The sequence below is a fragment of the Eulemur rufifrons genome, chromosome 19 (assembly GCF_041146395.1).
Source record: "Eulemur rufifrons isolate Redbay chromosome 19, OSU_ERuf_1, whole genome shotgun sequence".
NCBI lineage: Eukaryota > Metazoa > Chordata > Mammalia > Primates > Lemuridae > Eulemur > Eulemur rufifrons.
Genome location: NC_091001.1, coordinates 91,792,067 through 91,908,288, shown reverse-complemented (window position 1 = coordinate 91,908,288; position 116,222 = coordinate 91,792,067). Strand labels below are relative to the sequence as shown.

The 116,222-nt window shown below is 46.8% G+C and overlaps 1 protein-coding gene across 2 annotated transcripts; it reads right to left on the bottom strand.

Annotated features, from left to right (window-relative positions):
* Nucleotides 1–39,480: 39,480 nt before the first annotated feature.
* On the bottom strand, nt 39,481–101,549 carry XDH (xanthine dehydrogenase). 2 transcript variants are annotated; one of them, XM_069494825.1, is made up of 37 exons: nt 101,392–101,549; nt 96,924–96,981; nt 94,248–94,344; nt 92,009–92,117; nt 88,469–88,595; nt 87,503–87,564; nt 81,252–81,317; nt 81,189–81,191; nt 80,834–80,920; nt 79,503–79,644; nt 77,092–77,184; nt 76,316–76,467; nt 74,956–75,049; nt 73,519–73,628; nt 71,215–71,399; nt 69,470–69,644; nt 68,098–68,181; nt 66,130–66,299; nt 63,869–63,992; nt 61,581–61,700; nt 61,013–61,109; nt 59,987–60,111; nt 59,081–59,214; nt 58,558–58,645; nt 57,279–57,365; nt 53,848–54,039; nt 53,506–53,651; nt 52,700–52,781; nt 52,064–52,159; nt 51,293–51,421; nt 50,540–50,614; nt 48,471–48,523; nt 46,544–46,658; nt 46,041–46,106; nt 44,542–44,730; nt 43,000–43,176; nt 39,481–40,308 (listed from the first exon to the last, which is right to left on the bottom strand). In XM_069494825.1, exons 1-37 carry the CDS (start codon nt 101,431–101,433, stop codon nt 40,258–40,260), a joined length of 4,002 nt encoding a protein of 1,333 aa, XP_069350926.1. In that variant the 5' UTR covers nt 101,434–101,549; the 3' UTR covers nt 39,481–40,257. The 2 variants fall into 2 exon arrangements, with proteins under 2 accessions (XP_069350926.1, XP_069350925.1); XM_069494824.1 differs by lacking the exon at nt 81,189–81,191 and having other exon boundaries at nt 39,670–40,308; nt 81,249–81,317.
* Between the last annotated feature and the right edge of the window lie 14,673 nt (nt 101,550–116,222).

Genomic DNA, 116,222 nt, shown 5'->3' with positions numbered 1-116,222 from the left:
TTCCTGCCTGGCCAGGAATGCATGCGGGAGCAAGTGTGAAGATGGAGCCTTGGCCAGCCAAAGTCCCAGGTCACGCTAAAACCCCTTCCCGACCCACACTGGACAGCTGGCATCAATGAGACATGCACGCTATCATTCTGATGATAAGCCCCTGATAATCATGGGCTGTTACCCAGCATGGCCTGCACCATCATGCCCAGGGGACTGGTGAGCTCTTCCAATAGTTCAGCCCATTCAGCTAGTAAAAAGGAGATTAAGTTCCTGACTTCTTAAGAACTGAGGTCACTAGACCAGGTATGGTGGCTCATGCTGGTAATCCCAGCAATTTGGGAGGCTGAGGTGGGAGGATCACTTGAGGTCAGGAGTTTGAGACCAGCCTGGGCAATATAAAGAGACCACACCCCTGACCCCTGTCTCTAAAAAAATATTTTTTTGATTAGCCAAATGTGGTAGCACACTCCCGTGGCCCTAGCTACTCGGGAGGCCGAGGCAGGAGGATTGCTGAGCCCAGAATTTCAAGGCTGCAGTGAGCTATGATCATGCTACTGGACTCCAGCCTGGGCAACAGAGCTAGACCCTGTCTCTTAAAAAAAAAAAAAAATTAAGGTCACCTGAAGCTGAATGGATGGGTGGGATTTGCATAAAGTCCTTCAGTGTCTGAGCCATAGTCTGCCCTGTCTAAGCCCCACCCTTCAAGTCCTGCTTTAGGACTTGCCTTCTCTCTGCAGGAATGTAGGTACTGGGGACTGACTGGGCATTTGTCTGCCTAGGGATACACAGGGGCGTGGCCAGGTTGCAAAGAGAAAAACTACAATTCCCAGACTCCCTTGCAGCCAGGTTCAGGATGTGATCTGAGGTCTTGCCAACCAGATGTACTCCTGGGAGATTGTGCTAAAGCAGATCATGCCGGAGGTAGACACAGCGGCTATACAGCTATAACAGCTTCCTGGCTTCGCAGCTTCCTATGTGTGGTCAAGAAGCTGGTGGTGGCTGACACTAACAGATGGCACCATAAATGACCATGTGCCACCTTGTGTTTGCCCACCTACCCACGGCGCCAGAGCACTGCTGCCATGTACAAAGGGGACCCAGGCTGTAGCAGGAGAGTGTGGCGTGCATGTGTGCATCACGTGTGTTTGGGTCAGGTTGGGAGGCTACACTGCGCTGGTTCTTGCTGGCTAAGTGAAGAGGAGAGGGTGTGGCAGTGCTTCCCAGAAAGGATGCTGTAGGGACATTTTCAAAGCAAGAGTCCCTTCCTAAGAATTACGGGGATGAATGTGTTCACGTAGGACCTTTGAGACTGTAAAGAAAGGATGTGTTAGAAGTAGCAGTTCTATCTCCCTCCCTAGAATTTCATGAAGGGTGGTTCCCCAACTCCCACCGGAGGGAGCATCACTGACGCACAGTGGTGGCAGCATGGCCTGAGGACAGGTCAGCACATAGACATGCAGACTGCACAGAGAAGAGGCTGGAAGGAGCAGGGCTAAGGGGAGCAGGTGACCTGAGTTCCACTATTGGAACAAGCCATGGGGCTTCTCTGGGCGTCTGTTTATTTTTCCTCCAGGTGGGGGTTATTTGAGTCGTTTGGAGATATTTGGAGGATACAAGCAGACAACAGATGGGAAAGTTCACTACCAACATAAATACAGGAGTGAGTTTTGTTGGCATATGCCATAAGAGGCACAGTTCAGGGAAGAGGTGAGGATCCCATCTCTGGGAATAGGAAAGCAGTCCGCCCTGCAAATGCACAGGGGACAAGAGGATGGAAGGGGAGATGTGGAGGTCCCAGGCAAAGCAATGCTTGCAGTGTTCAATACCTGAAAGGTGCTCAGGGGCCTGGAGACTACCTAGGGGCTACCTGCAGGCCCTGGCCCACCGTAACCATTGCCACCAAGATAAATGCACAACCCAGAGTCCCTGCTGGCCTTCCAGCCACCATGATCTGGTGCTGACGGGGGCTGTGAACTCTCGAGGGGTACTCACTGGGTGGGTTTGTGCTGGGGACAGGGCATGTGACAGCCTGGTTGCAATGCAGACCACCTCACAACTTCAGAGGTGATGACGTATCCTCCAGGTGTTGAATGCATGACCCAAATGGCAAATGTTTATCTTCATTCACTAAGTGTCAGGATCACACTATTCCATAAGGTAAAAGTCTTCTTTTCTGCCAGCCAGTATTTTTTCATAGCATTTCTTAAGCCTCGTTTAAGACAAGGAGCTAAGGCAGCGGCAATGCCAGATCAGCGTAGCCAGGAGGGGCCTCCTGCTGCATCCCAGTTCCATGACAGGCGGGACTGGGATTTGGTTCCCCTTTGAGAGACTCTCAAGCTAGCGGTGTCATAATGACCCTGGTGACTTCAGTCCAGGTTTCCCTTCTCATGGGCCACTCCCTCTGCCCTTTCCTGCTGTCCTGTCTGCCCCCAGCCCAGGGTGCCAAAGGATCACCCTCCCCTGACTGGGCATTCTGTCCTCCCTAGGCCACCAGTGCATGCATGTGTGTGCACACCTACACACACACACACACACACACACGCACACACACATTTCATTCCCATCATCCATATCTGCTCCATCGCACAGAGCTGGGTCTTGCTATGGCACCACAGGCTGATCTGAGGAACCAGGAGGCTGCATGCGCAGCCATGGCAGATGCTTCCCTGACCTGGTCACAGATATGAACCCAACAGGAGCCTCCTGAAGCCAGTGAGAGAGGCCCGCGCCAACCTGGCAGCAAAGGCAGTGAGAGACGAAGGAGCAGGCAGGTGTTGGCCATGCTACCCTGTGGGCACCTGCTTATGTGCAGAATTCCCCCGATCCTATCTGTTTCCTAAGTACCTCCACAGCTTTCTTGGCTACAAGGCAATTCCCCTCATTCCAGAAAACCCCAGTCTTCAGGGGCAGGCACTGGGGTGAGAAGACAGAACTCACGCCAGAAAAGTCAGCTGGAGCTTCTTGCCCTGAGACGAGTAACCGTTCCAGCCCCCGAGCAGCTGCAGCCTGTCCTCTTGATACCCTGGTGTGTCCGAGAGCTGCAGAAACTGAGGCCTGAGATAATGGTAGCCCTGAACTCTCCAGCAACGTTTCCTGGAACTTGTTGAGATGAAGAGAAAATAAGCAAACTGACTCTGAGCTGTAGCACTTGGCCAGGCTTGACTCCTCCGCCTCGGGGATTTACTTAATGTCCCATCTGTAGTACCGGTCTAGTGCTCTGTGTAAAAGAAGCCCCACTTCATGAACCAAGGGTTTCAATCAAGCTACCTTGACTGGAAAATGACAGAAATCCTCAAGCTAGGATTTTCCAAGACCTAGTGCAAATATTCCCCCCAAGCAAATGTGACAGCCCCATGCCCACCATGCCCACCATCCCCTCCATCTGCAAACCATGAGAGCGTTGAGAGTGCCACCTGCCAGACACCATCTTACAGCATTGTCATTGGCTCTAGCATTGCCCATCCAGATAATAAGCTCACAAGGGCACAGAACATGCTTTGCACAGAACAGCGGATACCTCGCTGTGCCACCAGGTCCCCCTTCAGAGGTGAAGGACTTATTTCCCCAGCTGCTGACAATGCTGTCAGCTGCCAGCCCTCCACTGCAAGCTGTCTCCAGATACTGCCCTCAGACGCAAAATCTGCCTCCCCCAATGTCACACCCTCTTCCCAGGGGCAGCCTCATCCAATGGCTGGTCAATGAGGGCATAGGAAGACCTGCTCCCTGTCACAATCTGGAATAGTTCCAAAGGGCCATCCCAGTTTCAGAGGTCCCCATGGGGTCAGCGGGTCCTTGTGACTGCGTTGCAGCCCCACAGCTCCCTGCACCAATAATGCTTCCCTCCCTTCCCCTTTCTAACTTGTAAAACCCAAGCACACTCTTGAATAACCTTCCTGCATGTGAAACTCCGTCTCAGAGTCTGCTTTCCAGGGAGCACAACTGGCAGCCATGTCTAGCTAATCGGAGCTGCTCGATAGATGCTTGTTGGCATAATTGAACAGCCAATTGCTCAGTGATAGATGCAATCAGAGGATGACCTCATGGGGACTAGTTAGCTGACCGTGCAAATAGGTGCAGTGACCTTGTTAAAATAACTTCCACAAGCCACCAGACTCTTCCTACTGGGCAGGCCACTGGGAGAAGATGGAGCCATAGACCCTGTAGGATAAGACAAACATGGCCCCAGAGTTACACCTCAGGCAGCTCCAGCCAGAAGGTTGCTATTAGGAAATGATGACAAGGCCCACAGGACTCACATTCTTTGCCAAATGAGACCCTTTTCCAGATCTCTCCATCTGGAGTTTCTTTTTTTGTAAGCTGAACAAAATGAGATGTCTACAGTGTTGGCTATTGTTTCTGCTGTTAATTGTTAGTCCTCTTCCATTAGGGCACGAACAAGATGAATTTTTTTCTCTCAAATTGACATGGATGGTCTGCACTGGAGATTTCATCTTCAACATCATCTCATGCCTTAAAATGAATTATCCATTTGTACACTGCTTATTTCTTTGGGGAAAAACTCTCCTGTTCTGGGACATGCCATAGTTCAGAGGGAGACAGAGGCTGGCGGATGAGGGAGAGGGCAACCTTTTCTGGGGTGCAGCTCCAGCGCCAGCTTTTCAGAAACCAAGCATTAGAGGGAAGGACACTTCCTTAGGAATGAAACTGATGAAGATATTGCCCTTAAGCAGCAGCCTAGAACAATCACACATAGAAACTGACACTTTGAGACTTTCTGACATGTGACATAAAAGCCCCAATGATAAGAATGACATACTTTAAATTGCAGATCGGTAGCATATAAAAGATCATTGGATGACAAAGAACTGGGGCAACAAAAGCTCTGAGGGGGTTCAAGATACCCACAGCTGGTTTCAAAATCCAAGTTACCACGGATTGGTAGCGATGCCCTGGAACACTGCTGGTAGGAATTTGAAACCCGGTGTGGTGTGGGGGTGAGGGGAATGTCCCTTTTGCCCTGGAAGGTTCGCTGAGGGATCAACTCAGATAGCAATGGCTATCTAGTCATTTCAATACTTTGCCTTTGGAACATACACATAGAACCACATCTGAAAAGGAATTAGTGTCATTGTACATTTGTCAAAACCCATAGAACGAACAACAAGAGTGAACCCTTGTTGTTTACCCCTAGTGTAAACTCTGGACTATGGGTGAAAATTATGTGTCAACGTAGGTTCATCAATTATAACAAATGTACCTACTGATACAGGATGTCGACAATGGGGGAAGTTGTATGTGTATGAGAACAGGGCTATATGGGAACTCTCTGTACTCTCTGTTCAACCTCGCTGTGAACCTCAAACTGCCCTAAAAAATAATGTGTCTTAATTTTTTAAAAAGAAAGAAATTAGGGCCTTCGCTGTACAGGTGGACCTCAACGTCTATATGCAGCAGCAAAGGATGTGCTCTGGGGTCAATGGAGTTGGGTCCTCCGGCTCCTTCTTCCCCATCAAAATAAAATAAAAAATAATAAAATCAATGATTGCTGGTTATTATGAGGAGTTGTTTATATCTTGAATTGGGAGCTTGGAACCTGATCATTTAATTAATTATCTGCAATTTGCTCATCTTCACAATCATAGCTTATCTGGGAGCACCTGGTCTCCCTGTCCCTGCAACCTCCTTCCCTGCACCCATCTCAGTTCTCTGGGTGGGAGCCTGCCCTCCAGCATGGCTGAACTTTGAGATTATCATGTCCTAGCATTTCCCTGTGTTGTTGGTCTCATTTGATCCGTGTGTGGAAAAAAATAACCCAGGACGACTTATTGTTGAAAGAAAAGGAGATAAGTCACAAGAAGGAAAGATTTTTTTTCTTTGTAGCTCAGGAAATGTAACTCTAGATAAGTTTAAAAAAAAAAAAAAAAAGGAAGAAGAAGAACTCTTTAGTGTTCTTCCAATGAAAAAATAAAATTTCCCTTGAAAACCAAATGTGTCATTCATGTGTCCCAAGCCACAGTCTTTTTTAATTTATTTATTTTTTTAGATTAAAAAAAAGGTAGGTTTGTGATGGGAGAAAAATTATCAGTTTCAGTTCATTCCCCCTTCTCTGCGAGCATTAATTAAACAAGGATAAAAAGTGAAATAATCCTTCCAATGCCCTTCCTCTGACTCTTCCCGATGCCTGCAGTGGTTTCATGCAAAGTTATTTCAACTATCATAGTTGCTGGCCCTAACCCAATTTTTTTTGGCCAAAGTACTGGGAGCAATGCAGTGTCTACAGGGCTTCAGTATCCATTAGAGAGAGAGTGTGTGTGTGTGAGAGAGAGAGAGAGAGAGAAAGGGGGAGAGAGAGAGAGAGAGGGAGGGAGAAAGAGGCTGTGTGCATTTGTGTGTGTGCCTTATGTATGCATGTCTTTGTATATGTGCCAGTGTGTGTGATGAAAACTGTTTTAACCCGTTTCTTTAGTGGTGCAACAGATTTGAAGAACACTTGAAAACAACTTTGAAAAGAATCTTCCTATGCTGCTTCTACTCAGCAATTCCAGCTTTCGAAAGAGAATATTGCAAAGTGCCTCCATATTATCAAACCGTTCTCTCTCAAGGCCACCAAGCCCATTGCCAGTCCCTCTGCAGCATATCACCTGGACAGGTCATCGAACCCTTCTCTGAACCACATCAGTGAAACACAGCTGATTAGACTGACTGTCACAGGGTTTTCATGAAGATGGAATGAGACCATGTCTATAACGGACCCAGCACCGAGCAGGTACTCAAGACATTACAGTTGCTGTTCCCCCGTCACACCTTTGTGGAGCGTGGACAAAAGCATGGCTCTGTCCTCTTTCCTCCTGACGTCGCCTGCCAACAGCCTCCCACAGAAGGCAGGTAGGGGACCCGCCCGTCTGGTTGTTTCCACCCCCTCCTCTTTCCAGCCCTGGTCACGCGTCCACAGTGACCTCTCCCTTTCCTGAACTTGATAGTATCCTCAAATTCAGCTCCTATTAACATGTGACTGAGCTGCTTACAAAGGGTTTTGAGTGTTGTCCTTTCGTCCCCCAGCCAGGCTGTCAGCTAACTGCACTAATATGCAAACTTTGTCCTGGATCTTCAAACTGCTCGGCTGGAGGCACAATGACATCAGGCACTCTCGCCACCAAAGTTTATCCGCATTATTGATTGCTAACATTTAAGTGCTTAATGTCTACCAGCCTCAGTTCCTTACGTGCATTCCATTTGAACCCTAGAACAACCCTAGAAGGTAAGCACTGTCACTGTGACCCCTATTTTACAGATGAGGAACTTAAAGGGTAAGGCTGAGATGTGATGTGAGAGATCAAGTGACTTGTCCAAGGTTGCCACCCATGAAGTGGCAGACTAGGATTAGCAACAGAAGACTTTTCAAGAGTTGCTGTTCACGTGTGTATCTTGCCTTCTCATCTCTAATAAAGACTTTTTAAGGATAAAGATATACCTTTTACTGACTTTATAGCCAACTATCTAGCCTTTAAAACATACACCAAAAACAAATGCTAAAGAAAGGCATGAAGGAATTGTTTTTTTTTTTTAAAAAAGGGAGTCAAGGGCACAAACTGTATAGGGAAATAATAAAAACTAGAATATAGAAAATATGAGATTATTTATTAATACATACAGCCCCACAAGAGACCGGAAGAATAAACAAATTATTCTTCCAAGTTCTAGACTTATGACATTGAATACTAAAAATAGCTTAAATATCCAAGCTGCTGACTTCGTTCATGTCTGAAATGACTCGTGACCGACCTGTTCATTGGTTGCTTATGACCATGGGCTCACTATCTTGCCACACTCCGCCCCTTAACTGCAATGGAAAGATGAATGAATCTGTGATGAGTGAAAAGACTTTTATCAGCTAAAAGTTTTTTCCACATTAATAATGCTCCCAAGACTTCAATATCTGGCCCTTACCTGTTCCCATTAAGGTCATGACTGCCCTGTGACAACCTGTGTGATCAGGAACTTGTTGATCACCTGCTTGGGGACGAGGGGGCAGGTACAAAGTTGGGTGAGGAGAAGAACCTTCTCAACCCAGTGTAAGGCCAAGAACATTTCTCCCATGTCAAAAATAGGATATTTCCAAAAGCTCTGAGAAGTGAATTCTTGCTTATGATATATCCAGATGTGCCACTATTGCTCTGAGTGGAAACACTCCATTCCCAGGTTGAATCCGGTGGCCCCTACAAATTTTGCTTCATATGGCAGCTGAACCCCAAAAGTTGTTCACTGAAAATAAGGGTGGCCAAGTCTTGAAAACCTGCTAAAGTGAAAACCTCTTTAGATGGAGCACAAACTCCCTGGTTTACTCTCTCTCTGCTGGGACAGCCTAACATATTACGTTGCCTGCGTGACTCTTGTAGGCTCTTATGCAAATCAGTGAGAGCACACAACCAAGACCTGAGCCTTGAGGGGTGTCCCAAAGGGACAGAGAGAACAGAGGGGAGATTCACTCTCCAGATCTGAGACAGAGAAGTGGCAGCTTCAGAGCTGGGAGGAGAAAATATGATCCCAGAACCTGGTGGTGCTAAGGCGATGAAATAGTTATCAAGAGTGAGGGCTGGTGAAGTTTGATAAGAGAAGGTTCAGGAGTCATCTGGAAGAAACTTAGCAATGAAATTTGTTAAAGGAAAACAAAATGAAATAGGGACTCAAGAAAAGCAAAGTGGTTTCACACAGAGGAGATGTGGGCATGTCCACATGTTAAGGAAGAGTCAGTGGAGAAAAAGAACTTTAAGGTCCCAGTTTGCTTATAACTTAGGGGTTTCCTGGGACATGGGACTTTGATTGCTAAAATCAGTAAAGTCTCAGGCAAACTAGAATGAACGTCATCCTACAAGCACAAACAGGACAGGGTGAGGATGGAGGGAGATAATTACTAGATCCTGAAGAAGGTAGAAAGGTTAACCTGGGAAAGGAAGACAGGTATGTTTACACATCAATTTTTATTACACTGAGAAGTGTCTTGGCACACAAAGGACAGATGGGTTTATAAATTATGGAAACACACTCTCGGTTGCTCACTTAGCTTGGTGCAGGCCTGAAGTCTTGGTTTCTGTCTGCTACTCCTTATTTCATGCTCATGGTCAGCCCACTCCTGCTTTCTAGAGCCTTCTGATCACTGACCTTCAGCTCTCTGTGCTCTGACTCAAGGCCAAGCTATCACTCTGTTAGTCCTCAGCCCTGGTGATAAAAAGCTCCTCTAGCTGCCAGTCAGGGCAGGCTGGTCCCCTGCTTCAGGTGGAAATGCTCTTCCCATATGCTGCCAAGTCACCTAAACTCTACCCACAGAAATTCCCAGAACTTGCCTCTTCTCCAAGGGCCTCCCAAGCACCCTCTTCCGACTGAGTTCCTTGCCCTTCCCAACAGGCAATGGTGTTAGTACATCCATGGCCACCAATTCGTACTTGGCTACCAGCTCCTCCCATGGTCCTTTTCTGAAAACCTCAAGCCCTCCACAGGGGTCCCCAGGCCCTCGGAAGGACACACTGGGGCCTGCAGCCTGCGCACTGCTTGCTATGCTGTCCTGCATCCTTCTCTCCCTCCCGCCCAGCCGCATCCCTGCAGAGCCCACATTCCCAAATCCCTTTGATCTTACTCTGCCTCACTCATCCCAGACCTGCTTCTTGTAACAGCGATTTCTCAGCAGAAGGGTGGAGGCGCACAGTTCCTTTTTAGCACATCTTTTCTCAGAGTTTAGGAAATTCCCCAGAGCTGACAAAACTCTCCCCTTTCTGTTGGTCAGGAGTTAGAAGCAAACAGGGAGTCTTGAAAAGCTAGAAGCAGAGGACCAGGGAACAGCTGGTGGCCTGCTGCTATCAGCCACGTGACCCTGAACAGGTCTCATTTGAGCCCTCTAAGTCTCCATTATCTCATCTGTAAAATGGGCATTGCTATGATGTGAATGGTTGTGTCCCCTCCAAAATTCGTATGTTGAAACCTAAGCCCCAATGTGGTGGTATTAGGAGGTGGAGCCTTTGGGAGGTGACGAGGTCACGAGGGTGGAGTCCTCATGAGTGGGATTAGTGCCCTTATAAAAGAGGCCCAGCAAGCTGCCTTGCCCCTTTCACCACGTGAGGACTATGAACCAGGAAATGGGCCCTCACCTGGCACCGAATATGCCAGTGCCTTGACCTTGACCTTTCCAGCTTCCAGAACTGTGAGAAATAAATTTCTGTTGTTATAAGCCAGCGGGTCTATGGTATTTTGTTATAGCAACACAAATGAACTGGCAGGTATATTTTACCTACCTCCAAGTGTTAGCTTAATGATTAAATTAGAAGGGATAAATAAAAACAGATTGTAAATTCTTAGGCCCACCATAAGCTAGCAGCACAAAAGTAACAATGAGTTAAAAAGACATAATGGAAACTAGCAATAAATATCTGCTGAATAATGAATGAATGAATACGGACTTACTCAGGTCAGACCCACGGAGAACCTAAAAACCAGAAAGTGCTAACTATTAATAACATCAGTACAAACCCAGGGCAGGCAGTCCCAAGTTCCGGAGCCCCCGGCGGTGGCAGTTTGAAGTGACACAGTAGGCACGAAGACAGGCAAAGTGTCAGGACACCAGGCACAAAGCAGCAGCCACAGAGGGGGCCTTACAGGAGAGGGGACACCAATGCTGGTGAGAAACCTCTTGAATGGGAGCCGAGTCCAGGGTGAGGGAGCGCGGAAAGTCGTCCTAGAATCACAGACCCAGGGGCTGTTGGCCCTGGAAGAGGCCAGGGGAGCCGTCTAATCTGAAGATTCAAACTCAGATGTAAATCAGGACAGCAGAGGTACAAACCAATCAGCAGTGCTGGGCTTGTCATTGCTGGGGCTCAGAAACCAATACCCCAAATATGGTGCTTTGACACGCTGCACTGAAGAAGTGGCCTCAAGGTCTCTCCGACCGCCCCCCACTCCTGTCTCTCAATCCTCTGTCTCTCCTGAAGCACAGAAAGAAGTTGTTTTCAGAAGTTCCTTTATCTGCCTACAGTCCAGACCTGCCAGAGAAGAAAACCCTCACTCCTGGTCACTCGGACTCATATCACAGGAGGAAAGACAAGTGCATCAACACACCTGGACAGACTTATCACAAACCATTTTCTGCTCTGCGAGCCCAACAGACTTCGTCCCAGGCCATTATATTAAAATGTTCTTCAAATCCTCTGAGTTCCTCTAACAATCATTTACTAACCTCCTAAAATTATCCACACTTCCCCATCTCTCTTTCCCCTAAGAAGAAGGATCTAGAACCATCTGTACCCCACCACGCGGTTGGGTAATCATTCTGTGATTTTCTCTCATGCCCGCTAATAAATTTGTATGCCTTTTCTCTTATTAATCTGCCTTTGGTGAGTTGATTTTTCCAGGAAACTTCAGAGGGTGAAGGGAACGTTGCCTCTGATCCCTGCGTGGCGAACAGGAGACCCTTATAGATAAAGACATTGAAACATCAGTTAAGAGCAAAATCTTTTGCCAGCCAGACAAAATACAGATGATGACACCAGCTCAGAGAGTGGAGTGTCTGCCGGCTAATGACAGCCCTATTGCTGGAATCTGGAAATTCTGCCTCCTGAGCACTATATCGTCAAGACCACGGGACAGAGAGGGGGTCTGTGGACAGGGCAGCTCCCGCACAGACCCGGGTCCTCAGCCTGAGCCCGGCCTCTCACCGCCGTCTGCACCAACTTTATTGTCATGCAGATTCCGTGACCAGGAATCTGAAATAAGGGACGCAGGATAAAAAGCGAGGAGCCCACATAAGGACATAGCTCCCAGGAGGAAATAAGAGAAAGGGAGAGAGAGGGAGAGGGAGAGAGAGAGAGAAATTGGCTCTTGGTGACACCCGACGCTCCCTCAGCATTTTTGTGAGATTTGGCACAGTGCACACTGCAAACAATCGAAAGGCCTCGTGGGAACAGGGACAAGGAGGCCTCGTCATAGGACCCTGCAGCAAACCTCGGGTCAGCAGCCTCCGCATGTGACCAATGCACCTAAATTCTCTGATTTAAAACATATTCACCAAGTGCCTACTCTAGTCCAGGCACTGTGGACACAGTGGTTGGCAGAGCCGGCCTGGCCTGGGCCTCAGGCCACTCAGCCTGCTAAAGACGTGTCTCTTCTGGTTCCGCCCGTTAGCACTTCCGAGGCTCTGACCAGGCTCCTTAACCTCAGTGAGCCCCAGTTTCCACATCTGCGAGATGGAGAAAATAATACCCACCACGAGAGAACGGACCGTGACATACCTACATGAAGGACCTATCACGATACGTGGGTCTCATGGGTCCTCGATAAATATAAATCTTCTCCTCTAAGTCCTATTGCCTAGGCTGTCACATAAATTATGCACACTAAAGAATGCAACTTTTCAAACTTGAAATGGTTCGTCTTTATTTCGCCTGAATTTGGTACTCTCATTCCAGGGCAAGACAAAAATAGGACCGTAACTTATTAGCGGACACAAAGCCTGTGTTATCAATAGAAACATACATTTCAAGAATTCAAGATAATGCAGCCCCTGCTTCCCAGGGTCCAGCTCTTCCCTCCCTCTCCCACCCAAGGCTGGAGGAAGGACTGGGGCACCTCGGACCATAAATCGTTTCCCAGCAGGTCCTGGAGGGCACAAACCCCCAGGGCAGCACCTTCCACACAGCTCGAGAATTTCCTGCCAAAACGGATAAGAATTTCCTGTTTTGCTTTTCATTATTACTTTAAATAATCATACTGAGAGTCCTGAAGGAGGATGTCAGCAGCAGGGGCCGAGAGGGCTTGTCAACATCTCTTCTAGATTAATTCAGGGGGACAAAAGCAGCTTTAGAAATGGCACATTGAGTTCTGGTCAATGTACAAAATGACCAGTGGGAACCGAGGCCTTTCCAGAAGGGATGGTGAGATGCCAGCGTGCCGTTCCACGAGCCCTGAGCCCGGGCTCGGGGCATGTCCACCTCTGCCCAGTGGAGACAGGGCCTCCTTCCGTCACCACGGACAGGGACTCAGAGTTGATAAGGTCCCCAACTCCTCTCACTTCTCCCTGTCTCTGCAGAGCCATCAGCCTCTCGGCATGGAGAGCAGGAGACCTGCAAACAACCCCTTAAAGAGAAGAACAGCATATGCCTCAGGTCACCCTCTGCTTGGCTCTGGACTTAGCCCATGCCTTTGACCATGACCCCAGGCCAGAGTGTCCTCCTGCTGTCTTCCCCTCATTCTTACCTTAGAGTTCAGCATAGAGCTCCCCAGGCCCTCGGGCCAGAGAGAGGCAGTGCCAACCACTTCGCTTCCCAGGAAGTTCCCTTAGAAATACGCATCTATTGGGACAGCTCCAGGCGACTCCCAAACAAATTGCCCTTGCCCCTTTGGGATCCCAAGGCCATGGCATGTGTCTGCGTGTGCTCAGAGAACACAGGTTGGACAACTCAAGGATCTTCTCCTAGGCTCCCTAGCAGTTTTGGGGACATGGGCTTGAAATTTCACATCTAGAACTGCTTCAGCCCAACTACACACTCCAGCAACCGGTTCTCCTCGACACTCCCACGTCCAAAGAGACTCACTCATCATGTCTAGAAAAGCAGCCTAGGTGGACTGGCCCACTCTTGAACAAACTTTCACACCTCCAAGTTCCTCCTTCTGTGGCCCAGGAGTGTCAGCATTTACGCTTGACTCACATCTATCCAGGCCCTGGCTTTACCTGTTACTCGTTCAATTAATATTCAAAGTCCTTACCTGACTCCCCAAGCCAGCCTTTTAACCAGAATCGTTGAGTTTCTGTCCACCACATGCTCTAATTCCTATTTTCTTTGTCTTTTGATCTCTCTTCCTTAGACTGCTTCTCCGTGAGTAGAACCAATCCTTTGGAAGTTAAGAAACTTACCAAGGCTTTAAAAAGTAGCAAGCATCTCTCACTCCTGGACATAGTGCCGGAAGTCTAGAGGCTGCTCCTCAGCCATTAGCCAAATGCCTGGCTTTTGTAAGGGGGTGGTCAACACCACGGCAGGAAGGATCTCAGAGAGTAGGCGCCCTCTTCCTTTTATTGGTGGCAGAGAGGACAGGGGTCTGTGACATTCAGAGATGGGAGCTGTTATAGACTAAATGTTTGTGTCCCTACAAAATTCATATATTGAAATCCTAACCCCCAGCGTGATGGCATTAGAAGGTGGGGCCTTTGCGAGGTAATTAGGTCATGAGGGTGGAGCCCTTACGAATGGGATTAGTGCCCTTATAAAAGAGGCTCCAGTGAGCTCTCTAGCCCCTCTTTTTGCCATATCAGGATACACCCTCTTATTAGTGCAGATGAGGAAACTGAGGCTCTGAGATGAGAAGGGAATTTCATAAGATCCTAGCTTCAGAGCCAGGGTTAAAAGCCCAGCTATTCTGCAACACTCTTTCATTTGCACCATAAAAAAAAAAAAAACAAGCAAAGCAAAATAAAACAAAACATTCAGTAAGTAAATAAGGTGTTGGTTTACACAACTCTCAGGGAAAAGGCAGGATTCCAAGAAGGAACCCTGCACATTGCAAGTTCCAGCAAGCTGGGCTTTGAGGAAGTTTCTTAGCGCTCTCTGAGTGAGGCAGTTATTTGCATGTGGTTATAGCGCAGCACAGGCAGTTGCTCCTAAACAGACAGCTGCTCCTTCCAGAAGAAAGGGTTCCTGCAGGCTGCCAGTCATCCAGCTGGTAGCGCCTACCACGGCCCCTAGAGCCATTAGCTTTGCTCTGACCTACAGCAAGACGTTGAACAAATACTGGCAGTAAAGAGAAAAGAGCGTGAGCTCTGGAATCAAACTGACTCGGGTTCTAATCCTCATGACCTCTCACGGCCTCTGCTTGCTCCTCTGTAAATTGGGGAAGATGCTGAAGATGCTGATGAGGTTCTATCCACAGTTGCTGGAAAGATCCAGTAGCCTGGCCTGTGCTAGGAAGTACCTGGCACACAGGCAGCCCTCGATGAACTCTGGCTTCACTGCTCCCGCTTGCTTTTGGAGACGGGGTCGTCTAGTTTGAGGATCACTATTGGCCGGGGCCTTTAGTGAGTGTGAAAGTGCTGCTAACGCGAGCTGTCTCAGCTTCTCAGTGAATGCTCTGAAGCACCTTCTAGGCCCAGCCATGCCTTGCACCGAGCGGCGCCCTCCTAACAGTTCCCTAAATGACCTGCGTGCCAACACTGCTACCTGGGATTAGAAAGAAAAGCAACCAGGTGTCAAAGCTCTCTGTCTCGCCTGCCATCTGGGGCCAGTCTCAGAGGGAGGGAACCCTGGGGGTGACAGCTTGGAAGGAGAGCTCCTCGGTGAGGGGACAAATTTAGGGCAAGGCTTGGATGTAAGACAGCTTCTCTCTCCCTGTGATATTTTAAATTCTAACATCAAGTAAAAATAGAATTTCCTGTTGATCTGATAAGAAATTCCTGTTTTTCCAAGAAGCAGGGCAGCCTATACTGGGAGCACGGGCAGTGGGGGTTACCAACTATTTCCGAGATGGATAGTTAAAGAAAGAAGGGGTTGGATGGGCCTCGGTTCACATTTCTTTATTTTTAAAGTGCAAAGACAGCTCATACCAAGAAGAATCCCAGGGTGTGATTAATAATTTCCTACCTGTACTGAAGGCCTCAGCTGGCTTTGGAAACGCTCTCTCCGCTGCTTCCCTGGAGCCGGGATATTTTTAGTTGCCAGATGCGGTTGGGTTCAGACTTCTCAGGCCTGAGCTCTCGGACCTCGTGCATCACGCGTGGCGTGTAAGGGCAGCACTTGGCAGGGGCACGCAGGCGCCAGGCCCCAGACCTCACCCCAAATCCCCGTCCCTCCAGCCTGTGCTCTGCTTCTAGGGTGGCCCCAGAGCCTTTGGCTCAACAGTGCCAGCCTCAAAGTGCACGTTTCCCGTGGACAGTTGAGGCTTTGGGGGACTCCCGGCACCCACGTCCCCTTCTTTCTGTTCATTGCTCCCTGGTTTCCACCTGGGGAATCGCCTCTTCCCTGGTGCAGCCTGGTGGAACTGTCAGTCAAGGACTCTTGCCCGCCCCTGGTCAAGCTGTCCATGGATCAACCCCCTCCTGGGATTGTGACCCTGGAGTGGAGTGACACAAAGAGAGAAAAATGGCCATTCCTTATCCCCCCAACAGTCTGCCCCCACCCCTAGAAGCCCCAGACCTTGTCTGTCCCCTGTCCCTTTAAGCCTGATTATTCATTTCTCCTTCAGTTCTGTGGGCTACGCAGCAGCCCTCCGAGAGGTCTCCATTTTTTAACACTTGCCAGTAATGCACTGTGACTAACACAAAAGCCTACTGATGGTGAGTCACAAGTGTCACCTTGCATGTCTTCTAACAGGGAAATAAGTCATAGCACAAAGGTGTGATCCTCAGCTGTTTGAGAAATAGGTCCCCGTCTGACAGCGCACTCAGCCTTTTAACGACTCTATGAGGAAAGCAAGCAGCAATCCCAGCACCTTTTGAGAGATGAGGAAGCTGAGGGTGAGAGACCTACTCAGCTGCCACACAGCCTGGGAGCAGCAGGGTCACCACTTCAGCCTCGGCCTGTCTTGGTTCCAGCCTGACGTGTCCTCTCCGGACCACACTGGCGCTCTCAGCTTCCCCAGGAGGGCGGGTTCCAGTCTTTAGCCTCTTCTGACCGTGGATGTCCGTGGCTCTCCAGTAACTAAAGTTGGGACCCTAACTTCTTAAATATATTTCTGAAACTCTCTCTTCCCACACCATCCAAGCAGAGGATGCACAGAGCCATTTAAAGCTGTTTAAAGTCATCTTTAAAATGTCATCAAGACTGTACACACATGTTCACACTAACTATTCACAATAGCCAAAGGGTGAAAACAGCCCAAATGTCCGTCAACAGATGAATGGATAAACAGAAAGTGGCGTGTGCACACAACGGAATATTATTCAGCCATAAAAAGAAATGAAGTACTGACACCTGCTACAAGTATGAATGAACCTTGAAAACGTCCTGCCAAGTGAAAGAAGTCACATATTGTATGATTTCATTTCTATGCAATATCCAGAAAAGAAAAATCCATAGAGACAGAAGACAAGTTGGTGTTATGAGGGGCTGGAGGGAGGTGGGATTGGGGGGTGGGGAATTGCGTAAGCAGTAGCAGTTTTGCTGTGTGATAGAAATATTTGGGAGCTAGTAATAGATAGAGGTGGTGGCTGCCCAACATTATGAATGTACTAGATGCCAATGAATTGTTCATGTTAGTGGTCAAGTTTAGGTGAAGTGAATTTCACCTCCATTAAGTTATATATGGTGATAATAATAATTAATAATAAAAATAATCTAAACAAAAATCAAAGCTGTCATCATGGCCCATCCTTTTATTTTTATTCCCATCGGTCTCCCTGATCCCCTCCCCTCCTTTAAGCACTCAAATCACCTGTCATGACGCTCTAAACAATGCTCAATGTCACCTCAGTGACTGTAGGTGAAGGCTCTGTTTGCTGTTCAAATTCTTCCAGTCTCTCTACTGGAACTGCCAGGCATGGCCTCTGCTTTAGCCTCTCACTGTCACTGGAGTGTGTCAGCTCTTCCTGACCCCAGGTTTCAGAGAAGAGGTGATCTTCATGAACCATTCTCTATAAAAGGGGATGAGGAGGAGGAGGAGGAGGAGGAGGAAGAGGATGGTGATGATGACGATCTTACCAAACTCCTGCTCCACTCATCAAAACCTTATTTGCCCTGTTCTACTAGGTGATTTTTATCAGGGTGAGGAGGTTTCCCATCAGAATTGGGAGTGTTTTCCTGAGCTCCCTGCTTGTGGGTGGGCTCTAGTGTTAGCTGCACTCTGGCGACTGTTCCTTCCACTTTTCCTTCTGCATTAGACACAGCGCAGCCTTCTCACCCTGCACTCCCACCAGTGATAACCTCTACCCCCTTTTGTTTTGCACTTCCCTTCACCTCTCCCCTAGTTGATACGTAGGATTTATATGGTTTTTGCATCTGTGTGACCTGTTGAGGATGAACAATGCCACTGGAGCCAAGATGTCAGGACTATCATCATCCATCAGGAACCCACCCACGGGGTGGTGCTGTGCACTACAGCAGGCCACGAGGTCCCAAGAAGAAGATAAAATGAGATCTCCCAAGAACAAACACCCCTGACTTGCGGGCAAAGGTCCCACCGGCAGGCTGGCTTCCCCTGTCCACCGCTGGGTGGAGGATGTGGCTGAACTAGAGGAACGGGTGCAGCTGAAGGGGAGAGAGTTGTCAAATAGCACTGGGTGAAGGGATTATCTGTTTGGGGTTTGGCTGGTTGAGTGAGTGTTTTTCTTCCTGATCTCTGTGCCTTTGTCAAACACTGTTTTAGTTAACACAATAGCCATAGCTAGAGAGCGCTATGACTGTCTCCATGTTAGAAATGAGGAAACTGAGCCTCCCAGAGTTAGCCCAACTGCCCCAGCCACATAGCTGGCAAATGTGGAGTTTGGACCGAACTCCAAAGTCCCAACTTCTCCCTCCACCCCATCCTCAGTTTTCCCCTCCTCTCCTTTCTTATCCATTCCTGGGTGTTCTTCTAAGCATTAGCTCGCCTTAGACCAGCTCCCTGACATTTGGGGTCCCTTTTCTGAACTCCTGTGGTGCATGCCAGCTCTGTTACTCACCTGAATATTAATGTCATAATCTAATACGTCCTAATCTTATCTCTAATCTTCTAACCTATTACAGCTTGTTTCAAGCGTCCATATCTTATATCCTTAATGAAAGCACAGATTCTGAGGGGGGCAACTGCTCTGCCCCGCTTTCCCTGGCCCAGCCTGGCAATATACTGAACAAGCAGGAGGTAACAGTGTCATCACCCTTCCTGGGATCTGGGAATTGAAAGGGTCCTTCAAGATTTTTCTTGAAGACCCCCTATTGAAACCCCTCAGTGATCACATGAGCAAATGAAAAAGATATATTAATACATTGTTTTAGCTGACTTCATGACCTTTAGTTCCTTCCGCCTATAATTTCTTCTAGGAGAGAAGAGAGTGAATCCCATCCCTTCCAGGGTTTTGGCTCACACGGTTCTAGAGTTGACAGTCACCGCTATTGCAACTCAATCAGGGGACACAGTGCCTCTGCTCTTAAAAAGCAATATAGAGTCAAAATCCCTTATTCTAAACTCTTGGGACCAGGTATGTTTTGGAAATCAGAATTCTTTGGATTTCAGTAAGGTGAGATGGTACATGCACAATATACCATGTATCAACCCTAGCAGGGGCCAGAGTGGTACCTCATTAGCATTTATGCAGTGAAACATATGAATATTTATGCTAACTTGGATAAATAAAACCTAAATATAGCTGTATGCCACTTCAGGACAGGTTTTAGTTCCAAATGAATTTTGATACTGACTGTACAATTTTCAGAATTCTTTTTGACTTTAGAATTACAGGTAATGGACTGTAGACCTGCAATACATATATTACAAAAGAATGACCTCATTCTCACCCAAACTCCCTGGGGAATGACCCCGTGATTTTCCTCCCCTAATTCCTGAAAGGATGTGAAGTACTGTCCAATCCTTACAGATCAACAGTCTGTCCTTCCCCCACCAAACACAGAACATCAGAAAATCCCATCTGGGGCAGCCAAGATTTGCCTGAGGGGATGTTCGCCGGACCACACTTCTTCACTGGGGTCTTCAAGCCTGGATCCAAATTCTACATGGTGCTCAAGGAGACACAGTGGCAGTAAAGCCTTCCTTTGCTCCATAAGCTCGTGACCAGGCACAAGCACCAGCAGAAAGGTAACAGAAAACAGAAGTTCCTTGAATACAGGGCATTGGATGGATTCATTATTGTGTCATCAGGGAAGACACACTAGGCAAACAACAGGTGCTTAGTAATCATTTGTTGAGTGAATACATCAAAGGACACGCACTTTTAGACATTGCAGTGCATGGATCAGCTTCCGCTGGTGGGTGTCCCTCCTTTGTCCTACCCCATCCTGGCCGCAGGCTCTTCACGGCCAACCGTGGAGCCAAGAAGTCTGGCCCCCCAAAGCCCAGAGTCCCACGGCCCAGCGGGAAGAAGTGCTGAGCCGCCTCTGGTGAGAAGTGAGGTTCTGGGCTTGCATCTCAGTCCCTGGCCCAGTTATCTCTCTGTTTATCACACACCCTGGCGTTCTGGGTGTGAACCAATGACAAAGCTGTTTTTCATGCATCTCGCTTTGGTGGATTAGTGACCCAAATCTACACACAGGCTCTATCAACTGCCAGCAGCTGACGGAATGACTCAGGGTCTAGCAAAAGTCACAGAGCCAGAACATACAGCCATTGCTGGCAGGTGCAGGCAGTCAGCCCAGGTGCCACTCTGTGAGTGTTCCAGGTCACACGAGTTTCTGGATCAGGTGTGTTATCTGGGGACAGCACAGAGATTTGAGTCAGTTAACCTAAACTCAGGTTCTGACTCAGCTACCCACCCGCCCAGTGCAGGGCTTGAGTGAGAGTTAGCTAACCTCTCTGAGCCTACTTCCTTATTTGGAAAATAGAATTAATGCCCACATCATGGAATCACTGTGAATGAAAGCAGTTCATTAAAAACAAAGCTGTCTGTGAGGTATGAAAGCCTACAGCAGTGGGATGGTAAAGAACAGAGTGTCTGACTGGGTCTCAGCTCCACTGGTCACGAGTGCTGGGACCTTGGTCAGGTGCCAACACTTTTATTTTTTAAATAGACTTTAGTCTTAGAGCAGTTTTAGGTTAACAGCAAAGCTGAGCAGAAAGTACAGAGACTTCCCATGTTACTACCTCACCATCAACATCCTGCACCAGAGTGTGACATTGGTAACAATGGATGGACAAACACTGACACATCAGTATCACCCGGAATGCACAGTTTACGTTAGGGTTCACTTATATTCTGTGGGTTTGGACACTGTCTAATGGCATGTATCCAGCATTAATTACAGTATCATACACAGTAGATTCATTGCCCTAAAAGTCCTCTGTGCCCCACCTGTTCATTCTTTGCTGACCCCAGACCCCTGACAATCACTGATCCTTCTACTATCTTCACAGTTTTGCCTTTCCAGAATGTCACATAGTTGGAATCATATAGTATGCACCCTTTTCAGATTGGCTTCTTTCACCTAGTAACATACATTTAAATTTCCTCCATGTCTTTTCATGGCTTAAGAGCTCATTTCTTTTTAGTGCTGAATGATACTCCATTGTCTGGATGAACCACAGCTTGTTCCTCCATCACACACTGAAGAATGTCTTGGTTGCTTCCATGCTTTGGCAACTATAAGCAAAGCTGCCATAAACCCTCACGTGCAGGTTTTTGTATGGACATGAGTCGTCCACACATTTGGGTAAATACCAAGGAGCATGGTTACTAAATCATATTTGCTTTTCTGAGCCTCATTTTCTTCACCGGTAAAGTGGAGATAACAGTCGTTCTGTAGGGTTATCCTGAAGTTTAAGTGAGATGATGCATGAAGCCAGCACACAGGCCGTACTCAACTAACGGTAGCGTCCTTGTCATCCGACTCAAGGGTAATGACAATACAAATGTGAGAGACGCAAAGCCGGGTATTGACTGAGGGATACGACGTGTGGAGATGTCACGGTCACAGGTCATCTATCCACACTCCTAGAAGGCCCAGGGCAACAGGGAGTGCTGGAAGACCGTCAGAGCACCACCGCCACCAATGAGGTCAAATCTGGGGGTCTCCTACCTGCCTGTGACCCTGGGTCCGCAGGCCGGAGCAACCTGCGCCAGGGGACGGGAGGCGGAGATAAACCTGTTGCCCCGCGGTGAAGTCTGCCCCAGGTTTTAGCGCATCAGGACCTGGGAGGATCCTGTCCCCTCCTCCCCAAGCCGGCTCCCCAGGCAGCCTCCCCCTGCGGCCCCCACTTGACTCATCTGGAACTAAGCCCTGCTGGTAACCAGAAGCTCAGAGGTGAGAAAAACAAGGCTTCTCTCTTCACTCACTTCCTGGAACTCGCTTCGCTGTTTTCCAGAGTAACCAGGTCACCAGGAGGCTTTGCTACCTCGGTGTCTTTTTCCTTCTTCTTCTTCTTCTCTCTTTTCCTTCTCTGTAGACAACAAAGGACACCTGGGGTTTAGGGCTGAATATAAGGTGTAAGCTGGTGGTATTTCTTGGAACCCATTTCTGGTGTTTCTTTGGAGAGGCTGAGTGCGGGGATGGAACAGAATGAGCGGCACGGTGTGTGGTTTTCAGAAAGCAATGCGGCATTTTCTGCAGAAGGAACTCAACACACATTCTCCGAGCCTCCAGCAACGCACCACGTTCACTGGAGACAATAATGGTGTTCGTGTTTTTGTTGTTTCCATCTCTGCCTTCCTCCTTCAGTCTGCTATGGAATTATTAAATTGGCCTGCGTTGGAATCAAGCCTGAGCCTCCCCTCACCCAGGCACTGCTGGTAACTCCTAAGTTTAGCTTCTGACAACTGGGTACCATTACTGCATCCAGGCGCCTTCACCTCTGCTTCCATCCCCCTCTCCTGGATAAGAGCTGGGGGAGAAGTGAGAATGGCTTTGCCCTTTGCTCTTGGAGCAAGGCCTTTCTCTCGGGAAGCAAAGCCCTTAGGAAAGCAGATGTTTGCACCAATGATGCTTAATGCACATGAGAGGAAGAGGCTGTGGTCCAAGAGCCTGGTGTAGGCATCACTCCAGTGACATCACCTGGGCGTCCTCTGGCACATCACCTCTACAGTCAGCGTGTTGGACTGACGGCCTCTTTGATGTCTTCTAGATCCATTTTTTAATACTTTTCCAACTGACTTTAGCACTATCCAGTAGAAGGTTCTGTGATGGTAGAAATGGTCACTAAAAGCTACCCTGTCCAATAATGGCAGCCACTAGCTACATGTGGCCTTTGCACCCTTGAAATGTGGTTAGTGCAGCAGAGCAACATTTTTATTTTATTTCCTTTAGTTTCAATTAATTTAAATTTAATTAGCCGCAGGGGGTTAGTGGCTAACCATATCAGACAACACAGGTCTAGGCTGCTGGATGTGTGGTTGGATTCTGCCTCATTAAAACTATATGTTCTGTTAATTCTATATGAAAATTATATCACACATCCACCCACGTTTCTTCATTTCCACAGTTTCCTCCCTAGGCTAAGCCACCAACGTCTCTCATCAAGGAAATGACAATGTTTATTCCTTGCTTTCCCTCCTCCAACTTTATCCCCTCCGATCCTTTTGCTACAGTGCAGAGTGATCTACTTAAAATAAACACTGACCAAGTTACTCTTCTCAAAACCTTCAACAACTTCTCCATTGTAGTAAAACTGAAAACCACTCATGAGGCCTTCAAGTGCCTGCACACTCAGCCCTGTTCCCTTAAGTGTCTGCACAGTCTGAGCCCTGCTCTCTTAAGTGCCTGCACACTCAGCCCTGCTCCCTTAAGTGTCTGCACAGTCTGAGCCCTGCTCCCTTAAGTGCCTGCACACTCAGCCCTGCTCCCTTAAGTGTCTGCACACTCAGCCCTGTTCCCTTAAGTGTCTGTACAGTCTGAGCCCTGCTCCCTTAAGTGCCTGCACACTCAGCCCTGCTCCCTTAAGTGCCTGCACAGTCTGAGCCCTGCTCCCTTAAGTGTCTGCACACTCAGCCCTGCTCCCTTAAGTGTCTGCGCAGTCTGAGCCCTGCTCCCTTAAGTGCCTGCACACTCAGCCCTGCTCCCTTAAGTGCCTGCACACTCTGAGCCCTGCTCCCTTAAGTGCCTGCACACTCAGCCCTTCTCCCTTCAGGCCTCACTCTACCTCAGTCTTCCCCTTGAACCCACTATACTTTAGGCTTCTAGAAGCCATCAAACTCTTTTTCAGGTCCCTTGCCTAAACTTTCCATTTATTCTTAAGCTGTGCTGCCCAATATGGCAGCCACTAGCCACATGCGGCTCTTTAAATTTATATATTTCAATTATTGGGATTAAATAAAATTAAAAATTCAGTTCCTCAGTCACACTAGACATGTTTTAAGTGCCTGAGGGTCACATATGGCTGGTGGCTACCACATTGGACAGCACAACATAAAATATTTTCATCATCACAGAAAGTTCTTTTGGACAGCATAGTTCTGGAACATTTTCCCCACACTTGAGCTTGGCTGACTCCTACCCATCCTTCAAGTCTCACATTCCCACAGAGGCCTTTTCTGACCCTCCAGTCTAAATTAGGATTCTCTGCTTTCTTTCTCAGGGACCCTACAATTTTCCTTTTTAGTTCTTATGACTGTTTGTGAAGTTATAGTTATGCGTCATTGTTTAATATTGTGTTTTATATTAAGACTGAGGACAGAGTCTTTTCGTTTACCTGTCAATACCCAGCCCCTCTCTCGGTGCCCGGCACTTAGCAGGAGCCCACCCATGCGGGGCGCATGAGTGAAGCGGTGAGAAGCTGGGGAGGTGGGTGGACTGGCTGCACATCATTTGCTGCCTTGAGAAGCACAAGGTTAAGAGCGACAGCTCAGGGACCTTGTGGTCCTGGAATGAAATCCTGACTATCCTGACTTCCATACTTATTTCAGCTTGGTTGGTTTACCTTCAGGAGCCACTGTCTGCTTGCAGGTAAAATAGGGAATGCCATCACTCACGTCAGACGCTGCTGTGAGGAATGGATGGGCTAACCCATGCCACGCCCGTGGCACATAATCAGTGCCGGCCTCTGTGCATTCCTTCCCCTCTACCACCTCCTTATGTCCTTCCATCCTTCTCTTTGGTCCCTTCTTCCACGCTGACTCTCTGGTACTTGCGTCTGAGTCTCTCATGCCTCAGGCCCATCCTCCTCCAAGACATCTTTAGCTCCCATTGCGCTGCTCCAACTCAAGGCTTTCTCCAACATGGCGCAACCCCACGTTCGGGTGCTTCTTCAGTGTCCTCCCTGTCTCTGGCTGTATAAACTAGCCTGACCCACCGCCCCACCCAGACAAGCTCCAGCTGTGAACACACTCTCAGAATAGCAGGTGCTCATAGCACCTGGCATGGAGTGGTCCCATTCTCCTGGGGCGTTTTCCATCAGTTTGTATCTGTGGACCACCTGCGTCAGCATCCCCTCCAGTGCTTGCTTAAAAGGCAGATTCCTGGACCCTACTCCAGACCCATTTAATCAGAATCTCTGCCACAGGCACCCTGGAAGCTGCATTTTCAACAACCAGCTCAGGTGACTCAGTTGCTTTCTTCAAGTTCTCAGGATACAATATTTGGCCCCGTAGAGCACTAGGAGGATTCTTCAAAGTCATTCACTGATCTTCCGTTAATTTGTACACAAGCACATTTTTACATAAAAAGGTCATTTGCCAAATACCCACCTAGTGAGTTATTAAGTTTTTTAGTATTATCTGTAACTCATAAGCTCACATTTACCAGGAGGGAAGGCAGCCCTGCAGGACGAGGCCATCTGCAGACACCCACGGGGTGCACAGATGTCACTGGACGTCCATACTCACACTTGGAAGACTTGCTGTAATTAGGGGACCATCGCTGTTGTCTTGAATTGGTCATGATATTAAATTGCTACTCTTCTTGGTCTTTAACGATAACTCTGGTTGGTTCTTCACCACCAATCTGGCTTTCTGAGGATAGTACGGTGAGCCCTACAGTATGGAAGGATGCAGACTGGTGTCCACACAAATTGTGGCCAATAACTAGACGTTAAGACTTCAGTTTGCTGTTCAAATAGAAATTACTTCAAAGCTAGAGCAAGTGTACGTATATATAAATCCCTCCAAAGCTTACTTTTGGCTGACATTTTATCACAGTAACCAGGCTTGTTTTCCACATGAAGGTATGAGAAGGGGCAGAGGACACGGTGCCTGCAGAGACGTTTAAGCAGCCCTACGGGAGGCCGAGGCAGGAGGATTGCTTGAGCTCCGGAGTTTGAGACCAGCCTGAGCAAGAGCAAGACCCCATCTCTATTTAAAATAAATAAACAAATAATCAGCCTTGGGGTGAGGTTTCTCTGGCCCCCAGAAATAAGCAGTTAGTAGCATCTCCAGCCAAATCTTCTTTCCTTTCTTTCCAGGGGCCCCGTGACTGCCACCAGCCCACAAGGGAAACCACAGGGCAGAGCTGCAGCCCAGCGCAGTCCCCCACCACAGCACAAGCCAGCAAGGGGGGCTTCCTGCAGATGAGGGGGCCAAGGGTCAAAGCAGCGCGGTGGCCACCCCTCACTAAACTGAGCCCCCCTGCGTCCTGGGCGGGAGGCTAGCCCTGGACAGTCGCTCTCTTCCTGTTTTCACTCCACCCAATCCCATTTATGTTAACGTGCGCAAAAACAGCAAGATATTGCTGGTTTGCAAATCTGACACAATTAAGTTAAAAAAAAATATTGAAGATCATTTACAAAGAATGAAATGCATAGCTCTTGAGTGCACCTTTCCATGAGTTTGGATAGATGCATAATCCACACCCCAACCAACACACAGAATGTTTCCATCGCCCCAGAAAGCTCCCTTGCCTCCTCTCCCAGTCAGTTCTCACGCTCTGGAGCAAACCGCTTAGGAAGAGGTTTCATTCTAAGGCATCCCAGTTTGTTTAAGCAGCTGGAAGCAGGGAAGGAGCACAGAGGAGGAAACTGAGACGCAGGAGCTGGATAACGTGAAGAAAGCACAAATCTCGTCCCGGTCCCTGTCGCAGCATGGGGCAATGGCTTGTTCTTTCTCCCCTCATTCCTATTGAAGCAACACGCCTTTTACTTTCTAATCTTTCCTTCCAAAGGAAATAACTTCCAAGAGAGGGCCCAGAAAGCTCCAGCATGTCTCCCTGGTGGCTCCTCTCACAGAGCTCAGGGGCCTGCCAGCCCGCACGCAGCCCTGGAGCTTACTCCCCCTGGGCTCCCACTGCCCTTAGCGCCCCTCAGCCAGTGCTCTGATGCCTCCTCCTCCACGAAGCCTTCCTCTCATGCTGCAGCATCAGCGCCAGCACCTCTTCTTTGTACACCAGAGTGTACTAGCCGGAGCCGTCAGGCGCAGCTGGACCAAGTTAGCAAACGCAGCACACAGTGGTTCAGCCGAGAGGACAGTGGCCGCTCACCCTAACAGCCGCGACTACCTCCAGGCTCCGCTCTGCATTCCTGCTCAGGGTCTGATGACATCCTGTTTAACAGTCCGCAAAAACAACCCTTGTTATGTTATCTCCGCGTTGTTTATGATACTGAGACAACGTGGAAACAAGCCCAATGTCAACACTGGGGCATCCATGAAATAAACTGGTGCCATCCACACAATAGAAACTACACATCCATTAAAAATAACCTCGAGGAAGAATATTAATAGACACAGAAAGCTGTCTATTAAAGGCATCTCAGAGACCTCCCCCCCCAGTGTTAACAGTTGTTCTCTCTGGGCATCCGGATTATGGGCGATTATTATATTCTTCTGATTTGCCAGTACTTTGTGCAAAGACCATGTGAAATGAAATAACAGTTATTGACGATGCTCAGCTCCACATTGTTCCATCTTGAGGAACACAGCACACAGGAAGTGTAGAATGTCACAAGAGCAATCTCGCTTGCAGAAATGAGGAGGTGGCATTGAACTTCCCACATGCCTTGAGGCAGGCGTCTGTGGCTGCCTTCCTCGTTCAGAAGGTCATACTCTGTCTGAGAGCTCGCACACATATCTCATCGTTTGGAGGACGCTGGCTGGTTGGCACCCAGAGGAAGGCTGGCTGTTCCTACTGCCCCTTCCACGAGGTTTCCTGCCTCCACGATTTTGTTCTTTCTATTCCCTCTGCCTGAGGAGCCCTCTGACATGGTTCAGCAGGTGTAAAGTCTGCCCACCCTTGGTAGGCAAGATGGCCCCTCAAAGATGCCCTAATCCCTGGATCTTATAAATACACCACATTGCTTATCAAAAGGGACTTTGCAGATATAATTAAGGTCACAGACCTTAAAATAGAGAGAGTAGCCTGGATTATCCAGGTGGGCCCAATCTAATCACACGTGCCCTTAAAAGCACAGAACTTTCTCCAGCTGGGGTCAGAAGAGAAGTGGCAGAAGTCAGAGAGATGGGGAGCGTGAGAGGGACTCGACCCCCACTGCGTGAGCATAAGGAGAATGTGGGCAGCCCCCAGCCGACGGCTGGCGAGGAATTGAATCCAGCCAACAACCTCGACGCGTTTAGAAGCAGATAATCCCCAGACCTCCCAAATGGAACACAGCCTGACCCAAGGTTGATTTCGACCTTGTAAAACTCTAAGTAGAGGACCCGGTAGGGCCACATGAACCCCACACTTTACACCCACAGAACTGTGGGATAATAAATAGGTGTTATTTTAATCTGTTACATTTTTGATAATTTCTTATAGCAGCAATAAAATAATGTACCATCCTTCAGTATCAATACAAATGCCATGTGTGTGAAACCACCTCTGATTTCGTCTACACATGAGTATTCCCTTCGCTGAATTCTCCAAGCACTGTGCCCCGAAGTCTCTTCAGCCATCACTACGGTCCACCTGGCCTTAGGGTTATTTGTGCACATGTCATACCTCTCCTACTAGATACTGTGTGCTACTCAGGGGACTATCTGAGGCTTGTGCATCTTTATTATCCTTTCAGGTGCATAGCACGGCACCTCATAGGTAGCCAGTGCTAAATTTTTGTTGAAAGGATGGCTCACTACCTGGATGGATTTTATTGTTTAATAAAATAAATTGCTATGGTAATTTGGAATTGGACTATGGACCCCAGAAATATTTTCAAATATAGAAAAGTATAGCTGATTGATGATGGATTCTGACAGCATAAGAAAACCCATAATGTGCAAAAGTAGAATATCTAAATCTTTTGCTGCTTGGAATCTGACTGCTCAGGCCGTTGGCCCAAAGATGTAAATTAATACACAAAATAAATAGGATTGCAAGTTGGGATCTAAAAGGTTTTAGAATATAACCTCTTAAAAGATTCAACTTCTGGTAACATGAAGCTTTAAGGAAATGAATGTTCTTCCCCTGCTTCAAATAGATAGAAATGTTGTAGAAAATGTAATACAATTTTTTAACACCCCCCCCCCCCCACCGAGCTCAAAAGACAGCAAGGGAAACTCTCAGATTCCAGAAAAGAAGAGGAAACTCAACATCAGAATGGGAAGAGCAAGAGCTGAGCTGATATTTTGTTTCTGTAGCATAATCTACTCTACACTAATTCTTCAGGTGAATTGGAAAAAGAAAGAAAAATTAGAATGTATGGAAATAAAAGTATATAAAAACTGAGAATAAAAACACAATTTACTTAAGCCGGAAGATAGAGTCAAAGGAAGCATTAGCGAACTGAAATATAGACCTAGGAAATTACCCAGAAAGCAGCACAGAGATAAAGAGATGAAAAATATGAAAGGAAGATTAAGATACATGGTGGACAGAATGAGAAGGTTCAGTATAAGTTTATTTGGAAGTTCCAGAAGAAGAGAATAGAGAGACTGAAGGAGAGATAGTGATGCAAGAAATAAGGACTTAGAAGTTTCCAGACTCGAAAACAAGTTCTCAGTTTGGAGAAACAGAATGAATCCCAAGAACAGTAAATAAAAAGTTAATCCATACCTAGACAATGGCATGCCTATTTTACAGAATACCTTAACAGAATAAATGCAGCTAGAAAGAGGAGATGTTAACCTGCAAGAGAATGACAAACTGACATCAGAAAAATATATCCCAAGGTCTGGCTAAATCAATATCAGCTATTTCAATACCCAGCTAATTCATCATTTATGGATGAGGTCAAAATAAACACATTTGTACAGGAAAAAAAAAAAAAAAGAGTGTACCATTCTCAAACTCTGGCTGATAAACTATTGACGGACGTGCTTCTAAAAGAAGGAAATGGAACCCAGAAGGAAGGAGTGGGATATAAAAGCAATGGTGAGAAAAACAAAGATAAGTATGTGAGTAAAACTAGACATTTGACTGTACAAGAATAAAAACAATAATGACTAATCAGCGTGTTAAAATGAGATGAAACTAAAATACTTAATTATAGAAACATGGAGAAAGAGAGGGGAAAATCAAAGTTAATGCATTCTAAGCTTCTCTTACCGTGTGGTGACAGTACAGAAATATTAATTAAACATGGGCTTTGCTAAATCAAGTGTGCCTGCTAAAAATTTAGACATGCTTAGTAGAAAAACACCAAAGGAGAAGATAGAAATAAGTCAAAGTACATTATTACTCACAATTAATGTAAACACATTGTGAAAAGAGAAATATTCTCAGATTGCATTTAAACACACAAACAGACACCCCAATCATATATACTATTCATCAGAAACCAAACCATACACACACTAACCATATATATTATTTACGAGACCCAACTAAAACATGACATGAACAGTTGAAAATAAAGGAATGGAGAAGGTACACTCAGAAACCCCAGTTTGGGGTATGTGCCTTAGAGGAAAACCCTCATTCTTTGCAGAAGGAAGTGTATTCAAGATTGTTCACCACAGTGCTGTTTGTAACAATAGAAGATTGGAAACAGTAAAAGCATCCATTAGTATGGGGATGAAAAAATAAATTTTAGCATATACATAACATAAAGCACTACCTAACAGATAAATGGTTAAACCAGATCAAATGGGCCAAGAGGGATAAATGTTAAAAGCATAATGTTGAGTAGAAAAAACAAGTTGCAGAAGGACATCATGCTATGATATCATGGATGTAGATTGTTTTTTTTAAGGAAATTTTTAATTGAAGAATAATGTTAATACATATATAAAAGTGTACAAACCATAATGAACAGTTCAATGAATTCTGGAAAGGTGACATACCCTGGAAGCCAGCACCCAGATAAATAAATGGAACATGACCAAGCCCCCAGAAGCTCCCTTGCTCTCTCCTAGTACACATCCCTCCAAAGGTAACCACTATCGAGCTTCTAATCCTGGCCAGGTGCAGTGGCTCATGCCTGTAATCCTCGCACCTCAGGAGGCTGAGATGGGAGGATCACTTGAGGCCAGACATTCAAGATCAGCCTGAGCTACATAGTGAGACTCCATCTCTACAAAAAATACAAAAAATTAGCCAGGTGTGGTGATGCACACCTGTAGTCCCAGCTACTGAGGAAGCTGAGGCAGGAGGATCGCTTGAGCCCAGAAGTTTGAGGTTGCTGTGAGCTATGATGACACTACTGCACTCCAGCCTGGGTGACAGAGCAAGACCCTGTCTCAAAAAAAAAAAGTGTGTGTGTGTGTATATGTGTATGTGTGTGTGTGTATATATGTGTACACATGAAAGGGGAAGTTATACACCAACCACCAACCTTAGGATAGTTATTACCTCAAGACAGAGGAAAATCTGGGGGTGGGGGGATAAAATGGAGGCTATAGCTGCACTTGTAACATTAATTTTTTTACCATGGGAAAAAATATGAATAAACATTTTTAGAACTGAGTGGGAAGTAAATATGTTTCTTTTCTTTTTCTCCATATTACTTATATTTAATACATATTCTAATCATTTTTTTATTTAAGAAAAAAGTTCTTTTTTTTTTTTTTTTTTTTTTTTTTTTTTTTTTTTTTTTTGAGACAGAGTCTCACTCTGTTGCCCAGGCTAGAGTGAGTGCCGTGGTGTCAGCCTAGCTCACAGCAACCTCAAACTCCTGAGCTCAAGCGATCCTCCTGTCTCAGCCTCCCGAGTAGCTGGGACTACAGGCATGCGCCACCATGCCCGGCTAATTTTTTCTATATATATTTTTAGCTGTCCATATAATTTCTTTCTATTTTTTAGTAGAGGTGGGGTCTCGCTCTTGCTCAGGCTGGTCTCGAACTCCTGAGCTCAAACGATCCGCCCACCTCGGCCTCCCAGAGTGCTAGGATTACAGGCGTGAGCCACCGCGCCCGGCCAGAAAAAAGTTCTTAAAGGAAAAATCAGACCTTCCATAAGAAAGGAAACAAATTCACAGTGTATGTGATTATAAGCACAACATTCAAAACATGACTAACAGACCAGACATTCCACTACTAGGTATAATTGTCCCAATCCACGGAAAGGTTTTAAGGAACTAACTACAACAAAATAATTATGTGGTCTGATAAGGGGTTAGAAGCAAATATATCAGTGTTGAGTATCACCATTTATAAATTCCTTTGCAGAGAGGGTAATTTACTGTGCTGGAGTGGACACCTTATGAGTGTCCATTTAGAAATAGGAATTTCTTGATATGTTCCTGCACTAGGAGATTTCCCATCTGTAGGGACGTCGTCATCACACATTTGCTTCACAGGACTGATACTATGATCACATAACCAGACAGCTGAATCAGCAGAAAGGGCAAGCCAGGAAACTCAGGTTTCCATCGCGTTACTGCCACCTCCAGAGTCCTTAGTCGCCCCCCTTCTGCTGTCGGGGTGGCAGGCTAGACCCAGCTCTCTCCACCTCAGCTCCACTGACATTTTAGGCTGAGTAACTCTTTGTCGCAAGGGGCTGCCCTGTGCATTGTAAGACGTTCAGCGGCTCCCTGGACTCTACCCACCTGATTCCAGGAGCCACCACCCCTCCCCCAGTTGTGACAACCAAAGAAGTCTCCAGACATTGCCAACTGTTCCCTAAAGAGCAAAACTGCCCCCATTTGAGGACCACTGGGCTTGTCCCTACAGGGAATGTCCGTTTCAGCTCCAAAATGTTATGCTTCAGTTATACCATTTGAGCGACACATCTGAGTTTCTCAGCACCCAGGTAAACATTAACGCATGAGAAGCCAACAATAGCCAGGAAGACATCTGGGGTCACATATGTGTGGCTGCCCAATTGCTATCTTGGGAAAAGAGGCAATTCAATGGAATTGTAGAGGAAACTGACAATGCTTTGACCAGGGGATATTGTCTATCGTGAGAATAGAGCAAGTGGCCATAATGATTGGGACTCACAGAAATTTTAGGTTATCATCAAGATCAACCTAGTGCACATACTCGACCTCATTAGACTGAGTCCTGGGTCCCAATATATCGGGAATGCCCATGTACATTACGTTACAATACAGCTCCCTAGCCGTATAATACCCAGAGAGCAGAGATGCAAACATGTTATGTTTTTAAATTAGGTACATCCTGTCATAGGGTGGTTCCCAAGAAGCAAAGGTTTAGAAAGGATTTGAATGCAGAGATTTATGGGCGGAGAGCTATCAGGACAAGGAGAATGAGGGAAGTAGGGTAGGGCAGGTGAAAATGCTGAGCAAGGATGGGGGCTCAGCTGGCTCTAGTTTCAGTCTTGCCCTTTGGGCGCTCTGGAAAGGAACTGCACAACCAGCAGAGGTGGTTGCACCTTCAGGCACGAGTGCAGCCTTCTGTACCTGGTGACAGTCTATTAGCAGCTGTGACCTGCCTCAGTGTGGCCAAGGGTGCATAAACTCCCAGGAGAGGTGGCTTCCGTTATCGCTGAGGGCCATTCTCAAGATAATAGGCAGATACGATCTGTCAGCAGCCAACATTTATAGGAACTGGCAGCTCCCAGGCCAATAAAAGGATTTGATTTGCAACAGTGTCTACGACAAACACAGAGTATAAACACGCCTGGACACTAAATTTACAAAATTCTTGTGCACAGGCTCGGCAAAATCTTGGGCCAGCAAAGAATCGACATTTATTGAGCACCTAGCAGCCAGATGCTGTAGCATCTCATTTAACTTCACACCACTGACAGTATTTCTCACGATCCTCCTTTTATAAATGAGGAAACTGAGGCTCAGAGAGTGATTAATTGGCCCAAGGGAAGAGAGTTTATGAAAATCCTAGAGCAGAGGAGAGCACTCCCTGGCAGCCCGTGCTCTTTCTGCTACAGCCCTGAGCTTAGCCAGCACCTGGCAGAAGCACAAGGCACAGGTGTAGCTGAGGGAGGAGAAAACCTGATTGCGGGACTTAAGGACATGAATATTGAGCTCTTCACAAGCCCACATCCTCATCAGCTGAGGTCCTCAAATTACCAAAAACTCTACTACAGTCACATCTCCTAGACGGACGGCACTCTTGGCTCCCGGGGTGGGGATGTGGGGTGGAGGCTGTGGCCACATTAGATTAGTTTACAGGAGAGCCTAGGCCCACTCCAGAGCCACCAGCTACCATGGGACCATTGTCACCAATATCTTCAAGGGCCTATGACATGCAGAGGGTCCTTGCAAGAAGCCCTTGGCCCACCCCCAAGAGGACAAAGGACACTCTTACTTGATTTTTCCCAGGACTGATGGCTCTCCAGGAAGATGGAGAAAGGGGCCGAGACCTGATACATTCTGTTGTATCTACATTCCGCAACCTTGGAAACGCTTACCATTAAGTGAGAATCGGGGCCCCCAGGGTGTGGAGGAAGTGGCCCAAGGGCTGTTATCAGCAACCCGTCCAGTCCCCACAGTCTGAAGCGGCTTCCACTCCGAAGTGGCCATTCTCTGTCTGCAAAGAGCTGCAGGGAGGCTGCCTCCTCAAGCAGGTGCTTTCCTGCTGACAATGACCAGGTGCCCCTTTCCCTTGGATTCTGAGCCCAGGCTGGAAGGAAGGAGGGGAGAAAGAAGGTAGAGGGGAGTGTGTGTGTGTGTGTGTGTGTGTGTGTGTGTGTGTTTTCTCCAGGGAGGGAAGCCAACTGAAATATGTAGTGTAAAAACAATGTAGAGCCAGCACCACCCCATTGAAAGAGCTCACACTTTGACATCGGAGAGCTAAGTTAAAGTCGCTGCTATGAAAATGCAAAATGGAGATGGCTGGTCAGAGGTATCCAAAAGGAGCCAGGAGGGCAGAAGGAGTTGGACCCCCAGTCACGTCCACACCTGGATGAAATCTGACCTGCTGAACTGGGGCAGAGTGTAACCCAGCTGCATTTGATCTGAACTGTTAATGCTGGGCCTGATCACTAACCTGGAGAAACTGCTACACCAAACTAGATCGATCGTCAGCCGGAGACATCCTAGCTGGTAATCAGCCATCATCCACCGCGGACCATCCTAACACCTTCCAGATATGTGAACTCACAGAACACCTCTGTAGGCCCTGCTCCACCTCACGTGGGTGGAACACCATTTAGCTCCTTGCCAAGATCACGCAGCAGCTAAGTGGAGGACACAAGATTGGAACACATCGGCCGATTTCAAAGCCAGTGCTCTGATCTGCACCAGCACCTTCTCCCCCGAGCCTCAGTGTCCTCATCTGTAAAATGAGTACGATTGTAATATGTACCTCACAGGTTTAGTGCAAGAATTACATGAAACACTGCACAGGCAAGTGTCTTGCAAATTGCTCTGAGAATGCCAGCTGTTGTCATTATCAGACAAGATTAAACAGCCTGGGTAACAAAAGAAAGCCCTTCTCCTCCTACACTTTTGACAAAGGCTTGTGAAGATAGTCTGAAGAGGCCGATGGGATCTTTCCCCAGTCTCGTCTGTGCCACTTAGTCAGCGGTGGGGGGTGGGGGGAGCTGAGAGACCCACCCAGCCGGCGCGCCGGGAAAACCACATCAGTGTGAGAAGCTGAGCCGTGACAATCAATCATTCGTGCCAAAATAGAACATCATGAGCTGCTCTTACCTGGCTGAAGACCACAGCTGTCTGTGTACGGCCTGCTCCCCATCGCCCCACACCTCATTCTGGTCGAGGGTTTGACTCGTTCGTGCATCTTCCCTCCCAGCCGAGTTCTGGAAAGCTTACTCACCGTTTCCCTGCCCTCTTCCCCTTTAAGGCATGGCCAAGAGCCTGGGAATGGCAAATGCAGTGCTCGGCAAAGTGCTTTTTAACCCATTTACTCTTTCTATTCTCACCACGGCCCAGCAGGCAGGTGTGATTATCCACACCTGGTCTACAGGTGGAAAGACTGAGGTCAGAGGAGCTCAGCGAGTTGCCCGGGAGGGAAGAGGGAAGCTGAGGAGAGGCGGAGGGGTCCAGGCAGTCCATGTGTGCTACGCTCAGCTCCTAATACCAAGAGTGGGCTGAGGCGTTTGTATGTCTCTGCCCGGGGCAGGTGCTCAGTCTGGCCTAGGCAGGGAGCAAGGAACGGCAGCACCCCACAAGGACATCAACAGCCAGGGAGCACCCTGGAAATCAGCGCCTAGTGGGAGGCAGAACACAGCACGTGCATGGGCCAGTCCAACATGTATTGACAGCCCATAGATCAGGACTGGCTGAACAGAAGGGACCCGCTAGGATGTGGTGGAGACAGCACGGTGGGAGCAGAGGGCAGCAAGCCACATGCCACTCAGACTCAGAAAGCGCTCTGTGCTCCCAGAGCCGACGCAGGGGCACAGCAGTACAGTGGGACAGCCTGATCACCACCCTTCTCATGCCCCTGCCCCTCAACATTCAGGACTCCATCTCAGGAAAGGGACCCTTGGTCTCACTCTCGAGCAGTCACCAGGGCACAGTAGAGAGCTCTGCTACCTTTCTCCCTATGAAAAAGTTGGAGGGGTGGAGATTAATACTGGAACAGTGGAGGCAGGGCAAGGATGTTAGAGTACTTCTCATGAGCTATGCCGGAGAAAGCTGGCCTGAAGCTAAGTCCTCTCCTCTGTTGGGGTTGCATTGCCCCCTCCAGGCAGTCCTCTTGGACTCCAGTGTGGCCATATTGGCATCCTTGCCCTGCCAGTGCAGGAAGTGCAGCTCACTCTCGCCCCCTTCTTCTTGCTGCTGTAATGCCTAGTCTGATCCAACCGCAGCTTCCCAAGTGGATCTTGTGGTTTGGGTCTCTGAGTGGCGCACTTTTGAAGCTCCGCCTCCCCGGCCTCGTGGGGGAGACCCCTCAGACACACTGTCTCTCCTCTTTGGCAGGGAGAACTCACAGCTTGCTATCTTCAAAGAAAACCTCTCTCCCCAGTCTCTCAGACTTCAATCCTTTATTCCCTTGAGGTGGGTGATGAGCTAACGGTGGCAAAATCAGTTTCCAGCCACCCTCTCTGCAAATCTTACATAGATGACTTAGATTCAGGGCCTCCCTTTGGAATGTCGGGATGTTTCTGCACTTACTGTTTTGTTCCCCATCTGTGGAACGGAAGGAAGAATCTCACTGTAGCGTCCTGCCACAGGAGCATGGGCATATAGGCATACATAGGCATATGAGCATGAGACTGTCCTTGCCACAGTGTTTATATCGAGCCGCAAGCTCTCTCTCCCTGTCTTCTTCCCAACTACATTCCTACCATATCCCCGAGCTCCCAGACCCAAAGCCTGCATAAGAGAAAGCTCATTGGACTAGTGGGTGTATGTAGTTTGGAAAGCCTGGATCACACCCAGGCAGCCTTGTTGTAAGCCGGTTCTGCCACCAAAGGGCCGTGGGAACCTAGAAAAGTCAGTGACCCTCTGTTGGCTTTTGTTTCTCATCTCTAACACCAGGAGATTGTGCTTGATGGTCATCCAGGTCCCTCCAGTTCTGGGATGCTGAGTTGGTCCAGGGGGCTGTACCAGGCCAGGGCACTGCAGTTCAAGGACAGAGATGACGCTAGACTTGCTTTGCGCAGTGTCTGACACTTCCACTCCCATCAACGGGCTGCTTTGTTTCAGGTGACAAGATCGTCACAGGATCTGTCTCCTGCCTTGGGGACATGTACTCCCCCACTTCAGGATAGAGATGAATGAAAGGACAGGCTCCTGGGCCTGGGGGCAGCAGGGTGACCGCATGCCGCACCCGTTGAAGGAAGCTGTGCATTATGAATAGTCTTGTCCCAGGATCCAAAATAGGCAGCCGGTGGCCTGGCTTCCAGGCTCCCCCTCAGCTGAAGATAAAAATATCCTGGGCTCAGGGATGTTTCCAGCCGTAAATCAATCAGCTAGGACTATTTCCGTCCTCGTCCTTGCCTAGCAATCCTCCTACGGCCTCCATCCTGCCCTCCTGTCCTGGCCTCCCACTACCCAGCTCTGTAGGAGGAGGAGGCTAGCCAGCCGCCCTGACGCCAGCTCAGCAGCTTGGCTGTGCAGCAGGGAGAACCCTCGCCCTGCTTGCAGCTGAACGAGCTGGCATGCTCCGTGAGCCTGGTTGGCACGTGTCCACTCTGACAGGCAGATCGACTTCCAGTGTACACCAGGTTTCCTGGCCTGCAAGGCCAAGGAGCTGCCCACGGACTGTGCTGAATGTCTGGGAGCAGATGTCTCTGAGTAGCCCCGCAGCACGGCCAGGGGTAGGGCTTACCCTTCACGTGGTTGCAAGGATTAAAGGGCCTAACTCGTAAGGCCGCTGGGAAGACTAAATGAGACCCTGTAGGGAAAGCATTAAATTTGGCACGTGGCGAGTTGCAGATGCTCAGAAAATAAAAATCGCCTATCCCCTGCTAGTCGTGCATCTGGACCACAGCTGGCCCATGTTTTTGGAGAGATTTTTTTTCAGTCTAAAACCCTAAGTCAGCTTTGAATCCAGCTCTTGGAGAGGCCTTGAGGGCATTTGGTCTATGCAGAGATTCTAAATCAGCATCCTAGTGACCAAGCCCACAGATGCTGGGCCAGCTGCAGGACACGCCTCATGTTCAGTCTTCTACTGCCCTCTGCAGGCTTCAGTCTGTACTGCAGGAAGCCTTGCCTTCTTGTGCAACGCGGAAAAGACCAGGACGCCTCACTTTATAGACTGGGGCACCTGCACTTTACAGATTGGGACAACAGGGCAAGGCAAGGAGTCGTATTGTGGAGGACAGCACCTCGGAATATCACCACGATTTATAGTTCACAAAGCATGTGCGTGTTGGATTTTCATGACCCCCGTGCTCTCACATGGGTACCTAAGCACAGAAGGGACTGCAGGGTCATTGCTTAGCCCTGAGGTCCTCACTGATAACCAGTGACAAGCCTCAGGCCCTGCCCAAGAACATCCCAGCAAAATCATCTGAAATGGACCTGCGCAGATCTCAGGGTAAATACTTCTTTGATTTTTAAAGCTCTTTTGCCTCCACCAAGCTATAAACAGCCAGGGTATCTAGAATACTCTGAAGATGGGAATTTTTTAAGGAAGTGGTGTGTGTGTGTGTGTGTGTGTGTGTGTTTGTGTGTGGTGTGTGTTTCCAAGAAATGAAGGCCGATCGAGACAGGGACAATACTAGCATTTGGTGTGATTATGATGATTGATAAGCATGTCTCACACGCCCACCAGCTGCAGCTTATTAGTGACATCAAGCACCAGTTCAGCTACGTTGTTTCCACTGTGCTCCTTCCCTGGCGAGAACCGTGGATGCTGTCTGGCAGAGGCTGGGTGTTTTACACAGAGAGGACACACGACCACGTCACATCATCCACCCAGCACCACATAGGGATGAAATCACGTGTTGGAGCAACAAAAGGGGATGTTTGTTTCTCTCCTGTTCTCTTAACCAACCACAGGAACTTGAGGGAATCTAAGCAGAGTCCATTAGGCCCAGATATCATACAATAGTAAGGGAGCCAAGTCTTTAATCTCTTATATAACCAGAGTTTTCAGGTCATATATTTATAGACTTTTAGAGCAGGAGAAGACCTTAGAGATTATTCCAGTCCCGTCCTTTCATTTTGCAGTAAAATGAAGCACAGGAACGGGAAATGGCACTCCAAGATCACAGAGATAGTGAGACCCAGCTGGGACGAGAACCCAGGCTCCTTGACTCTTTTTCCTCTGACTGATCTTGATTTTGAAAGCACCATTTCTAGGTGGAATTACTCTGGCTTCAAATGCAGAAGATTTTTAAACCTAACTTTTTTTTTTTTTTTTTTGGAAGATGCACAAAGAGGAAGGGGAGGAGATCTAGCAGGTTGAAGGTCAATGTGCTCAATAATTGAGTTGGTTGGATTTTTGCATTATGGGGTATTCTTACTTTATGTAGCTTAACAAAATTGGATCCAATTAACCCTGAATTTGTTTTATTCTTTATTCTCTCCAGTGACTCAGAGGTGGTTAGAGGTTTTAATCTCACCCACTGCCTCATTGGAAAATTTGAGTATGGATCTGAGGTTATGATATGAGGTTTATTGGTTTAAAGAAAAGGCTTTCTGAGGAAGGCACACAGATTTAGAGTAACTTCGGTTTGAACCTCTGAAGGTTTGTGGGAATCCTCTTTGAAGGACAGACACCATCAGCACTTGAAGTTCTGCAGGCTGTCCAGTGAGTGGGGACACAACACAGCACCACTCTTCCTACACCTATTTCAAATACATGATTAAAACAGAAATGACCGTAATTGCATATTCGCCACTTAGGCCTAACAGTTCTAAATTTGCTTATCATTATGTTTGCAAATCACATTTTTGATCAAAATCTTCCAATGCATTCAATTTTCTTCCAAATGCCATCCTGATGAGTCACAGCTTTGTCATCATGCGACTTTTATAGATCCAGGTTCTGCAGTATGTGCTTGCTGCTCCATGGAAGCTCCCACACAGCACAAGAAGACTCTGCTGGGGACGTTCTCTTCAGACCCTCAGAGACCAGGGTTTGCAGTTTTCCGTTGCACCCGTGACACACTAGGAAGGAACGGCAGAGCTCTCATTGCCAAGGTCTTCTGATAGTGCCCCTCCCCCCTCACATATGCACGTCTCCCACCACTGCCAGCCATCATTCCAGGACCAAAACCACTCTGCAGTCCCCGACAGTGGGAATGCCCAGGGCAGGCCCCCTTAATCTCCTGGTCGTTCACTTATTGTTACTGAGCACGTTCCATGCGCAGGCACTCTGTTAGGCTCTGGAGAGAGGGTGATGAACAGAGTAGAAGTGGCCCCTTTTTATGTGGCACTCACAGTCCTTAAAAAGCACGGTGGGCTCACAGACTCAACCGCTACGTGATTCCATGGCAGGGATTTAAACATCACTGGCATGTTGTAACATGGAAAAGTATCTTTAAGTCTGGGGCCTCATAGGGGCTCTTAAAATGATTGAGTTCTCAAATAACTCAACAGTAAAAAAATAATAGTAATCCCATGAAAAATGACCAAAGGACATGAACAGACATTTCTCAAAAGAGGACGTACAAATGGCCAACAGATACATGAAAAAATGCTCAATACCATTAATCATCAGGAAATGCAAATCAAAGCCACAATGATATAACATCTCAACCACAGTTAGAATGGCAATTATTAGAAAGACAAAAAATTGCAGAAGTCTCGAGGATGTGGGGAAAAGGTAACCCATACACCATTGATGGGAGTGTAAATTAGTACCGCCACTATGGGAAACAGTATGAAGACTTCTCAAAATACTGAAAATAGAACTACCATATGATCCAGTAATCTCACTACTGAGTATTTATCCAAGGAAAAGAAATTAGTATATCAAAGTGATATCTGTATTTGCATGTTTAGCATAGCACTATTCATAATAGCAGAGGTATGGAATCAACCTAAGTGTCTGTCAACAGATGGATAAAGAGAATGTGGTATATATATATATATATATGCAACATAATACCATTCAGCCATAAAGAAAAATGTCATTTACAGAAACATGGATGGACCTGGAGGTTGTTATGCTAAGTAAAATAAGGCAGGCACAGAAAGACAAATGTTGCATGTGCTCACTCATATGTGAGAGCTAAAACACTTGATCTCCCGGGCATAGAGAACAGAATGGTAGGCACCAAAGGCAGGGAAGAATATCTGGGTGGGAGGGGGATGAATAGTTGGTTAATGGGTACAAACCTACAGTTAGATAGAAGAAATAAGTCCTAATGTTTGGTAACAGAATAGGGGGACTGTATTTAGCAACAATATTTTGTATATTTGAAAAGTAACTAGAAGAGAGGACTTGAAACGAAACCAACACATACAAATGACAAACACTCAAGGTGATGGACACCCCAAATCCCCTGACTTGACCATTATACATTCTGTGCATGCAACAAATACTCACATGTACCCCATAAATATGTAAAATATTATGTAGCAATAAAAGAGAAACAAAGATTTTTAAAAAGGATCAAGTTCTGCATCAGATTACGTGTGAGGAGCTAAACTTGCAAACTGTATGAGCCTCTTGGGAGCCATGCAATACCCCTACTCTCCGGGAAATGGGGTTTGGGTAACCCAGCATTGAGGGCTATGGCGGGCCATGGGAAGGTTGCTCCACAGCTGTGGCTATCCTCACTGCCTAGGAGCTGCACCCATGGTCTGCGTGGTTCTCACCCCACAGCTAAAATTATTGGCAGACCTGAGGGAGGTCTGGATGGAGACCGGCATGCCTCCTTTATCCACAGTGCTGAGGTTAAGGATGGCAGATCTGCTGCCCTGGGGGGATCTCCTGTACCCTCCCCAGGCCTCTAACACTTTTGGACCATGAGTACCCAACTTTACCCCTAAATCCAAAAGGTCTATTGGATCTCAAAAGAAGGAAACCCAACCTGGGCATCAGGAAGAACCCAGTACTGCTAACTCAACAGTGGTTGTGGTCAAAAAGGCAGTTGGAGAGCTCTGTAAATGCAGTGTCCAGACTGAGCTGGTTCTGAGATTCCAGCAGTGGAAGAAGCTGGAATCCTACAATGGTCTTCTTTTGCCAGGCATTGCCCACTAAAAATATCACATAGGTGATTCCCAAAGTGATTCCAATGACTATGGAATTCCTCTACTACTTTCTGCTGCATATACTTCCAAGGTAGTAATTGATAACCATATAGCATAATCATCTGGTTTCCCAAGGTTGCAAAGTGCTCAAGGGCACCTGTGTGTCCCCAGTATCAGCATGGTGCTTGGAATAAATGTGGTCGATCTAATTCATTGTTCCCTCCATTGCTGTATACTCATGCAGTGTCTTTAACAAAGAAAAATCCCCAAAAAGCTCATAACCTACACTAAAGATTAGGCTCTCTAGACTTTTATCCATCACCCTTACAGGTTAGGCTCTCTAGACTTTTATCCATCACCCTTGCATAAGGGTGCATGGATAAAAGTCTAGAGAGCCTAACCTGTGGGTGATGACTATGCACCATACATTCCTCCCACCTCTAGTCCCAGCTACAAGTCGCGGCTTTAAGGGGGTTTCTCATTATTCTCCTGCAAGTTCACGTGGGTGCCTCACGCTGCAGAGTGAAGGGCGGCCGTTGACGCAAGGCTGCCAGTTGAGGGAGAGCCCAACATCCCTCCTCCCTGCAGAATCTTCCCTGCAGTTTGCCAGCCGATCCCCAGCCTCCCCCGGACTGAATGGGCACATGAGAGGCGTCATACCAGGGTGGTGAACTGGTCCACACAGGCGTTGCGGATCTTCTCCGGGGTGGCAGGGCTGTCTAGCCGGAAAAGTTCCTTTATGTTATTGCCTGTGTGCTGAGCTCGGGCTGCACGGATGGCGTCCTTGATGGCAAAGAAGATGGAGGCAGCCAGAAAGAGGGGGGGCTCCCCCACAGCCTGAATGGACAGGGCAGAGGGCAGGGGGTCAGGTGAGTGGCCCCAGCCTCCGCGCCACCACACAGACCCTGCAGTGCTCCTGACCAGCAGTGAGCCCTGCACCAGGAGGCCTGGTGGTGTTGGGGAAGCCCCCACCCAGCACTATTGGGGCCACACCACACACAGCGGGAAGGCACATTTGAAATTCATCAGAGACTGAGAATAATCAGGCTAGTAAATGACTGGACCTCAGGGGCATATTTCTTTTAACTCTTGCTGTATAAGTTTCTCTGATGACACCATGCAAATATCGTGTACTATTAAAGTTATCCTAGACCATTGTATTTTATAGACCACAAAATCTGACATCATGGGAACCCTTTCCTCACAGTCAGGAGCCTAGGGGAACGACTTAGCTGCAGCTCTGACACCAGCATTTACAGGCACCATAATCCTACTTACAGCACCTGCTGGAATTGTAGGCGTAATGACAAACAAGAATTAAAACACTTTCTAGGAGAGGTTGGTTTTCTCTCCCCAAGGCATGTATCAGAGACCACTTATATCAGAATCACTAAGGATATTTGCTAAAAATGCATGTTCTGGGGCCCTACCCCAGACCTAATGAATCAAAACTGCTGGAGGTGGGCCCCATACAGGTGCATTTGTATCATGAGCCACAGTGATCCCAATGCATGGTAAAGTGTGAGAGCCGACGGCAAGGGTCACAACGTGTCACCCCACACACACATGAGATGAGCAAATGGGTGTGGCATTGGTTACCAGTGATTAGTTGTCTTCCTTTTGACCTAGGACTACATGAATCAGCTAAATAATTTTTCAGTCATTTTTTTTTTTTCATAGTTATTGGAGAGCAGGGAGAAACAGAGGAGAGTTATTCACAATCCTCCAGCATGTTGATCTGGTCTTAAATTTGGGTCTCAGCAACAGAAGGAGATGAAAGGGTGTGTACAGAGGTGCCGCCCCCTCTGCAGGGAATACACTGATTCCCAGGGACCACAGCAGTGCTGCATCCGTGCGGTCATCTCTGAGGATCGGGCACCAGCGACGCAGGCCTGAGATATGGGCGCAGGCCAGGATTGAACCTACAGGATTTGGTGAAGGAAGCCCTCTAAGTCTGCCCAAAGGAGCCAACCTCAGCCACACTCAGGTGGTGTCCTCAACCCAGTCCTACTGGTTCTCAGGCAGGACTGCCCTACCCCTCTACCACCCTCACCAAGGCCAGTGTCAAACCTTCTTCCTTTGTCAAGACGTGTCCCTTGCAGAGCCACCAGGTGGGTGGTTGAGACCCCTCGGCACCCCCCAGCCCCCTGTGGCCTCCCACAGGGCAGATCAGATGGCAGCACAGACCCAGAGCCACGGTACCTTGGAAGCATAGATGGCCTTCTTGTTGGGGCAGTCACGGAGCAGGGACACCCTGAACTCAACAGGGATGCTGCCAAATGCAGGGATCTTGTAGGTGCTGGGGCCCCGGGTGTACAGGCTCCCCTCCGGGGAGTAGTGCAGCTCCTCCAGGGTGAAGAGGCCAAGGCCCTGGACAAATGCCCCTTCCACCTGTAGGACAGACAGAGACCATGGTTACCCTGCCTCCCTCATCCCTGAGGACAGATGCCACTTGCCACAGTGGACACAAGGAAGCTAAAACAATCCTCTACTGCTCACCTGGCTCCTGCCTAGCCCCAGGATAACCTGTCTGGACTTTCACCGGCTTCGGCTCTGGCACAGCAAAGACATTAACACTGAAGGTCAGTTTTAGAGCTTGTCAGGGTCACACAGTGGTAGGCATATTTTCCACTAAAACCTGCTGCAGTGCAGATGGAGATGTTCCTTCCATGTCACCACTGGGGAAATGGTGACCCAAAGCTGAGAAGCAAGCTCACAGGAGGAACTTCTTGGATAGCAGATTCTTTGAGACCTACCTGCAGACTTTTGAACTCTCACCTCTAACTGTTTTTTGGAGGAAATGCCCCTGCTGTACCTTACAGATCTCTTTTAGGGCATCTGCCATGCTAGACTGGCCCACGTGTCTGCTTTCCCAGCCCCCTGCTCAGAAGAGTGATACATGGCACCGCAGCTGAATGAGGATTGGGGAGAGACTGGCTGTTAATCATCTTTGGACCTGCAGTCCCTGCCCATACCAGGGGCTCCCCAAATGGCTGGTCACAGTAGGGGCTCCCCAATGGTTGAATTCATGAACAGATTGACTAATGACTAGATTTCTATATACTCAGTAATTGCTCATTTTTGAGAAAAGCTATTGATATTTTCTACCAAATGCTCAATACCTGAACTCTTGATTCCTCCTTCTGTTTTCTCCCATTTCACCTATTCTGCTCAATAACCCTATCGATGTTTTCCTAAAGTGATTTTCTTTGGGCCATCCCTTTGCTCCTCCTGCTTGAGCCCTTGTCTTCCGCTCCCAGGGTTCTCCACCACCCACTGCATGGCCGCATTTACTTCCTGGAGCACAAGGCTGTTCTGGGTGGAAGAGAGATGAGAAGGGAGAAAACTCTTCTGACCTCAGACTTCCTGGACATCGATCCCAAACTCAATCTCCATGCCACATTTTGCTCATTCTCAAACTGTGTGTGTGCACACGTGTGCATCCAGAGTTTCACCATCCATTGTCTTGCTCTCTGAGGGTAAGTGCCCTTTCACATCAATCCATATTGGTTTGCTTTCTACCTTAACCGCCGAGTGAGCTATCGTCAGTCTAAATCCCACTCTGGGGAGATTCCCTAGGTACCATCTTCTGATCTCCGAAAAATGACATTGGACAATGTGCTGCGGCTGGTGACCCTAACAGGGGATGGGGCACATTGGTGGCCAAGTCCACCACCACCCTGGTCCTCCGGGAGCCTCACCTGCCCAATATCAATAGCAGGGTTCAGACTGGAGCCAACATCCATGACGATGTCTGTGCGGAGGTTCTAAAGTAGACACAAAATGGAAGCAGTTTGAGAAGAAAGGGATATTTGCAATATGATAGGTTTTGGTGACACTCAGACTGTAAGTGCTTCCCCAAGCAGAAAGCTCTGGGCATGCTCAGGCAGAAATGTTAATGTTCTCACCAAGCCTCTACGGCCATTGTCACTGCTGGAGTTTGAGTTTGTAGCAGCTAAGTAGGGAGAAGGGAGCGGCAATGACCTCTCAGTAATCGGAAATAACTATGCACACATCACGCGTGAGTGGCAAAGACAGGTTCTCAGGAACCTGGGGCTTCGCACTCGAGTCTGGGCAGATCATGTAAAGAAGGGGTCAACAAACTGTGACAAGTAAAAATTACGTGCAATTCAAATTTCAGCGTTCATAAATAACATTTTATTCTCTTCTCTCCCTTAGTACTAAAGTTTTGCAAACTTCTTACCTTGTGATCCCCTGTTAAGCAGTCAATTTCCACTTCAGAGCAAGCCACCCCATAGGTGAAGTAGTGGAAGGGGTTCCCTGAGTTCGTCTCAAAGCTGTAACCAATGTTAGGTGTTCTGCGAGAGAAAAGAGAAGATACTCCACGTGTATTAAGATGAACACAGCCCCTTCCCCATGCACACATGAACAGCTTGTCCTACAAAACCTTTAAACCCTAAAAGTTTTATTTTTTCATTTGGCTGTCTATGTGTTTTGAACAATTCGAACTTGTTAATGAAACCTAGGCATTCCAGAGCATTTTATCTCATCTCTCCTTTATTTTGCCAATGTTCCTTCTATGATCATTCTGTACAGCCTTTACATGGTAGAAACAGAGGTAACAGGTTTGTCTGAGTTCACGAAGGATGTGAAAATCACACTCTAAAGGATCTACTGAATTAGAATCCAAGGTCTTTAGAACTGAAGGTTCTGCCTGTGGTGGCCCTTGGGCTGCAGGCTGTTCACCTTTCTCAAGGTGAAAGTTAATAAGATCAGTATCTCACACCGACCTGGGTGCATCTTTAAGAAACCACTTTCCACCTGCTGGCCCCTTTAAAAATTCAACAAATGATTTGAAGAAAATGTTATTAATAGAAACAAATGCTCCCTCATATATTTTTTTTCTTTTCCAATCCTAAGTACCTTATACAATCCCAATTTTGCAAAAGTCACACAGTGTGTATGTATTATGTATTTGTGTGTATGTGTGTTTTCACACACTCACAGTTTATAGCACATTGTATCTACGTTATTCTATATGTTACACAGAAATAACATAAACTGATATGGCCAGAATCTGCACAAAAACAAAACCAATACAGGGCTGAGGGAAAAGACTTCGCCTAGGAGAAACCACCACCTTCTTGACCCCTGACTTCACCATGTTCATCTGGGTTCACCTTTATAAAACCCTAGTTTTATGAACTCCAAAAATGTCACAGGACCTTATGAGAAAATCTTCATTATTTTATGCTTATGTTGGGCAAATATTGCATAACCCAGGAAGCATTGGCAAAGCATTTCTTTGCCTAATATATATAATATAAATTAATACTAATTTGTATTATATATATATAGTGTTCTGTGTGTCATTATATGTTATACTATAATGTTGTTATATTATCTATATGTTCATATACTCATAAAAGACATTTTAAAAAAAACATTGAAATGTTTTCCAAATCTATTGATCTATGAAAGAAATGGTCCTAGTAAGATTTCCCAGAGGTAGCTAAAACATTATAACTCACAGTAAATATCATCATATCTTTTCACAGCTTTTGAGTCAGACTGGCAGGGTCTCCAGCCAGTCACATGGCTACTGAATTTTAAAGTTGACGAAGATATATGCCCTCTTCTAAATTTCACTGCATTAACAAGTTTCCATTGTATTCTGCATTTTGGAATGAGACCCCGTGCTCTAAAACCTCCTCTTGTTCTTTTGAGGGAAAGCCTCTACACAGAAATTCAGCGCACGGTACAAAGAGGCGCCACGGCTGAGAACACCAGACACCCTGGTCCGTGCAGGAGAACCGCGAGGGAGGAGGGGAAGGTGGTCGGCCCAGCATGTCATAGATGAGGAAACAGGTCCAGAGGGAACCAACGATTGATTTCCCCAAGGGAAATGGTGCACTTTGAGACCAGAACTAGAACAGCACGTAGGTCTTCTGAGATGGCAGCTTGTGCTTCTGTCTCCTTGGCACTCAGTTCTGTAATCCCGCTTATTTTAGAGCATCTTTAGACTGAAATTAATGGACGTCCCTTGAAGAGAGGCGTTTCATTGGCGCTGCTCTCTCCTGACCCCAGGCTGGCAGGACTCAGTGCTGGAGGGGCCCTGGGGGTGAGGAGGACGCACGCGGGGAGCTGCACGAGAACAGCACGGTACTTACTTGTAAAACCCAGTGGCAGACAAGCTCACTGCGTCCAGGTAGGCAGCTGTGACCTGAGGACAGGAAATGGCCATCAGGAAGGGGCAAGAGTGGTTTCCAGAAATCCTGACCTGCTCAAGCTTTCATGGGCTCATCCCATCCATCTGGAAGCCCAGCACTCCTCACTGGTGACTCCCACTTCCACGCCTAATCCCACATTCTCACTGAGCCACCTGCACCAGGTCCTCACCTCCTGGAGCCTGGGGTGCTGCCACAGCCTCTCACCTGGTCTTCCTGCCTCATGTCATCTCCCTAACATACCACACTGACCATGCCACTGCCCTACTCTAGCGCCTTCAATGACTCCCCATCGCCTAGAGAGCAAATGCCTGACATTAAGAACCACAGTCTTCTCCCTGGCCTTTTGTAGCTCACCATGGCCACCCCAGCCACACTCAAGTGTTAACCCTCTCCCAACCCTTCTGCATCCCCACACCTCCACACCTTCATTCATATTGTTCCTCCCCTGCATCTGTCCAAATCCTTTTCTCCCCTCAACAACTACCTCAAACTTGCCTCTCCAATCACTTCTCCTTGGGGATTACTCCCTACTCTGTTCATTATAAAAGCAACTCTGTTGTGCTCATTTGATACTTAACATGTTAGCCTTGTGTCTTTACTTACACTTTCCCATCAATAAAGTTATCCATTCACCCTATCTCTTTAACTAGATAATGGTTTTGGTTTTTTGTTTGTTTGTTTGGTGTTTGCAGCACTAGCACAACATTAAGATTTAAGTTGTGTTGGATACAATTTGTATCATCAACCACCAAGCTCTTTCCTATGTACCACATGCTACTTAGCACTTTGCATACACTATCTTACTTAGTATTCACTACAACTCTCTAAGAGCTAAACTATTATTGCCCTCATTTTACAGATGGGAAAATTAAGGCTTAGAGAAAAAGACTTTGACCTAAGCTCTGCACTAGTCATACATCAATAATATAAGGTGTACGCACGTGCATGTGTGTGCACCTGTATACATGTGCTCGTGTGTTGGTGATGGTGGCTCATTTACTGGAGTTACCTGCTTATAAGGAACACTAGACTACATGGCTGGTGGTTGAGGACAAAGCTCAGATCAACGGGTCAGACAGTAGAGAACTGCTGTCACGGTTGTTGTTGAAAGCATTTAAATTGCCTGACAAATCCACCCAGAAACCCAAACCACCGAAATCAAGCTACATTCCCGTGGCATTTCATGCACACGGTATCTGTGAGTGTGGGAAGGGGAGGTCACGGGAGGCATAGCAAGAAGGGTAGGTCTGAAAGAGTAATGTATTTTGACCCTGAGGGCTCTGAGCTGGCCCATGTGCAGCACGTTGTGTGTGTCACCGTCATGCCCAGCTCTCCCACCCCAGCTCCGGGGGCTGAGGGAGCTGAGCCGCCATTGGCATCTCCCCCTGTTGGAGGAGCTGCCATCTCCCGCCTGAGGGAGACTTCCGTGCAGCTCCCTCTGAGCAGTTCTGACTCGCAGCCCTCTGATCCGGAAGTCAGAGCACTGGGCCTGAGTGCTCGTCCTGTCACTCTCGGAATCACAGGAATGACGTAAGCTCTCAGGTGACGTCTTCACCCTGCTCTCCCACAGAGGGAGCCTCAGTGGACCCGACTCGAGGGCTGGGTGACAGGACTGGCTGCCAGGGCGACTCTCTGAGAGATGGGGCTTGAGGGAAGCCAGGCGCAGTGAGGCTCCCAGGCAATGGGGCGCAGGACCAGGTCCAGGGGGCACGCCGAGCCGTCACCCATCCTCTCAGGCCCAGGGCAGCCAACTCCCAATTCCCACAAGGCTGTCAAAGTCATGGATCAAAAGTGTTCCTCAAGTGACTTCCCTCACCCGTGAAAACCACAGAGAAAGGGGCCCAGTGAGGCTGAGCGCTTACTCATCCTGTGAAATCACACAGACCCCTCATCTTCTCTTTGCCTGTTTGACTGGGTCATCATCTCCTACAAGTGTTTAGGGCAGGAACAGGCCCTGGTGTTGATCCTCCTCTCATATGCAAGAGTAACTCGGATCTGCTCAGACTCACCCAGTCTTCCCAGGAGCCACTGGGATTCTTTCTCTTGAAAGGTTCCAGTCTCTTCAGGATGGTCTGACACGCCGCCTGCGGAAAGCACCCACCACACACCAGACACGTCAGTCCTCTGCACTCTACAGCCGCGGTAAAACCCGAGGGCCTCGGCAAGGCCACCTCCAAGTAATGCTGTGCCCAGGGTGCCACTCAGACAGCCATATTGCCACTCTCCAGAATGACCGAGCCCCAGGCTGGAAGCCACAGGACTCTACCAAAGGGGCCGTGCTGGCCCTTGCTTGGAGAGCACTTCCTGACCAGCTCTTAGGCTGACAGAGGGTGAAATGTTTGAGGGGCTGGCCCACAAACAGGTGCCTTCTCCCATTAAATTCTTTGTTTGAGTACATGCCCCGTGTGGGCCAGAAGCAAGTTTGTCCAACAAGGCTGACCCATAATTGATTTCAGTCCATTGTCTCATGGCCAGTTCCTACACCAGGGAGGGCGTCTTCCCAGAAGCCTCTGCTTCCCTCCAGCACCGCTCCCTGCCCTGTGCTCATCCCTCCTGGCTGTGATGGAAGTAGTTACAATACTTGGGGCTCTCTTTTAGCTTGGCATCTAGAGAAACAGCATCCGCCTGGATAAAACTGCCAGAGGCACAGCCATAGCCAAAGAGCCTGAGAAGAACCATTCCAGCTCCCACCCAGCGAGACTCTCCAGGCCGGAAACCCTGGCTGGCCCTTTGCTCTGCTGGCTCCCGCGGGGGCTGCTTACGTAGATGGCCTGCCCGTTGATGTCACTGCTGGAAGAGGCAGCCGTGGGAGAGGCATTGGGCACAGTGTTAGTGCTTGTCTCGCTGATATAAATCTTAGAGGTGGGTATTTTCAGAGCTCTGCTGGCCACCTGCAAAAAGAGAAGATACTGCCATCTAGAAAAGTGGTTATCGTGGGGCTTGGCTGCCTTCTCCCCAAGATGAGATTCCTGTTCTCGGTTACAGGCAAGAAAATAATTTTGTAAGCTCTAATCTTATTGATTCAGGGATGTTCTCACATCTGGCTGAATTTGAAGCAGCACTTGATGGAGTAATTTGGTTGGATAAAATATTCATAAACCTAACGGTGACAAACAGTGGCTTTTAAAGCTAACCCTGGCTTTTCATAAAATCCAATTTGGCCAGCCCCCATGAGCCGAGCAGATGTGCTGACTCTAATCCAGCCCCATTATCCTGGCTCTCCTCTGAGGACTCTCTTGGAGCACGGGAAACCAGCTACCTTTATACACACAGCACACCCACCTTCCACACAGACATGCTGGTAACGGAAGTGTCTGCAGAGATCCCCTGCAAAATCCCTTTGCACATGTGAGAAAACTGAGGCCAAGAGGGCAAGAAGACTTGCCCAGGGTCACATACATGTGCGTGACAGGGCCGGGCCAGATCCCAGGCCTATTTCTGCACGGGTGTACCCACTGCTCTGTTGCTCACAGCACCTTCCCTTACGACAGACACCACGGTGCTGCGAGGATGCCCACCGTCCCGCTGCTCACCTGGACCATCTTGGTGTGCAGGCCCTGGCCCATCTCAGTGCCCCCGTGGGTCAGCAGCACGGAGCCGTCGGTGTAGACATGAATCAGGGCTCCTGCCTAAGCAGAGAGAAGGACACCAGACACAAAATTCAGTAAATCCTAACTCAGCTTAAGATGTGGGATGAGAGGTATGGAACCCAGGAAAAAGAACACCAGCAGCAACTTTCTGGATGTAAACCGCAGATGAAAATGATGGCAGCATAAACCTCATGATGTGATCACATAGACCCTCAGTAGGATGCAAAATGTCTTCATAGCCCTCTCTGTGTCTCTTACCCTCAGGGGGAAGTAGGCCAGATCTCTCTGTGCTCACTCGATAGATGAAGAAATGGGACGAGAAAGGCAGAGTAGCTGTCCTCAGTCCTGCACTCAGGAAGGGCAGGAGCTCGAGGTTGGTCCCAGATCCCTGAGTCTCACTGCCCGTGACATATTGGACAAATAAGAATATGCAAGCTCGACTTTCATTGAAATGGCAAAGAGCTCCCCTGGTCAGCTCTGTTACCAGTGACAATGAGATTTCCCTTGCAATTCCGTAAACAGGGGATCATGGGGTCCCCATCTGGTGGAAATGGAGGAAATTTTATATAAAGCAATTACCTGATTCAGAAAAGGAACTGTGAAGCTTATTCCAAACTTGACAGGAATTATACACAATCCTCTCTTTTTCCAGCAATTTTCCCTGGAGAAAAAGGAACATTCTCATAGAAGCTTCTCTGCCATATTTATGTCAGATTGGACATATTTTCAGTCAACATCTTCGCATCACATCAAAACAGGACAATGTTTGCAGCCACCCATATAGTCATCGTCAAAACTGAGTTGTGCCCCAACAGTGTAGACAAAAATGAGAAGTGTGGAAATTTGGGTCACGGGTCCTTTAGTACAGCTAGAGCCCACCCCAGGTGGAATTCATGCTGGGTCAGAGTGCTCTGGTGATCTTGGACTGTCATCACCTCAGGGACACACTGGGGCTTACTGATGACAACGATGCCTTCTCTGTGCTTTGTCATCTGAGTGACTCCGTGAGGAAGACAGAGCCAACATAATTATGTACATTTTGCCAATGATCAAACTGAGGCCCAGGGAGATGGAGTGACTGCCAAGTCACGTTTGTAGACTAGTGTCAGAAGTGGGTATGTAACTGTGGTGTTCTTACTCCTGGGCTGTAACACGGTGTGCCCAGAAGGCACACACATGTGCAAAGATGAACCACAGCTATTGGGCTATGCCGCTGAGTGCAGGCTGTGAGCCCACCTGCCCCAGGCTGAAGATCACTACAAGATCAAAGAGATTGCTATGAGCTGGCAGACTCAGCAGCCTCAGCAGTGAGCCATTAAATTATCAGCTGTAGAATATGAAACCCAAGAGAGCCTCAGCACATGGACTCCCCTCCCAGCTCTTACTTGTTGAACTTGTCAACCTCACTCTTCCGAGCATGGTACTGAGAGCTTGCTAGACAGTCATCCCAGCACCTGGGCAAGGTGAACCCCTCAAGCTTCTGGTTGAAGTGTGTCAGGTCCCCTTCTTTGTACAGGTTTTTCCTCCGCACCTTCCCAAGGAGAGAGACACTGAGGCCTTGAGGGTGGCAAGAGACTGGGAGGGCACAGCCTACACTGAAGCCTCCAGCCCCCTCTTCAGGACCCGCCTGTCCTCCGCCCCCATGGGAGAGGCCCACGATAAAAAGCCACTGTCCCCGCCAAGTGGGCTAACCCACTCTGATTCGTGCGACCAAATTGCCAGCTTACCTCCTCTGCGGGCAGCCCACAGGTCACGGCAACTTCACTCATCCAATTCTCAGCAATGAGCATGGCCTGCGGCCCCCCAAAGCCCCGGAAGGCCGTGTTGGAGGGCAGATTGGTCTTGCACAGAAGCCCAGTGCCCCGGATGTTGGGGATTTTATAGCAGTTGTCCATGTGGAATAGAGCTCGCTCCATGATCTGAAGCACAGGAAACCAAAATGGGAGAGAACGGTAGGCTGATTCCAGCAGCAATTCAAATCAGAACCCAGAGGGCTGCATCCATGCCTTGCCTTCTTCAAGATTTTGTGTAGATGTAGGCAAGATTATTCTAAAATTTATATGGAAAAGCAAACGAACTGGAATAGCTAAAATAATTTTGAAAAAGAAAAAAATCAAGTGGGAGGAACCAGCCCACTCAATTTAAGATTTATTATATATCTACAGTAATTAAGGCTGTGTGGAAATGGTAGGGGGGATAGTCACATAGATCAATGAAACAGAATAGGGAACCCAGACATAGACCCACTCAAATATGCCCAACTGATTTTTTACAAAGGTTAAAAAGCAATTCAGTGGAGCAAGGATAGCCTTTTAACCACGGTGCCGGAGCAGTTTGACATTCATAGGTTGAAAAAAAAAAACAAAAGGAAGAAAGAAAGAAATGAAAACCCTTAATCTAAGTCTCACATCCTATACAAAATTAATTCAAAATGGATTGTGGGCTTACATGTAAAATGTAAAACTGTAACACTTTTAGAAAGAAAGATAGGCAAAAATCCCCAGAATCTAATGCCAGGCAAAGAGTTCTTAGACTTGACACCAAAAGCACTATTAATAAGAATATAAATTCATAAATTTGACTTTTCCAAAATTTTAAACTTTTGCTCTTCTAAAGATCCTGTTAAGATGAAAAGACACTGCACACCAAGGGAAAATACTTGGGAAACGTATATCTGACAAAAGACTCATCTACAATATGTACAAACCTCTCAAAATTCAACAGCAAAACCACAAATAGTCCAATTATAAGATGGACAAAAGACATGAACACACATTTCACTGAAGAGTATATACAAATGAAAAATAAGCACATGAAAAGATGATCAACATCATTAGCTATTAGAAAAATGCTAAATAAAACCACAATGAGATATCACTGCATACCTATCAGAATGGCTAAAACTAAAAATAGTGACACCACCACCAAATTCTGGCATGGGCGTGGAGAGAATCACTCAAACATTGCTTTTAGGATATAAAAAATGGTACAGAAACTCTAGAAAAGACTTCAGCAGTTCCTTCAAAATCCAAACTTGAAACCACCGCATAATCTCCTAACTGCACTTTTGGGCATTTATCCCAGAGAAATGAAGATTTATGTTAATACAAAAACTATGCACAAATATATATAGCAGCTTTATCTGTAATACTCAAAAACTTGGAAACAATTCAGATGTTCTTCAGTGGGTGAATGGTTAAACAAACGGTTGGACATCCATACCATGGAATACTACTAAGCGATGCAAAGGAACAAATAACTGATTCACACAATTTGAGTAAGTCTCTAGAGAATTATGCTCAATGAAAAACTCAATCCCAAAAGGTTTCATGTTGTATGATTCCATTTATATAACATTCTCAAAAATGACAAAATTATAGAAATGGCAAACAGATTAGTGGTTGCCAGGGGTTAGGGAGGGAGTAAGAGAGGGAGAGAAGTGGGTTTGGACATAAGAGGGCAACTTAATGAATCTTCACCATGGTAAGCATGTTTTGTATCTTGACTGTATCAATGTCAATATCCTTGTAAGTAATATTGTACTATAGTATTGCAAGATGTAACCTTTGGAAGAAGCTGGGTTAAAAATAACCCATTAGAACATGGGCAAAAGATATGAACAGAGGTTTCACCTGAGTATATACAGTAGATACATGAGATGGCTCTGTATTATTTCTTACAACAGCATGTTAATCTATAATTATCTCAAAATAAAAATTTCAATTTGCAAAAAGTATACAGTATGATCTTGACTTCTAAATGACAGATAAGGAGGTGATGTTGCTTGGTACTAAAGGGACCCAAAGAACAATACAGGACCCAGGTTCTCTGAACCCTGCTTCAATGGTAAAGACATAACTTACCACTAAGGTCAATCATTTATTTATCAAATCAACAAGTATTTAAAAAGTGCTCACTGTGCGTCAAGCACTATGGAAGGTATGGGGGTTATAAAGAAGAATAAAATATATTTACTGCTATTGAAAGGTCCACAACCCAGTAAGAGAGACAAAAACCTGGATTTATAACCATTATTTCAAGTCATAGATGCCACAGGTAGTTTACAAGAGAATAAGGGACTAAGGTACTATTTACTCTGCATGATAAAGAACCAATAGGAGTCCACCAGATGGAGTTGAAGGGAAGCAGGGTTAACTATACAAAACATCATGTACAAAGTCAGTGGAAGATACAAGAGAAAGGTCTGTTTGGAAATCAGAGATCTTCGATGTGACTAAAGAAAAGGGAACATGACAGGGGTTGGGGGAGGGGACACAAAAAAGTATAAGACTTATGCACTGAAAACTATAAAACATTGCTGATAGAAAGGAGAGGAGATTTAAATAAATAGAAAGAAAATCCATAATTATGGATTGAAAGACTCAATATTATTAAAATCGTAATTTTCCCCAAACTAAACTATAAATTCAACACATTCCCTACCAAAATTTCAGCAGGCTGTCTTGTAGAAATTGACAAGCAATTCTTAAAATTTATATGAAAAGGACTCCAAATAGCCAAAATAATCTTGCAAAAGAACAAAGTTGGAGGCTCAGATTTCCCAATTTCAAAATTTACTATAAAACCGCTATAATCAAGAGAGTATGGTACCAGCATAATTATACACATGTAGATAATGGCACAGAATTGGGATTCCAGAAATAAATCTTATGTTCATTGTCAATTATTTTTTTCTCCCTAAATCTGCCAAGGAAATGCAATGGGGAAATCGTAGTTTTCTCAAAAAATGGTGCAGGGACAATCGAATATCCATATGCAAAAGATGAATTTAGCTCCTTACCTCATACTATATAGAAAAATTATACACATATCATATATATACACACACACATAACATGCACACACACACACACAATGCCACCGCACCATACATAAAGCTTTGTAACTAACTTCGCTAGCTTGGCGAATTATCCTGAACAAGAAGGATGGGTTTATCAGTGAAATAATCTGATCGTCTCTGTACTTTAGAGATTAATCAAGGTTGGGAAACCAGAAGGTGGCGACCAGTTAGGAGGCTATTGCAGCAGTAACAGGCAAGAACTGGGGAGGCTTGTGCCTGTATGGGAACAGGCTGTGGGGCACACTCTTGGCCTCCCCGTGACCCCTGGGTGCAGGGGCAGGAGTGGGTCCTACTTACACCCCGAGAGAGATCCTGGGTGTTCCCCGCGTTGCTGAAGTGATCCACCTCCAGAGCCACGACCTTCCCGGTCTTCATGAAGCCAACCTGATAAAGGGAGAGTGATGTCTCAATGGTCCCCTTCCTGTCTCTGATCCTCCCCTCCCACTTATGCTACATGGAAGAAACAGAAAGAACAAGACATCACACCGTGGAAACAAAAGCGACCTGAGGAGGTCACCAGAAGGTAACAGGGGAAGTGGAGAGAAACTAACACCTCCCCGTGGTGCACCCTTGCTGCCTTGAGCCTGCACACACTTTCCCCACGCCCCTCCCTCCTGCTGCCTGCTCCCAGTTCCAGGAGAGGAAGGAAGGTCAAAAAGAGAAAGTCAGTCGTGACTCACTTTCAGGGCAGGGAGGGAAGGGCTGGGAAGAGAAACTAGGAAAGATACCAGAGCATCCCCTTTGGTCAGCAGACAAAAAAAGCTGCACCTTGCACAATAATGTGCTTGCACATTCTTGACCTCATGTAACCATTAAAAATACCCTTTATGGACCATTTTACAAGGTGGAAACTGGGACCCCAAAAGATCAAGGTACTTTCTTCAGGCCCACTAGAATTTGAGAATAAGAGAAATACAATCCCTTTCTGGGAGTTCAATCATGAATAAAGTCTGAATACATCAAGGGGTGATGTTCAAGGCCAGGTCATGGAGAGAGAGGGTGCCCAGGTTTCCAGAGCTGGACTGAGCCCTGGGAGGCTACCCTGATGCGTACAGGGAAAGGCTGCATTGGTCACCCATAGAAACCCAGAAAAAGATGGTCCCAGAGAGAAGTCTGGGCAGTGCCCAATCCATGGTCCGGTAGAGCAGGTGCCCATCCTAACATCTTGTGCTGTCCAGGCCCCTGGAAGTTTTATTTTCCACTGTAAATTACTAACCAGTCACTCTGAGTTTTACACGAGGCCTGTGAACACTGGGCCACGCGGCACAGTGCCTTTGCCCCATGTCTGCTGACAGATCACGTTTCTGAGCCTGACTGGCCAAAGGCCAGATGCAGAATACAGCAGACTCACAGAACTCATGAAGCCGCCCTTGGGAATGGCCTGCCAGCCTCCCCGGGACCACCCTTCTGTGTTGCTGTTGGCCTGTTTGTATCTCTCTCCTTACTCTTCCTTCTTTGAATTTCTACAGATAGTCGTGAAAAAGTAAGGGTATAGCCTGGGGTCCCTGGACCTTTGGCCTCAGGTTTACTTACAAAATGACACTGCCCACCCCAGCACAGCCCCAAAATCTAGAACCTTATATCTGGCCAGGAAGGGATGTCTGCCACCAGTTATCAGCATGTCCTCATCACGGTCCAGCATGCAGCGCACAGGGCGGCCGGTCCTGGGGTGGGTTCCAAGAGAGTTAGAAACCAGTGAGTCTTCAACAACAGCCCAGCCCCGTGAGTTTCAGGGAGGAAAACAGCAGAGAAGCTGCCTTTTCCACCTGGTCCACCAAGCAGACCTGTGCTGGGCTGCTTGACCACCTAGGCGCTGTGCAGGACAAGGTGGGGAATACAGGCTGGGAGGTGTGTCCTCAGCCTAGGAGAGCTCACGGCTGGGTATGAGAGATCAGATGTGAACACATGTGTCAGAACACAAAGAAAGAGGCCATGTTACCCTCACCCTGTGCCCAAGCATTCTAAAAACAGAGAGCTATAAGAATTCAAAGCAGGGGGAAACTACTTCCAACACAGGGAAATCCAGAAAGCCTTCCTGGCAGAGGCAGCCTCATTCTTTTTCCTAGAGCCAGCTGGAAGAAGCAGGCTTTGGAACTCACTTGTGTGCAGCCAGGGCCACTGCCGTGGACACCACAGTACTCCGAGTCTCCTTCCCCCCAAAGGCTCCTCCCATTCTCTTCACTCGGACCAAAATCCGGTTTGCTGGAACCCCCAACATATTTGCCACAAAGCTCTATGGGCAAGAGACAAAACACTCTCACTGAATGCATCATCGGGACTTATTTCAGGCCTGACCCAGAGCCCCCTGATATGCATGGGCCTAATTACTGCTGTGAATTCTGAAACTCCTTGATTCAAAATCCCCGTGCAGCCCTGCGGCTAGTGGTGCTGGGGTCCAGCCCTCATCAGTCACTGCAGACTGAATGCAGACACTTGTTTCTAACCAGAGGGGTGAGCAGCTGGTCACAGGATGCTTTTAGGAACTCATTCCACCTGGCCAGGGACTGGTCAGTCACCAAGGTAGGACCAGCTGCCAAAAATGCCGGGAACCACTGTCGCATTACAGGCAGTGAGAAATGGGGCATATTTAACCTGGTGCAGATAATTTAATGGTCCTTGTGGCTATCACCTAATCCAACCCACTCATTTTACAGATGAGGAAACTGAGGGAAGATATGACTTGACCACGGCCATGTGGCACTAGAATGATAACAGCCAACACTTACCAGGCTCTAGTTCAAGTATTAAAACTCTTCTAATCATTGCAATAACCCTACCAGGCCCCATTTTAAATATATGAGGAAACTGAGGCCAAGAAAGGTCATAGAACAAGCTCAGTGACACTGCTTGTTGGTGACAGAGTCTGTCCCCAGGACCATTACACTCAAGTCCCCTTCTGGACCAGCCCAGATCTCCCTCTTCCCATTTGCCACGCTGCCCTCTTGGTCAGCTAGGACCTCCCCTGTTACCCCCCAGCCTCTTGAGCTGACCCTCATGACATCTACCTGGGTCTTCATGGTGTTCTGTGTAGACACAAAGAGCTCCATCTCCCCTGCCTCGTTTTTTGGGACAGCAATGGTGCAGTTAGTCTCCAGGTAGAAGTGCTCTTGGCCACCGATGTACAGCTCTCCTGAAGAGCAATGAGACCCCTCCCAGTGAGCCTGATGCTACAGAAGGGGCAGGTTTGCTTAGCGAGAGAGTGTGCTCTGCCAAGTGGCCTGGGCAGGAACTAACTGATCACAGATAACCTCTGGGGTCCCTGACTAGGGTAAAAAAGGACCCCAAAGTCTTAGCCATCTGGGAGCTGAGAGTTCTCCCATCCCTCACAACAAAGAAACCAGATGACACTGAAATGCATCAGGTACAAAGTGCTTTTCTCATTGCAGCCAGTGGAAATCGAGGAATTCTAAAACTATCATTGTAAAAAGTAAAGAAGGAATTAATAGATGTGCTTCGAAAAGCTGAAAACGAGAGCATCTCCCAGAACTGAAGCTACCAGGCCTGTTGCAGAGTTAGCTACATACTGACTTGGCAATGCACAATAGCCAATGTCAAAAACAATCCCCAAAGGGGCTAATCAGCAGCCTTGTCCTGGGTGAGAGCTATGGACCTAATTTCAGAGCGTCAGAGACAGAGGGGGAGGGAGAGCAGGGGAGAGGGCTAGCTGAGGATGGGTCAGGACTGCCTTCAGGTAGGTGGGGCAGGGGAGGAGTCTGTGTGGTTAGAGGCTTAGCAAACCCAAGGCCGCCAGGCATCAGTGGCCATTATCTTCCCCAGACAGTCTTCCAAATCAGAATACACTAGAATCTCTCTAGAATCACTTAGATCCAGCCTAGAGAGAGTGGAGATTAAGATAAATGAGGCTCTATCCTAGCCAACTGTCTACTATTTTGTTACAAACATCAGAGAGCATCTTCTGTTAGGAAGTGTTTGGAAATCACCTCCCTTTTTCAAGGCTCGATGTGTATCTCTTGAATTTAATTTGCAAACCAGGGCCACCCCATTCTCAATGCTGCAGGGTACAGCTGTACCTGAAACAACATTATCTGCTTCAGAAAACCCCTTCTTGAGGTCTCCCTTCTCAATCTTCAGCTCAGATCCATAAAAGGAGTTGTTCTTTATAGCATCCTGAGGATCACAAAGAAGCTTTGGTCACTCAGCTTTTAGGGGGAAGAAGATGGTTTCTGACTGGGGAAAGACAGGCGCTCAGAACTGTTGCCTGTCTCTTCCCCTGTGGGAATCGCTACCATCTTCACAGACAGACTTAAACTAAGCCCTATTGTCCTCCTGGGAGTCCTATCCCTCCATTTCCTCAGCTGCAGATGGACAACCCTGGATTTTGAGGAAAAGCAAATAATCCCACAAGAAAGTAATTAGAGCTGAAATTTAGGGGAGGAGGAACTCAGTTTAGTTGATAGTGGACTGAGCCTAAGATCATAAAGGTTTCACTGGACCAGAAATCCTTGGGCTGGAAGGGATTTTAAAGTCCTCTACTCAAATCCCTACCTGCTGCTCGAATCTCCTCTAGAAGATCCTAACAAATGTGTCTCCAGGGACAGGGAGCTCACTCCTCTACACGGGCAGCACATACTTAGTTACCTCGATTGTGATAATGGCTGGAAGTTCTTCGTAGGTGACTTTTACCCCGTGAGCGGCTCTCTGTGCATGTTCTGGGGTGTCGGCAACCACAGCACCGATGATGTGCCCAACACAAGTAACCTAGGAGCAGAGGCAGACTGCTAAAGAACATAACCAAGCTCCTCATGAAGCAAATTATTTTTGGATTGTTCAAAAAGGCAAAGAAGTCACTGCCCTCACAATCAAAGTACGTTTCAGGAATGTGCTGCAGGCTTTTTGTTGCCTTATCCTACTAATTGAGATTATATGCCTCTTCATAAGTGCTTAGAATCGGTAGAACTGGAACGGAACTTAGAGATCACAGGGATCACTGGGATCAGGATGGCAAACATATTTCATCTCAAGGGCCAATCTGATTATTTAGTACTAGCAGCTACTGAGACGCTGCACTGGGTGGAATCTCATGATTGACTATTGATGTCTGCCATGAGCACAACGGGAGATACGGCACCAGGAAGTGTGTGTGTCAATCTGGATTTTCTTCAGCATCCTTGGTCTTCATGTGAAGACATGGAGACACAGAAGGCAAGGTCACAAGTGGCCAGTTACTAGATCAGGACTAAATCTTAGGCCCTGACTCCCAGTTTTATTTCTTTCCACCACACCACACTCTTTTATGTTCCATTTCCTAGATTTATACCAAAAGCTTCTCAAAAGCTGTGATCATGTCTTGTGGACATGGGCCTATTAGATGCCCAAAAGCAGGAGCTCCCAAATGCTAGTTCTTAGACTTGATGATCCATAAACAAGATTCTTTTCAATTTATGTAATAATAATTGGTTTTGTCTTTATTGTTTTTTCATATTTTTTTATTTCAGCATATTATGGAGGTACAAATGTTTAGCTTACATATATTGCCCTTGCTCCCCTCCACCCCGAGTCAGAGCTTCAAGTGTGCCCATCCCCCAGACGGTGCACATCGCACTCATTATGTACATACATACCCATCCCCTCCCACTCCCCATCTGCCCTACACGATGAATGTTATTACTATATGTGCACTTAGGTGTTGATCAGTTAAAACCAACTTGATGGTGAGTACATGTGGTGTTTATTTTTCCATTCTTGGGATACTTGGACATCTACACTCAAATGTTTATAGCCATTTCATATTTGACAATGTTTCCTGTATGGTTTTAACATGTCAAATAAACCTAATGTCTGTCTTAGACTTTCAGTGACCCTAATACATAAAAAGCTAGTTTAAGGTCAAAAGACTGGATTTAGAACTTGGGTTTGGAAAGTTTATCAAATATCAAAGGTTTTTCCTTTAATAATTCAGTTACATAAAAGCTTAATGGATCTCCTTCAGGGATAATTTTCCTCCAACACCCTTCTCAAAATTAACAACAAAAAAATTATTATCCAACTCATCACTTTGGATTACGAGGTTTCTGACAATAGGAACCAATACTTAGCATGCACGTCTCTAATCATTATCTCTTGAGGCCCCAGATAAGTTATTGACTTTGTTAGTGCAGTGGCAGCCGAACCTGGTTAACTCTCAGTAACCATAATGCTAGCAGTGCTCTCAGAGGCTCTTGAAGTTTGTAAAGTAGTTTGTTCTTCCATCAAATGCTGTCCTTGTGGAGTCCTTGTGTCTCATATTTGCAATTTTTTGTTCTTTCTTTTATGTCAATTATAAGGCGAATTTACCCTTACGATACACCTACTTATGTATAATTTGCAGCATTTGATCTGTATTGGAATTATAAAATGACTGAGAACCATTCTATGAGGATTCTATAAGGATTTTTGTAGCCATTGTCTTAAATGTTTGAAACTTTTTGTTATAGGATTTCATATAGTTGAAATCAATAGATAAGCTTTTGTATGAGCTCATATAAGTGAATTATCAATACATATAGTGGGGGTATTGTGATTTCTGGTTAGTTTGTTTAATGAATTCTTATTTTCTTTTAATAAAGGAGCTTAATGTTGTGCCTTAAGAACCCAATTGGTAATTCAAACGCAATCACCAGCCTTGTTTTACTGCCAGTTTGGCATGAAGTCGTCCTACTATGTATAAACAGCAGCCATCAATTAAATAAACAGGTAACATATTCTATCTCTTTATAGATTTTCCTGAACCCATAAAGAAATTCAAAGTAACCTCACCGATTGGATGATGGTTATGATACAGGCAAATGTATAGTCTTGCAAGATTAGGGATTTGGAGCAATGAGCACAAATTAAAATGTCAATACTTATTCCAATTACTTAACATAGAAAAAAAATTTAAGACCTACCTTATCTTTTGCAAAGACTGTTTCATCATCACAAAGTCCAGTTACGTTACTCCCAGGAATATCACTGGCTGAGAGGAAGCAAACAAACCCTGGCACCTTCTTAGCTTCTAAAGTATCTATGGACCTGCAAGAATGAGGGTGTGAGGGGTCAGGCCAGCAGGCTTAAGCAGGGGACCCATCACCTGGTTGGATAACCCTGTCTTCATTTTAATGGGCTTTCCTCCACCTTAATCCTTCCCTTCTCTGCTTTCTTTTCTATTAGATTCTAATTCAATTCTGCTCTACTCTGCAAATGTTGGTTAAATGCTTACCGTGTGCAGGGTACTGTGCTGGGTGCTGCTGGGGTATAAGATGAATATGCCAGGCCAGGCCTCCATGACCTTATGCTATGCCCCCTCTGGTCTCCAAGGACGAGGGGGCCAAATCGCAGTAAGCGGCGTTAACTCTGGAGAGCTCTGGCTAAAAGCCACATTCGCAGCTAACACTCATCCAGAATCAGCATATTAGGGCCCTTGCCGTGCCACGGATACAATGGCCGTGAGCATCTTCACACAGCCAAGTGTCTCTCCTCACGTTAATGGTTCTATGCCAGCACGACCTGGCATCCCGGCATAATCAGGCAACATGGACCTCAAAGGGAGAATGCCTGAAGAGCTTATCAATTGTAACAGTCTAAACTCAGTCCTGATCACTCTGGCCCATGTCCCCATGGAGAAGGAGGGCAGAGACACCTCAGGGAAAGGTATAGAAACTACCCTAAGTGTCAGCCATCTTCAAACAGTTAATCCTCACAAGAAATCCTTAAAGTAATTATCACTACCCCCATTTTACATCTGGGGAAACTCAAGCTCACTGACGTTAGGTAGCTTCACTGCTACCTAAAGTCACTCCCCTGGAAAGCAGCTCGACTGGGATTAGAACTGAGGTTAAGTCAGTGCAGCTCTGCCCACCACACCCCCTTCCACATGCCTGCAGCCCAGGAAAGCCCTGATTTTTGCTGTCACAACAACGTCCCTCCCCACCCCATCCTCCTCCATCCATTCACACGTTGCTTGGATGGAGGTGGTTTGAGTGTAGACAGCCTGGGTTATTGTACTGTCAACAGGCGCTCAAGACAAGGACAAAGGCAAAAGAATGTACCCTGCAGCTGGCAACCCCATGAACTTGAACATTTTCTTTCAGGGACCTGGAAAAGTTGATTGATCTGTTAGATTTTCCCTGTATCTGGTTCACCATTCTGGGAGCCTGTCTCCAGGCTGGGAGCAGCAGCAGAGAAAAGACCAATGGCCAGAAGATCTGATCCCTTGGCCACACAGTGGGAGGAGCTCTAAGGAGGGTCTTCCCAGCTGTCTACTCAGCAGGCCGTGTGTCTAATGCCCACTGGGAAATACGGTTCATACTCGCTGGGCTGAACACCCAGAGGTGGCACAGGACAGTTGCCCATGCCAAATCAGCCATTTACCAACTATGTGGCCTGGGGCAGGTAATTTACCCTGTTCGTGCCTCAGTTTCCTCAACTGGAACAGGGAGAGAATAATAGGACCTGCCTGTGAGGTTGCTGTGAAGAACAAATGAGCCAGTATATTGTAAAATGCTTTAAACCAGGTTGTGGCAGATATTAAGTGCCATATGAATGTTAGGTGTTGTTACTATAGAAGTAGCAATTCTTGCTGTTTGAGCTCTCAAAGTTCAACAGACACACATGAGTAATTATTCTCTGCTAGGTGCTTTGCAGATGCTGATGGTAATCCTCACAAAACCCCCTATTACGTTGGGGAAACTGAGAGTTTAAGTGCACAGGCCAAGGTCACGGTTGCTAAGCACCAATCCGGGTCTGCTAGACTCTAAGGCCATGTTTTTCCCTTTACTGCTCACTCAGGTTCTCCTGAGATTTGGCATTTCAGCTTAGCCTGATATCCAGACTGCAAATCTAGCCTGGCCCTGTCCAAACCCCCTCAGCAGCTGGAATGTCATCTCCCTCTGTTCAGCGCTCCGAGGCTTTCCTGACCTGGCCCTGCCTCCCGCTCCAGTGTGAGCCCCCCTCGCCCTCCCAGGAGTAGACCTTCTCCAGGTGCCACTGGGCCCCTCGCCCTGCCTGCTCCTCTCCGTTCCGTGGTTTTTAGATAATTCCCTGTCTGTCTTTCTAGACTGGGGTGTCCTGGCAGAACCTTGTTATCTTTGTGTCTCCAGTGCCTGGCAGGGTGCTTCCCAGTGCCTTCCTTCCGGAGTGCCACCGGCTCCCTGGCAGCAGCGACACTCACTTGATCTTGGCGTGGGCCCGGGTGCTGGTGACCAGCCGGAGAGACAGCTCATTCTCGTAGCGAGGGATGTCGTCACAGTACACGGCCTCGCCGGAGGCCTGCATGTCTGCGGCCAGGTGGCGCAGGGGCCGGCCCACCGTGTCCTCCTCGGACTGATCCTTGGGCACCTCCTGGAACAACACGGTCACCAGTTAGGCTGAGCTGCTGAGGACACTGCTCCTCTACAGGCCCAGGGCAAGCTGTGGAGAGCTTCAGGCTAGATGGCAAAGCAAACCTGAGGGAATAGAGGAAGCAGAGGGGCGTGGGGCAAAGGGAACAGGAGGGCACACAGGAATGGATAAGGATGATCGTAGTGTCATTATAAAAAGGAACAAAAAAAAAGGGACCTAAATGTCCATTAATTGGGGATTGGGTAAATATATTATGCTACACTCATACAATGGAATAATATATAACCATTAAAACAATTAAAATATACTTTTGAAAAATTTTAATTGGAAAAGTATGTTCATGTTAAGTGTAAAAACAAGCTGGGTGCGATGGCTCACGCCTGTAATCCTAGCACTCTGGGAGGCCGAGGGGGAGAATTGCTTGAGGTCAGGAGTTTGAGATCAGCCTGAGCAAGAGCGAGACCCCATCTCTACAAAAAATAGAAAAATTCGACAGGCATGGTGATACACACCTGTAGTCCGAGCTACTCAGGAGGTTGAGCCCAGGAGTTTGAGATTGCAGTAAACTAGGATGATGCCACTGCACTCTAGCCTGGGCAACAGAGCGAGACTCTGTCTCAAAAATAATAAAAAAATAAAAATAAAAACAATTTAAGTGTAAAAACAGGACATAGAACATTGTGTATATGTGTGTATTTGTGTGTGCATATGATTCAAATTCTATAGGAAAAGATAATATATGCTATAAATATGGTGTGTATATATATGTCCACATATGCAAAGGAAAAATGGAAAGAAGAAAAAATATAATAATGATTTTCTCTTGGAGGTGGGATTTGGGGTGATTTTTATTTTCTTCTTTATATTATTCTGTATTTTTCAAAATGTTTTAAAATGTATGAATTTTATAATAAAGTTCTGTTTTCATTTGCTTCTCAAAGTAATAAAAATAATAGCTATTATTTGATGAGTGTTTACTATATGCCAGATATTATCTAAGCTATTTACTTTTATTAACACATTTAATCCTCAACACCACTGTACAAAACAGGTACCATCATTATCCCCATTTGTAGGTAGGTGTAATTAACTTGCCCAAGAGGCACATAAGGGGTAAATGACTTTTCAAAGTTACAGAATCATGAAATGGCAGAGTTTGGGTATAAATCTAGGCAGTCAGGCCCCAGAGTTCACGCTGTGGACCACTGCACTCTACGACAGGGGTCAGTAAATTGTGACTTGTGGGCCAACTCTGGCCTACTGCCTGTTTTTGTAAATAAAGTTTTATTAGAACACAGCACATTCATTCATGTATTGCCTGTGGCACTTTTGTGCTACAATGACAGAGCGAAGAAGCTATAATAGAGACTATCTGGCTCTCAAAATCCCAAGTGCTCATAGGAAAATTTGCTGACCCTTTATCCAGGACCTTTCAAAAACTTGCAGTTGATAGAAACATTTTTTTTTTTTAGCATGCTCAAGAAGATTTCTAGGTTGGCACATTAGCCCACAGAGGAGCTGGAAAAGATAAAATGGGAAAAAAAAATTCTTTAAGGAATAGGTGCAGATGAGAGTTTAATCCCAAGAAAGAAATTTAGGCAGAGGGGAACTATCGACATTGACATCAATATGATGCCTATTTTCTTCACTGGATATCTATGCACAAGAGTAAGGAGCGTAATGCACCTGCATACAGTTCAGGTTGGTCCTTTGTCAGTGGTCAGCCACTGATCACCTGATGTAGCCTGATACTAGTGGCAAAGCCCCCTGATGTTAGCCATACGCCATCAGTACTCACTTGGAAGAGCTGGACATTGGTCGGAGGGTCTTTCTGAAAGAGTAAAGTGGCACTGACGAAGGTAGGGTCCAGTAGACCACACATCTGTGGAGGCAAGATAATAACAGAGGTGACCAGGACTATATTTCAATCATTGATCCCTTCCTTGGTTGTCCCCAAGTGATAAAAGTGACAACCTATCTCTTCATTCCTCATTGTATAGCCCTTTAAGTACTGGCTAGATCTCTCAACATCCAAACGTGGGCTCTGAGGGCTCAGTGTTTAGTAGCAGCCTCAGCTTCACGGCCAGCCACCCTGCACCAGCAGACTGAACGGTCTGTACTTTCCCCAACACACCACACTCTCCCCTTCCTTCCTGCACTGGTGCACGCTGCCCCCTGTGTCAGAGATACACTTCTCCCTGGCCTTCCTGGAAGTCTCCCTTACCCGCCGCAGTTCCATGGAAAGTCTCCCTTACCGGCCGCAATTCCATGGGGAGTATTTAGTGATAACGAATGTGTTCACACTACAGTCTCAACGAAAGCAAGGGGAATATAGAACTCTCTATGCAGCGTGACCCCAAATCTGTTTAGAAAGTGATATCTCCAGATAGGAAGATGATAGATATATTGATAGGTGGGTGGAAGGACAGATAGAAACAGAAAGAGAGAGAGATGGGACAGACAAATGGACAGATAAATATAGGCGAAAGATCACACGAATTAAACAAAATATTAGCAGTGATGTTCTCTGGGATTTGAGAGTAAGAGTAATTTAAGGTTTTCTTTATACAACCCTGTATTTTTTAGGTTTTCCACAATAAGTCCTTATTACGCCTTCACTGACCATATTCTCCCACACTACGCTGCCCCCAGTGCCGGGTGCAACCTGGCGTGTACAGGCGCGAGATCAATGTGTGCTGGTGAACAAATCTCAGCCTCCCCCGAGCGCACGTCCTGCACATGCCACGGCCCCCTGGCTGTTGCAGCCCCTGCTGACATTCCCAGCCCACCCTGCCCTCTCGTCACACTCTACATTCCCTTCCAGCCTACAAAACCACAGTCGTATCCACTGTACTGCCAGAAGGATCATCTGTTTTGCCCGCCCCTTTTGCAGAATTCACAGCTGAAACATAGAGACATGTGACTATTCAAGTTCTCACGGTGAGGTGGTGACACACCCGTATCCCGGACACCCAGCCCAGCGCTCTGCCTCTCAGCCCAGTGGTCGCTCCCACCTCCGTGGCTCCTGGACTGTGCCCCTGGTCTCTGCTCTTCCGCCCTCATGCCCAGAGGAGAGGAGCAAGTTTACCACGCAGACCAGATTCTCACGTCCCCCCCCTCCAAAAAAAAATGCTGCAGAGAACCTGTGCCTCGCCAGGCCCCACACTCACGTTTTCTGGGTTCTCTTTGCCCAGCTTCTGAAGAACTGTCAGGTAGAACTTGAAGAAGAAGCTGAGGGTGAGGGTGCGCCGGAACTCCACCATGCCGCCAGGGGCGTCGGGGGGCAGGCGCAGCTCCTCTGCCAGGCCTGCGCTCACGTCCTGCAGCAGCTCCTCCTGCCAGAGCCTGCGGAGAGCAGAGCGTGGGAGCTCGCACCCCACTCTCCACACCCCTTCGTGCGGAGCTGGCTGCCCAGAGCCTCGGAGTCGCACAAGCCTCAGTTCAAACTTTGGCTCAGATACTTAGAGGACTTTAGGCAAGTTACTTAACCTCCTTGAGCCTCAGTTTCCTTATCTTTAAAATTAGATACACTAAAAAAGACCACAAGAATATAAATATTAATAATTAAGTCTATTGAGTCCTTACAATGCACTAGTCATTATCCTACATGCTTTATATGAATTGTCACTTTTAATTTAAATTAAAAAGTATAGTAGGGAAAATTCTTATACCCATTTACCAATGAGAAAACTGAGGCATGGGGAGAGCAAGTAACTTGACTTACGTTACTGATTTGGTAAATGTCAGAGCCAGAAACTGGAATAAGGATGCAAATTCCAAGTTGAGCTTTCTTGATCCTATGTGGTTATCTTAAGGATTATATAGGAAAATGCCAGTGAAGTGCCTGGTACAATTGCTGTTATATAATAGCTGTAGTAATACTGACAGTATTAGTAGTAGTGGTAGTAGTAATAGCAGCAGTAGTACCAGCAATAGTAGTATTTAATATGAGCAGTAGTATCAGCACCAGTATCAATACTACTAGTAATAATACTCACAGTGGCAGCAGCAGTAATAGTAGTGGTAATGGTAACAATATGAATAGTTATAGTAGAAGTAGTAACAGTGGTAGAAGAAAAAGCAGTATTAATGGTAGCAACAGCACCAGTGATACTACCGGCAGTAGTAGAAGTGGTAGTAGCAGCAGCAATATTACTACTAGTGTCATAGCAGCAGCAATAGAAGTAATAGTAATGGTAACAGCAGCAATGCTAAAAAGTATCAGTCATAGCAGCAGCAACAGCAAGAAATACTAGTAGCGGCAGCAGTACTAGTAACAATGGTAATAGTGATAGAGTACTAATGGTAGTAGTAGTAATCACAGTGGCAATAGCAGTAGCAGCAGTAATGCTATTAGTAAAATACTAATATTAATAGTAACAACAGTAATAGTAGTAGCAGTAATAATAGCATAAGCAGCAGAAGAGGTAGCAGCAGTAGTAGCGATAGTAATAGTGATAGCAGTAATACTAACCATGGTCATGATAGCAGTAGGGATATTAGCAGTGATTGTAGCAGTAGTGATAGTACTAGCAACAGTAGTAATAGTAATAGTAGTAATGAGTAGCACTGGTAATCATAGTAGTAGAAGAGTAGCAGAAGCAGATGCAGTAGTAGCAACAGGAATATTAGTTGTAGCTGTAGTAACAACAGCAATGGTATTAATAATAGCCGTAGTGGCAATGATAATATTAAAGCAATGGCAATACTACTAGGAGTAATGCTAGTAATAACACAATAGCAATAGTAGTAACAGTGGTTATAGTAATAGTAGAAGCAAGAGCAGTAGTAGAAGCAGTAGTAATAGTAGTAGTTGCAGCAAAAATACTACTACCAGCAGTCATAGCAGCAGTAGCAGCAATAACAGAGTATCAGCCAACAGCAACCGCAGTTTCCTTTTGCCGTTAACCCTTACTTGGACAGCTGCTTCTGGGAGGTCTTGAGCGCCGAGATGGTTCTGTTGGCCATTCCACCATAGCAAAGAGCCAGCTCCTTCACCTCTGTGGTTCCTGGCTTGAATAAAACTCTCATGCCGCTGGTCACCTTGGCAATGTCATCTTCTCTCCGGGAGGCCTGCTTGAATGCTGAGAAAAACTCACCCTAAAGAAAACCCAGAAACATGCCTGTTTTCCACCCTGTTTTGCAAGGACTGCAAGTGGCAAACCCGAAACACAGGGCTGTGAGGAGAGGGGAGTCACAATCAGTGGCGGAGCGGCCCAGAAGTCAAAGACAAGCATAACTGACACCACATTTTTAGAAGGTCCAGAGAACATTCCCAGGAGCTGAAATGGTGTCAGAATTTCTCCCTGTTAGTCAGGAAAGCTGGAGGTTAGGGACAAAGTACAACTGGTGGTCTCCACCAAACGTGCAGCTGGACAGGAGGAAGGGGCCTTCACAAAGCCTCCTCACCCCCTTGCCTTCCCCACCCGGAGCCCAGTATGAGCGCCCACCAGCTTCTCTGGGGGCTGTGCTGAGCCCTCTGTTAGCCTGCCGGCCTGCCTCGCAGACACAGAGAGCTGCCAAGGGCTGTTTGGAAACACCTCCAGCTGTGGCCGCCACAGGTGCTCTCTCTAACTCCTCCCTCCCACCAGTCTGCTCGCTACATTTAGGAATCTTGTTTCCTGAAAGAAAGTATCACACGATGAAACAACTGTTGCCTTTGTGATTTAAACACACTTTACCCCCTGGGTCTGAGCCAGGATCTGTCTTTGGGGACAGAAGGAGAGTGTGAGTTACTTTCCAGGTAAGAGCCACGTGACTTCAAGCCCTTTCCATGTCAGGTTCCTCTTGAGGTCTGAACCCATCCTGGCATGGCAACACCCAAAGTAACAGATTCAAGGAAAGTAAGAGATTCAAGGAAAGCAGATCTATGGGGGAAAGCACAACAAGGCCCACTGCTGAGACTCCCAAATGGTCATAGGATTTTCTTTGAAGAAGCCGTGGAGAGCCCCTCCTGAAGACAAAGCTAGCTCAGATTCCTGGTGTCAAACATGACCCTGGGACACAAAGGCCAGAGTTCAAACCTTGTTCTGGAACTAGGTTCCAGATGCTCACTCCCAGGACTGCACCAGGCTACGGTGACATTTTCACTGGGATGCCAATAGCCATCAGCATCAGGTTGACAACACTCTTAAGAGAGCTTTCTAATTCTGGGTATTACAATCTCCTTTCTTTTATGAAATGATGCTTTTTTGTTAATGACTACACATGGCAAAATAAAAGCTAGGTAGTGCTGGGCCTGTTTCCTCCCCTCTCCCCACTCATAATTAAAAAAAAATTACTGAACTGTGAAATTCAAAACTCTGGGAATCACTGCTCAAAATGGTCTAAAAGGACAAGCTAGAAAATCATTAAGAAACCACCTCAGGGATATAATTGCTCTAATTTTAATTAGCATTCTCATTAAGGAGGTCAAAATTAGCAAGGGCAAAACATGCCTAGGAACACTCGCCAAAGCATGAGCTGTGGGGAACCTTCATACCCTCCTGACAGCTGCTCCCCAGGCCTCTCACAGACCACTTTTCTGAGATGCCCGTCGTGGACTGTGTCTTGAGTTGGCAGCTGCTGAAAGCGGGGAGAGCCACACCAGGTCAAGATACTGCGGGCCCTAAGGAACAAGAGCAAGGCAGCCAGAGGTGTCCAGACCCACCCCAGCAGGCCAGAAGAGCTGCTCACACAGCAGGAATCTGTTGGCACCGACACCTCCTCAAGCCCAAGGTCAGCACATGTAGGTATGACTCATGGCATCTTCCCCACTCAGTTTGCAAACCCTACACTCTTTACCGCAGGACAAAAAGTCTCCTCTGATGTGGGGCAGGAATATTTGGCAGCTGGCTGTGTTCTTGCAATTGTGGCATCTTCACTGGCTCTCAGACATCTGCCAGGAATCTTATTTATTTTTAGTCCTCCCAATAACCAGCACAGTAGGTGACAGGGTGCCCATTTTACAGATGAAGAAGTTGGGGCCCAGAAAGGTGAAATGACTCATTCAGAACCATATATCCAGCTGTCTGGTTTCACAGTCCATGTCCTACGCACCCCTACCCTGCAACTTCACATCATCCAGAGAGGAAGATGGTTGGTTCATTAAAAGTGAAGTTCAGAGACAAAAACATCAATGTTAAAGTTGAGGGATGTGCAAGTTGGTCCTGAGGCAGACCCTGGTCTTTGTTCTGGGGCCTGGCATTGTGCAGACACTGGACCCACTCCCAACACTCACCTTCCTGCTGTAGGGGATCTCTATGAAGAGAAGTATCTCCTCCGGACTCAGCAGGGTCTTCCTGTAGCCAGGGAAGAAGGTGTGATCCATCCAAACAGTTCTCCTGGTGCCTGTACAGAGGCAAGATGGAGAGGGACCAACGTGAGGGAGAGGCAGGGACCATATCAGAGCAGAGGACAGCTCACCAGTGGGACTCTTCACCCTGGAGTCTGATGCCCATAGTCAGAGGGAGCGACTGGCACAATTGTGGCCAAGTCCCCCATCTGAAATCCTTAAGCAGTGGTGTGCTGGTGAATAGTTAACAACCTGCTCTTTGGGGCCATGGGGGAGCCTGCTCTGTAGCATTCCCCAGTTTCTGTAGGATAAAGCTCCCACCAGAGCCAAGTTCAAGCTGCCAGCATGGCGTCACTGACTGTGAAGCTGGGGAGGGGGCAGGGCAAAGGTTAACACAGCAGCCCTGACTACTGTCCTCTGTGAGGCCTCCTCACAAGGTTGGCCCTCGGGAACTTGTGTTTTGGAAGGGTTCCCACCGTGCCACGACATGAGCAGCTCACTGTGCCCAAACTAAACCATATGGCTTATGCTGAATGCCTGCTTTCCTCTGGGAGTCTGGACTTTTGGTACATGCCATTCAGAGGCTACCTTTGTGACCAGGCCCCCCAGAAAATCCTGGGTTCTGAGTCTCTCACAAGCTTCCTAGGTAGACAAGACTATACTTGTGTCATCACAACTCACGATTGGAGGAATTAAGCACATCCTCTGTGACTCCACTGGGAGAAGTGTCTGGAAGCTTGTGCCTGGTTTCCCCCAGACTTTGCCCCATACACCTTTTCCCTTTGCTGATTTTGTTTTGCATCCTTCTGCGTAATGAGTCACAGCCATGAGTAGGGCTATGTGCTGAGTCCTCCTAACGAATGTCAGATCCAGGGTGGGCTTTGGGCTTTGGGGGAGCTCACAGTTGTGTAGCGTTTCCACAGGTGTAAACAAGCTCAAGAGTACACATAATAGAAAAATGAAGTAAAATAATTAGGAAGTGACGAATTTTGAGTATCTGTTACCTTTGTTTTGATTATAACTTATTTCATTGTGAATTTACATAATTTAATTTTTAATAATGCCCATGTTTAACAAATGGCTCATAGAATTCCTGAAAATCCAATAGTCGGCTACAGTAAGCCAGTACATCCCAGCCCCAGCACAATGCCATGTAAGGCAGACGCCTGGACAGCAGTTCCTATTGTGAATTCTTTATAAAGAAAAGGCCCAGCTCTCCTGGCCCCCAACTGGGATGCATTCCCCTTGCAGCTTCCCTGGATTTAAACTTTTAGACAGATAGGTCACTGAACTTTGGGTTCTGTTTCTCCAGAAGATGACTTATCTAGCGAGATTTTTCTCGCCCAAGTCCTTCTTTCCAGACTTCTGCTTCAGGCAGCTCACCTCTGGATACGAGAGTCAGCTTAGCCCTGCTGGCCATGAACACGGGGTTGAGGTCGGAGATGGGGCTGGCCGTGATGATGTTCCCTCCAATGGACTAGAGCAAGCAGAGAACGTGCAGTGAGAACCCACCCCTGGAAACCCTTGCTCGTGCAGCTGGCTCCTGCACACAGGGCAGGCGGTGACACCTGCTGTAAGGGGACCCCAAGGACCTGCACCCCCTGTAGACACAAGACAAGCACAGTCAGAAAATCTGGGCATTCAGAAAAATGTGCAAAACTTGACATCAGTTTTCAATCCTAAATTTTGGGATTGAAGTCTCAGCCCTAAAATTTACCAGGTAAGCCCCTTTAGATTTCCTTGCTTGATTTCGGCAAACCCTTTTCTGAAAGGATTGAGGTAGTTTCTCACAAAGGCCATATAGAGTTAGTAAAATAGAAATAAAAGATAAAGATCAAAGATCAAGGAAAAAGAGGAGGAAGTTAAAGTTGAGTAATTTGTTCTGTTTGGACCTGAACTTCCCAGAAACTTGGCACAAAATGTAAGAAGATCAGATACGGGGTTCTCATTATTAGAAAACAGAAAGAGAATCAGTTGCACAATGGAAACAAAGTTCTTCCTGGAAGTAGGTTCTAGCAGAACTAAGGAACTCAGTAGAGCTCTTATGTCTCCTCATCTATAATCAGACGTGGCAGACACTTGGGGTGGGGGTAGGGGAATAGGAGTAGGCTATTTCATTTTCAATTTTTAAAAAATTAAAAATGGAAGGAAGAGCTTTCTTCCCAACAGCATAAACTGTTGTGAACCTCCAACAGCACAGGGTGTGTGAACACCACCATTTGCAACCTGGGAATTTCGGGGCTAGTCTGAGAGCTGGTTATGAATAGTCAACAGGTGAATCCCTCCCCCCTCTTACGGGGGCTCTGCCTCTGGTTCTCCCTAATTCTGAAAGGGAGAACCCCTTGGAATTTTGTCTTCTTCCTCACATATCTCGTATTCATCTACTGATGGGCACAGCCAAGCTCAGAAGCGGGAGACAGAAGGCTGTGTCTCTGCAACCTCAGGGGTGAGGACCGAGTCGCAGAGCGAGAGTTTTCCAGAGCAGCCCACAGAACACTTTCCTCAGAAGCACCGATCCCTGGGCTGCATCCCACGTCCCAGCTCGGAGTCTCTGAGGGTGGGCCCAGGAATCTGCATTGTTAATGGGCACCACCCCACCTGCCCGGGCAACTCTAAGCACTTACGTTTGAGGCCCACTGGGCTGAAGCACAAGAGAGTCTGCAGCAGCAGCCAGACAAGCCGCCCTGCCTTCTGTGACAGGCCCGGTCTCCCAGGCCTTGCTGGCCTCCCAACAGGGACTCACCGCCACAGACTTGACCTGCTTCCCAGCAAACCAGCGCAGCTGCTCCAAGACTCCTCTGAACACCTCTGTTTTCTGAGCTGGAAGCTTAGCAACTGCATCAACCAGGGTCTTTTCCACAAAGCTCAGGGGGCAAGCAGCTCCAAAGGAAATACCTGGGAACACATGCTCAGAATAACATCAATCCTTCTACAGCTCAGAAAATGCTTTCATATACAGCTCCTATGAAGCTTTAGAGCAACATGAGCAGGGCTGAATCAAGACTTCTATATTTATACGGATGAGGAAATTAGGGCCCAGAGAGGTTAAGTGACTTAACCAATGTCACATAGCTAATAAAAGAGTCAGTACTCAAGCCCGGGCATCTTGATCCTACAGCCTATGCTTTTTCCTCTAAACCACTGATTCTCAACTCTATAAAATTAGAATTTCTGGGGATGAAGTCCTGGCATTTTTTTTAAAAAGCACCTAGGCACAACCCCTCACCTCCCCAACCCCTCCCCTCATGGGTGATTCTAATGTGTAGCCAGGATTGACAACAACTCTTGAAGATCTCACAGCCTCTTGCCCACTGGCACCCTGCTCTGGGTGCTTGGTGGGAGAAAGGCAATGAAAGGGGCCCCTCCCCAGCCTCCAGATTCCCCAGGGAGTGAAGGGGGCCCAGGAGTAGCAGGAGGCAGCCAGAGCCAACAGGGAGCCACCCTGGCACCTGCCATCCCCTCTGGTGACCCATCCCCAGCATCACAGCCTCTCTGTGGGCTTGGCCAGCCTGCTGTTACCCTCAGGTCCATGCTGCACCGAGTTCAGCTCCGGGATCCAGGCTGGGCAGACGATCAGAGGAAACAGCATGTTCTTAAACTTCATCTCAATGCCTTGAGAGAAATGAGAAGCCTGAAGTCATAGGCCCACGGTTGTATCATCAGGACAGGCCTCAGCAGTATCACACACAGGATATATGACATATTCACACACATGCTCCGTGGGTGTCTTGGGATTAGGAGATGCAGTGGACAAGGTATGGGATTAGGTGCAGTCTCTGGACTGTCAGCCCTAAAACTGTCTTTCTCTCCCTCTCAAAAAAAAAAAAAAAAAAAAAAAAAACCTATCTGAATTCAAATGAAATGGGTTTGAATTCATTCTAATGTATTAATGTAAGTGTGTGCATGTGAATGTGTGTGTAATAACATTAGGAAACACAGGAGATCAAGCTATGTCAGGAACTCTTCTAAGCACCTTACTTATTTCAACTCATTTAAATTTCACAACAACCCTATGAGGTACTGTGATTTTTCGCTGTTTATAGATGAAGAAAGTGAGGCACAGAAACAGTAAGTTTCTTGCCCAAATCACACAGCCAAGAATAGACAAATTTTAGCACTTGAGCTATAGTTAGTGTTGCAGTGTAATAGTAATACAAACATGAAAGTCTGACATTAAACCAAAAAGGGAAAACAAGAGAGAAAACTTCAAATCTGTCCTTCAGTCCCCAGTAGCTGTCAGAGTTCTCCAAGATGCATGACTTCACAGGGCCACACATGTGTCTGGTTTATGTTTTCCCCAACTAATCAAGTTAGGAACCTCTGTTATACAGATGCTCCTCTGTTCCTTAGACCCAGCGGCCTCAACACCTCTCCCAGCCCCACCAACAGGGCTATATATGGGAAAGGTTAAAAAGAAATGCCTGTTCACCCCTTCCCTCTCCCCCAGTGCTGCTTAGGATTTCTGAAGGGGGCCCAGGCTTCAAGGAGTCTGGCTTGTGTGTTTGAATATCGCCTCAGAGGATGAAGAATGGAGATTGAAGCAGAAAGTCTCTGCCCACATTCCACCAACACCCTGCCTTGGCTGGAGGTGCTGATGCCATTGGGGTGTGTGTACAAAGGAGGAGGGAGGGGGGCAGATAGAAGTAGTCTGAAGAGATTATTCCTAATTGCAGAGTTTACACAATCTTTGTGAATTCCTTTCTCTTGGAATCCACAGGACGCTGGACATTGTATGACTCACGGCAAGAAGCATGTCAAGTGTCAAAGGATCTCCCAAGATTCTCCCAGCCACCTTAGACCATGCCACCTCTGGACTACATGGGCTGTGAATCCTGTTAAGCCATAGCCACCAGGATCACATCACCTGAGGCATGTCTCAGCCCACCCTGCCACCCCATTGTGTTGCAAAACTGCAACGTTCGTGTTCACAAGGGCAAAGCCAGCTTTGAGCTCCATCAGCACTGACACTGCCAGGCCCTCCTTTCTGTGGCTGTGGGTCCAACTAGAACCCAGGGCTTCAGGGCTCCTTCAGAAACCAGAGCCAGGAGTCTCCCAGAAGCTGGACTTGACTGCTTAAAAGCATGACATACCCCCACCCCCCAAACCAGAGGTCCTCTAGGAGAAACCTCAGCTGTGCCACTTAGATCCTCACTAGGCTTGAGACCCAGTAAAGTGGAAACAGGCTAAGCCAGGTTGAGAGATGGATGGAGACTAGCAGAGGCCTGGGCAGCTCTGGGCAGCCCTGCCCTCTCTCCCTGTCTCTTGAGGCACTGGGGCTGAGAGCTGCACATCCTGAGTCCCTCAGCCCGGTCACACGTTGCAGGCCTCACGCCCCAGGTGGTGGCACCAACAGGGCAGGTGGCCATGGTCACAGACAACACAAACAGTCATACTTGGACATCTCCTTCACCTTATCACATCACCCCCCAGGAAAGGGGAGGCAAAATGTGACATCTAAGGAAGCCCCAGTGTCCATCAGAGCCTGGCCTGGACACTTGGTTTACTTTCCTCCCTCCTCCCTTAGGCTAGGAGAGCCTTGAGGGAAGGAACCGTGTCCAGGTGACCTTTGTATGCCAAGCCCTTCCCAGGAGTCCCTGGCTCATAGCTGGCACTCTGTAAATGTTTGTGGGGAAAAGTCAATGTGCACACAAGGATCTCATCTAGTACCCAAAACAACCATTTGAGGAGTTATTATTGCCCCATGTAAGAGAAGGGAAAAGGAGGGAAGGGGAGGACACACAACCAGCAAGGCGCTGAGCCAGATCTGTGCCACTCCAAAGCCAGGGGTCTTTGCAGGAATTCAAGTGTCCAGGGCTCCTTGGGGGCTTTGAGGCAGTCAGTGGGGCAGGGGTGGGGTGCACAGGGGCAGGGTTGGGGGCGGTGAGGGGGGCAGGAAGGACCCAGCAACACTCCCAGGCCCCAGGCCTTACCGATCTCCGTGTTCCCCACCACCAGCTTGGCGTCAGGGTGCAGAGCTTTGAGGTCCAGCAGCTCCTTCAGGGTGGAGGCCTGTATCCACGTCACACGCTCCCCTTCAAAACGCAGCTGCTTCCGAGGGGTGTCTTTCAGCCTCTGGGAAATGTAGTTTTCTTACTACACTGCCTCCCTCTTCCCACTGCCATTCCCCCAATAAATTGCTTTAATCCGCAATCAGCTCTTCTATTGGCATGTTTAATACTGAGTTCAGGATGAAGATATATGTTAGGCGGGAAGAAGAGGGAACTAAAACATTCTAAGGCAGGAACTCCCTTGGGACCATTAAATACACACTTTTTACAAGACCTCCATGAAGGAGGCATGTGAGCCTCATTTTTCCAGGTGAAAGACGCACCTGAGAATCAAGGAGGTTATGGGACCCGCTGACAGTCACCTGCCATGAGAGGACCCCAACTGACCTGGCAGACAACCCAGGTTCCTGCAGTGCCCCACATGGACTCCAGAGGGCGCAGTGGACAAGGTGTAGGAAGCGGTCTGGGAGGAAGGGGCGTCAGAAGGGGACGCCTAAGAGGTCTGGTGCCCGGTGCATGCAGGGTGACGCTGGGCTGGGAAAGACACCCCCAGATCAAGCTGATGCGTTTTCAAGGTTTCGCAGTCCCGAGAAAGATGTGCAGGCGGCCTGCTACAAAGCCATTCTCTCTGGCCTGTTGAGCCTACAAGGCAGTCTTCGTGAGCTCAACACCCTGAGAAATTGCCCTTGACAAACTCTGGGAGTGCTTGATTCTGTCCTTGCCATAAATGCTGGAGTGAAGGTGAGACAGTTGGTGTGGAGGGGCACCTTAAAACAGGGGTGCAAACTGCAGGTCATACCCTGTGAACATAGCTCTCTTTTTTGTTTTTTAAATGAATGGGCTGCTTGTAGAGAGAAGAATAGGTTGCTTGTGTGTGTGTGTGTGTGTGTGTGTGTATGTGTGTGTTGGGGGGCAGGGGTCATACATTAGATATAGCCAGGAGGTCAACAAATAGTTATAGAGCACCTACTACTGCTACACACTGTGACCAGAGACTCAGTCCCTGTCCTCACAGGGCCTGTCATCTAGCGAGGAACAAAAAACACCAAATTAGTAACCCTGAGTGTGACACGTGTGAGAAGGGCAGGGGCTTGGGCGCATGCGACAGAGGGACTCGGCCCAGCAGGAGTGTCAGAAAGAGGAAGGGAAATGCCGGCTGAAACCTAAAGCACAAGGAAGACACAAGGTGGGTATGGAAATACAGCAGGTCTCCAGGGACTGAAGGTACAGCCTCTCCCCGAGGCGTCACCTACCAGCAACTCTGGGGGGAAGATGGGCTCCTGGGTGGGATCCAGGGGTGTGAATTCCTCTGGTTTGAACAGAGATGGCGACAGACTGAGCTGCAGGGAAAGAGAACAGGTAAGTGATATGCTGTCTTCTCCTTTTGAATACCCCATAGGACTGATCCAGCCCTTTCTCTGAGCGAGCTAAGTCCCAGCCCCCAGCAGGCTGGTGGAGGGGCAGACAGCTCCCGGGGAGCAGGAACACGAGGTCTTGCCGGAGACCCCAGGCTGACGTGCACCTTCACACTCCCATAGCCTGGCCATCACCGACCCTTGCCATAGTTTCCTCTCTGGCCCCCACTGCTGGGGTGTGGAGAGAGTCCACTGACTCATCTGAGCCTGTGAATGGCCCCCCAGGCTTCCAGGGGGAGAGGTACCCACTTACCACGTGGTCTTTCTTCAAGTTCATGCAGCAGTTTGGATTGTCCCCATCTCCTCTGCAGCATCCACCATCCTAGAGAGATGATAAACATTTGCACGTGGATATTTGCAAAGAGTTTTCACAGAAGCTGAGGAACCTAGGTTGTTAATATCTAGCAAACTCCAGCATGCACCGGGGAGCAGAGACCCTGCCCCATCCCCCCTGCCGCACTGCGCAGAGTTGAGGGCTCTGCTACGTTCTCTCTGGCTTGGCTCATATAGATTAAACAGCTCACAGATAAACCAACAGGAGGAACAGGGAAATGGAATTTCGGGAAAACACCTCCATTAAAACTAGCTCCTACTTTATCAAAACCTTTCCTTAAGCCCATTTTCCTTCATTAGTGCTGCTTCCTTAGAAGCACGGATAAGAGAAATTCCCATTCATTCTCTCAGGATTTGAGAGGCTCTACTTCCAGATCAGCCAGGTTCTGTGGGGCTTGGCTGAGTGTCTCCCAGGCTGTGGGCCCCTGCCAACCATGTCCAAAACCAGCGCTGGCCCCAGCAATGTGTCCAGCCAGTGTGCCCAGTGCCTCCCTGCTACTTAGTGGGCACTTCTTCCCAGAAAGCCACGCACTCTACTCCTCGCAGGGGGCCTGCTCTGGAGGAAGGGCACAGGTCGATCACCCATCGGCTCTGAGAAAGGACTTGCTCAAGAACTCTCAGGATACCAAGGGCAGAGCCCAGATAGAGCCCAGGATCGCTGCCTTCCGGAACGAGGCATTGCAGAGCAGGGCAGGGCTGTGTTCACCCGACTGAGCTGCTCCAAGAAGGCAGGAGCTGCGGCTCAGGGCTTCAGGAGACACTCTAGAATTGTGGGGTTGTGCTGAGACAAAAAGGTGGGGGAAGCTCACAGGCCCAGCACGAGGCACTTTTCTGGAGTAGCTGATTTCTGAAGGAGCAGGCTGGGAGCAGCCTTCCTGCACATGAGCCAGGGGAGACACCATGCTGTGCTGGCATTTCACAACCTACTGTCTTTCCCAGGAAAACACTCAGAGGGCCATGGAGACTGGAGATGTGAGAACTGGTGAGCACAGTCAGGCGATGGCATAAGGAGAGAAACACCTCCCTCGCCTTGACCCCCTGCACATCCACAGCTTGGCCACTGGATGCCAGGCCTGCTCGGTCCATTGTGGCCCTCCCCACTGCCACCTTGCCCTTCCCCTCTGTACTTAGACAGAAAGGGAGGAAGACAGGTTCCCTAGCGCCTCTTCTCATCTTCCTTCTTGGAGAAGGAGCAACGCAGGGGAATTCCCAAGCCCATGTGAAGTGAGAAGAACCTGCTTCTAGTAAGGCATCCGCCTCTGGCACCCAGCCCTCCTGAGGGGGGACATGTCTCACGGAAGTACATTCCCCAGATGATTAAGGGCCCAGCGCTTTATTACTCAGATCTTTGTTCCTGATCATTCCTTGATGTGTTTCATGACATAAAATACTGTGATGTACCATAATGCCTCCCTGCCCTCGAGGTCTACCGAGGTTGGATAAGGCTGGATTTTCCCACCCCTGCCCTCCTGAGATTTCTGCTTCATTAAGTAAGGTTCTGGGCTTGTGCCTTTTTTAAAAAAAATAAACTTTCTTCTTATTTTTAGAGCAGTTTTAGGTGCACAGCAAAATTGAGTGGGAGGTACAGACAATTCCCAAATACCCTCTGTCCTCACGCATGCACAACCTCCCTCACTATTGATATCCATCCGCACCAGAGTGGTTTGAGAGCAGACATTCCATGATTTTTATTCTTTTAAATTTGTTAGGATGTGCCTTATAGCCGAGAATGTGGTCCATCTATGTAAAAGTTCCATGTTAGCTTGAAAACAGCGGCTTTTCTGCTGTTGGCTACAGTAGTCTATAAATGTCAATTATGTTCATTGATGGTACTATTGAGTTCAACTATGTCCGTACTGATTTTTGGCCTACTGGATCTGTCCATTTCTGATAGAAGGATGTCTCCACCTGTAATAGTGGATTCATCTACTTATCCTTGCAATTCTATCAGTTTTTGCCTCACATATTTTGAAGCTCTGTTGTTAGGTGCATATACATCAAGGATTGTTAAGTTTTGTTGGAGTATTGATCCTTTTATCATTTTTAATGCCCCTCTTTTTCCCTGATAACTTTCCTTGGTCTAAAGTCTGCTCTCTCTGAAATTAATGTGGCTGTCCCCATTTTGTTTTAATTAATGTTAGCATGGTGTATCTTTTCCCATATATTTACTTTTAATCTATACTTTAATCTACTTCTATTTAAAGGGAGTTTCTTATAGACAGCATATATTAAAATAGTTGGGTCTTGGTTTTTGATCCACTATGACTATATTTATCTTTTAATTGGTATATTTAGATTATTGACATTTAAGGCAATCATTGATATAATTGGATTAGTATGTACTATATTTATTACTCTTTTCTATTTGTTGCCGTTTTTCTTTGTTCCTATTTTTGTCTTTCACACATTTTCTGACTTTTGTGGTTTTCATTGAGCATTGTATATGATTACATTTTCTCTCCTTTCTTATGATCTGTTATACTTCTTTTTTTTAACCCTTTTTAGTAGTTGCCCTAGAGTTTGCAATATACATTTACAACTAATCCAAGTCTACTTTCAAATAACACTATACCACATCACAGTAGTACACATTCCTTATAATAACAAAGTGCTTCTAATTTTTACTTCTTATCCTTTTTATCATTGCTGTTATTCCTTTTACTTATACATAAGCACATGCATACATATATATACATAATCAAATACATTGTTGCTATTATGACTTTAAACAAATTGTTGTATGTTAGATCAATTAAGATTAAGAAAAATAAAAGTTCTTGTTTTACTTATTCATTCTCTGATGTTGTGAGTTTCTGACCTATATTATTTTCCCTCTTTTTGAAGAACTTTTTTCAACATTTTTCACAAGACAGGTCTATTGGCAACAAATTCCCTCAATTTTTGTTTGTCTGAGAAAGTCTTTATGTCTCCTTCACTTTTGATAGATGCTTTTGTAGGTTACAGAATTTTAGGTTGGTGGGGTTTTCTTCCTCTCAATACTTCACAAGTATTTCATTACACTCTCTTCTTGTTTGCATGGTTTCTGGGAGAAGTCAGATGTACTTCTTATCTTTGTTCCTCTTCAGGTTAAGATGTGTTTTCCTCTGGCTTCTTTCAAGACATTTTTCTTTATCTTTGATTTTCTGAGGTTTGAATATGATATGTCTTCGTGTCATTTTGGGGAGGTTGTTTGTTTGGGGTTTTTTGGTATTTATCCTGCTTAGTGTTCTCTGAATTTCCTGGCTTTAATTAAAATCTAACATTAATTTAGAAAAATCCTCAGTTCTCTTTTCTTTTTTCTTCTGGTATTCCCATTACACATGCTATGTCTTTTATAGTCATCCCACAGTTCTTGGATTTTCTGTTGTTTTTTTTTCTTCACTCTTTTTTCTCTTTGCTTTTTAGTGTTAGAAGTTTGTCTTGGCATATCCTCAATCTCAGAGATTCTTTCCTCAGCCATGTCCAGTCTACTGATGAGCCCACCAAAGGCAGTCTGCAATTTATTATATTATTTTTGATCTCTAGCATTCCCTTTTAATTCTTTCTTAGAATTTCCATCTCTCTGCTTACACTACCCATCTGTTCTTGTATGTTGTTTACATTTTCAATTAAAGCTCTTAGCATATGAATCATAGTTTATAAAATTCTTGGTTTGACATGGCCAACATCCTCGCCATATCTAACTCTGTTCCTGCTGTTTGCTCAGTCTCTTCAAAATGTGTCTGCTTTTGAGTGTGCCTTGTAATTTTTTGTTGAAAAGCGAACATGATGTACTAGATAAAAGGAACCGCTATAAAAAGGCCTTTAGTTAATGTACTGGTACAATGCGGGAGAAGAGAAGTACTGACAGTCCTAGGATTAGGTCTCAGTGTTTTGGTGAGCCTGTGCCCCTAGACTGTGAACTCGCACGGATTCCTCAAGGTTTGTTTTCTCCCTCAGAGGGGACGAGATGGCTGGAGGGGGCTGGGTTATGTATTTCCCTTCCCTATGTGGAAAAATAGAGGGAACTAGAGTTTCGTATTTCCCTTTCCCAAGGTAGATTAGGCTTTGATACAATCTCTGAAGTTTAGGCTCTGGTAAAATAGATTCTCCAGAGAGCAGAACTTGTTAGGAAGAACAGAATGCTCTGGCATATTTCAAAATGGTTCCTTTTCTCCTCTCCCTGCTGGAAACCCAAGAGGATTTTTCTCTAACATTGACTGTGAGGATCTGGTAGAGCTCTTAGAAGTAAAATCACAAAGTACACAGGCCCCCCCATAGGACTGGGTCCCTCTGGAGTTTGTATCCACATTGCTCCTCCAGCAATTTGCCAATTGTTGTTTAGCTTTTCCTACCCTGGTAAAGGTTCCTGCAGAGGTTTCTGCTCTGATACGTTGAGTTTCTGTGTCTGCCTGCCTGTCTCTCTAATTTGGGGGGCAATGATTTGTCCTGAGACTTCAATTATCTGCTGGATCTAAAAAGAATTGTTGATTTTTCAGTTTGCTCAGCTTCTTACTTGATGTTAGGACAGAATGAAGACTCCTAAGTTCCTTACGTGACAGGGCAGAAGCTGCAAGTTTTGCTTGTGCCTGTTTTGTGGTTCTTTCGCTTCCTGCCTTGCTGCTGGTTGGACACTGTCAATTCTTGCATGAGCAGTGTGCCCACCTCTAGCTGACCTTCCTCACCCTTTCCTAGTGTCTGCTGTGGACAAGGAAACTGATTACCAGGTTTGTGCGAGCTGTGTGTAAAATTAGAGTAAAAAGGCTCTGAATAAAGATCTCGGGGGCCTCCAACAAGTAACATGTATGAGCTCCTGAGCACCTTTTATGCAGCAGGTATTTTGTCTGCTCCAAGCTCTCAGCCTCTCTCTGCTCTACCCTGCTGGGCAGCTGGATCCAGAGGTGTGTGCTGCACCATGGAAGAGGAGCCATTTCAATTTCCAAGAGGTAGCATAATTTTCTACTACACTCAAAGCCCTTCTCTTTTGAGAAACCAGGCGGACTGGTTATGTTGTATCTCTTAAACAGGCTCCTACAAAGTAAATAGAGGCCAGATTAACAACCCCTGGTTCTCAGGAAAGCCTGAGCAATTTATGAAGATTATATAATGGCTAATGTATGAGCATGATAATTTATGGTTGACATTTATTGAATACTTAAGATGTGCCAGGCATCGCTCTAAAAGCTTTACAAGAAGTACCTAATTCTTATGAACACAGTAAGGTAGATACTATAATCACCACTTTAGAAACAAGGAAACTTGTCCAAGGTCATGCATCAATTAAGTGGGAGAATTGGATTTGAACCCATGTCTGCCAACACCAAATTTGCGCTTTCAATCATTTTCATTTAATTCCACATCTCCTAATGCTTCAGTAGCAGCAGCATTAACCAGGGTATGGTGTTTTCCACCCTTGTAAGGCCCTGTCTCCAGCCCCACTACCCCTTCTTGGGTTATTTGGACACAGCTCTCCTTTGTGTGATGTGCCAGCACTAAGGGTGAGTGCAAAGCATAGGAGTCCCTGGACCTAGAATCGCCTTGAAATGAGTTTGTTTGATTCGAGTCAGGATTAACTTGACCCAACTGAGGAATCAGGTAAAACCCGGGAGATGAAGCCAAGAGGGGACAGGCCAGGTCTCTGTCCTCCTTGCCAGATGGCAGGTGTGTGTGTATGTGCACGTGTCTGTGTTTATGTAATCAATGCCCACACACCGGCTGTGGCTTCGCACTCCGAGTTCTGCGAACACTGCAGGGGTTCACAAACTGTCTGGAGATCTAATTATCAGTTTCATAAGCCCAGCAGAGCGCCGAGTGCTGACAGCAGCTGCGGGAGGGAAGGAGGAGGGGCACGAGTGCTGAGCCAGGCTGGGTTGTTATTAAATGCCACGTTCAGCACCTGTGCCACGGCTGAGCCTGCCAGTCTCCAAGGGAAAGCTGCCAAGCCCAGGGGCCCCGCAGGGAGCTAACTCTTAGGCAGTGTGCCTCTTCCAGGGTCCAAGTCCCCACGCCGTTGATAAGAAGAACAGCAGAGTCTGCCCCCCATGCCAGAAGTCCCCAGCAGGGAGACCCACTAACTGGCCCTCTTAGCTTTCTTGGTAGACGTAGACCAGAGGCCCTTGGCACCCCTGACAACGGTGACTTCTGAGTGTTACTGCTTTAGGAGCAGGGGCGCTGCTATTCTAGGGCCCCACTTACCCTGGCGAAGGTCCGGAAGCCCTGGAGGATGGGTCTGTAGCCTGTGCAGCGGCACAGATTTCCTGCAGGCCAAGGAAAAAGCTCCCATGTTAGTGCAGGCCCCAGGGAAGGGGTGGGGGGTCTGTGACTTTGCCCCTAGCTCATTTGGGTGCTCTGTGTACCACCTGCCCTTGCATATCCTCTCCTCCTCCCCATAGTCCTGACTGACATCCTCCAGGAGCCCTCCTAGAAGGCCCAGACTGAGCCAAGTGCCCTCCTAAGTGTTCCATGGCAGCAGGTCATAGCTGTATCAGGGAGCTTATCAAACCACACTGCAAACTCTCTTCCCTTCAGTGTGAACTCCTTGAGAGTAGGGACTGTGTCTTTCATCCCTGTGTCCCCTGTACCTTCTACATAGTGCCTGGCATGGGTTAGGACTCAAAGTAGCTGATTGATAAATGATAGATTGACAAGGGGAATAGATGAGAGCCTTCTCTATTCAATTCAGAGAAATAGACACATGGTACAGGCCCCTGGGCCCATTCGCAGAGGCAAATGGAAAGCCAGTCCCTGTCTGTGGCTCAGAATCCCAACCACCTTGTTCATATGTGGTCTTCCCCCTACAGAATCCCCTTCTGGTGAGAGCTGAGAGGAAAGGAAGCCACGTCACTAGCCTCTGTGGAGCTTCCCAAATGACATCATCCCATGCCAGCTGCCCACTGCCAACCCACTCAATGCTGTGGGAAGGCAGGAAGAAGAACACAAATGCAGGGGATGCCCAGGAGGTCCCTACACCACCCAAGTGCTCTCCAAATTAAGAGAGCGCTAACTCTCTAGCAGATCTTAGCCACCACATTGGGGTGGGCTCCCCCAAAGGGCAATCTCTCGCACCCCTAACCCCTCTCTGGCCTTCACCTTGGCTCTGCCCTGCCCTCTGCAGTGCCCTGTTCACCCTTCCACCTCCTGGGCTGTGCTGAAGGCCCCTACCTTGGAAGGCATTCTCAATCTCCTCAACGGTGGGCTGGGGCTGGTTCCGCAGCAGCGTGTACATGCTCATGACGATGCCGGGGGTGCAGAACCCACACTGGGAGCCGTGGCTTTTGGCGATTCTCTCCTGAAAGGGAGAGATAACACACACCTGTGTCAGCAGAGCTCCTCCCAGCCTCCCGGCAGAACTCACCTGAAGCCAGCCCATGCTGAGAGACAGCAGGTGGTGGCGTTCACTGCGCGAGGTCAAGTTCTGGTGCTGCTGCTTACCAACCGTGCCCTCACCCAGGTCACCAAGCCCCTCTGAGCCACAGAGTCCTCATCTGTACTTACCCCTGGAGGTGTGGTGAGGACTAACTGAGATAATTCATGTAAAGCTCTTAACCTCGCACCTGCGTAAAGCAGGCAGTCAGCCCAGGCTAGCTGTAAGTAGGAAGGTCCCTTCAAAGAATAGTGACATTAGAACCAAAGGGGGCCTCTCACCCTTCATTCCCTTCATTCAACAGAGCAGGCAGCAGACGCAGAGAACTGAGGAAATTTGCCCAAGCTCACACAGGGCAGAGGAAAGAGCTGTGTTGTGTTCCTTTAACTTCACTATCCTGCAATCCAATTCAACCAGCATTTATGAAGCACCAACTGAATCCATTTTATTCCAAAATAGAATACCACTGTAACCCTGTATTCTTACATGAAGGCAACCCTGGAAGCTCAGGGAGGACATAAGAATTGGGAAGTGTGTCAGATGGACTTTGCGTTGAATGTCACAGAATTTTCATTCAAGGCTGAAAGATTTTTATAAGGAGATTCTCCTCCACATTTTTTTTTTTATCTCTTAGGAGTCTCTCTTGGAATTTATGTGAAGTAAAATTGCTAGAAAATTGTATCCCCAATGGCCAGCATATACAGTTGTCCCTTGGTATCTCTGGAGGACCAGTTCCAGCACTCCCTGCAGATACCAAAATCCCTTATATAAAATGGTGAAGTATTTGCATACAACCTGCTCAATCCACTCATATGCTTTAAATTATCTCTAGATAACTTGTAATACCTACTGCAATGTAAATACTATGTAAATAGCTGTTATTCTGTATTGCTTAGGGAATAATGATAAGAAAAAAAGTCTGTACATGTTCAGTACAGACTCCTTTTTTAAAAAAAAATTCAATCTACAATTGATTGAACCCATGGATACAGAACTCACAGATACAGAGGATGGGCTATTTATTCATATTATAAATATTTACTGAGGACCTACTGTGTGCCAGGCGTGGTAAAGGCTGTGGGGATAGAGCAGTGATGAGGAGAGATGAAGTCTCTGATCCCATGAAGCCCACATTCCAGTAGGGGAAACATGAAGACAAACAAGAGGACTCTAGGTGGCGGTCAGCACCACGTAGAGAATTTGTACAGGATGACGGGATCCAGAATGACCAGCAGCTACTTAGAGTGGTCACAAAAGGCTGTTCTGAAAAGCAGATTTGGATCAGGAACGAATGTGTTCCAGGCAGCGGGAACAGCAGGTGCACAGGCTCTGAGGACACGGGCCTGGCTAGGGTTGGGGAAAGGTCAGGGTGGGTGGAGTCGCCTGGGACTGGAAAAGTTGGCCAGGGGTGTGAGCAGCTGCCAGATCATATAGTTCTTCACAAGCCAGGGTAGGGACCTGGAATTCCATTCTGGGTGTGATGGGAAGCCAGTGGGAAATGTTCAGTATGAAGTGATGTGATGTCACTTAGGTTTTTAAATAATCACTCTGGCTGCTGGATGGGGAATGGATTGTAGGGGACAAGAATGGGACAGGGGACCAGGACATTGTAGTGGGCCAGAGAAGAGGAGATGCTGGCTCACACTAAGTAGCAATAGTGCAAACTGAAAGAAAAAGAAGGTTCCATTGTATGTTTTGGAGGTAGAGTAGACACTACCTCTAGATGGATTGGGTGTGGCATATGAGAGAAAGAATCAAACGTGACATCTAGATTTTTGTCTTGAGCAATTGGGTGGATGGTGTTGCCATTGACTCAGATAGAGGAAGACTGGGGAAGGAAGACCTTAGCAGCAAAGTAGGGTTTTGTTAAGTTTGAGGTCCGACATCCATACTGTAATGTCAAGTAGGCTGTCAGAAATAATAAGACTAACTTCTAAGGAAAAGCTAGAGTTGAAGGTACAGTGTTAAATCCCCTAGGGAGGGTGTGAGGATGAGGAAGGGAAGGGCCCAGACCAGATCCCAGAGGAGGCCGTGCAGCAATTAACATGGGGGTTGGAGGAAAAGTAGGAATGCATCATGTCACAGAAAGCAAGAGAACAAAAATAAATAACAAATGGCACCAGGCTCTACAGATTAATTGGAGCCAAAATAAGTGCATTAGGAATAAGATTCTACACCGCTGGATAGGGAGGGTTTAGACTGATTATGCAGATACGATCCCTGCATTGAAACTATTCACTCTTTCTTTCATCTCTGTTTCAAAGAAAATAACAAGCCTTAATTAACCCTCTGACATCTCCTGCAGGTTGAATAAGTTTAGTATTGTCCCCTCTTCCTGCCTAAGAAGCAAAGCTATCGGGTGAAGCAGCACCACCCCCAGCCGGCTCTGAGCTCGCATCACTGGCCCAAGATGCTCTTGGAACAGAACCAGCTCACTCACTAGGAGGCTCTGGCTCCGTGATGTCACGAAAGGTGCCCCGGGAAGGCATGATCTCCTGAACGACATGTCTCCTCAAATAGTCGAGGGAGGACTAAGGCCCACCTCTGGCATCCTCTGTGCTTATAATCTCCCAAAGAGCTTGTTTCCTCAAACAAAATTGCATTCGGCACGACGGCCTTTCTTGCCTGCAGTGCTCCGATCCCATTTGTTCCCACTTGGCCCAAGAGCATCCTGATTTCCTCCACGAAACCCCTCAGATTACGACTGCCCACTATCCCCAAAAGTGTTCCTGATTCCCATCCATGCCAGGTGGTCTGGTACCACCAGGGAGAAAGCCCTGGCCAGGCACTCATAAATCTCTGTTGTCTTATTTAGCACTTGCTAACCTCCACTGTAGTGAGGGTGGAGGCCCAGCAGTCCCCATTTGTATCTTCATGGGTGGGAGGTAGGCGGTGCAACTGGAAGTGCCATCCCAAGGGCAGGGAGTGGATGGGCTTTCAAACAAGGGGCACAGACAATTTAGAATCTGGAATCTGGGAAGGCTGGGGGTTTCCTAAACACACTCTGGAGCAAGGTGAGGAAGCTCCCCTGCCCCTCCTCCTCCCAGTTCTGGTGCAGCTGGACTTCCCTGGCCACCAGATTCAGTTGACCTCTTGGGTCACTTGGGATCATGCAATGTTATATCTGCCTGGATCACAGGAGGGAGCTTTGGGCTTAGGTGCCTCCTCTTCTCACCCCACAGCACCCAGAGATGGGGAGGTGGCCAAGGCACAATGCCTCATTCGCTCAGGCAGTGCAACTGCACCCAACAACCCAAAGCAAGTCGGCAGCCCTCACACGGGCCTTCCTGCAGAATAACTGGCCCAACCTCAAGAACACGCTCCTGTCCTCTGGTTACCTGCACAGGATGCAGCCTGGTCTTGGTGCTTCCTATTCCTTCCACAGTCGTCACGGCAACATGGTGCAAGGAACAGATGGGGGCCAGGCAGGCATTGGCAGAAAAGTGGCTAGAATCCCAGATTAAGGTCACTCCATTGTCCACTAAAGTCATCAGAACAGACCTGAATGCAGGGCCTGGGGGACTCTGTGAGGTTTTATGTTATGTCTCTTCACCCTAAATTATGTTCTTGTCTCTTCTACTGGTGCTCTCACTTCTCCACTCAAGACGCTGGCCAAGGGACGAAGGAAGCTCTTCCCCCAGGTGAGGCTGAGCCCCTCCAGAGTCCGGTGGGGTCAGGCACCAGTGCACCCTCAGCCTCTGAACTGGAGCAAAGGAGCCGGGGTCACCTTCAACTGCCTCTTTCTCAGCCCGAGCCAGGAGGCTACGTCAAGAGGAAGTTTCTGGCAGGTTGCAGCCTTGAAGCACGCTCCTGTCCCTGCGGAGCCCTTCCTTAGCCTCAGTGCCAGACCTCCAGTCACTTTGCAACCCTGCATTCACCCACGGCCATTTCTCCCATTCCTCTGGAAGGGGAAGGGAGAGGAAATCCCCGGGGCCACCAGAGGCTGAGGGCACACTGCTGCCCTTACCCAGGGCTTCCTCGCATCCTTCCTGCCCATCGCTCACTCACTTACAGTCAGCATCAGTCACTGAGTGCCAACCATGCCAGGCACTCTGCTGAGGGCTGAGGAACTAAAAGCAAATAAGAATAAATTTCTGCCCTTCAACAGCTTGCAGTCAACCTGGGAAAATAGAAGCTGGGGTGAAGTTGCAATTTAAATCTTGTTAAAAGCCGGGCGCGGTGGCTCACGCCTGTAATCCTAGCACTCTGGGAGGCTGAGGTGGGCGGATCGTTTGAGCTCCGGAGTTCAAGACCAGCCTGGGCAAGAGCGAGACCCCATCTCTACTAAAAATAGAAAGAAATTATATGGACAGCTAAAAATATATATAGAAAAAAATTAGCCGGGCATGGTGGTGCATGCCTGTAGTCCCAGCTACTCGGGAGGCTGAGACAGGAGGATCGCTTGAGCTCAGGAGTTTGAGGTTGCTGTGAGCTAGGCTGACGCCACGGCACTCTAGCCTGGGCAACAGAGTGAGACTCTGTCTCAAAAAAAAAAAAAAAATAAATCTTGTTAAAGTAAATTAACATGGAGACCAGGCCTGAAAAATCCCTGAGTAGACAAAACCAATTAGGCCTCATAAGTGACCTGAACTTGGCTTGATTTGCAAACATAGGTGAAACTTGAGTTATTTCTTGTAAATGCAGACATTAAAGAAAAACAGAACTTAAGCTCAACCAATCAGAAGTAGCCAGCAAACTTATCATTATGGAAATAGGGACTTTGCAAAGAGATAGACCAAATGTATAGAGCAAGAGTATAACTGTAACCGAAGACATATTTTCTTTGCTTTACTTCTGTGTCCTTCCTATAAAAACCTCCTCCTGGCGTATCCTCAGTAGGGCTCCTGAACCATTTCTGGCTTGGAGCTGCCCGACTCATGAATCTTGCTTGCTTAAATAAAGTCTTTTAAAAAATTATATTGTGTCTCAGTTTACCTTTTTGTCAGTCTCTTACAGTAAGTGCTTTGGGAAGGCTGTGCACAGGGCACCATGGGACCAGCACAGACCAAGAGCACCTGACACAATCTTGGAAGATCAAGGAAGGGTTCCTGGAGGAGGTGATGCTTTAGCCCAGTCCTAAAGAGCTACTAAGAGTGATCCAGGTAGAGAAGTCCTAGAAGAAAGGACATTCAAGACTTGGGGAACAGCTTATGCAAAGACCAAGAAAGGGGTATTGGTAATTCATAATTGTCTCTGCTTGAGTGGAGTGCTGGACCCATGATGAGAAAGAAAACTGGAGAGAAAAACTGGGGCACCTTGTGAAGGGCTTTGTCTGATAAGGGCAGAGATTAGACTTTGTCTTGGGGGCAATGGAGAGCTGCTGAAGGATTTTATGGGATGTGATATAAGCCTGGATTTTAGAAAGGTCATTTTATCAGTAGTTCAATATGCATAAGCCAGAAAGACACTCGCTAAGACAGCAATCTACAGTTTTTCTGTCCATAATCAGATCCTGCCAATCACACGGCTCACACACCTGTGCACATGTGTACACACCCACACACTCATGTACGCACTCACAAGCTGACCCTACATCATAGTGCTCACATGGGCCATCAATCAGCAGGCAAAGGATACACGATCTTGTTTTGGAGATGATCATACTTGGAGAGCATCACCGTGCAAGCCCCGCAGCCCCCTTCTCCACAGCCAAGCTTGGTCCCGCTCAGCCCCACTGGGCGGCCAAGAGTTAAGGAGTATGAACTCAGGGTTGCTGGGAAATACCTGGGCAGAGCCACGTGGGCAGAGCCATCCGTTCCCACACACAGGCTCAGGCCCCTCGACCCGATGGGTAGCAGGCCCCTCATTGAGAGGGGCCGCACTGCACCCCAGGGAGGCAGCAAGGGCATCAGAGTCCCATGGACAACATCCGAGTAGCATCCCCTAGGATGTGAGTTCTAGGGCTCAGCAGTCCTGGAGACCTCTCTTGGTGTCAGGGTCTCCCAGGCGTGGTCTCCCTGGGCAGGTAGACCTCACAGACAACCACATGGGGCAGCCCTCACATCTCCCCGGCTGGGCGTGCAGTGACGTCTGCGCCAGAATGAGGCATCCATCTGCCCTGGGACCCACTGAGTCCCGGCTTTTCACTCTGAACCTTTTGGGCTGATAACGTCCCAGGAACCAAAATTAGAACTGGACAAGGGGTGTTTGAGTATTTAGCACATGAGATATGTGAATGGAAATTAAAATGAAGATTTTTTTTTTTTTTTTTTTTTTTTTTGAGGTCAGGGACCAATATTGGGCCCAACTTTTCCATATACTTGCAGGAAGATAATCTGATACTTTGCATTTTTAAAAGTGCCTAGCTAGTAAGCTATCCCAGAGAACGATTGTAGTGGTCACTTTCTAGGAGACACAGAGGCTCCGCTGCCGCTTTTCTCTCAGGCCTGCAGGCCTCTAAGCCACTCACCGTCTGCTGAAGACGGAGGGAACTGAGACTATTATCGCCTGGTCACTTCTGCCATTTTCCAGACAAAATGATCTAGCATCTTGTACCGGGAAAGCACTTATACTCAGGTTACCTGTTTAATCTTCACAATAGTTTGGTTATCAGGTAGTGGAGGAACTACTCTTTTCCCACAGATTAAAAAAACAAAAACAAACAGACCCAAGAGGTAACATGGGCCACACAGGACGACACAGGACCCTGACACAGCTGTTGACTCCAGACTTGGTGTGCTCTCTGTCACCATGCTGCTTCCTTCCATGCACATCTGGAGGGTGTGCCCTTTCTGCGTCCTAAGTTCCTCTTTTCCCTGGTCAGGACATATGCATTTATCTGCAGCTCAGACAACCCCAGGGGCACATGAAGTCAAAGGTGGCAGCCCAAAGTCTTCCTCTGGCCTGGGGACCTTTCTGAAAGCTAGGGCAGAAATCAAGGTGGGGAATCTTCTCTCCTGCCTCGAACTCCCACAAACTGACTCTGAGCATGGGCAGCAATAAACTGCAAGGGCTTCCTATTTTCATGCTACTTTTAGTTTTGAATTGCATTTGAGATTGACCTTTGAATTGGCCTCTCTTCCCAGATAAATGGGCTGGACATGCAGTTAACCGTGCAGTCCCCAATCCTATCAGTAACGTCTTCACTGCAGAAAAGCCACCAGGTTCATCTACTGTGAACCCCAAGACCTGCCTGTTTTAGGTCAAAATTCCAGAGCAAAGTACACCAAAGCCAACCACTGCAAACCAGAGTTAAAGCCAAGGATTCCAGGCTCAATTCTGTGGGTGTTGAAATAATTATTTGTTGTCCCCAGATACACCACTGGAAAGAGCCACCAGACATCCCTCTGGAAGCAGGAGGTGTTCATTGACAGAGGTCAGGGTGAGCACAGTCCTGCTGACAGACCCCCAGAGAGTTTCCAGTTTGGGTTAAAGGTTAAGAGTGTGGCTCTAGGCTTTGGTGTGGGCTCTGCCACCATTTGCCTGGAACATGCTAACAAAAGGCAGGTCGCCTAACATATCCAGGCTTCACTTCCTCCTCTGTCAGAAGGGAGAGTTCCATTTCCATGGGACTGCTGAGTTGATTCAGTGAGCTGAGCTACAAAAATCACTTTCAACCCTGCCTGTATATAGTAAGTGCTCATTAAATGTTGGCCCTATTATTGCTGTTGTTGTTTTTGTCCCAGGGTCTCAGAACACTTGCATACTCAGAAAGAAAGGAAGGTGCAGGGAATCTTACAGGAGGCCTCCCCACACTGAGTGAAGAGCAGCATCCCAGGTCTCTGTAAGGAGTCTCCTGCTACGAGGGCTCCGGTGTCTGTGTTTCCACAGAGGATGGTGCCTCGGGCATCCCTTTCCCAACAGGCATTCCTTCCCTTGTTTCCCTCCACCTAGGCAGAACTGGAAACATTCCCCAGGAAGCATTTAGGTATTAATCAAATGTCACCTGAGGAAGGGCCCCTCCTCCCTAGGGAGAATGACTGTGAAGTTCACCAGGGCCTTTCTACAGGCCTACAATTTAATCGTTGATGTTACTAGAGTTTTAGCTGGGAGAGAACTTAAAGAACATCACATACAACCCTTTCATTCGATAGCTGAGAATTTCAGATCTAGAGAGTTCAAACGACTGCCCAAGGCCACACAGCTACTGCTTGACACAGCTACACCTAAAATGCAAGTATCCTGACTCCTAGTGCAGTGCTCTTTTCTCCACACTTCCTGGCTACCCCACGGTCACTAGGAAATGATGTGAGGCCCAAAGAATCAGTGCCCACCGCCCCTCTCTCCCTCACTCCCACTCCGAAGTCAGGATACACTTTCTTCTCAGGTAGGCCAAAAGTGTTGTCTCTGGATCTGCATTTTTCTCCACCACCTATAAAAAAAGAAAAGAAAAATATCTCATAGGTATCCTAAGCCATTCTTCTGCAATTAATGTCTCCCTTCAATGTCTCACCCCAAAATTTGTAGAGTTAATGGGATATGTTTAATAGATCATAAAATTAAGGTATTTTTCCTGGCAATTCCAAAAGAATGAGCATATTAACTGTAAGCCAGACTGTGTACATGCTCACATCCTTAAATTCTACCTTAGTGCTCAGCTCTGGACCCACCACAGAATACTCAGGTGTTGCACCTGCCATGCTGGGCTGGCCAAGGCAAAGCCCTCTTCAAAGCAAACATGTCACCGTTCTGCTGGTGGATCACACCTGTGATTGCCAGAAACATCTGAGAGCATAGCAGGCAGATCTCTGGCTGTGCCTGCTGACGTGGACACTCTCAGACCCTTCCTGTGACTGTAGAAAGTCCGTGGCCTGTGCTCGTAGCAGAGTGTGGTATGTGATGGGCTGTCACAGTCAACAACATTAACACATGTCAGAAATGGAGGAGCTATCTCCAAAAATCCATAGTAGGTTCAATATGGTAGAAAGTGTGGTCTAGGCCAGGTGTGGTGGCTCATCCCTGTAATCCTAGCACTTTGGGAGGCCGTGGCAAGGCCCAGGAGTTCAAGACCAGCCTGAGCAAGAGTGAGAACCCATCTCTACAAAAAAAGGAAAATCAGCCAGGTGTGGTGGCGCACACCTGTCACACTGGCTACTCAGGAGGCTGAGGCAGGAGAATCGCTTAAACCCAGGAGTTTGAGGTTGCAGTGAGCTGTGATGACACCACTGCACTCTATCCAGGTTAACAGAGTAAGACCCTGTCTAGAAAGAAAGAAAGAAAGAAAGAAAGAAAGAGAGTTGTCTACAAAGTAAGGTGCCAATTCCCAGTGTAAATTGTCAAAGGACAGATTACATATTAATTATAAGAGTAAAAAGAGTTGTCTTATAGTAAAGGAGGCTAGTGGATACCCCCTTAGCCAAGTGATCAAAGTTCACATCCTGTGCCTCCTGGATGCACTGAGAGAGACACATCACTCGTGATATTCCTGCCCAAAATGGAGACTAATTCTAAGAAAGCATGAGACAAACTCAAAATGAGAAACATCCTCTTCAGAAACACCAGTGACGTGAAAGACGTAGGAAAGCGGAGGAGCTGTTGCAGGTCACAGGAGACCAAGCAGACGCAGCTGCCAACTGCAAGGCACAATCCTGGATTCCGAGTGGGGTGGGCTATAAATGCCATTACTGGGGAAGTTGGAATAATTCTGTATAAAGTCTATATATAGCAGTATTATATCAAAGCTCAATTTCCTGATTTTTGTAAATGGACTGTGGTTCTGTAAGAATATCTGCATGCTCACGATAAGAGATAAAGGACCATGATGTCTGAAACTTATCCCAAAATGGTTCAGAAATAAAATTTTAATACCATATATTTATTTAAATTAATTACATACATTAATATATAGAATTACTTATGTACTTATAATACACACATCTGTATATCTGTGCGTGTGTGTGTGTGTCCAGAGAGAGAAAGAGAGTACGGCAAAGCAAATGTTGTAAAACATTAACAGTTGGCGAATGTGGGTAAAGGGTGTTTAATATTTTATTGTATTCTTCTTGCAACTTTTCTGTAAATTTAAAATAATTTTAAAGTACAAAGTTTAAAAAAATAGATTTCTTTAGTATAGGATTCGTCAAACCTTTTAATATTCATTCATTCCATCCACATTCATTGGGCACCTATTATGTACTAATCACCGTGATGAGTGGTTTAGGAATATGCCAGAAGATCTAATCTCCTGGGATTAGTTTTCGGTGAGGTATATTTTGGAATATATTACTTTGTCTAATCATAGTTCACCTTTCCAACTAGTCCATAGGCTCCAGAATGGCAAATGTCTAGTCTTAGAGACTATTTCTCCAGTGCGTATCTCATAGTCTTAGGCCTCGGAAGGAGCCTGATAAATACTGACTATTGAGTGAGCGAGCGAGGGAGCGATGCGTGAGTGAGTGAAAGTCACCGTGAGGCTCTCTGTAGCTGATGCTTCTTGTGGAGATCATTCCTGGACACCTTCAGCTGTACCCTACCTGCCAAATCCTCCCAGATTCCTTAGGTACCACCACAATCTCTACTAAACAGAGCCACTGCTCAGAAAAGCTAGAATGTTGTCCTCCAGAAGGACCATTACTACAACGATAATAAAAGCCTGGACAGCTCTTTCCCTTTGACTCTGACTCTAGAACAGAAGAAGATATGAAAACAATAGTCACCCAGGCCCATGCCACCGCAGAAGGCCCTGAACATATTTGATTGTTTGCACCTAACAACCTCTGCAGGATGGCAGCTAATGGAGACAGAGGCCTGGAGGGTGACGCAAAACAAGGAGAGTAGGAAACACATTGAAGAATGAGCCACCAAGTACTGACAGCTCCTTTGGTAACTTCTTTGCACAATATCCTGTAACAAAAGATCTAGAACATTTTGGGAATAGAAATGGGAACAAACTTACTCACAGCTGCTATTATTTGCTCACGAATTCCCTTGCTTGGTCTCGGTTTTATAGCACTGCTTTCACAGCATTAGTCCTCGCATTGCCTCTCCACCTTTCTGGCAGTTTCTCGAGAGGACACATCTTTATAAATTACAAGCGTGGCTATTCATCACAGAAACTGGCAGTAGTGAAAGCTTCCAGAGATAATAGGGTGTGATGTAATGATACCATTTAAAAATTTTAAATTACTTTCCTAACGTGAAAATAAAACACAAGGGAAAACAAATTTCACTAAGCCAGATTGACCTTGAAATACTCCTTTCTAGATCCAGTGCCTAACAGCAAACCGTCCCTAAAGAAGAGCAGGAACTTACACATTCAAAGATAAATTTATGGCTTAATAAATAAGGTTTTAACCTTAGAGTAAGATATGGCGTTGGAAGTCATTGAATCCAGCTGCTTACTTACTGTAAAAATTACTTATGAAAATTCCAGAGAAGATGTCTTTGTGTAAGAAGCAATTCTAGAAAGCCAATTCAACAACTGTTGCTTAAATCTCCACAATGTAATCGCAAAATGCTAAGAAGTTGTTTGAAACGTTGGATGTGAAAGTCTTGCTACCACCAACACGGGGGCATTGTCACCCCATCCCTCGGTTTGGTGCCAGAGCCAACCCCGAGAGGGAAGCAACCCAGAGAGACAACTCTGAACCCAGAAGAGCATGGCCGACTCCATACCCCAGCGCCTCCCGCTGGCACCACTCAGACTGAATCCATCAGTCTTTGGGGCACTGGTTTGAAATGCTCACGAAATTCCCTTGACAGTCACTCAGTTACATCCTGACAATTTAAGTCCCAGGAGTCCTATGAAGCACACTTTAGTTCTGAAAAATTACCTCAAAAGTCACTTAGTTTCTCAACTCAACGCAAAAGTGCCAATATAGCAAGACAAATAAAATTGTCCTTCTTTGGGTGCCCACGGCGCACATTCATCACACCCTGTGCACGGGGCCAGTTACACTGTACAGCTACGCTACTCTCTGACTGTCCTTTCATTCCCAGGCAGGGAGCTGAGCAGGTGTGAGCGTCTCAGCAGTGATGTGGGGAGGGCGAGTGGAGGCTGGAGGCGCTGTAATGCGCTTGCCCTCTCTCTCCCTGCACCTGCATTAAAACTGGCAAAGATTCTCACCCTCGGCATGCCCAGGGACTGGCGCCTGTGCCATCTTCCCTAGACCCCTGTGCACCAATGAAGCCAATCCAAAAGAGTAAGAGATTGGCAACACTTGTATGTAGAAATACCCGGGTGGGAGAGGAGGCAGAGCATGCCCTTTATGAAAAAAAAATTGTGGCGGCTCGCCACAAGATGTCAGTATATGTCCCCCACACAGTGAATCAGGACTGGCTGTTAGACCTATATATATAACATACCAGAATGCAGGGCTGTGTACATCTTATACCCTGATATTAGCAAGAAAGAATATTCCTGTTCCTCCTCTCCGTAAAGAGAACAACACAAGTTCTAGGATATATTTGACTAAACACAGAAACAGAGGTGTGGCGGATGACCTCCAACCTCACCTAGAACTCTGTCCCCTGGTCTCGCTCTGGGTCAGTGTCTCTGCTACCTCAGAGAGTTGACAGGGAGCTCACAGACGCCTCTCTTCTCGACTCCCTCCCCTCACTCCTTTGCCCCATGAGACTCTTGCCTATGCTCTCGCCCTGAGAAGGTCGTCTTCCCCAAGTTTACCAAAATGCAGCAACACCTTTGAAGGGAGAGAGAGAAAGCGAAGAGAACAAGTAAGGGGGAGCAGGAAAGAGACAGAAGCAGATGTGCCTCTTCCAGAGGACACACGTCCCCTCCCAGCAGCAGGGACACCAAACCAAAAGTTTACTTGCTCTTGCTCACCTTTCTGCCATTCACAAAGAAAACCAGCTCGTCTGCTGTCATTGTCGCTGGTTGGGTGTCCCCGAACTCCAGGTGCCTCACTCCTAAGAGGCACTGGCAATTAGTGTTCTCTGCTCTGCAACCTGAAAGATATGTCTCCCAATAAAATGAAATGAAGTCGGCCAGTGGGAGGGAACCAGCCTGGAGCTTCGGGGCATGGAGAGTTCTTGGCAAATGCCACTGGTTTACATAATCAAGGAAACGACAAACAATCATACACAGCAAACCACACACACCACACCAGCGTCAAAGAGCGCAAGGAAAATGTATCCAGGTACTAGTAAGGCCCAGCACTTTGGTGCCAGGTGGCCATGGATCTTGGGCTCAGCTCTTATGGAACCTGCTTCATCCTTTACTTGCTGCAAGACCGAGAAGGGGAAGCACCATCATCAGAGTCACTGGTAATAGAGCTGAGTCACAGCCTGCGTGTCTACACTTGTCATCTTACCATCCAGACTTACAGCAGCACAGACTCAGCACATACAGGCAAGACTCATGCTCTCCTGGTGGAGTACAGAAGTGACAGCTCAATGAGCCTGACTCAAATCCTGGCATTTGGCCTCAGCATGTTACTTACCACCTTCAGAATCAGTTGTTTTCATCCTATAAAGGGGTGTAGAATGACACCAAGATCATTTGCTGAGGGACAAATGATATTTTGGACGTGCTTTGTAAATCTTCAAAGAATCACAATATTTATCACTGCTTAAAAGGTATCCTCAACAACACAACAAATACAATCCTGACAGCAATCCATTGTTGAGATTTTTCTTTTATTTGTTTCTCTCAGGAAAATGTCCCTGACAAGTTGTCAGATTCACTCATGAAAGTATTTCAAAATACCAAAAACATTAAATCGCACATACCACGTACACATAGGCTAAGCTAACACAGAACTGAAAACCTCCCCGCTGTCCGGTAGCCATTAACTCCCAGCGTAAACACAGGTGCACACTGCCCACCCAGCAGCACCAATGGGCCCTCCGAAGCCCAGCACCCTCCCAGCTGCCCCAGCCAGCTTTTTAGGTAAACACACACACAACCCCAGCATTCACTCTGGTCTTCTTCAGTCCCATAACGACCCACAGGGTCACTCAGCCAGCCCCCCTGCAGTAGGACACCTCCCGCGCACCCCTGGCAGGCTACATTGGGGGAAGAAGGGAGTGTTTGGCAGATGTGCTTGGTACAGCAACAGCTGAGAGAAACTGAGGCTTGCCAGGGCAACCACACAGTCAACACAGCGCCCCTCTCCCGCCACAGCATTAATTTAACCAGGAGATGAAACTTCACTTCTAGGGCGAATGATCATCCCAGTTTCCCCCAGATTATCCTGGCTTTAGTACTGAATCCCTGGCAAATGCCTCAGAGATGCTGGTAAGTCCCTCAGCCCAGGGCAAAGTGGGAGCGTTGGTCACTCTATAACAGTGGTTGTTATCTGGGGAGATTCCCCACCCCAGGGGCCATTTGGAAATGTCTGGGAATATGTCTTATTGCCGAGACTGGAGAGGGATGTTACTGGTATGTAGTGGATGAGGCCAGAGATGTTACTAAACTTACAAAGCACAGGGCAGCCTCCTACAACAAATTATCCAGCTTAAAACAGTCAACAGAGCCAAAGTTGAGAAATCTTTCCCCAAAAGAAGAAGGAAGGAGCCAGGAAAGGGGAGGGATAGCGGCCGAGCTCAGGGTATGTTTTGTAATGAGTCAATTCTCCCTGACCGTCACAGCTATGTCATTGAGATGGTTTTCCTATATCCGCTGATCCACCAGCTTAACAAGCCTAGGCAGTCCCTAGCCAGAGTCACAGGAAGGTCTCAAGGGAAAGGGGAAGTACTGAAGGCAGAGCTCAGGCTTTGGAGGTAGCTAGCCTAGCTTGAATATTAGCTCCGCCACTGCTATGAGACCTTTGGCAAAAACCACCCTCTTAGCCTCAAAATTCTCATTTACAAAATGGAGGTGACTATACTTTGTAAGAACCAACTCCTGTGAGAATGAAGTGAGAAACAGATTTGCAAATGATAGAGTTTTCTTTTTATGTAGGGCTGAATAATATTCCACTGTGTATTTATACCATATTTTCTTTACCATTCATCTGTTGATGGACATTTAGGTTTATTCTGTATCTTGGCTACTGTGAATAATGCTGAAGTGAACATGGAAAAACAGATGCCTCTTTGACATACTAATTTCATTTCTTTTAGATATATACTTAGTAGTGGGATTGCTGATCATATAATAGTTCTACTTTTAATTTTTTGAGGAACCTCCATACTGTTTTCCCTAATGGCTGTACTAATTTACATTCCCATCAACAGTGTGCAAAAGTTTCCTTTTCTCTACATCCTTGCTAATATTTATTATCTTTCATCTTTTTTATAGTAGCCATTCTAATAGATGTGGGAGGTGATATTTGCATTTCCCTGATAATATATGCTCAACATAAAAATGTTGAGCATTTTTTCATATACCTGTTGGCCATATATGTGACTTCTTTTGAGAAGTGACTATTCAGTCCTTTGCCCATTTTTAAAATCAGGCTATTTGTTTTCCTGCTACTGAGTTGTTTGAGTTTTTTAATGTATATTTTGGATGTTAACCTCTTATCAGATATATGGTTTGAAAGTATTTTCTCTCATTCTGTAGGTTGTCTCTTCACTCCGTTGATTGTTTCCTTTGCTATGCAGAAGCTTTTTTGTTTGATACAATCCCATATATCTATTTTTGCTTTTGTTGCATGTGTTTTTGGGTTTATATCTAAAAAAATCATTGCCCAGACCAATGTCATGAAACTCTTCTCCTATATTTTCTTCAAGTAGTTTTACAGTTTCTAGTCTTGTATTTAAATCTTTAATCCATTTTGAGTTGATTTTTTATATAGTGTTAGATAAGGGTCTAATTCCATCCTTCTGCATGTGGACATCCAGTTTTCCCAACATCATTTATTAAAGAAACTGTCCTTTCTCCATTGTTTGTTCTTGGAAGCTTTGTAAAAAAAAAATCAATTGACTGTAAATGTGTGGGTTTTTTTCTGTGCTCTATTCTGTTCCATTGGACTATGTGTCTGTTTTTATGTCAGTGTCATGCTGTTTTGAGTACTATGTCTTTGTAGTATATTTTGAAGTCAGGCAGTGTGATGCGTCCAGGTTTGTATGTTTGTTTGCTCAAGATTGCTTTGTCTATTTGGAGTCTTTTGTGATTCTATGTGAATTTTAAGACTGTTGTTTCTATTTCTGTGAAAAATATCATTGAAACATTGATAGGATTTTATTAAATTTTTAGATCACTTCTGCCAGTATGGATATTTTAACGATATTAATTCTTCCAATGAATGTGGGATGTTTCCTTTTATTTGTGTTGTCTTCAATTTTTTTCATCAGTGTATTATAGTATTCAGTGTATAGATCTTTCATCTCCTTGGTTACATTTATTCCCAAGTATTTTTTTTGCTGCTACTGTAAATGGGATTGTTTTCTTGCTTAGATAGTTTATTATTAATGTACAGAAATGCTACTGATTTTTGTATGTTGATTTGGTATCCTACAACATTAGTGAATTATTAGTTCTCACATTTTTTTCATGGAGACTTTAGGATTTTCTGTGTATAAGATCATGATGTCCAAAGCACCTAGAAATGTTCCAAGAATACAGTAAATAAAAAACGTTCATTGAAAAAAAAAAAAAAAAAAGATCATGATGTCTGTAAACAGGGACAATTTAACTTCTTTCTTTCTAATCTGACTTCCTCGTATTTCTTGAATGGCCCTGGAGGTTTAGTCCCTGAGTAGCAGCTAGGAGTCTGGGGACATGCGGGCCTGCCTAGCACTAGGTTTTACCCAGTGTTGAGTCCAAGGCAAAGTCCAGTGCTCACTTCTGTCTCCTCCCCCCAAGTGAAAGATATCTCTCTCCACACAGTGCTGCCTGGGGTTGGGGGAGAGGTAACACAGATAATGTCCTTCCTCCTCTCTTCAATGCATCTTTTCTTATTGCTGTGCTGCACCCAAGTGTTATAATATCTCACCTGGGTTTTTTAGCTCTTGTGAAGGTATTTTTATGTAAGGATAATTATTCAAATTGATGTTTCTGTAGGAGGATGAGTGCTAGAAAGTCCTATTCTGCCATCTTCCTGGTATCAGTACTCTCTCTGTGACTTTTCAAGATAGTATAAATTAAGGGAAAACAATCTAAAATGAGAACATTTTCCAAACTGAAGACCTCCTGTATATGCTTTTGACATTGAGATGAGTTCTGAAATTTGGGCTGAATTAATGAAAGTTCATGGTCTGAGAATAAGCTAACTGTAACTTATATTGCATTACATTAACTTACCCCATTTTCCTAAGAGATGTCTTGGCTTATAATAGGCAGTGCATTAGTATGTGAGGCCCCCAAGTCCATAGAAAAGCCAGGTAAGCCCTGGGGCCTCCTGGACACAGGTATCTTCCCTCTAGGAACTATACTTTCAGGAAATCACAAAAGATAAGAAGAGAAAAAATGCTGCCAAGCGCCATGCCTTTGTTTCTGGAAGAATGAGCTCATCAGGGCCAAGCACTTCATGGAGGAAGATCCAATTCAGGAAAGACTTTGGAGTGTTCCCTGAAGGCCTAGTCAGAGCTGGGCCAACATCTATGGAGCGTTTAGTTTTTGAGATCGTGCCCTGGCCTCTTGTGCCCTGGCTGTGTCTCCAGCTCCCTTTAGAAGTCTCACTGCCAGCTTTTAACCTGCCTCTTTGATAGCTGCCCCTCTGGTCTACTCACTCCTCTTTACAACCAGACGTACGTTCTTGTCTGTAACCTAAGGGCATCCCCTGTTCATTTCCTTCGCTTACTATAAAGTTTACTTGAAAAGAAAAAGTCATTTTTCTTTCAATATATTTCATTGTTCAGGCTTTTTTAAAATAAGTTTTATTTCACTTCTACATATGCTCTGCTATGGATGAAAGATTTTGCAGTATTCTCAGAGCATCACTGCCCAACACCCAAGTCCTCCTTTGTTCTCCGAGCCATCTATATTATTACCTAGTCCTAATAATGGTTCTTGACACCTGAATAGCATTTCTTTCACATAGCTTAATTTAGTTTGATCCTTATAATAGCCCCATGAGGTGAGCAGGTGAGTTACTATTATCTTCCCTTTTCAGACCAAAAAAATGAGGGTCAGAGAGGTTGACTTGCCAACTGTTGCATGGTGAGCAAGTGCCAGTTTTTACATCTGTCACCCACTCTCCAGCAGAGAAATTATTTCTTTGATGGTTCTTCACTAACAAAACCAGGAGTATTAGCATAGCACTGATGGCCCTTCTCAGTCTGGCTGAAATCCAGCCTTCTAGTTAGTGAAGTATTAATATCCTTCTCTCATGCCTGGATGATGCCTAGAACTGTGTTTACCACTGTATCACTGGTGCCTATCATAGGACCAGGTATATAAGAAATATCAATAAATGCTTGTTGAATTAAGTCCTCAATGCAAGGGATGAGTTGTATTTTCAGAAATGTCTAAGCCTCTGCCTTTTACTAAACACAGAACTTTCTTCCAACACGTCATATATTCTTAGCATTATTTAACTCCCCTTACCAGTTCCTTTCTAATTTTCTGTTATACCTATACTGAATGTCACCTAGTATTCCTCAACACAAAGGCCACATTACTATATTGCTATTGAGTAATCAATTCTTTATTTTCTACACACATCTGATCAGTAGGTCCTCTTAGAGATTATTCGAAAATCGACACATAGTCAAAACTAAAGCAAGTGAACTTCAGCTTAGGTCTTCACTACAGACATACAAAAGCTCAAGGAATAGAAAAGTCCCAGAAGCAAATTTAAACACACTTTGATCTGTCTGCATAATTTTTCTGTTTTTTTGATAGTCTTTTGTACTCAATAAATTCTGTAACCCCAGGGTCATTTATGGCAATGGCAATGTGGGCTTGGTGGCTAGCTGGACACAAAGTAAGATCTCTCTTTCCAATCTGAGCTGCTCTCACACAATTAAGGAAGGAGAGTCCTTACTTCACCTACTCAAAGGACCAATTCACATGTGCTCTGTAGACAATACAGACCAATGAGTAACCAGGGGGAAAAATTATTTGCACAACTGTTTGCACTCTTAATTCCTTACCTTGATTTATTTTTATTATCATCTGAAATACTGTACAGCATACTCACATGTTTATTGTCTGTCTCCCTGCACCCAATTGAACATAAGTGTGGTAGGGATGTCCACCTGCCCATCAAATATTCATGCTCTCCTCTAATGAAGGCCTTCTGATGAGAAGCCACTGCTCAGCCAGAAGCTAGATTTCCCATCTCCCATTATATGGATGAAACCACATGATTGAGTTTTCATGAATGTCATATGGGAGAAAGCGATGTGACAATGTTGAGGCTCCCATTCTTTCTCTTACTCTAACAGCTGATGTCAATGCCCAGGCTGATGTAAGCTGCACATTGGACATGGCAGAGCCTCCAATCGGCTCAAGTCCTTAAATGAATACAATGATCTGAGCACTGCCCTTCCCCACTATTGTTGCCTATTTGACTTTGCAGGAACGAGAAACAAATTTCTATTGTGCTTGTCCACCAAGATTTCTGTGTTTGTCTGTTATAGCACCCAGTATTACATTCACTAATATAAATTCCATTAGTTCTGAGATGTTTGTCTGTTTTGTTAATGCAAAACACTGACTGGATGTGGTAGAAGTGATATTTATTCAAGAAATATTTATTGAAGAATAAATGAATGAATGACAGCAATAGCAGAATCAGGCTTTTGTTAGAGTCAAGGGAGCATGGCTTGGATGTCTGGCTTGGCCCATATGCAAAGCTGTGTCTGTAAATGGTGCTCCTGAGTAGAACTTTGGTCTCATCCCCCGTCCTTATCCTTAAGTGTTCCCATCACCACACTACGTTTTAAGAATTGGCTCCAGAGTGGCTTCTACACTAGGTAATATTCACATATCCATTTATTTATCAAATTTAATGAGAATCTGCCATGTGTCGGACACTGTGCTGGGCACTGATTAACTCTAGGGTCAAAGAGGCTTAAAGAGCATCATTATTGTACTTTATAGGTAATGCATGATCCCCTGAGCCAACATTGCAAAAACTGAATGCAAAGCTTTTTACCTGCCCTCCTAAACTTCACCGCTTCCCAGAACAAGGATGTAGAATGCAGACCTCTATTCTGGCATATTTAAAATAGCTATCATATGAAAAGTTAGAGCTTCCTTCATATCCCCTGGGGCTCACTCCTTAGTTTTATTACAACAGCTTCTGAGGAGTCAGTTCAGGTTGCAAAGGACTATAGGAAGATCACCTGCTGTTCCTATTCTAAATTTGTCCTTGTCCTTGTACTGGAACTCTCCACAGAAACTCAGGATTGCTAATGATGTTATCTTCTCTGTTTTTCTTTTAAAATGGAAGGGATGCCTATGACTGGTAAGGGCAAATCAAGATTTGAACCCAAGCCCCTATGATTCTAGAATCTTCTGGCAGCAATAGAAGGCAGAGGCTAGGCTTTCCTAGCTAGACACCACTCAGCCTGGCCCTTTTACACTTCGTAGGAGCAGGGGGCATCTCATTGGCAGAGCCTCACTAACAGAATTGGTAGCAGCCGTGAGTTTGGCTGGAAGAGGATCCGAGCGAGGAGGGTGGAGGATGAGACGGTGCATAGTGTGGCTCAGCGGCCACCGAGGCTGTCAGGCCTGTCTTTAGAAAACACAGGGAGATGGTTTGTTTCTCTGGTTTTACTCTTACAGTCACTATAAAGTGCAGGATGGAAACCACCAGAGGAACAGAAATCTGATATCTGACTATAAGAATCTGGGGAAATTCTGTGATCCCAAACTAAAATGTAGTGTGTAGGAAAGTGACAGGGAAAGAGAAGGACCAGGTGGTGGGAAGTCGATGCAATCCTAGCTCTCACCCATCTGGCAGTTTGGCCCCCTCGGAACCTAGAGGAGGGTCCCAGGTCCCAGGTTCACTCTGCTGGAAAGAGCAGATGGATCATCGGAGCTCAGGAACCACGGCCACCGCCCCAGCACCCCAGGCGCGGGACATGCAGAGAAGGGAGAAGGAGCGGCACTCCTGCGGCTACTGCCCTGCACTGGTATCTCGTCCTCATTCTCTCGGGAGGACCGGAGACTTCTGGAAGTCAGTGCCCCCTGGTGGCCTGGAAGTCTGGAACGTGGAGAGTGAGTGAACCCGGGTGGGGAAGGTTTTAACCCTACACATGTGACTCCTGGGAGCCAGAGCAGAGGTGTTGATAGACTTAACACTTAAGCAGAGGAAAAGGAAGACAGAGCACCCACAGGAAGGGATAACACAGTGGGCCAAAGGATGGGGAACCTAGAACAGCAACCACAGTTACCTCGGGGGCCTCCTGGTCAAGTTTCCTACCCCTGTGATTTTGGGTTATCTTCCATCTCCAGCTGAGTAGCCAGACCAGAATAGTCAATGGTGCAAGTGACCTGGCAGCTGTAATTTTCTAGTCTTGATCACTATCAGTATTTTCACTGCACTACGCTTCCCCTACCCATCATCTCTATCTGATCATCAACTTTATTCTGAGAATCCCTTGTGGAAGTAGGAACTGGGGTGACAAGAATCTGGGTGCTGGCTGCCTTGGGGGTGCATCACACGCCATAGCCACGTCGCCATAGCCGTGGGTACCTGGGGTACCCGTGAAGCAGCCGCTCCTAGGAAACATATGAAGCACCTTGCCTGGGGGATAAGTGGGAGAGCTTCAGTGGTGGATCTGTGAGCAAAGAACATGAGTTTGTTCAGGAAAAAAGAAGTGGAAGAAAAATATCTTTTTCCTAAGCGAAATCTCCCCAGCCTCCTCCTTTGCTATGAACAGAGGCCACATTTAACTGGTCTAGAGAAATTTGGAACCAAACTTGGGGTTGTGAGGAAGCCATGGAAAGAGTCCCAGTCTAAGAGAAGGAGACTCAGGTGATAGCCAAGGATCTGCTCTCTCTGTGTCCCTTTTGGCAAGCCCCTTTCTCATCTGTAAAATTCCAAAGACCCTTCCAGCTCTGACATTTATGGGTATAACGACATGAGATAATACTTGTGCTTTTTTTTTTTTTTTGAACCTTCTTTTTAGTGGCAAAGCCTCACCCACTTCTGAGCAGTGTTGAGGATATTCCCACTTTTTGCCCAGCATTGGTATAACTGGAATGCTAAGGAAAAGAGTGTAGTACCAGATTATGGAAGTACTCTAGTTTATTCTGTGCTTGACATTTTCATGTAACTGTTTGGACCAGTATTTCCTAATATAAAATATCCTTCAGTAATCCTCTCTTTGGTAAGCCTCTGAAATTTTCTTAACATTTTTGAGGCATGACAAAATAAGTTGTCATCCTAAGACTCTTGTCCACCGAGGGATGGAGTGCATTCCTGTAAAAGATCCACACCGGAGGAATGGAGGTGACAAGACATTTTCCTGCTGACAAGGTCTGATGCTTTCACCAACTCAGCCCAGTAACCCTGAAAGTGGGGCTCAGGAAAGGTAGAAGGTGGGGCATCCAGCCCCACCCTGAGGCTCAAGCACAGGGTGGCTCTGGCCTGGGCCAGCTCTTTGGAGGGTCCTACTCAGGCCAGCCTGTGGTTATGCCTCTCCCCACTAGATGAGAAGTTCACTGGCCTAAGGAAAGTGACCACTCAGAGGCTATGTCACTTCCCTTTTACAGCATGCTCACATACCAGCGTCCCTGCCTAATGACCCCCAGCTCAGTTCCAAGACCCAACCTGGCCATTTCCTTTGGTCTGTCCCCCCAAAGGAGATCTGTGCTCCTGGTGCATCTACCCCATGGCTCCTGCTATGTGCATCCTAGGTCCCCTGAGGGTGACTTCCATGGCAGTGGGCACAGCTTGGATACGTGGGCTGTGATATCCACTCATGGGCTCAGGAGAGGGCTGTCACAGAGTGGGTACAGCTGGCGATGGAAGTCAGAGGAGGGAGGGACAGGATGGGGGACAGGAGAAACTAGTGGTCTGGAGAGTCTGAAAATTATCAGTTAAAAACTGATATTCAAGGTGATTATGAAGGACACTTGTAAAGTGAGGAGCACAGAACATTTTGATTTAACATTTTGTTAAGTTAGTTTACAACTTTTAAGTATGTAAACATCTAGCATGTGGGCCTCCATTTGTACCCTTGCCCCAAGCCCTGCAAATGTAGGAGTGAGTCTGGAAGGTGCTGCTGTTGTATATGTATTACAGGGAGGAGGAAAGTAGGTGAATGGCCCCAAATATATACAGCTTTAGGGGGAATCTCTCCTAAAACTCAAAGCAATGCAAATAGAAAGACTCCAAGGGCAGTGAGAAGGACTTACGGTGTCCTGCACAAACCACCTGGCCACAGCGCACAGACTTGTGCCACCTGGACCCATCTGAACCCAGCCCACTAGCCTCATTTCCAGCTACCTTGTCCACATAACCCATCTTTGGCCACAGCAGACTACTCTCTGCTCCCTGAACCCACCACCAATTGTATTCCTCAGTGTCTTTGCCCAGGTCATTCGCTCAGCCTGGAACTCCCTGCTCCTCAAAGCCTGTGGCCTCAGACTCCCACATACAACCATACCCAGAAAAACTCATTTGCTCCCTCATAGATTTCCACTGTATTTTGTACCCACCTCTGATATGTTATTATATATAACACAGACACCAGATCTTACTTTGTTTTGTATCCACAGCAATACCCAGTAATGGTCAGTAAATATTTGCTCGATGACCTTTGCTCAGCTGTGGAGGGCTGAGGGAGAGGCATTGATTCTTCTCCAACAGTTCACCTATAGTCATTTCCCTCTCACTTGGAAGAGAAAGTCATGTTAATCTTGTGCTTATTCTCTTAATTACTCTTTTCCTTTTTCCTTCCTCTGACCATCATTGTCATCATCCAGTATGGTTTGTGCAGTATTATAGTTTATTTATATATAGCTATTCATGGGAGTGTCACAAACACATGATATTATAAGCCAAATTTTCATCTGAAGAAACAGGTCCAGAGAGTAAACGAACACAAGCACTTGAACTTGAACCCCAGTTTATAATTCCAGAATCAGTGCTCCTTCCACTCTACCAGATCCCTGAGGTTAAGGCTTGAGCACCCACGTGGTTCTCATGACTGAGAAGCTCACACAGAGCCTGGGAACTGACCAGCACAGAGATGTAATCAGCGTTGGATTTGGACCAATAAGGAAGAGTCAAGGAGGAAACCCTCAATTTTAAAAAACAGAACCTCAACAACCAACAATGAAAATCCAGGGACAAGGAAGTGAGTTCCCTTTAAATAAACCCCAGACATGCTGGCTTATGTGAAGTAAGACTTTCCAGAAAATGGCAGGTCACATGGGCGTTACTCATGGGTCGGACCTCTCTGTCTTGGGCAATAATTACTGGAAACTCTCTCATGGGGAACATTTCTAAAGAGGGCCGGAAAGAATGCTTGCTAAAGGAGGGAAGTAGTCCAGAAATGGACAAATGGAGCTGTAAGGAAGGGGCAAGAAAGGGACAGGTGGGAACACTGGTCTGGGCAAGGATGAGGAAGGAAGTCAATGGCTCAACAAAGACAACCCCTGGCAGAGGGAAGGTGAGCCAGGCGCACCTGCTCACCTCTGTGGCCTTGTGGTGTCCGGTGGTGTGATGCCAACGTAACCCACAGCACTCCAGGTGAGTCGGCTCTGGCAGGAAGAGGTCAGTGAGAACAGGCCAGACCGTGGGCTTATCTGCCCCACTCCACAAAAGCCTGGAAAGCACCACGGTATCCCCTCTGCCGGGAAAGGAGAAGCCGCCCTACTCACTGCTGGAGCAGAGTGGCCCTTTCCCCTTCCAGAACTCCCCCCAGCTGCACTCTGTGCCTGCTCAGAGAGCAAAAGCCCCACACTCAAGTCCCTTTCTGCTTGGACATGGGGTAGTGAAGCTGTTACTCACTTTTACATGGTTAGGAAGCAGCATGGTGCTGTATCAGCATCTACAGAATGGGGAAAGGAATGCATTAATGCCTCACTCATGTCAGTACAGGCCAATGTTCCAGAGTCTAAGAATAAGGCATGAAAATCAGATACCAACTCCAAGAATCAGTAATCATTCTGACTTGAACGAAAGACCCATTTTCACATACGTGCGTAGCACCTGCTGTCTTGCTCATAGAGGCCTGGAGATCCATACTTTTCCTACCAGCATCCACTGAAGAAATCATTGAGGAAGAGGCTAGGAAGACACTGTTTCTGTACAATGCTTAGCAGAACTCAGATATGCCATTAAAATTCCCGCCAGGAGCTCCCTAAAGGCTCAAATTACTGCAGGCCCTGAAATGCCCCACAGAACCACCAGCTGACAATTAGTCACCATTAAGAGCTGGCAGACTGGCTTGGGAACAGACGTGGCAGCAGCAGGCAGGAGCAGTGGGTGGCACAGTCTGACATGGGGATGCCTGTGGCTGCCCCAGCCTGTCCCCTAATTACAGTGTGCTCTCCAACTCGGGAAGCCACAGTTAGTTCTGGGAATGTCCTGGGGACAGGGGCCCTGCAGCAGGCCTTTCCTGCTCTGGAGCACTCCGCTGTGTTCAGACGGACACTAGACAATGCTTCGGTGTCCGAGGGACCTCCCTGAGAGGAGGGACCTCCCTGAGAGGATGGACTCGGGCCAGCGGCTCCAACTGAGCTCTACACACCCCTGGTTGCCAGCATCAGCCCTGGGCTTGGTTTTGCCAGCACAGCTTGTACCAGAGTAGCCAATAGTAGTTGGAAAAGAAGATTTTGCTATTTTGATTCACAAAACTTCCCCTCAGGGTTCTTCTGTCACATTTGTAAGAACTGATTTTTGTCACAAAGGAACTGTTTTCAGGAGACTGAAAAATGTCCTTTAATACCAGGCCAATAGGAAAAGCTTTCAAAGAAAAAGATCCTAGGGATGAGATTTAGAGAAGGGACTAAAAGAGATTAGTAGGGGTACGTGTATCATCACTAACATACTATGGGGTGGTGGGAGAGAGAGAGGCATGGAATTCAAATATTTATAAATCCTAGGTTCTTATACATTCTGAAGCTGTGTCCCCATCTGTAGAATGGAGAGAGTAATAGTTTCCTTACTTGTGTGGCTGTAAGAAGACAATGGTTGTTAACAGCCAGGAATAGAACTGGTATTCAAGAAATGTTTCTTGAAGCAGAAGTTGGAGCTGGGCAGTATTTTACACCATGTTTTAGGATACTCTCCCGAGAACATCCTGGCCATGTGCTTCTAGCAGTAAACCAGTGATGTTCAGTGGGCACTTCCTAGGGACAAGACCCTGAATCCCACGCTGATACATGCCAGTGACCACCAGCAGGCAGGGAGAGTATGGACTCCTCCTGCAAGGCCTGTCGGGGCCAAACCATGGATGTGAGTACACAGCGCTCCTTCGTCTCACTTGTGGGGAGCCAAGCCGAGACCGGACTAAGTGGTCTCAGACATCCAGGACTTCAGGACCTTTGTAAATCAGGTCCTATCCAAGAAAATGCTTAGTGGCCCAAAGGCCAGCAATAAGGATTTGGGTTAGAAAGTCAAAGCACTGTTGCATTCTCATTCTCTCTCTTTATCAAGTTATAACTATCTAATCTGCTTTCCATTTTATTCCTGATTCTTTCCTGCCTCACAACCTTTGGACCCTGAGGCCCTGACTTCTCAAGCCTCGAGAGACTTGACCAAGCTAAACCTACCTGGAAGCGATACACGTTACTTCTCACATTTTGTTGGCAGAACCAGTCCCATATAGCTTCAGGAACGTGAGCCCAGCAGCCATCTTTAGGTTGAGTCAAACTGTAGAAATGATCAGCCCCCAAATCTCAAGAGTTTACAGAAATAGTAATTTCTTTCTCACTCATGTGATATACAACCTACAGGCCATCTAGAGCCCTGGGATGCAGGCTGACGGAGTAGTCCCTGTATAGGACACTGTCATCTCATTATAGATAGAAAAGAAAGTCCGTGGATGGATGCAATGGCTCTATTGCTTCTGCTCAGAAGTGGCATACCTCACTTCCACTCTTAGTCCAAAGTGGCCAACATCTGATGTCAGAGAAGCATGATCCTCCTATATGGAGAGGCACCACAAGTCACAAGGTCATGACTGATGGCCAAGGTTGGGAGGTGTAGTAACCTCCCATAGAACATATTGGGAACAACAACTTAATCTCACATAGTAGGAAAGAATAATCCTACCTGTAACTCAAAGTGGAGAGGAATGGGATATTAGTGAATATTAGTAATATCTACTATTAGTAGCATTGTAAATGTAAACACTGGGAGCTATAAAATAGAACTTTGTAGGAGTAAATGGTACATCTCTACTGGAGGGGATCAGGAACAGTTACACAGAAAAACTGACAATTGATCCAGGCCTGAAGTTAGAGAACTTGTCATCATCTACATTATACCCAGCAATAAACTCATTCAACAAATATTATAATTATTGAGTAGCTACTATGGGCCAGGAACTGTGCCCACTGATATATAGTGGTGAACAAAACAAGTCTGGTCTCTAGCCTCATGGAGATTAAATATCTCTGGAGAAAGCTGACATTAAACCAATAAACACACAATAAATATATACTTACTAATTGGGCTGCATGTTACAATGGAAAGAACAGGGCTCTCAGAATGCTGTCAGAGGTAGAATAACAGAGACAAGGCCACTTTGAGGAAGTGACATTGGAATTGAGTGCTGACTCAGAGTTAGCCCTGCAAAGAATGGTGGAAAAATGTTCCAGGCAGAGTGAACAAGTTGTACAAACCTCCTGAGATGGAA

What these genes read in the sequence shown, in the direction of transcription:
- XDH (XM_069494825.1), bottom strand. Translation starts at nt 101,433, where the DNA reads ATGACAGCAGACGAGCTGGTTTTCTTTGTGAATGGCAGAAAG. An exon ending in CAGTCTTTGCAAAAGATAAG is followed by an intron (nt 61,701 to 63,868) that starts GTAGGTCTTAAA and finishes CTCTGCTCCTAG; the next exon opens with GTTACTTGTGTTGGGCACAT. An exon ending in TCAACGGGCAGGCCATCTAC is followed by an intron (nt 50,615 to 51,292) that starts GTAAGCAGCCCC and finishes TGCTTTCCGCAG; the next exon opens with GCGGCGTGTCAGACCATCCT.